Raw genomic sequence first — 135,902 nt, forward strand, 5'->3', positions numbered from 1 at the left:
CCATTTTTAACTCGAATCAATACTGAGATAAATGAGACAGCGTTGAGTCACGGATCAATTTCAGGTCAGTTTCAGTGGGTGGCTTGGCCAGGTCCAATGGTGTCACTAACATCCCTCCCCAGGAATCTGCGGGGAGAACGAGGACGATGGCATCACGCCGCAGCTGCCAAGTCGACACACCCTTCCCCCCCAGTACCCGTTTCCCCTCCCCCAAGACTGTCCTGGGGACTCAAAAACAGCCCGAAAGAGAACGCACTCAGCTCAGTCTAAGCCGGAAGTGAGGTCACGCCCCTGAGTGGGTGGGGCGGAAAGGCGAGCTGACGCAAGCGGAACCTCTGGGAGGGAGGGCCAATGGGAATCGATCGTCGCCGGGGTGAGGGCGGAAGAGAAGAGGTTCAGTTCCGGACTCCGCCGTCGCCATCTGTCACCTCCGCCCCCGGCTCTCGCTGCCGTCGTCTTGAACGGGTCTCTCCGCCGTCTCCGCCTCCTCGTCCTAGACCTCTACGGTGCTCGCTCTTCCATTCTTCCGCTCGCTTCTCTGTACGTGTGTCCCTTGCAGATGGATCTGGTCGGTGTCACCACTCCTGAGCCCAGGCCGGGATCGGCTTGGGGGCCAAACAAGGTGAGGGGCGGAGAGGGTAGGCCTGGGGATAGCGGGGACGGCCCTCCCAGAGACAACGGTCCCTCCTTCGAGGCTCTGAGAGCTTGAATCGAGCGGAGGTTTGGGGGGGGGGGGCGGTCCTTGGTCCTTAGAAAAGCGAGGAGGCTAATGGGGGAGGGGCTTCCTCGTCGGGATAGGAGAGGGGGCGGGGTGGGGGAGCGGAGAGAAAAACGAGATCCCGCGGGTCCTCGAGTTCTGTCCTGGGGAGGCTTTTTCCTCTCTTCCAAATCGTGGAGCGATGGCTTCTGGGCCTTCTCTACTTTACCTTTTCGAAGCTCTCGGTGATCGCTACCCCCTCCATTGTGTCTTTTTGAAAAAGGAGTTGGAACTGTTGGTTATTATAGACCAACTCTCCCGAGGGTTGGCGGTTTGATGTTTGTAGTGGCCAGCGGTTGCTAGAATTCTTCCTACCCTCCTCCTCCTTGCGGGTGTAAGGGGCCCTCCCAATTCTCTTTAAACGTCGAAGTGGTAAAGGTAGAACTAGGCTTTCCCCATCCAGCGCCGAAGGAGTACTGAGCTTTTCTTCATTTAGTTTTCAACATCATTTGTCTCCTTTTCTTATAAGCTGAAACCTAATCCTTAACATTTCGTATTTCCTCTGTTCGTGATCCGTTGTCAGAAGTGCTTATAAGCCAAGAGCGAATCATTGTATAGGAGAATGAATCACCATTTCATTCTGCCCTCATATTGGTTGTGGGGTGTGCGTGCGTGCGTGTGTGTGTGGGTATTTACAGTGTTTTAGTTTGCTGAAACTTACTTTTGTTCCTGGGATTTTGTTGCCAACAAATTATGGTTCCGAATATACAAAATAAAAATTCTGGTTTCAGAAGTTGCTTTTTTTTTTTTTTTCACCTTGAGTGGGTTGTCTTTTAGAGGATCTTATATGGAACCGTAGGTTACATGTTTTCCTGAAAGGGGGATAATTATTTGTTTAAAAAAAACATTTAGCTACAGATGAATTTAAAGAAAATAAGTTTGTATTCATTAAAGTGCCTATAGAAGTTCTTTAATGAGAATTACCTTAGCTTCATCTAAACTGTCAGTTTTTTTGTTTGCTGACTAATAGAGTTTTATGTTAGGTATCTGGACCTGTTCATCAAGGACCCTAGTAGTTATAAAAGTGATACTACATGGTATTTTTAGTCTTTCATGACTTTACATTTTCCAGGAAAGCATTTATTGTCATTTAAGTAATACAAAGAAAAAATAAACACTTAATCCTTTCAAATATTGTATTTTACATAAAAAATACTTTCCTGTGTTTGGAAGAAAGAGGTATTATACCAGTGTATCATGTGTGAGCTTGAATGACTGAAAAAGCATTTATTGAGCACCTCTTGCTTCCTGCTAAGCAATTGTTGATACAAATCAAAAGCAGACGGTTCCTGCTTTTTGAAGTTGTGCTATTGGCTCCCTCATTCTAATGAATGAGAGGGGCACAACAAAACTAGGGAAATTGTGTCCAGAGAAGAGCACTTTGGTCCACAAAGTTACAGGGGTGGTGAGTTGAGCCACAGAGAGTATGTCGACACAACCCGATCCAGCAACCCTGGCAGAATTAATTCTTTTTATAATTCCAGACCTGGTGGGCTAGAGGAAAGGAAAGGTACAAGCCAACAAGATAGTTGGTGAGGCTATGGAGGAGATAGGTACCGGAAGAAGTAAAATGAAAAATTGTGATGGAGGGTTTTCCTGAAAGTGATTTAGAAGAGCAGGGGCCCCAGAGCAGAAGTTCCTTTGTTGTGTAATCTCTGTATAAGATTAAGTATGTGTTAATTAATTTTGTGTGTTTCTTTTGGTAAGTTATTGAGTTGAAAAATAATCAGCATATGGTAGTGTTAATAAAGTTTGGTCTCAGTTTTAGAGCAAATGTTATTTTATAAGTTGTATAAAATGGGTAGAGAGAATGTATTTGGGTTTGTCTCTGGTGACATCTACAAAATTACATTTTAGTCTGTGTCTGTTCGAGTGCTTAGGTACTATGGTAAAAGATGGTCGGTCCGCAGTAAAATATAACCCTTGCCCTTTGATGAGTAGGAAGAATATTTCTTAGCAAGGAGGAACTTTATGCTTAATGGTAGGAATGCATTTAGTAAGTTTAGAAACAATTGAAGCAGTAAGCTTGGCTGTTTGGAAGATTTTTGCAAGAGAGATTTTTGTAGAATATTTGCTAAATCATGTATTTATTTAAATGACTATTAAGGGCCCGGTACTAGGAATACAGAGGCAAATATTTAACAACCCTTGGTCTCGAGCTTGCATTCTGTTGTGGGAAACAACATGTACATTTATATGAGTCTGTACAAAGTTAATTTGGGGGAGAAGCGCTAACAGGGTGCGGGGAGGGAGATCAGGAAAGCCCTCATTCGAGGCAGATGGTGTTTGAATTGAACTTTGAAGGAAGTGAGGGACTAGAAAGAGGCAGCACATTCTAGATATACTGGTATTATTAGATAAACTCGGAAAGGTAGGGGGAAGTCAGTTTGTGCATGCCTATGAATGCTAGTTTGAGTTTAAATTTGATCCCATAGGCCCACCCTTGGCCTTTGGTGATGTCCCAAGTCCCCTTAAAAACATCAATAACCCTCTTAGGTCTATAAGCTAATGTCTTGATTATTCTTGAGCAGAATTAGTTGGTAGTCAGCTAACTGTAAGAATGAGAGAAGTGAGTTTCTAGACATGTCTGAAAGCACCAGAAGAGAGAAAACAATGTCAAAAACAAACAATGCCATGGAAACCAGCCTGGAAATCCCACCTAAATCATCTGTCTTAATAGTTGCGTTAAGTTGTTGACTCATACTTGGGTAGTAGGTAGCTATTGCAGGGGATCTAATTAAATTGTTGGTTTTTGAAGATGAATCTTGATGAGGGGTAGAATGGCGATTAGACTGTGAGACTGTGTCATCCCGTCACAAAGAGCCAGGGTGGGGAACCTGCGGCCTCAAGGCTGAAGGCAACTTGCCCACCCCTGGGCTATATGTTCTAGATGGTTGTGATGGAGAAGGAACAAAGACGACGTGTATTATTAACAAAACCTTAACATTATATATCAGGATATGAGTAATGAAGAAAGGTGTGCTACCTGGCCGAGGAGAAGCGTGTCAGAAGGCAACTGGATGGCATGTGAAGAATTGTTTGTGGGGATTTGGGACGTATCTCCTGGAGGCTTAGTTTGGACCATGCTAGGCCAGATGAGAAGAAGCAGGATAGCAGCGGCAGAGCTGATAGCAAGATGGCCTGGGTTTAGAGATGTGAGCAGAGTACAGCCTTAAAAGGTGAAAACCCTAGTGCCAAAGGCAGAGGAGCCTGGGGTCCTTTGAGAAAGAGGAGAAAGAGGATTCTTGCTCTTTTTTTTTTTTTTAAGTTTTGAGTTCCAAATTCTATTCCTCCCCCCCCCCCCCCCCCGCCTTAAACAGTAAGCAATCAGATATAGGTTATACATGGGCAGTTATGTAAAATATTTCCATATTAGTCATTTTGTACAAGAAGACTTGAATAAAAGGGAAAAAAATGAAAGTGAAAAGTAGCATGCTTCAGTCTGTATTCTTCAATGTCAGTTTTTTTCTCTGGGGGCAGATAATGTGCTTCATCATTAGTCCTTTGGGATTGTCTTGGATCACTGTATTGCTGAGAATAGCTGTCATTCACAATTGCTGTTACTATGTACAACATTCTGGTTCTGTTCACTATGCCTCAGTTCATGTAAGTCTTTCTAGGTTTTTCTGAAATCATCCTGCTTGTCGTTTTTTATAGCACAATAATATTCCATTACAATCATATACCACAGCTTGTTTAGCTATTTGCCAGTTGTTGGGCATGGGATTCTCTTAAAAGATTATTGAAGTTCAGAAAATACTTGTTAGATCCAGAGTTAGATCACTTCCAGGGTGTCGGATGTGATTCACTCTAGAGCTTCAAATATGAAGAGCCAATTATAGGGATAGAGTCCAGGAAAGATGAGTTTAGTTTGGGACATAAAGAGCTGAGGGTAACAACTTGACTGATTTTATGTATGTACATATAGGTGTATTTATATATTTTCTTACTCCTGAGAAATTTATCATTTGTTGAGGTGGCACATTAACTTAGGGGTTCATAACCTTCTTGTGTGTCACAGACCTTTTTGGTAGTCTAGTGAAGCTATTGACCATTTCTTGTAATCATGTTTTTTCATACTTGGAAGAAATGCTAAATTTCAGTTAGAAGTTGGTGGAAATGAAGGTGTAATCTTTTTTTCCATCCAGGGTCATAGGCCCCTTGAAATCAATTCAAATCTGTGGACCATAGCTTAAGAATCCCCCTACATTAGAGTCTGGATCCAAAAAGGTCTTGACAGGCTACCGCATCGGCCAGAATCTAATAAAATGATATTTAGCAAGAATGGAGGAAATGTATCAAGATAGCAGTTTGTCTGAAACAGATCTTAGGGAGCTTGAGGCTCAAAATGAGTTAAAAGTGTGATAGAGGCAGGCAGAAAGGCTAACATGATCTTAGGCTGCATTAAAGAGAGACATGGTTATTTGGGAGTGGGGGGTGGAGGAGTAGCAGTGGCAGTGACGGTAGTAGCACTTACATAGCGCTTTAAAGTTTGCAAAGAGCTGTACTTACCTTATCGTATTTGATTCTCACAACAACCCTGGGAGGTAGGCACTTTTCTTATTCCTGTATTACAGATGAGGAAACTGAGATTCATTGAGGTCAAATGACTTGCCCAGTAAGTGTCTGAGGTAGGATTTGAACAGATTTTCTTGCCTCCAAGTCCTCCATTCTTACTCACTACAAAAAGTAATAGTCCCTCTCTGCTTTACTCTATGGAATGTTCTGTTCAGTTATGGCTTGGTACCACATTTTAGGAAAGACATTGATGTGCTGGAAAGTGACCAGGGAACGATGACTAAGAGAGTAAAGGACTCAAAATCATGCCATAAGAGGACTGGTTAAAGGAAATGGTCATGCTTAGCCTAGATAAGAGACTTGACCAGGGGTGGGGGTGCGATGATGATTGCTGATGAGAGCTCTTTAAAGTGTTTGAAGGGCTGTTATATAGAATGAGTATTAGACTTACCCTCCTTGGCCTCAAAGGGCAGAATTAAGAATAATGAGTAGAAATTGCAGGGGTAGATTTAGGCTTCTAAGATAAAATGGGCACATCAGTCAATAAACATTTATTAAGTATCTAATATGTACACTATGCTAAGCGCTGGGGAACACAAATCTGGAGAAAAAAGAAAAGACAGTTCCTACCCTCAAGGAGCTTACAGTTTAATAGGTGAAGACAGTACACAAAAGGAAGCCTAAAGGAGGGGTCGGAAGAGGAGGGTACCTGCCTGAGAGCATGAGGAAAAGGTTCAGAGATTCCTAGCCAGGTAGAAAATGAAGAGATGGGGGGGCAGGGGGCCAAGATGGCAGCTGGAAAGCAGGGACTGGCCTAAAGCTCTCCCCCAGGACCCTCCAAACACCCATAAAAATGGCTCTGAACAAATTCTAGAACTGCAGAACCCACAGAATAGCAGAGGGAAGCAGGGCTCCAGCCCAGGACAGCCTGGACGGTCTATCACACAGACCTGGGAGAGGAGGGAAGCAGAGCCCAGTGTGGGCTGTGCTGGACCAACCAGACCAGGAGCCAAGCAGAACAGGCCCTAGAGCCCTGAATCAGTGAGCTGTGGCAGTTACCAGACTTCTCAACCCACAAACACCAAAGACAACAGAAAAGGTTAATGGGAAAAAGCTGCGGGGACAGAGCGAAAGGAGTTCACTGATTTGGCCACCATCCAGGGGGCAGTGGAGGTGGTGCAGCGAGAGAACTACAGCTGCAGTTGCTTCTGACCCCAGGCCCACCTGGTGGGAGGAATTAAGTGGCAGATCTGAACAGGACTGCAGAGCCTGCTTAGATCTCAGTGGAAGTCCAGGTTGGTGGTTCTTGGGGGAGGGGGAGTGCTGGTATGGCAGAGCTTGCTGGGTAGAAGAAGCTCTGAAAACAACCACACAGCCCCTCAAGCTTGGGACAAAGTATTCTCTACGCTACAATACCCTGACGAAAAACTCAAAGGTCAAGTAGTTGGCTGGGAACATGGGTAGGCAGTGAAAACGGACTGAGATTCAGACTCAGACTTTGGAATCTTTTCTTTGGTGACAAAGATGACCAAAACATACAGCCAGAAGAAGTCAACAAAGTCAAAGAGCCTACAACAAAAGCCTCCAAGAAAAACATGAACTGGTCTCAGGCCAGGGAAGAGCTCAAAAAGGATTTGGAAAAGCAAGTTAGAGAAGTAGAGAAAAAATTGGGAAGAGAAATGAGAGTGATGCAAGAAAATAATGAAAAACAAGTCAGTGACTTGCTAAAGGCAACCCAAAGAAATACTGAAGTAAAACACCTTAAAACATAGACTAAATTAAATGGCAAAAGAGCTCCAAAAAGCCAATGAGGAGAAGAATGCTTTGAAAGGCAGAATCAGCCAAATGTAAAAAGAGGTCCAAAAGACCACTGAAGAAAATACTACCTTAAAAATTAGATTGGAGCAAGTGGAAGCTAGTGACTTTAGGAGAAACCAAGATATTATAAAACAGAACCAAAGGAATGAAAAAATGGAAGACAATGTGAAATATCTCATTGGAAAAACCACTGACCTGGAAAATAGATCCAGGAGAGATAATTTAAAAATTATTGGACTACCTGAAAGCCATGATCAAAAAAAAAAGAGCCTAGATATCATCTTTCCAGAAATTATCAAGGAGAACTGCCCTGATATTCTAGAGCCAGAGGGTAAAATAGAAATTGAAAGAATCCACCGATCACCTCCTCAAAAAGATCCCAAAAGGAAAACTCTTAGGAATGTTGTCGCCAAATTCCAGGGTTTCCAGGTCAAGGAGAAAATATTGCAAGCAACCAGAAAGAAACAATTTGAGTATTGTGGAAACACAATCAGGATAATACAAGATCTAACAGCTTCTACATTAAGGGATCGAAGGGCTTGGAATACAATATTCTGGAGGTCAATGGAGCTAGGATTAAAACCAAGAATCACCTACCCAGCAAAACTGAGTATCATGCTCCAAGGCAAAATATGGATTTTCAATAAAATAGAGGACTTTTGAGCTTTGTCAGTGAAAAGACCAGAGCTGAATAAGGCTTCTAAGATAAAATGGGCATGTCAGTCAATAAACATTTATTAAATACCTAATATGTACACTGACTTTCAAACACAAGAATCAAGAGAAGCAGGAAAAGGTAAACAAGAAAGAGAAATCATAAGGGACTTACTAAAGTTGAACTGTTTTGTTTACATTCCTACATGGAAAGATGATGTATATAATTCATGAGACCTCAGTATTGGCGTATCTGAAGGGAATACAGATATAGATATAGATATGACATAGGGCACAGGGTGAGTTGAATATGAAGGGATGATATCTAAAAATATAAGATCAAATTAAGGGTTGAGAGAGGGAGAAATGGAGAGATAGAATGGGGTAAATTATCTCGCATAAAAGTGGCAAGAAAAAGCAGTTCTGTAGAAAGGGAGGAGGGGGCAGGTGAGGGGGAATGAGTGAATCTTGCCGTCATCAGATTTGATCTGAGGAGGGAATAACATACACACTCAATTGGGTATCTTACCCCACAGGGAAGAAGGACGAAGGAGATAAAAAGGGGGGGGGATGATAGAAGGGAGGGTAGATAAGGGGAGGAGGTAATCAAAAGCAAATACTTTTGAAAAGGGACAGGGTCAAGGGAGAAAATTGAACAAATCAGGATAGGATAGGAAGGAGCAAAATATAGTTAGTCTTTCACAACATAAGTATTGTGGAAGGGTTTTACATAATGATACACATGTGGCCTATGTTGAATTGCTTGCCTTCTTAGGGAGGGTGCGTGGGAAAGGAAGAGGGGAGAGAATTTGGAACTCAAAGTTTTAAAAGCAGATGTTAAAAAAAAAAGTTTTTGTATGCAACTAGGAAATAAGACATATAGGCAATGGGGCATAGAAATCTATCTTGCCCTACAAGAAAGTAAGGGAAAAGGGGATGGGGGGGAGTGGGGTGACAGAAGGGAGGGCTGACTGGGGAACGAGACAGTCAGAATATATGCCGTCTTGGCGTGGTGGGGGGAGGGTAGAAATGGGGAGAAAATTTGTAGTTCAAACTCCTCTGAAAATCAATGCTGAAAACTAAAAATATTAAATAAAACAAATGAAAAAAAAAATGAAGAGATGGTTGACCTGGGTTCCCTTCTTACATGGTTTGGGGAGGAGCTTTTTGTTTCACAGAACCCAGTCAGAGAGGAAGAGGGTACTGAGGGTACTGGAGAGGTGATATACTTGCAGGATAATAAGATTCCTGATGATGACATTCCTGGGAGCATAGTGGAGTACAAAGGAGTACAGGTAGGTGGGAAATGAGAGCTTTACAGGTTACAGTGATGGTACAGCCATCAAGAACTACAAGTGTCTCTTTTTTGAAGAGCTGTTGCGATAGTGTATATTTGTTTACGATATTTGGCATTCTTCCTTTTCCCTGAATATTATAATTGATTTGAAATTAGGTCTCCTTATTTTGCTCAGTCTGGAAGTGCATTGGCCACTCTGGTACTCCAGTTTCTGTATCTGTTGGCACAGAAGCTTTGACTAACCTGGGCTACTTTAGGTTCCCCTGTTCATCATATTGATGATGGACTCAGTGAAAACACTCAATTGGCATAGTCTACGGGAGTTAAGAACTCTGAGGTTCAAATGTTCCACTACCATCAGGCACTCCAGTAACAGGGATTACATTATGTGCTACCATTTCCACCTCGTAATTGATTTTTAAGAGACAATATTTTGCTTTTGAACTCAGGTGCTTAATTTCATCTGTTATTAAATATGAATGTTCTTTAGTCTGTAAGATATAAATCTACATTTGGTGTTGCTTGGCAAAATGTACTAGGATATAGAAACAGAAAGCTAAGTTACAAATTGTAAAACATAATTAAATTTTTATTTGTCTTATAGTGTCCTTGGGGCACCCCTCAAAATACAATATCATGTTCCTTGGCTGATGTAATGAGTGAACAGTTAGCTAAAGAGCTACAATTAGAAGATGAAGCCGCTGCTTTTCCAGAAGCTGTTGCGTAAGTACAATTTGCTAAGAACACTAATTTTCTAGTGGTTTAAATCTTAAAGGACCTAGGTTCACATTCTTGCTCTACCCTTCTACCTATGTAAACTTAGGAGGTAAGCAAGCATTTATTAATCACTTACTGTGTGCCAAGCACCATTCTAAGCACTAAGCAGAGCCGTTTTGGGGGGGGCCTCATCTCTTTCTTCTGTAAAATGAAAGAGTTGGACTATGTGTACATGCGTGTGCCTGTGTGCCTTCCAGCTTTAAATCTCTGACTATGTGAACAATTCTTTTTAGACTTTATCTTATTGAGTAAAATCAGCTTCTTTTTCTAAAAAGTAGTTTTAAATACTGACTAGTGAAGTAGAGCCAAATTATGGCCAAAATGTATGTATATCTGTTTCTCAATGTTTCTCTTTATGAGTAGGGGACTAGTGAAGCTGCCACTTCTTTGGATTTCCATATGGACCATTTTGCTTTTTGTTCCATCATTTCACTCCCAAACCTGACTAGCTATCTCTTCCATGTATGTCATTGGTCACAAGGAGAACTGGGAGTAGTAATGCAGTTATCCCTTCCACATCTCAACTTTCCCTGTCATGGCTTTGATATGTTGAAGTCCGGCATAAGAAATTAAATGGGAATTTTGGGGGAGTTTTACAGAAGCTGCAGATAACATGTGAAGGCCAGCAGATGATGAAAAAGTTTAGAAACTCAGACGTGCATAAAATATATGCATAGTATTGTATAATATCAACCCATATTTTATAATAAGGTACTGTAAACACCCCATAAAAGGAAAAGAAAAAATTCAGACTTCTGGTAGGAAGGGAGGGCCAAAAAATTTTACGTGGATTTTCTAGATCGCAGGGGTACCACACCCCTAACCCCTGTGATGTGGAAGGGATAACTGTACATAAATAGTTACATATAACCCTTCACCATTGCTCACTATGTCCTGGAAAATGGTTTTCCTGTGGACAGTGGACCATTTGATCATCTTTGTTACTTAAAGGATTTTATGAGTTTTACATTTTCTTGTTTTGGATAGTGTTTCTGAAGGACCATTTGTTACTGGAGAAAATATTGATACTTCAAGTGATCTAATGCTGGCCCAGATGCTACAGATGGAGTTTGACAGAGAATATGATGCCCAGCTTCGGCGTGAAGAAAAGAAATTCAATGGCGATAGCAAAGGTACTGTTCTCCTGTTGTATGAACTCCATTGGCTGGTAGAAAATGCATACAACATTTTACTAAATAAATCTTCAAATGTTTTGTGTCTTTAAGTTTCCATTTCCTTTGAAAACTATCGAATGGTGCATCCTTATGAGGACAGCGATAGCTCTGAAGATGAAGTTGACTGGCAGGACACTCGCCATGATCCCTACAGAGCAGGTACCGGGTCTATATTCACTTTGTGTATATTGAGAGTAGAAGATCATCAGTGGAGAGGGAGGAGGGAGAGACCTCCTTTTCGCTTCTCTCTCTCTCTTTATTTTTTAGCAATTTTATGTTTTGTCATTGGATTCACGAACCAAAAATGAGTAACTGAAAATTTGCCATTTAGTTTGCCTGCCTTTTAGCTTTAAAATGTTGAATATCACAGGTTATTATTGTTCATTATTTGTTTCCCTTGCCTTGGTCACCTATAGCTAAACCTGTTCCTACTCCCAAAAAGGGTTTTATTGGAAAAGGAAAAGATATTACCACCAAACATGATGAAGTAGTATGTGGAAGAAAGAATACAGCACGAATGGAAAATGTAAGTTATGGAATATGTGTCATATGGGCCATGGGTCATAAAGCTATGGTCTCCAGGCCAATTGTGTTTAAAAATGTAAATGCCATTCTTAACTGTCAAGCCATCAAAAAAAAAAACAGGTGCCATGTTCTAAAAGCATGTTTAATTGAATAAGAAGAAATATAGAATACTTAATGGGAAAAGTTTAATTTTTCCTTCAAAAACACTTCAAGTGACAGAAGAAACTTTTGCAAAAACTTGAATGCAAATGAGAATTTCAGGGAACTTTAGATCAAAATGATACATTTATTGCTTAAGATAAGGGATCACAAGTATCTTGGTAGATAATTCTATACCTTAAGCTTTTCAGTTTGAAAACCAGTTTCATCTTAGTGTTTGTTCTTCTGGAAACAATTATTATAGTTGTTAGTAAGTGAATACTACTTTCTTTATGTGTAATATCTATGGATTCTAATATCTTGTAAATTCTAGTACCATGCAGATATTTCTATAAAATCTATAAGTAAAAAATGTAAGAAATGTTTGTATTATTTAGGTCTTCTATCTTACTAGTTAGTCCTTAATAGTTAGGGCTGAACTTAGTAATCCCCTTTATAATGTAGTATAACAAAAATAACGTCTTAAATTTTTATTGGTAGTTTGCACCTGGATTCCAGGTAGGAGATGGAATTGGGATGGATTTAAAACTACCAAATCAAGTCTTTAATGCTTTAAAACAACATGCCTACTCAGAGGAACGTCGGAGTGCCCGTGTCCATGAGAAAAAGGAACATTCTACAGCAGTAAGTGTTCTCAAATTCTTGTGTCTTTGGTGAAAAGACATAGCCTAAATACTTCACTTTGGTTTTAGAATATTTACTCTTTTTTTGGTAGTATCTTTTAATAGGAGAGGCAGCATATCATAGTAGATAGAACTTGTCTCTTGATTCAAGAAGAGCTTAGTTCGCTTACTGCCTCTGACACATATTGGCTGTGTGAACCTGGGCAAGTCATTTAACTTCTCAACGCCCCAGGCAACTCTTAAGACTCTCTGAGTTGCCGAGCTGATGCCAATTTGAATTGGTGAAGGGAGTTTGCTCACTATTGTTCTCTATGTGAACGAAATCAAAGGACTAAAATTTTTTTAAAAAAGATTGAGCCTTTCAAATCCAAACTGCAAATAATTTTTAAAAATCACTTAACTCTCTAGATTATTATTCCATATTACTGTAATTTTTACATGTTCATAATTAAAGCAAAATATATAGTTTATATGCTGATAAATATTCCAGGATTTTTCATTCAAAAAAAGATTTATTTGATTAATGCTTTTTCTTTATATTTGTAATTAAACTTTAGTAGTACATATTCGTTACATTAGAGATACATTTAAGTAGCAAGAAAATTAAATAACCAAACCTGTCATCCAAATATGGGAGAGAGAAAAGTCTAAACCATACTCGAAAGAGTATGAAAATATTTCCACTTTTTTGATGTGTGTATGTTTGTGGGGTTGAGTAATCTTTTCCATGTGTAATTCTTTACTTTTACAGGAAAAAGCAGTAGATCCTAAAACACGTTTACTTATGTACAAGATGGTCAATTCTGGAATGCTGGAAACTATCACTGGCTGTATTAGTACAGGAAAGGAATCTGTTGTCTTTCATGCATATGGAGGGAGGTAAATAAACAAAATACTCTAATTTAAAGAGAATTAGTCGAGGACACCTTCTCTCCTCTCCCCCCCCCCCAGCCCCCATAGTACTGGTTATTTACATAGCTATACTCTCTGTATTTTAATACTTCTATTTGCTCAATGTGGCAGGGCCTTTGAGATTCCAGGGTCACTTTCATGTTATGATGATGCATTGAAGTAGAATTTAAAAGTAGAGGAATCCCTTTTTAAACAACATGTTTATAACAAACTATCTTTTTGTAACTGAAGCAAAGAGAAATGTTTGAAAGCCTGTTAATATAAAAATCTTTTAGTTTATAATACTTGCTAGAAAATTTTTCTGACTTGATTAAGCTATATATTACATATATACACACATATATGTACATATATATACCCCAGAACCTCACATGAAGCAAAAATAAAAGCTGCAGAGAGATTTGCAAATCTGATAAATCCTGGTCGAATACAAGATTGCCCTTTGGGGGATGGAGGAGAGACTGGAGTCTAAATGGGGAAGGTGACTACTGAGAACTTCTGTGATTCTTGAGGTGGGGAATGGGGGCAAAAGTATAAATTGTAGGAGGCTTTTGTTCCATTCCAGGAAAGTGTTGTCAGGGCAGAAGATAGAAGGAGGTACTAATATTGAGCTATTTGATATGTGTGGATCAGCTTTCAACATATCTTCATTTTAAGATGCATTGGCTTAGAGCATGCTTTTACCCCTGTGGTGTGGGAAAGAGTAGAGTAGTTTTGGAAGAGTAAGTTGGCTATAAATTGGATGACGCCTAGGAGAGGCAGATAAAACTTATCTGATAATGATGGATTGTAGAGGGTTAAGTGCTAGGTATACAATACAAAAATAAGACAGTCTCTCACCTCAGTAAGCTTGCATTCTAATAGGGGAGATAGCACAGAGGAGAGAAGTAACCAGGGAAGGGAGTTATGGTTTGGGAAGTAGCAAAGATGGTGGATAGGAAAAAAGGGCTGTCCATAAAGTCTCTTTCCAGAGGAAGGTAGTGTTGATTTGATTACTGCTCTCAGAGCAAGAGGTAGAGGGGATATGCTAGGATTCTGGTATATGGCTGCTGGGCTCCTCCTCTGCCCCCCAATATATTGCCTTTTTCAGAATGAACAGAGGCCCGGAATACTTAGTTTTCACGTTGAAGAGAAGAGAAAGATTAAACACAAGGGGCATGCTGGCTTATATTCCCAGATTGGCCAGTCAGTCTTTTTAAAGCAATTACCACAATAGGTGCTATTGAAGACACAGAAGAAATAAGATAGGGGCTTAGCCCTTGAAGTTGAAGACACTACTACTGAGACAACCTTTTTAGAAGATTATGCATAAAAAGTGTTTAATTGGATGAAAGAGTTCAGGTATCGAAAATCCAGTCACTGAGGAGCTTATAGTCCTGCAAGAGATAATCTGTAGAGCTTTTGGTTCCTTTTTAACTGATGACTATAATTATCTTAACAGTTGTTAAGAGAGATAAGTGTAGTGTAATTAAAAGAATGGTATAAATCAGTGGTGCCAAACTCAGTTGAAACAGATCCCTGTGGGTGCTGCATATTGACAAATTAACAGTCTGTATTATAGTTTAATATAGTTTGTTAAGCATTTTCCAATTACATTTTAATACGATTGGAGGGAATGAGTGTGAGGCTCAGTATAATCTAAAAACTTTTGAATCCAATGATATAGAGTTTAAGTATTGTGAGACTTGAGGAAGAAGAGTTGATGGAAGAGGAGAGGGAATTTGACCTCAAAAATAGAAAAATGGACAGGAAAACACAGAAGTGTTGGGCCTTCCAGGTAAGGGAACAATACCAGTGAAGCATGAAGGTGACACTTAGCATTTCTAAAGGCCCATAAGGTAAGTTTATCCATATTTCACTCACACACACCCTTCCAATATATGAAGGCAACAGCTGTCATTTTCTCTTCTTTCCCTCTCATCACCACCTCACTTATTTCACCTGATTATGGCATTTCTTAAGTCTAACTTTCCCAGTTCTTTTAACAGCTTCTCATACCACATGTTCCCAGACTGTTGGCTCTCTGATGGTGAAATTCTCTTAAAATGTAACGCTCAGAATGCTTCTGGCATGGTGTTACCATGGCAGATCAGTGACAGTTACTCCATTTGTTATGTTAAATGTGAGATAGAACAAGCTTTTTTAGCAGCCCATCACAATGTCACCTCATACTGACTGATCTGGTAGTCAGCCAAGTTGTTTTTCATGGGAGCTATTTTCATGACTTCTCAAAACAGACTAGTTCATTATCAGTCTTAAGTGCAAGATTTTGAATTTTTAGGCCATTGTTACATGCTACCTTTTGTCTTTATAGAAGTAGCTGGCAGAAGAATTGACCAGCTTAGGGCAAAATACAGAGTATTCTAGCACACCATTGGTTACAATTATTCAGCCATTAATGGATTTTTAAAAACCATATTAAAGGCTTACTACATGTATCAGGCCTTTACTGTGCTAAGTCGCGGAGATACAAATTTTAAAAGTAAGTCGTCAAGGGGATAGATATAGAGGAGAGGTAGCTAGGAGATGTTTTTAGCCTGAGGAGTCACAGGGAATGAGGATTTTATTCAACTGGCTTTCACTCATTTGAATTTTCCTTTCACCTAATCATGTAACTAGACTGTTACCCAAGCCACATTTTCCATACTTTCTTGCAAAGACATCATGAGAAACTTTGGGCCATTCTGAAATCAATATACACAGGTTTACAGTGTCTTCCACTTTACCAGTCTGATGATAATGGACTTGAGGGGGCCCAGATTGTCAGTTTTAGGTACACCAAATAATGAGTTGCTCATATAATCAGAGACTTGGAAAATACCATGAAAGGTCATTTTGTTGTCATCTTACTTTATATCTATCACACCTACTCTACAAACATATGAGAATCTAGCCTCTTTTTAAAACATCATTTATTTGTTTCTTGAGTTTATCACCAGAACCATTAAGGGGAAAATTGTATTACTGAGCCCTGCTGAAAAATTATTGTCATCCAAGTGAAAATTGTCTATTAAAAACACAGCTTTCATGATTCAAGATTTGTGGACCTTTTTTGAGAAAAAAGTTTTATGGTTTCTCAAAATACGAATGTTCTTTTGAAGTTCTGTTCTGCTCAAAGACTTGGCATCTTAGAATATTCAGTTAGAAAAGGCCATACTTAAGATCTGGAACCATTCACTGACTTAGCTTTTTTTCCCCTTTATATATCAGCATGGAAGATGGGAAAGAAGATAGTAAGGTTATACCTGCAGAATGTGCCCTAAAGGTATTTAAAACAACTCTTAATGAATTCAAGAATCGTGACAAATACATTAAGGATGATTTCAGATTTAAAGATCGCTTCAGTAAGTTGAATCCACGAAAGATCATCCGTATGTGGGCAGAAAAAGAAATGCACAATCTAACAAGGTACAGAAAATCAAAAGGCCAAAAGGGATCTTGGGTGTCTGTCACTATTGTTTTAGGTATCCTAACTGTCAATTTAAAGACTACCAGATAAGGAAACTTCTTGATCTCTCTTCATAACACGAGTTTTTAAATACCACAGTGAAATGTTTTCCTCTTTTATTATAATATTCCCAATACTAAAATGAAAAACATTTTCTCTTTGCCTAGAGAAAATGCAAAGCAACTGGGCATTTTCCCCCTCATATATAAATTCTTTTGTATCACTGAGCTATTTTTAAAAATTTTGCTTCCTTTTCTACAGGCTAAGTAATCAGTTTTCATTTACATTGGTACCCAATTAGATACTGAAGATTTTCTTAAACTTTTGTTACATGGAATACAAACTATTTGTAAACTTTTATGACAGAATATTTTTATTTTGCTAGTTTTAATTTTCACTGTATTTATAATTCATATTTATGTTTTAGTGAACAATTTAGAGGTGGATTAAACCTTGGAGATCATGGATCCAGCTCCCTTATTTTACAGCTAGGAAAACTAGAGCTCCGAGAGGTTCAGTGACCTGCATTAGATCATACAGCGAGTTTTGTGCCAGAGGGAGAATGAGGGCCCTCCTCTGTTGACAGTTCTTTCTGCTGCTTCTCAGAGCAGTTTACAAGTTATAATAGATCTCAAGTAATTGTAATATGTTTCATGATGACTTCTTGTCATGTTATTGTGACTTGTTTTTGCTTTTTGAAGTATATATTTAGGAACAGCTAGGTGGTGCAGTGAGTAGAGCACCGGCCCTGGAGTCAGGAGGACCTGAGTTCAAATTTGGCCTCAGATACTTTACACGTTTACTAGTTGTGTGACCTTGGGCAAGTCACTTAACCCCAACTGCCCTACCTTCTCTCTCCCAGAAAAAAAGATTGATCTGAAGTATATATTTACTTAAATGCAAAAATTACAAGATAAAATTTATAGAGGCACAAGCTGATAAATACTAAGCAGAAGGGTTTTTTAAATACATTTTTGCTGAGATAATAGTTGTCTGATTTTTTTTTTTAAAACACTGCCCTTGATGATTTTTCCCCCATATTCAGAATGCAGAAGGCTGGTATCTCTTGCCCAGAAGTCGTAATGCTAAAGAAACACATTTTGGTCATGTCTTTCATTGGCAAAGATCAAGTCCCAGCTCCCAAACTAAAGGAAGTAAAACTCAGTAGTGAAGATATGAAAGAGGCCTACTATCAAACCCTCCATGTAAGTTGAAATTTCCTCTTATATTTCTACATTTTCCAGGTTTTGAGATGACATACTAATGATACACTGTAGTTTTGAGGGAGTTTTCTGCTCATATATCTGGAGTGATACATGTGTATGTTTCCAAATAGTTGGATAAATGAATACCTGGGGTGGTTTTACATTTTCTTTCTACCAATAGCGTTAGTATCATTGGAGAAACATGAGATTTGATAATTTGGTATTCATTCTATCCCTCAAACTTAACCAAATAATATTTATTATTACCGTGTGTGTGTGTGTGTATGTGTGCGTGTGTGTATGTGTGTGTAATATATATATAAATGTGGTGTCTCATTCCTTTATTTTTACACCGTAAGTGCTATAGCCCAAAAATAAAAAAAATATTTTTACTTTTCTAGATACTTTTAGAAAGGGTACTTTAAATTGTTTTGTAATACCAAAGATTTTTCCCCCTTGGCAAATATGTCTTTAAAAAACGCTAGCTAGGGGATAGGTAAGAGGGAACATTAATTACTCTTCTAACTAGATGGTAAGGGCGGGGCTTTTTTATTTTTGCATGTCCCATGATCTGGGCTGGGTTTGACTCAGGCCAGTCACCTGTTAGATTAGGTTCAATACTGGAACAAAATGAAATACCAAGAGATCATGCAAGAGTTAATAGAAAGTCTTACTTAGCTATAGCAGGAGGAGGATATTCAACAGGGAACAGCATTGAGGACACCCTGAATTGATTCAACTGAAGAAAGTTCCCTTGCCCGAGTTTCCCTAAGAGATCAACCAGCCAAATGCCTGAGACAGAATTCTTGGAACTTTTTATTGCTGCCTTGTTCTCAAGTGACCAGGAGAGATGTCAACAGCTTGAGCCTTTGGTCCCTTAAGCCAATCAAGACTTGAGAATGGTCTCAATACTTTTAAAAGAAAAATTAGCCTAACTTGGATGGGATTGTGGGTAGAGATTTAGGATATTGTACCTACCACACTTGGGAAATGGAATGGGTCTGAAGTTAGGAAGACTCTTCTTCCTAAGTTCAAATCTGGCTTCAGACACTTACTAGTTGTATGACCCTGGACAAGTCACTTAACCCTGTTTGCCTCAGTTCCTCAGTCTGTTAAATGAGCTGGAGAAGGAAATGGCAGACACTCCAGCATCTCTACCAAGAAAACCCCAAATGGGGTCATGAAGAGTCAGACCTGACTGAAAAATGCCAGAACAATAAGCAACATTAAAGTGTTGTCAGAATTATTTTGCCTTCATTTAGTTAAAGAGATGATTTGGCACTTTCCCTAAGTGCTTGTCCTTCCCCCACAGATGATGCAGCAGTTGTACAAGGAGTGCAGCCTCGTCCATGCTGATTTGAGTGAGTACAACATGCTGTGGCACGCCGGGAAGGTGAGAAGTTCATAGTCCATTAATGTCATTTGCACAATTGTAACAGAAACTTGGTGTAGATGAGTAAATCAGTTTGTGCCTTGCCTTTGAACTAGGTCTGGTTGATTGACGTTAGTCAATCTGTGGAGCCAACCCATCCTCATGGTCTGGAGTTCTTGTTTCGAGATTGCAGGAATGTATCGCAGGTGAGAATTAAGTGGTGTGTCCCAAGTGAGACTTAGGTTAAGGTTAAAGGAGAGGGTTGTTCATCACTAATATAATCATAGAGCATTTTAAAAGGGGTAATATATTCCTCTCAGGCCTAGAGGTGGACTAGTTCTGTTCACCTGATACAGACTCAGTTGTTGAATAAGTCAATTCAGTCAAAGTCATGCTACTTAGTTGGAGTGGTTTTGAACTCAAACAAGGATCAGGAAAAGCAAAGTTTTTATGTTTGTTAAACTTGGCTTAATAGTTTATGGAAGGAGGTAACGTGTCTAAGTATTTTAGAGGAGAAAGAAAAAAGATTTAAGTAAGGCCTAAAGAAAATTAACTTTTTATAGTATATTATGGCTTGAATAATACACTACTATTACAGTTGTAGTGCGAAGGTATATTATACCCAACTTGTTCATCTTGGAAAAAAAATGATTTTAATAGTTTGGAGATTGACCTTGTACTTTGTTTACTAGTTTTTTCAGAAGGGAGGGGTAAGTGAAGCCCTCGGTGAACGAGACCTCTTCAATGCTGTGTCAGGCTTAAACATAACAGCAGATAATGAAGTTGATTTCCTGGCTGAGGTGAGTGTTTTCAACGACTGTGCAATTACTTGTCATAATAGTAGATGGGCAGAACAGATATTTAAAAGCCCTAGATAATTTAAAACCTTCACTCAAGATCTCTAACAAGTAACAAAAATTGGAATTTCATTTCCTCCTGAGGGGACTTGATAAGATGATGTCTGAAATCTACAGGTTTTTTTTTTAAATCATCTTCCTCACATGCTCTCTTGAGAAACTAAAATGACCAAAACATAGGTGGCAGTGATATATGATGCTACTGGTAAATATCCTTTCCTTGAAACTCTTTTCCCCTTAAAGCTTCTAGGATACTATATTTACCCTTCCCTCTTCCTACTTCCCTTCTTTCTGCCCCCTAAATTATTTATGCCCTAAGATTTAGTCTTCAGCCCCCTGTTCTTTGTCCAACAAATGTTTGTGTACCTACTATGTGCTTAACACTCTTAAGGTTGAATCAGAACACAACCCATTTTCTCTTCCCTCTGCTGAATCTGTTCCTTTATGCAGTTGATTGAAATGGACATATCCAACCCTTCCCTATACCCTAATTTTCAGTATTTTTAGCTGCCTGCTAAATCATGTCCTTGGCTGCCACTGGCTTTTCAAGCTTTGTGTGTCTAAAACAACTTTCCTCAGAAACCAACTACCCCTCCAGATTTCCCCATTAGAAATAATTTGTCATTCTGTTCTAATCCAATAAACATTAAGTGCCTGCTATGTGCCAGACCGCTAAGTGCAGGGGAAACAGTTAAGCCCTCAAAGAACTTACACTCTAATGTGGGAAGACAATATACCAAAGGAGGCAGGAAATCAGGGGTTGGGAGCTGGGGAAAGAAGGTTTGGGGTACCCAGCATGGGGGCATCTTGTTCTGTGGACCTGAAACCAGGCCCAGAAGCAGATGCACAGCGTTTGCTGGCATTGTGTGGCACAACAGTATGCTCAGAGCACAGTGCACAAGCTTTGTGTTCAGAACCAAAGCTGCAGTGAAATTCTGTGCTGCAACACAGGATTAATTACAAGTTTGATTTTGAATTAATTTTTGGTCATTGTGCATTCAGAAACCTTGTTGCCAAATTTTTATAGACCCCATATGGGGTCATGACCCACAGTGTAAGAAGTGCTGAGCCCAGTTACCCACTCCTCCCCCTGCCTTTACTATCTTATAATTAGGTGTGAGTTAGAATTGACTCTACATAAATGCTGGCCTGTCTGAAGTGTTTGTAGTTTTGAACTGTAACATCAAATGTGGTGTTTTAACAAGTCTGTTTTCTGTTTGAAATTTTAATTTTGTAGATAGAAGCTTTGGAGAAGATGAATGAAGATCATGTTCAGAAGAATGGAAGGAAGTCTGCTTCATTTCTAAAAGATGACGGAGGCCCACCAATAATATGTGATGAATAACACCAACACTTGCTGCCTCTAACTATGTTGGTGCAGTGGTGATTGTCACCTGCCAGTGGCAAGTGGAATTGTGGGTGACTTGAAATACCAAAAAAAGGAAACACGAGGAGTGTGCAATGGTGCTTCTGTGTGTTTTTTCATTGTGACCCATGTGCCAGATGTGTGGGATTTTTAGCGTGGCACTGTAAGAATAGAATGTCACTACCTCTTACTATACGATTGGGCTAATTTAATTCTTCAGCTGCATTAGGTTAGTGTAGCTGAAGTAGACATGATTTTTGCATGATTCAGGGCATAAGTGTTTTGGTGCATATTTTTTTAAATTTAGGTAACATTTCTAAGTATGAAGAAAGGACAGCTATATTTGGAAAAGAGTTTTAGTAGAATTTTCTTTTTCTTCCCTTACTTTTCCATGTTGGCTATCTTCCTCTCTAGAACATCTTACAGAAGTCAGTATTTCTCAATTTTTCTTCCCCAAATGAAGTACTTGCCCATGATTCTAAAGAGAAGTGTGGGTCTTGGATGCATGAAAAATGTTTTGGAATGACTTGTATGAAAGAGGCATTAGCCATGTGTCCTTTATTAGTACAGCTGAAAATCTGATTAAGGCCCATCCCTGTTCAAGGCACGGCATCATAGGTTGCTGAATAGTTCCAAGTCAGATTCTATCTGAGAGGTACAACTTGAATGTTTTATGAATTTCTTAACTTCCGATTTTTCTACTTTTAGGCTTCATTTGATAAGGATAATGTACCTGCATTTTACACTTAGAACTAAAATTTAAATTACTTGAGATGACAGAATTTGAGATTTAACCATGTTTTACATATTTTGGTGAAATTTTTATTTTAAAAATATAGTACATTTTACACTTTGCTAACTTGTAACTGTGTGAAGTTGAAAGGCAGCCACTTATTTGAAGTGGCTCTAAGCAAGCTGGCTGGAAGACAGTTGGAAGTAATCATATCAGTAAACTAGGTATAATGCAACTCAGGGGTACCACAATTTACATAAACTAAGACAGACTATTTGACCTCAGTTTTAACAGAACAGCACTGACTAATTTCAGATTCTTAGAAAATTGATTGTATACCTGGGCTAACAATGAAGTTCATTAACTGCATCTTTGCTATTTTCTCAGAACTTAGGTAAAATTGGAACACCTTCTAAAAACCCATATTGGTTCTGTGTTAACACAAATTAAATTTTTCTAGAAATAAAAAGTAAAAATCTAAATATTTAGACTTGAAAATTCTACTACATTTGAAAGATGAACCTAATGATTCCTTTTTCCTTCTTGGTAAAAGAAATTCTGTTTCTTTTTGCCGAATTCTAGAGAGATGCAGTCTTTGATAGCTAATTCATTACTTCTGAAACATGTTCTTACTACTCTTGACGAGGGTTTTAAGATGACTGGTTATTTAATGCATTGTAATAAATTAAGAGAACTATCTAATTTTGAAAACCTTTAACATTTAAAAGTTTTTGGTTTTATAACATACCCTGTTTTACAAAGAGCAGCAAACCATTGCTGTGTGACATTCTTGCAGTGTGCTGTGGAAAGTGCTCTTTTTTTAAAAATTAAAAAAATTCATTCGATGGCAGTTCTTTCGTGTGGGTCCTTCTTACAACTTTTCCCAGATGCCCATTTGTTTCCTCTGCAAAAACAAGGGTGGGTAGGGGGCTAATTGACAGTTTCTCATCTCTTCAGATTTGTATTTCATTATTAAGTAAATAATTTAGTTTACATTAAATTGCAAGATTTTCCCCTTCTCTAGAGGGAAAAGAAATATTTTTGCATAAGAAGAGGAAGATAGGTAAGTGAATACTTAATGGACTGACTAAACCAAGGAGTTGTATGATGACCTGAAACACAAATGAACATGCTATAAACATGTAAACTAGGCCATTTTGCCCCACTTTAATAGAAAACACTATAGGAAAATCTTTAATGTCCAACAAGGAGGAACTAGTTGTTAAAATGTAAGCCGTAGGTAGAGACTTCCTTGGACAAGCAAAGTTGGTGTCTGACAAACTAGTCTTAATTGAGGGGAGAGCAGCTTTCAAAAGGCTCAGAGAATGGAAAGGGGTAATCCCACTCCTTGAAAATGTATAGAGGGAATTCATCCCAAAAAGAATGGGAAGCCCTCAAAAAATAAAAATTTCAAAATATAAGAAGAAATGGTTCCTAGGAAAAAAATGGAACTGTCTAAAGACATGAGTATGGATTCACAGGGATCACTTGGACTAACCTATTAAGACAGGAGGGCAGGTAACCAATGCCAAGGAATGGCAGGTTCTGTAATAGAAGCAAGAATACCAAAGCATGGGAGAAGCCGAGGCTGGTGATGAACATGAAAGACACCAAAAAGGACATTTTTTATCTATGTTGAGTAAGAGGGAAACCAGCAACATAGCAATGAGAAAGCAAAACAGCATTTTTTAGCTTCTGTTTTCTCTGCTCAACTGAAGAAATGAATAAAAAACGGTCAAAGGACGTGTTAGAGCAACATGCCCTCACTGAGTTCCGAGATACTGGCCCTGGGAAACTCCATCAGAGGGTCCCGACAGAACTGGTAGATGTTGCTCTGCCCCGATGTCTAGCACCTGCTGTGTGTCAGGCATAGAGATCGGCAAATGTCTACAAGCACGATCATGATTATAGCTAATATTTATATAGCATTATCAAAACTCTAGAATTACTGCTAAGATGTGAATGGATTGTGAGTGTAGAGAGAAGTATCACTTAAAGAGAACGTATCTTCAACAAGAACAGATAATGCCAAGTTAGTCCATGGGCATTTTTAAAAAAAAACATACTTTCAAAAAAATGTTTCAGTTCCAAATTTTCTCCAAACCCTTCTCCCTCACCTGATAAAAACAGAACCCATTACAAGTAGGTATAGTCATAAACATTCCCACATTGGCCTTGTCCAAAAAAGGGAAAAGAACATAAGCTTCACTCTGCATTTGGGCCATCTATTTATTTATTTATTAAATTTTTTGCAGGCAGTTGGGGTTAAGTGACTTGCCCAAGGTCACACAGCTAGTACATCTGTCAAGCATCAGGTCGCATTTGAACTTGGGTTCTCCTGACTCCAGAGCCAGTGCACTACTCACTGTGCCACCTAGCTGCCCCAGGCCATCACTTTATTGAGCTGAGCAGTGTGTTTGATTTTAAATCCTTTGAAACTGTGAGGTCGTTGTGTTAACCAGAGTTGAACAAGAAGCACTTTGTGCAAGGCACTGTACCAAGTGCTGGGGAGACAGGCAATAACAAGGCCCCTGACCTAATGGAGTAGACGAAAAAGGAAACGCTACTATGTACATATAAGATACATGCGGCAAATGGGAGGTAATCTCAAAGGCACTGTCAACTGTGACGTGGGGGGACAGGAAGAGGAGCCAGGAAAGGCCTCTTGCAAAAAGGGGGGATTTCAGCTGAGACTTGGGAGAACAAATCCAGGCATGGGGACAGTGAAAATGCATGGAGTCAGTTACATGGGAGGGTGTGGTTTCTGTCTGACTTCGTGATCCTGTGGACCACACTGTCCATGTGGTTTTCTTGGCAAAGATACTGGAGTAGTTTTCCATTTCCTTCCCCAGTGGATTAAGGCAAACAGAAATTGAGTAACTTGCCCAGAATCACACAGTAAATGCCCGAGGTTGGATTTGAATTCAGGGGTTTCTGACCCCAGGCCCAGTAAGCTATCCACTGAGCCACTTAGCTGCCTCTAAGGCAAACAGGTTAACGACTTGACTGAGATCACACAGAATGTATAAAGGAGTAAAATGTAAGAAGACTGGAAAGGGAGGAAGGGGCCAGATTGTGAAGGATTTGTAAGCCATACCCGCATATGAACAGGCAGTTTTCAGATGAAGAAATCAAAACTATAGTCATACAAAAAAAAATGCTCTACATCACTTTTGATTAGAGAAATGCCCTGTTAAAACAACTCTGAGGTACCACCTCACCTTTGCGCATCACAAAATTCCGATCTGCAACAAAAGTCACCAAAATAGAGTTCTGAGCATGATCAAGTGATCATGCTTAGGGAAACCAGTGGTCCCTAAGCAATTGGGTCCAAGACCTTCACAGTCAAGGACCATGACGCTTGGGCTGAGGTGGTTTTATAGACCATGGGGACCCTGGAAGTTTCCCCTAGTCCTGGGGGGGTTCCTTCAGAAGTGTGGAGATTTCTAGGATTGACCAATCGTCACAATTGGAGAGCTCCCATGATTGCCTAAGGACAATGTCCAGCAATCATAACTACTTTGTCAGCAGGCCTTTCACAGGTCATCAGCTACAGACCATCTCAGCAGGGGCATTTCACAGGCCATCAAACACTAATGTTGGACTAACAATACCCTAGGGGACCAAGGAAATTGTGGTTTTAAAAGCAAAGTCACTTAAGAGTGGCAGTAGTGATTCATAGGGGTGAGAGGGTATTGGTAAGGCTTTTGAACCTTATTTCAAGCATAGTACAAATTAGAAAGGGGGAGGGGGAGAGGTAGTACTAATAAATCCTTTTAACAGGCCCAATACAGTATGAATCTGATAAATCCAATACAATTAATATAATCGATGCACAGTGGATTAAATAATCATAACTTATTCTAACAATATAACCAATTCAATTCTGATTAATTCACTATCACTGATACCAATTAAATCACAATGAACTGAAAAAATACTAATTAAATTGAGTAGGGGTATCAAAATGATCTTCACACTATCAGATTGACAGAAAAGGAAACCACCAAATGTTGGGAGGGATGTAGTTAAATTGGGACACTAATGTACTGTTGGTGGAGTTGTGAACTGATCCAACCATTCTGGAGAGCAATTTGAAACTATACCAAAGGACTATAAATCTGTGCATACCCTTTGATCCAGCAATACCATTAGTATGTCTGTATCCCAGAGAGATTTTTTTAAAAAGGAAAAGGACATACAAGTACAAAAATATAGCAACTCTTTTTGCAATGGCAAAGAATTAGAAATGGACGCGATACCTATCAGTTGGGGAATGGCTGAACAAGTTGTGTTGTGAGGGAATACTATTATGCTCTAAAAAATGATGAGCAGGATGCTTTGAAAAAAACCTAGAAAGACATGAACTGATGCACAGTGAAGTGAGCAGAACCAGAGCATCGTGGACAGTAACAGCAATATTGTATGATGATCAGCTGTGAATGACTTATTCTCGGCAATACAAAGATCCAAGACAGTTCTGAAGGACCAATAATGAAAAATGCTATCTATCCACCGCCAGAGAGAGACCCAATAAAGTCTGAATGCAGATCAAAGCATACTATTTTTTACCCTTTTTTACCTTTTTTGGGGGGCGGGTTGTTTTTTGTCTATTTTTTCTTTTACAACATGATTAGTATGGAAACATGTTTTGCATGACTGCACATGTATAACCTATATCAAACTGCTTGTCACATCAGGAAATGGGGAGGGGAGGTAGAGAGGGAGAGAACTTGGGACTCAAAATTTTTTTTAAAAGAATGCTAAAAATTGTTTTTACATGTAATTGGAAAAAAACATTTAAAATAAAATTTTAAAATGGGGTAGGTAATTCCTGCCCCCCCAAAAAAAGCCAAGGGCAGCTATGTAATACAGTGGAAAGAGAGCTGGACCTGGAGTCAGGAAGTTAAACTGAGTTAAAATTTGGCCTCAGATGCTCATGTGACCCTGGACAAGTCACTCAACTTTGCCTCAGTTTCTTCCTCTCTAAAATGGGCTGGATTAGGAAATGGCAAACCATTCCAGTATCTTTGCCAAGAAAAGTCTAAAATGGGATCACATAAGAGTCAGAGATGTCTGAAAATGACTGAACAAAAAAACTTGACATTTGATCCTGGAGGTAATATGGAGCCATCCGTGTTCATTTACTAGAGAGATAATATGGTCAGAGACATTTTTAGGGAGAGCATTTTTGTTTTGGTTTTTTAAAATTATTTTTATCTATTTCATTAGATATTTTCCAATTACACATACAGTTTTTTTAACAATCATTTTTAAAAATTTTGAGTTTCAAATTCTCTTCTTCCCTCTCTCCCCTCCCCGCTCCTTGAGAAGGCAAACAATTCCCATTATACATGTGAGGTCATGCAAAACATATTTCCACATTAGCCATGTTGCACAAGAAAAAACAAACAAAACAAAACAAAATAAAGATAGCAAAAAGAAGTATGCTTCAATTTGTATTGGGAGTTCACTGATTCGCTTTCCGGAGGTGGAAGAACATCACTTTGGCAGCTAAATAAAGATGGTCTGGAGTTTTGATATGGTAACCTACAGATCGGGAGAGTGCTGTAAGCATGATATACTGGGACTTTAGCAGAGCACAATGTAAAATCTCATCCTGTGACAGGGTGAACAGATGTAGGTTTTATGATGGTATGGCTGGATGAATTCAGAGCCGGCTGAATGAACTGATCCAAAGCAAAACAACACACTTGGAGGGGGTCCTCTAGAAAGTATAGACTGAGGATGTATTTTTATTCCTGTGCAGTTCACACTGAAAAAAGAAAAAAGAGCCGAAGGTCTCAGCGGTTTGCAAGCTCAATACAAGCATTATGACATAGCAACAAAAAAAATGTAATATGATCTTAGCTTACTATAATAGAAGCACCATTTCTAGAATAAAGGAGGTGGCATGCCTCTTACATGCCACATCTAAAGAGTTGGGGAGGCAGTATGGTATAGTGGACATATCATTGGACTTGGAGCTAGAAAGACCTGGTTTTAAATTCTGCCTCAAATACTTATCTGGGCAGGTCTGATCCTGAGCAAACCCTTTAATCTCTCTAGGCCTCAGTTTCCTTTTCTGTAAAATGAGGGGGTGTCCACGCTTGGTTGTCTCTAAGTTCCATTTCACCTACCATTCTATAATACAGTGTTTACTGGAGCAACAGAGTTGATGAGGGGACTTGAAAATGAAAGGCTTTTATGTGAAAGAGGTCAGACTTTTTTTTCCTTTTTCCTTGGTTCAGGAGGCAAAGTTAGAGGTAATGAGTTGAAGTTACAGAGACACAGATTTTGGCTTGATTTAAATTTTTTTTTTTGACAATTCCTAACAATTGTTCAGTTGTTTTTCAGTCATATCTGACTCTTCATGACCCCATTTGGGGTTTTCTTGGAAAAGATTCTATGGATTGCCATTTGCTTCTCCAGTTCATTTTACAGATGAAGAAACTGAGGCAAACAGAGTTAAGTGACTTGCCCAGGGTCACACAACTAGTCAGTGTCTGAGGCCAGATTTCAATTCAGGAAGATGAATCTTCCTGACTCCAGGCCAGCACTCTATCCATTGTGCCACCTAGCGGTGATTCCCTATTTAAAGCCCCTTCACATCCTGGCCACAATCTATTTTTCCAGTCTCAATGGACATTACTCTTCTTCCTGTGTGTTCTGTTCCCATTATCTATATAAAACTCCCTCTCTGCACTGGCTCCCCATGCCTGAAATGCTTTTCTTTCACAACCCTGCCTTCTCTTAAGATGCAGTTGAAACATCACCTTCTTTAAAAAAAATTGTTCCTTTATTTTAAAGATTGATTTTTCAAAAAGTTTTGAGTTCAAATTCTCTTTCCTTCCCACCCCTTCCCCACCCTTTGAAAAGGCAAGCAATAAAACGTCCCCTTGTGCAGGAAGCCTTAGCTGATTCTCTCAAACTGCTTAGTGCCCTCTATCCTAAACTGTTTATATTTAACTATTTATATAACTACTTGTACTTATTTATATTTAACTATTATATTAAATTTAACTATTTGTATTTACTTATATTTAATTACTATATTAAATTTAACTGTTTCTGTTTACTTATATTTAACTATTATGTTAAGTTTAGCTACTTGTGTTTACTTATATTTAACTATTATATTAAATTTAACTATTTGTGTTTACTTGTATTTAACTACTATATTAAATTTAACTATTTGCGTTTACTTATATTTAACTACTATATTAAGTTTAACTATGTGTGTTTACTTACATTTAACTATTATATTAAGTTTAACTATTTGTGTTTACTTATATTTAACTACTACATTAAACTTAACTATTTGTGTTTACTTATATTTAACTACTATATTAAATTTAACTATTTGCGTTTACTTATATTTAACTACTATATTAAGTTTAACTATTTGTGTTTACTTACATTTAACTTTTATATTAAGTTTAACTATTTGTATTTACTTATATTTAACTACTACATTAAATTTAACTATTTCTGTTTACTTATATTTAACTACTACATTAAATTTAATTATTTGTGTTTACTTATATTTAACTATTATATTAAGTTTAATTATTTGTATTTACTTATATCTAACTACTATATTAAACTTAACTATTTGTGTTTACTTATATTTAACTACTATATTAAATTTAACTATTATATTAAGTTTAACTATTTGTGTTTACTTACATTTAACTACTATATTAAGTTTAACTATTTGTGTTTACTTATATTTAACTACTATGTTAAATTTAACTACTTGTGTTTATTTATATTTAATTATTATATTAAGTTTAACTATTTGTATTTACTTATATCTAACTACTATATTAAACTTAACTATTTGTGTTTACTTATATTTAACTACTATATTAAGTTTAACTATTTGTGTTTACTTACATTTAACTATTAAGTTTATTTGTATTTACTTATATCTATTATATTAAATATAACTATTTGTGTTTACTTATATTTAACTACTATATTAAATTTAACTATTTGTGTTTACTTACATTTAACTACTATATTAAATTTAACTATTTGTGTTTACTTACATTTAACTACTATATTAAATTTAACTATTTGTATTTATTTATAATTATTCTTTCCATTTATTCTGTATATACTCATATATGCATATGTATGTGTATATATTTATTCATTTATTTATTTCCTTCATTTTTCCTCGTTAGAATATATGCTCTTGTGAGTACACACCATGTTGCCATGGCTTGTATTTGTGTCCCCGGCCCCTAGCACAGCTCCTGGCACATAGTTAAGACACACTATTTGTTGGTTGATTGATCAATTGACTGGATCTCAGAAGTTAGGGGAAACCGATAGAAAAGGATGACTAGGAGTACAAATGAGGGTGACCAGGAGGCTGACAATGCCCTTGACAGAAATAGGGGAGTTTGGAGAGGAATTCGTGGGGACAACAACAAATTCTGTTTGGGGCATCTTGAATATGAGATGGGGATGTTGAATCCAGCTGGCAATGTCTTGCTGGCAGATGGAGATGTAAGGCTTCTTTGGTTCAGAGATTAGGGGTTCATATTTCAATTTGTGAGTCATGTGCATAGAGGTTAAATTGAACTCATACAATCGGATGATGTCACAGTTCAGAATGTCAGTAGACACCTATCCTTAGGCAGTGGGTGTATGGGGGCTGATCAGCCAAACAAATGGAGAAGAATTAGTCTGAGAGGTAGGTGATGAGTCAGGAGAGAGAGCCAAGGGAGGAGGAATTAAACAGTATGAGACAATATTTGTAAAGGATTTTGCAAACCTTAAAGTGTTATATAAATCTTGTTATTCACATAGCTCAGTAGTGGACACGGTCAACATTATTCTGTAACTTCCTGTAGTACTCCTGCAGCTCAGCAGTAGGGTGAGTGTGGTTGAGGTAGGCCGTGAGGATAACTAATGGTTGTGGGGTGGTAGGGAGTTTGGCAGTAAGACAAAGGAGCAAGGGATTGAGTGGATAGAGGACAGCCAATGGTTGACCAGGTGTTGGTAGGGCCGAGTCAGGGAAGGAAGAAAGTGGGTAAGGAACATGCCGTTGAATTAAGAAAACCAGGAGGGATGGAAGGGCTGAAGGTCATGGTTAAGGATAAAGAATGGGTTTTGGAGTAGCAAGGCAGAGGGAGACAAATGCACCTGAACTTCAGGATTGCCCTAGCCTAGTGGCAAGAATTCTGAACTGAAGATCCAGGAGGACCACGTCTAAGTCCGGTCTCAGCCACCAATTTCTGTGAAACCTTGAGCAAGTCTCATTCCCCTTCAGTTTCTTCATCTGTTAAAAAGAAACTCTGAAAGCCTGAAGAACTCAGATCAACTCAGTAACCAACCACTACCCAGAGGACTAAGGATGAAGCATGCTACACCCACATCCTGACAAAGAGCTGATGGACCAGAGTGCAGTGCTGCATGAGATAAAGAGTTTTTGGACATGGCCGATGCAGGAATTTGTTTTGTTTAACTATGCATAGTTGCTACAAGGATTTTGTTTTTCTTTTCTTTTTCAGTGGTGGGGCGGCAGGGAGAGAAAAATGATTTTTGTTCGTTGAAAAAAAATTAATTTAAAACTATTTTACAAATCAACTTAAATTCTAAATTGGTGTTGCCCTTGGCTGCCACAACTAACTGCTTGGCAAAAGATTAGGTGCTTGCCGGCTGAAGCAGTTTCTAAGTTCTTTGTCCTCTGACACAACTGACAATGGAAAAACTTCCTTAGAAAAATCTAATAGTTATCATCTGTTCTTAATCTATTTCTCATTTTTCAGTATTGATAACTTAGGTAGGCCATGTTTAAAATGCCATTATCTTCTCATTTTTATTTTTCTTTCATTTTAGCACTATATTAGTTTTTATTCTAATAATTCAGTAGTCTGAATTTACAAAAATGGCTTTTCTGAAGTGATTCCCACATCGGTAACAAGTCAATCCTTTCTGCTTCTGCTAAAATATACTCAGTTTCACATTTCTTTTTTGGTGAAGTTACTTGGTATCTGTCATTGCAGATACTTTATAGTTCTCTTCTTGAAGGAAGTATTCATAGGAGTCTGTAAGTATTTGGTCTCTTTTGTTTCTTAATCCTGAATGATGTTTTCCAACATATTTTGTCATCCTCCCTGTGCCTACATTTTCATTAAAGTCTTTGAGTATTAATGTCAATTGACTTTGGAGAATCTTTTAGAGCTCGTTGCATAATTTCTCTATCTCTTCATCCCCTCCAGCAAATGTTGGCATAAAGCTGCTATTATTTTCATGTTGATCTTTTGGCAAGTGCTTATCATGAGCTTTTCCGCAATCCGAGATAACTAAATGTCCTATGGAATAAGGTTTTATGTTGCCCTTGGACACACCAGCAAACCAATTTCCTTATCTGCCTTTCCAAAGAGCACAGGGGAGCCATCTTTCCATTTAGCATTTTTTCAGGATGGCTGAACACGCAGGGTTTATTAAGCAAGGGAATCACATGGTCAGATCTTCACTTAAGGAAAATAGCATTGACAACAGTGTGTAGAACGGATTGGAGCGGTGGGAGACGAAGCAGGGACACCAATTAGGAGGCTGTTGTAATAACCTAGGAAAGAGGTGATGAAGGGACTCAACTAAGGTGGGAGTTGTGTAAGTAGAGAGGTAGAGTCAGACTTTGTAGCAGTGAAATACAGCAAGATCTGACAACTGATTGGGTATGTGGCATCGAGGGAGGGTGAGGAGTCGAGACTAAGACCAAGGTTACTAACTTGGGAGATTAGGAGAGTGGTGTCTTTGACAGAAATAGGGAAGTTTGGAATAGGGGAATGAGTTCGGTTTTGGATGTCTCATGAGATATTTATTGGACATCCGGTTTGGAATGTCCAATAGACAACTGGTGATACAGGGCTGGAATTTGGGGGACAATAGACGCTAGATCTATAGATCTGTGAGTCATCTTTTCTATTTAATTCAATAAACATTTATTAAGTGCCTACTACGTGACAGGCACTATGCTGAATGCTTCACAAATATTGTTTTCTGATCTTCCTAACAACCCTCTGGGCCTCAGGTTACTAATCTGTAACACGGGGATGATATTAGCAGCTACCTGTAGCCAGAATGGCCTTTGTTTTCTTTGAATGACTCAGCTTACCTCATTGAGCCTCTGGACACTGTGGCTTGCTCTTCCGGGGCAGGAAGCCCAAAGAGCATTCCAGGAAGCAGACAACTTCCTGTGTGAGGAGTCATGGGGCTGGCTGAGGGGAGGTGTTAACGGCTATGCTAGGGGGAGGGGCCAAGTCAAGAACCAATCGGCCCTGGTCGTTCAGGCGGTGCTTGATGATGTCAAAAACTCTATAAGAGGGGAGAGGACAGCTTGAAGATCCTCTCTTTTCCTTTTCCGGTTGGAGCCAGCGACAGTTACAGCGACAGTTACAGCGACAGTTGGAGCCAGAGGCAGTTACAGAGGCAGTTACGACAGTTACGTCAGTTACAGCCACAGCCACAGACACAGCTGAAGCAGGAGCTGCCAGTAGCAGAGCTGACCTACGGGAGAAAGCTGAACAAAGACTTCAGGCCAGTGGGTAATCTTATTACCATAGAGGGGGAAACATGATTTTGCTTTACGCAATCATGCTTCTCTGTAGCCTCCTGGTTACTCTTTCAAGGCGTACTTATTGGGCCTGGAAGCTTTTGATCAATATATCAAAATGGGGTTGCTGGTTCATGGGTTGGTTACTGTGGAGCCTAAATAAATGTTTTGATTCTTCTGCCTTCTACTTTGAGAGTTTCTTATATCCGGCGGTTCCGAACGTTTCAGACATGTTTATGATCCTCTTTGAGATTATAAACTCTGCCCTCCTAATACACTACCTCCCAGGGTTGTTGTGAGGGTCAAACGAGATGACTTATGTAAAGTGCTTTGCAAACCTTACAGCTATATGGAAATGTTAGTTACTATTATTATTAAGCGCAGGTCTGACCAGTCACCTCCCTTTTATTTAATAAACCTCACCTCCAGGAGCTTCTGCGATGGCTGTTAAAGCCCTTCTAATTGGTGTCTCCCTACCTTTCCAGCCTTCTTACACTTTAACTCTCTTCCTCCTTCTCCCCCCTCCCCCGCCATTCTGTGATCCGGTGACACAGGTCTCCTTGCTGTCCCTTGCACAAGAAACCATTCTTGCTCTGGGCATTTTCACCATCTCCCTCTGCCTGCTGGGCCATCGCCAGGCGGCTTGACTTACGTCCCTGGAGGAGGGAGTGAGCCCCATGACTTGGCACAGCTCTGCCTCCCTTAAACCCAACTCACCCGCAAGCGGAGACACCGCCCTCCTGACGTCACAGATCTTCTACGAGCGCAGCACAGCCCCTTGGCCCGGAACACTCTCCGTCTGCCTGCCTCCCGGCACCCCTCAAATCCCACAAAATCCCAGCCTGTACAAGAAGCCTTTCCCAGTTCTCCTTGATGGTGGTAGTGCCTTTCCTCTATTACCTCTCTAATTCATATACACATGTATGTATGTATAAAGACACACTTATACCCACACACACACATATACACACCCACACATCTACCATTTGCACCTAGTTGTTCGCACCATTAGGCTGTGAGGTCCTCGAGAGCAGGGACTGTCTTTTGCCCTTCTTTGTGCCTGGGACACAGTAGGCGCTTAATAAATGCTTGCTATCATTCCTGTTATTGTTCTCGTTGTTAATCCGGGGATGGGCTGTTGATTGTTATTGACTGTATTAATGTCGTTATGAGCTGCGTTATTATTGAAGCTGTATTATTAATTGTTGCAATGTTAATCATATTGTCATTAATCGTATTTATTGTTACTAGCTGCATTGTTATTATTAGTTTATGTTTTTTCCCTTTACTCCCGGGTGTCGGGGCTCCCTCCTTTCGGAGGGCAGCAGACACCTCGGGCGCACCCCGGGATTCCCTCCCTGCACGCACGTGGAGGGAGGTCCCGGTTGCCTGCCGTCACGCCACGTCTTGGGGGCGGAGCGGGGGGGGGGGCTCCGTGGGCCCCGCCACCCGCCAGAACGCCGGGGCCCTCGCCCTTTTAAGAGCGGAGGTGGCTCGGGTCACGTGGCACAGAGGGGTGGGGCCGAGGCACCAGGAAGCGGCCTCCTGCTCCCGGAGCCGTGACCGGGGCTGCCGCCGCCGCCGCTGCCGCCGCTGCCTTCCCTGCGGCCCCTCACGCACCGCCCCGAGTGCTCCGCTGCGCTCGAGGACCGGCCGCGGGTCCCCCGGGGGCTCAGAGCGGAGCTGCCGGCCGCCGAGATGAGCGAGGAGGAGGACTATTACCTGGAGCTGTGCGAACGGCCGGTGCACTTCGAAAAGGCGAATCCCCTCAACTGCGTCTTTTTCGATGAGGCCAACAAGCAGGTCCGGGCGGGGCGAGGGGGGAGGGGTGCGGCGGGGCGGGGGAAGGGGAGCAGGGAGGGGGAGAAGCCGGAGCCCGGGGGTGGTGCGCGCGCCCGGCGGGGCCTCCGGCGTGGGGGAGGGGAGGGGGAGGCGGAGGCCCGGGGCGGGCCGGGAGCCCGGGCTCGGGTGGTCTTCACTAGGTGCGGGCGGAATGTAATTATCCGGGGCATTCCTTGCGTGCTCTCCACTCTCGAGGGCAGCAGGGGGACGCCAGGTGGGGAAACTGAGGCTCAGAGAGGCTGGGCGATCGGCCCATGCCCACGCAGCCGGAATGAACGGACCTCGAAGGCAGTCACCTCCGTCGCTGACCTGGACCGCAGCCCCCCTATCAGCGTGTCCTCCCTGCCGCATCTGCTTGAAGACCTTGAGGGACGGAGAGCTCACTACCTCCCCAAGGCAGACCGTTCTCCATCGGGATAGTTGGAAAGTTTTTCCTCCTTAGAACTCCACCTGTTTCTCTTTCCGGATGGGGCCGAGAGGAACGAGTCTAATCCGTTTTCCAAGGGATAGCCGTTCAAAGACTTGAAAACAGCCCCTAGGATCCCAAACTAAAAGCAAAAGCTGTTTAGGAGTGATCATAGCTCAACCATTGTCACTTTATAAATGAGGGCTGAGGCTGGGGGAGGTTAAGTGACTTGCCTAGGGTCATACAACTAGGAAGTGCCTAAAGCAGCGTTTGAACTAAGTTCTGCTACCGACCGGTCTTCCAAAATAAAGGCAATCTAGCCCCTTCTCTGGGGTAAATATTCCGTTCTTTCATCTGGTCCTTATAGGATGTAAGCTCTCTTCTAGACCCTCTCTAGCTTATCACTGCCCTTCCTAAAATGTGGCAACAGAAACTGAACTCAGTTCTCCAGATACTGTCTGACTGGTGTGAATAAATGGGATTATCATCACTTCCATAGTTCTGGACACTATGCTTCTCCTAATGAAGTGTAAAATTGCCTTAGTTGTCTGCTTGCCATATCAAAATATTGATCTGTTTTGAACTTAAAACTCCACAACCGTCATTTTTTTCAAACTCAACCATCATTTTTTTTTCAAACTATCCCTCCCATCGTGTACTTGTAAGGTTGATTATTTGAACCCAAACATAAGAATTTACATTTATTTCTTTTAGATGTTTATCTTACTAGATTTATGGCTCAGTATTCTGCTTTTTTTGAATCTTGACTTTCTTACCCTGTGTGAAACCCCATCCTTTGGAACGCTGTGGTGTCAGCTAGACTGATAGTGTATCATTTCTTGCTTTATCCAAGTCACTGATAAAAAATATCAAACGTCGAAGAAAGAAGCAGAGATTCTTGGGGCACTTCCTTGGATTCTTCCTTTCAGGCTGTCTACTACTACTACTCTACAACTACTACTACTCTTTGGTTTTAACCATCAGCCAGTTCTGAGTCCACCTAAATATACTATTATCTTGCCCACATCTCCATAAACAAGAAAAGCATGAAAGACTTTATTAAATGATTTACCCAAATTTAGAGTATTTTCTTTGTCTATCAGATTGATGGCCCTGTCAAAGAAGGAAATGAGTGTAAAGATGGACGGTGGCTTAACAATACTATCTGCCAGTTCTCTTGATGCCACAGGGCATAGCTGATCTAGACCTGGGGTAACTAGGTACTCTCTTACTATCTTCCTGCCTATATTGGACATCCTCTGCCTATTGGCCACTTGCGTGCATGCTCTGTGTCCGAGGCTTCACTCTAGAAGCTTACATTCTTTGGGGGAAAACAGTATGTACGTAGAAAGTGAAATGATTTCACTGGATTTGATTTTGCGTATTGGGAATTTTATTCTTGAGAGCTTCCCAGCCCCATAAGCTGACATCCCCTATAGAGTTTCAGTCAGGGGGATCCTACCGATTTTTTTGAACTCCTTGAAATCTACTTTAGTGAAATCTAGGGTACATATAAGACTATTCCTAATTCCATCTCCTCTCTTACGAACTCTTAAGATAGAGTAGTTACCTCCTCTCAAGGTTCCTAACATTTTTAGCCCTGCAATGAAATCCAGGTCTCTTGACAAGTCTAGAGTTGTTTCTACTATATACAGTACTCTCAGATTTGCAGGGTAGTTGTGTGGGTTGTGAATCTGGAGATCAGTGGCTTTACTCACCTGAATTTGGGAGTAAGTTCAGCAACCTGGGAAGCTGTGGAAGTTCATACCTGGATTGAGGGGGAGGGTCAGGGATTTGGCCTAGGCAGGAACGAAAATAAGTAGAGAAGAGAAGATAGCATATGAGGATCAGAACCCATTAGAATAGGTATGTGGGAGAAGGTATACAGAGGAAGGTTGCAACTATCCTGGACTACCCATGGTAGTTGGGAAGATTGGGGCTACTGCCCCCTTAGTCTTGGCCTTTCTATTCCACTTGCTTTTATATTGACAATGCTGCCCTGGTTTGGGTCAAACTAATAGATTGTGCTGAAAGGGATCTTAAAGATTGTATAATAATAGCCAATTCCTCATTTTACAAATGAAGAAACTGGATTGTCCCTACCATTTCTTACCCTCTTGTTCTTCTCAAAGTCTTCAAACCCTTCTCCCACTGGAAAAAAAAATCTGACCGTCCCTCAAGTTTGCCAGAAGGAGGCAGTATGGGAAAAAGCCTGGGGTTAAATATTCCTAGTTTCCTATATGCTGACCCTGCGTGGCTCCATACTTTCCAGAGTCTAATATCAGTTTGTTTCTTCCAGCAAACACCTGGGGGGAAATGGTTTTTCGTGCTAAGGGATCTAATTTCACCACTGTCCGAACTGAGCCGGTATCACAGACAACTCACTTTTCCTTTTTTGTGAAGGTGCTGCTTTCATAGAAGTTAGGGGATTCATCAGTCATTAGTCATATTTTGTTAGTATTGATGATTATTAGTTAAGTCCTACTTTGGTGTCTCTAAATGGTGTAGATGTGACCCTGGTCTCAGAGGTTATACCAGCCGAGAGCAAGCTCTGACAGATGCTATCAAACTTGGAAAGCTTTGAGTACTGCTCCCGTGATGGCCAAGACCCAACCAAGCTAAGTGCAGAAAGACTCATCACCAAGTTGACTCTGGAGCAATGAATTTTTTCAACCACAACAACTTTTGCAGACCAACGATTGTATCATCAGAAGGTTTCAGCCAGCATCTGTGGAGGAAGGACCCATACCCATGAAACCATGGGTATCTGAAGTGTGGGAGTACTGGCTTTTGGTTAAGCTTTCAATCAAGGATTTTAAAATTCAAACTTGTTCTACTGTCTGTTTTACGAAGGGAAGTAAAAGTCCAGGGAAATGCTATGCTGTGTTCAGGTGTGCGGGAGAAACCAGTGGTTTCATCTTGTGTCGTATGAGATGTTAACATTATGGCTGTGATATTTGGAGCGGATGTACTTGTTTCCCAGAACACGTTTGAAATCTCCCACCTATCAGTACATGCAGTTTGTCTGGTTAGAAGCATTTCAGATAAGCTCTATGTCAGGAGCCTCAAACTGGGTAAAAATATGGAATAAAACCAAAATTGCACTTTTGACTGTGGAATGGTCTTTGGAAGGTCAGATACTAAAATGAACTTCAAACCTTTTTCAGGTTTTTGCTGTCCGATCTGGTGGGGCTACTGGAGTGGTTGTTAAAGGACCAGAGGACAGGAATCCCATCTCATTTAGGTAACCGTGCCAGCTGCATTAATGGGCATTTTCAAATTAACGTCAACACTTAAGCAAAATGTGGTGATCCCCCCTCCCCCCATTCAAATAATATAGTTGAGAATTTCTGTCCCTGTCTTCTCTTCCTCTCCCTGATTGGGATGACCTGTTGTTTAGGATTGCAGCGGTCACTGGGACGAGGGAATAGGATGGGGAATTTGGGACTAATATCCTACCATTCAGGTAATAATGCTGGATGTTAGTGTCCATGGGGACACCCGTTGGTGGGTTTGTTGACCTGCAAAGACCTCTTCTCTCTGCTTCCTTATCTGGCTTAGGTCTTCCCACAGTATTTGGTCTGTGAAGAATATTGGCTGACCTTTCTATAGCAATTTAAATTTCATAAAGGGCTTTACATACATTATCTCCTCTGATTCTCACAGCAGCCCTGCCAGGTAGGTATGACAATTGTTACTCTAGTGTTACACATTAGGAAACTGTGAAGGAGGCTGCTGTGCCCGTGTTTCTCATGTGGTAGTATAGTAAGAGAAGAGTGTTTCCTCGCTACAGCATGAAGATACCATGACTGTGATTATTTCAGAAAAAAAATTACTCTCACCCTACTCACTCTGGATCCTCAGTCTCTCAGTCTGCCTCCTTGGGATGGAAGTGGGAGGCTCGGATCTAGGAGTGGGTTGTGTAGATTAAGATCTTGAAGGCAGGAATCTTGTCTTATTCATCTATTTGACACACTGTTTTCTACAGTATTGGTCAGGATATAGGACATCCTTGAATATGGGCCGTATCTCTTTCAAAAGAAAAACTACCCCTTTTAGTTAGATATTCAGGAGCACTTACTAAGCCCCTGTGGTGTACCAGGCACTATGCTGATCGCTGAGGATACAGATACAAACAATGAAACAATCCCTACTTGCAAGGGGCTTAGGTTTTAATGGAATTATTAAAAAAAAATGATCTTTATCACAGGCTCGACTTGGGATTTCTACAAATCAAAGTGGTGCCTTAAAAAGTCTTACATTGTGTATCTCATAATAGGAGATGGCTTTTGAATTAGACAGAAAAATTAACTCCTTTCTATGACTCAGGTTCTGCTAATAATCGTACAAAGATGTTTGGCTAGCAGAAAAGTACAATCTCAAATAGAATTTGGTATGGTTAGTTTTTTTTCTTTTTTTAAATTTCATTTATTTTTTTTTGGTATGGTTAGTTTTTGAGTTATATGGTTGCCTTTTGTTTTTCCCACCTTAGTCTTCCTGATAATAACCCTCTACTTCAGTAGAGGCTTCTCTTGTAATACCAAAAAAAATAAGTTTAGCAAAACCAACTGATGTAGCCGTATTTGACAGTATATGCAATATTTCCTACCCTTAATCCCTAATTTCTCAGGGGAGTGTGTTCCATTATCTGCCCTCTAGAACCAAGATTGGTCATTGCATTTTATCTGAGTGCATTTGCATTTTGGCGTTATTTTTATTTGAATTAGTAAAGTCATTGTGGGTATTGTTCTCATGACCCCCTTTTCCCTGCATAATGGCTCATTTAAGTTTTCCAACATTTCTCTGAATTTCTCGTGTTTCTCATTTCTTACAGGAGGATAATAAGACATTACATTTATATACCACATTTGCTCAGCCATTCCCTAATTGATGGACACTTACCTTGTTTCCATTTTTTTTGCAATCACAGAAAGTGCTGCTAGAAATATTTTAGTGTATGTAGTGCCCTTCTTTCTGTGTTTGATATCCTTGGCATATTTTACCAGTAAGGAGATCCTTGGGCCACAAGAAGTGAACAGTTTGGTGTCTTTTCTTGCATAATTCCAAATTGTTATCTAGAACAGTCAGATCAATTCATAGGTCTACCAGTAGTGTGTTAGTATGCCAACCTTCCCATAATCTCTCTGACATTGACTATTTCCATCATTTATCTCTTTGGTCAATTTGAGGAACATGCAGTAAAACCTCAAAGTCATTTTAATTTATATTTACTTTTTAGTGATTTGAAGCACTTCTTCTCATGACTATTGATAATTGTCATTTATTTTGAAAATTCTGTATTCAATCCTTTAACCACTTATCTATTGGAGAATTGCTCATAATCTGATAGATTTGTGGCAGTTCCCTATATTTACATGGGATAGTAAATTTTTATTAGAGACACTTGTTGCAAAGATTTGCCCCCACTCAGCACTTCATTTCCATCTTAGCTGCAGTGAGTTTGTTAACACACAAGTTCTGATTTTATATGATCAAAATTATGTTTTCTTCTTTGTGATTTCTTCTATCCTCTGCTTATGAATTCTCCACTTAACCATGGTTCTGAAAAGTACCAACTTAAAATTCTCTAATTTTTGTAATGATGTGACCTTATGTTTAGGCTGCCTATCCATTTGGAGCTTACTCCGTTTGGAGTAAGTATGTTTAGGCTACTTATCCATTTGGAGCTTATTTACTGTGGATGTGTTGTAAAAAGCTCCTAAGAGATTGTATTTTTTAAATTTAATTTAAAAAAATTTTTTTAGATTTTTTTATTTTTAGTTTACAAAACTCAGTTCCACAAGTTTTTGAGTTCCAAATTTTCTTCCCCTCCCCGACAAGACGGCATGGAATCTAATATATGTTCTACATATACTTTCTCATTAAACTTATTTACACAATAGTCAAGTTGTAAAGAATTATGACTAATGGAATGAATCATGAGAAAGGAGAAACAACCAAAAAAGAAGAGAAAAAAAAAAAGGGAGCAAATAGTTTGCCTGAATCTGCATTCAGACTCCGTAATTCTTTCTCTGGATGTAAATAGAAGAGATTGTATTTGAAGGTTTATTAAATAATGAGCTAAAAGGGACCTTTTGCTTTTAGCTATTGTTTGTCTGATTTATTGTATTGGTCTACTTTTCTATCCCTTTAATTACTTGTGTTCTATTATAGAAACTATTTTCACATTATTGCCAATTAGATTGTTTGAAAAATGATTCTACGGTGAATCTGTTGGCTATCCTTAAATATAGTTTTAATTTTAAATTAAAGCACTATTTTTCCTGAATATCTCTCATGTCTTCTGGAACAATGATTATCTCAAGAACTCCCTGCTTCCACTGAAGTCTTTCTGTATTCTTTCCTTGCAAAGGATGAAAGACAAAGGGGAAGTGAAATGTATCAAGTTTTCCTTGGGAAATAAGATATTGGCCGTTCAAAGAACCTCAAAGACTGTGGTAAGAATCTTTCTTGAATCATAAAGTACGTTAGTGAAATTTTGGAAGAGGGTGAATTGTAAAAATCGAATGTTGAGGGAACCTTCACCTTTTTGGTGAAAATATGTATGTTTATGTTGCATGATTTTGGATCCTATGAATCTTCTGGAGATGAGAGAGGCATTTGGTTAAACAAGTCTATGGATTAAATAATTTGTCAGTTTGTGACTTCTAGGCATTTTTTTTTAATTAATCTAGATTCCTGCATGTTACATTGCTAGCTAATGACCAGCACAAGTGTCACACACGAGCTTTTTTTGATTGGTTTACATGAGTGAGTTACTCTAACATTCTTTCTCTGACAAGAAGCTGACTTTAACCAGGACAGGAGATGAGAGTTAAGAGTACCTAATGGCACACCCTTATTGGGGTAAAAATTAATAAATTAGAATAATAAGAATAACTTTCCATTGATTTATAAATATCCATTTATTAACTTTGTTGCCAGTGCACATATACTACTGCTTCTTGTGGTAAAAATCAACTGGAAGAAACTGCTTTTCAAAACTTGGTTATTCCAGGTTGCAGCGCAATGACTGTATGAACACTATTTTGTTGAATTGGATATTTGGGAATGTAATTTTCCATATTTTCTTTTTCATGTACGAGCCATCTGAATTGAATTGTGTCCATATAGTAATTAATAAATGTGTGTGGTAGTGTTTTCAAAGTGAAAATACGGGGAGGTTCCACCTCTAAAATAGCTGAGGTTAATAATTTATTAAACATTTTCCATTAATATAAGTGCTTTAGAATATTAGAGAATAAATGTGATTTAAAACTTATTTTCTCTTAAATTTTACCTGCAAAAAATGGATTTTAATTTTTTTCAAAATTCTATAGTAATCGTAAACCATAATTCACTTCAGCAAACATTTAAATGCGAAAGCTACACTGTACAGTGAGAAGATCACTGACCCTGTCAGACCTTAGAGGGCTTGGTTCATGTGCTGCCTCTGTCACTGCCTTGGGCATATCATTTAACTGCTCCTGGCCTTAGTTTCCACATCTGTAAAATGCAGGGATTGGCCTAGATGAGTTCTAGAGGTCCTTTTCAACCCTATATTTGTGATTATCTGAAATGAACCCACTCTGTGAAAAGCCTTATAAAGAGGGCAATCCAAACATAAGTAAGACATCATCCTTGTCATCACAGAGCTTTACATACTCACAGAAAGGAGACTGTTTATCACTCAGATTTTTGTTCTGTTTGCGTTTTCTTGAATATCACACTTGTTCAGTTACTAAGTATTGTCAGATTTTTTAGGTGTCTGAATTTGTTATCAGTGTTGTCATAGTGTCTTTTTTTGCAGTAAGACAGTAAGAACACTTTTGACCTCAGTCTTACTGCTGGTATTGCTAAGACCTTGCTTTAGAGAACTAACTGCATTTTTTCTTTTTCAGGATTTTTTGAACTTTATCCCTGATTGTCCTCCGCAGGAATATACACAAGAATGCAAGGTACATGCACGTGTTTTCAATTGGGTAGCCTTGGGTATGACAGTTTCTTGAGTCTGCCTTTTTAGAGGGCTCTGTGGTAGAATGTTCTTTGTAACATAATCAGCTATTTTTCATCTATGTCTGTAGTCCTGCATTCTAGTTGAAGCCCCCCAAAATCTGACTTTTACTTTGTTTTCTTCCTGTAGTTTTTATTCCCTGATTCAGCTTCACTAGCTGGTACCTGGTTTTAGTGATAGAATTGTTGTAGGGTCCTTAGCCAGCAGTGGTAGTGTGGCATATGCCTAGAATGCAGTTGTTTTTTGGGGGGTGGGAAGGTGGGGTTACCTCTAGTAAAACTCAGAGCAGGATAGGAATTCCCCCTTCAGAGTCAATCAGAGACAGAGGCTTCCCCATAAGCAGGGAGCATTTACTCAGTGAGTGAATCCTCTCCGTCTAGATCCTTTATAGAGAACCAAAAGGTGGGTTTTTTTTTTTTAAAGAATAGAACCATTTAACCATATTGATCCTGTGGCCCCTTTCTTTACTCTGGTCTGATTCTGACTGACTACTAACTCAGTTTCTTTTTTTTTTTTTTATATGTTGCTAGACTAGTAGATTAAGGAAATGGCAGTGAAAGAGTGAATTTTTACTTTAACAAAACATTTGAAAAAAATCTCAAGATCCTATTAACAAGATGGAGAAATGTGTTTAAATGATTATACATTTAGGAAAAATTCATAACTGGTTGAGTACATTCCCGAGCAATATATGGGTTATTATTTCTAGTATTGTGTTCACAGGGCTTTGTCTTCAGCCCTGGCCTACTCAGCTTTTTCTTTTAACCAGTTTGGATGAAGAATTAGACTGCTTATCTAATTTATGGCAGATAATACAGTTTGAAGGGATAGTGTTTATCGTGTGTGTGTGTGTGTGTGTGTGTGTGTATGTATGTGTGTGTGTGTACACACAAATATAATAAGGGTTTAGAACAAGATTTCTCAACTTTTTTGTGTTGTAGACGTCTGTGACCTTCTGGGGAGGCCTATGGACCCCCTTTTCAGAGTAATGTTTTTTAAATGTATAAAATAATACAGAGGAGTCCAAAACTATGTTGAAATATAGTTATCAAAATATTTTAAAAAATATAGACCCCTAGTTAACAACTTCTATTTGGAAAGACCATCAAAGACTAGAAGAGAAGGCCCAATCTAACAAGATAAAATTTAATCAGAAAATCTAAAATCTTATACTTCAAAATTTTAGTTGTCCAGTCAATTGAAAAGCATTTATTAAGCACCCGTTATCTGCTTTGGGGAGTGTGACATTTAATCTGCTGTAGAATATGTGAAGGGAAATGGTACAATCAAAATTTAAGGAGGTAGGTTAAAGCAAGAACACAGAGCTACCCTACATGCCACACTAAAGGGTTTGGACTTTATTTTGTTGGCATCAAGGAATCGCTGAAAATCTGCCAGCAGCAGATCTGGACATTAGAGGGATTCATCCAGCAGAGGTGTGTAGGATAGATTGTTTCAGAGAAAGAATAAGGGTAGAAACATTGTGTGAGCACAGTTGAGAGATGGGATGGGCCTGGCCTAGCCTGGCAGCTGTGAGAATGGATGAGGGAAGAGGAAGACACAGATGATTTGGAGGTACAAAGGAAAGAATCAAAGATGAAACCTAGGTTTTGAGCTGGGGTAACTTGGACAGTAGTGGTGCAGTTAACAGAAATAAGGAAGTTAGAAGAAGGAGCAGATTTTAAAGGGAAAAAATGAGTTAAAATATAAGCTTCTTGAAGGCAAAAATTTTTGTGCCCTTGTATCCCCAGTGTTTAGCATAGTACTTTGTACATAGGAAGTATTTAATAAGTGTTTGTTGAAATATTGAGTTCCATTATGGCCACAAATAGGGTAAGAGGAGTCTTCCTTGTTGTGCTTTAGCAGTGGCTATACAAGACAGAGGTGTCAAATACAGGGTCCTCTACACTTCTGAGTATGGCCTGAACCAGATTAAAATGTTATTGGGAAATGTTTAACAAAATAAATAAAAACCCAGTAAAACATAGATAATTTTACATTGTACAGCTAAGATTATATGTGGCCTGTAGGGATCCCCACATATGGTTTAGTGGCACCCTTTTCTATTTGAGTTTGACCCCACTGCTCTGAAGCTTAGTAGATTTAGCAGCAGTGATATCTCTAGTAGAAGTCAGGGTTATTGCACTCTGCTCAGTGAAGTGAAGCTTAGATCTTTATCATCAAAGGATCCAAGACTGATTCTGGATGAGGTGTTTCTAATGAAAGAAAAGATTTTATTACAAATAATGTAGTACAATAATTAGTAATTAAATTTAAGATATTTTCATGACATTATAGTTCTCGTTCACTAAAGGGCCAGTGATAAACTATGTAGTGTTTTGAGCCTTTGATTAAAATTGTAAGTTAATTTCCAGGCTTAATGGATGCATTTTATGGGAAGCTTTAAAATAAAATGTATTTCAATTTTGAAAAATTTATTTTTAATTATTTAAATTTTAAATATGTAATTTTATTAAGACGAAGAATGCCAACATACTAGGATTCTGCTGGACCAGTTCTACTGAAATAGTCTTCATAACAGATCAAGGAATTGAATTTTATCAGGTAATAATGACTATTTGGCAGCTTTGTAAACTGAATAATGGATATGTTAAAATTCCAAGGTTACAATATTAGCAATAAGTCTTTTACTTAATTTTCAATTCAGATTGATTGTTTTACACCTTCTTGATGCTGGGCATTCTAATCATTTTTTAAAATGAGTTTTTATTGATGTCTTTTGTTTTTTTACATGACCATAATTCCCCCCAGTGTCCTTCCCCTTCTTTTTCCTAGAAAGCCATCCCATATAACAAATACAATTTTTTAATGACAAAAAATACCTAATCAGTACATTGAAAATAATCTGAAAATATGTACCGTGTATAGCACTCGTGGACCTTTCAGACCTTCTCATGTGTCTTCTTTGGAGACATGCTTGTTCTTTATAATTTTGCTAGTGTTTAATTTTGATTTTTTTGCAGTTCTTTCTAATTATTTTCACGTCTTATCTTGGATAGTACTGACTGTATCAGATGGAGAGGAGAGAATAAGCATTTACATAGCACCTATGTACTATGTGCCAGGCACCGTGCTAAATGCTTTTTACGAATACTATCTTATTTGACCCTCACAGTAACCCTGAGAGGCAGGTGCTGTATCATTCCCACTTTACAGTTGAGGAAACTGAGGCAAACAGCTGGTAAATGTGAGGCCAGATTAAAACTCAGGTCTTCTGACTCCACTGCACCACCAGCTTCTTCAGGAAGGAAGGAAGAGTTTTTTTAACCTATGTGTGTATTGTGGTGTAGGTTTAGAAGAGATGGATTAGAAATCAGAAGCTCTAGGTTTGAATCCTGGTTCAGCACTTTCTAGCCGTATGACCATGAGCAAGTAACTTAACCTCTTAAATCAGAGCTTCCCCCCATGTCTGTGTTGGGGGTAGTCAGATTTTATATGCCTCGCAGATTGTTATGAGGATGTAATAAGGTATATGAAAATGTATATGTGTGTGTGAACATTTTATATGGATACACATAACTATATGGATAAGCTTTTATTATATAACTTGTCTGTTTAATTTCCTGTTCTTTATCAATCTGTTAAATCAATCTTCTAATAGTTAGTGGTTCTTTAAAGACAACTTTAATCCTTGAATTTTGTTTCAGGTTTTACCAGAGAAACGAAGCTTGAAACTCCTGAAAAGTCAGAATATCAATGTAAATTGGTACATGTCTTGTCCTGAGAGTTCAGTCATTTTGCTGTCTACTACTGTCCTTGGAAATGTTCTCCAGCCTTTTTATTTCCGAGTAAGCATGGCATTGTGTTTTAGTTAAAAAAAAAAAGGTCACCAATTCTCCCCATCTCCGAATCATGTCATAATACTGAAGCCCTGTTTCAAAGGGTGTTTGTAGTCCAATAGCAGTATGATTTTTTTGCCTCTAGGGGGCAGTATTCCAGCTGTGCTTTCCAGGAAAACTTTAATAGTTACTTACATTGTGCTGTGAGCACACACAGTAGCAGATGCCATAGGGAGTTGCAGAGTGAATAGAAGACACAATTAGTTATCTGTCCTTGAGAATCTTAAAATAAGTGTTAAGATATAGGAGGTTAAAAAACTTTTCTAAAAATTATTTGTGTTTTTCTAAAATAGGCTGGAACTATGTCGAAGCTATCCAAGTTTGAAATTGAATTGCCAGCAGCACCTAAGTCAACTAAACTCAGCCTTTCTGAAAGAGATATTGCAGTGGCTACAATGTATGTCTGTCTGATGAGAATTCCTTTTTACAATTGTTTCTGGTGATTTAAATTATGGAAGAAGTGTGCTCCGGGTGCAGAGCACTCAAGTGATTTTCAGATTCCAGCCCTGCCACTTAGCTAGTTTCTGAGAGTAGCACGTTCAGGAAGACACCTGCCAGCCGTGCGTTCATGACTGGCACTTAACCTCTTGGAGTCTCGGTTTCCTTATCTCTACCACGGGGATATTTTACCATCACTGCCTACCTCGCAGGGTTGTTGTGAGGGTCAGCTGAAAAGATGTCTGCAAAGTACTTTTCAGACTTCAGACTGCTGCGTGCAGTGTCACCGTGGCATAGTAGAAAGAGTGCAGGACTGGAGAGTTAACCTGGCGTGGAGTAAATAAATAATGGGCTTTCAAAAGATGTGAGTTCCACCACAGTCTGATTCTGTTGCCTTATTGTGTCATGGAAGCAACCTTGTGTCCTTGAAGGTCATGACGGGGCCTGTCAGACTGGAATAAATTGAGCGTGGACCCAGGGGCAGACTTAGATGTCTTTTGCCTGAGGATTATCGGTCTCTAAATGCAGAGTCTCCTCACCAGGTTAGCCACAAGATGATCCCTTTTTTGGCCACAGTTCTTAAAGATCATCTTTTGAGTTGAAGAGGGGTGCAGATGCTCCCACATTGAGGAAATCACAGGTCTTTTATATTTTATGATGATTAGCAGTAATCGTCATCTTGTGATCTTATTCCCCTGTAAATATCACTTGTTCTTTATAAATACAGAATTTTCTCTTCAAAACCACTTGCTAGTCTCAGAAATTTTTTTTAAAATGTCCAAGGAGATAGGATAATTGTTCTTCTCATCATAAAAATAAGTGTATCCGTTACTCTTTTGTGTTTAAATGTCATGCTTAATTTTCATAAATAAAAAGTAAGCTAAGTTCTGTAATCTGTCATGGAAGAAAACCATTTTCTATTTAAAAGTCCCTACTTCCATTTGGAAAACCACGTATCACTTGATTTCTGTTTTTTCTCTAAGTTCTTACGGTACCAAACACTCAGTAATCCCAAGGAAAGTTTGTGAAATGGTGGATTCCTAGAGTATGAGATGTGACTGACAGTCGTCTCCTTCTTCCCTGACCAGCTACGGGCAGCTCCATGTGCTCTTCCTGAGGCATCACTCCCGGACCTCAAACAGTGCTGGTGCAGAGGTTGTGCTCTATCACCTGCCACGGTGAGGCCTGCCCTCCTCTCTACTTTGGTTTTTAAACTTTGGAGAGAAAAAAAAAGAGCCTGTTAATCTAATTTTTTATCTTTCTATTGGTTCCATAGAGAAGGTGTCTGTAAAAAGACCCATATATTGAAGCTGAATAGAACAGGGAAGTTTGCATTGAATGTGGTGGATAACCTGGTGGTGGTTCATCATCAGGATACTGAGGTATGATGTGGACTCCATGGACACTTAAATTTAACTTGGGCTCCCAATAGTTAGTGGTAGATTTGTTGTTCTTGAAAAGACTTGGAACATCTGTGGTGGGTGAGTAGGCCTCATTTTAAAAAAACATTCTTTTGCTTAAGGGCTCTAAAATTATCCTTAAGTTAAAAATGTTGACCATAAGATGTGAATTTGGGATGAGTGTGGAGCAGAAGGAAATAATAATGATTTCATAAAACGATATACATGAGCTTTAATATATAAGAAATTATAATACAACTATTCCGTTTGGGTTGTTAATTAGCATAGGTGGTCATGTGACTGGCCAAATGGTGTAGTAGATGGAGTGCCGGACTTGGAATCAGGACGACCTGAATTTAAATTCTGCCTCAGATACTTGCCAACTGTATGACACTGGGCAAAGCCACTTAGCTGCTGTCTGCTTCATTTTCCTTATCTGTGAAATCCTCGTTTTACATAATCATAGCACCTATCTCCCTGGGAGGTTGTGGGGGTCAAATAAGATAATATTTGTAAAGTGGCAACTTTAAAGTGCCATATAGATGCTAGCTACTGTTGTTTGTCCTTCATTCTCAAAGGGGACCATGACATCAGGAAGGTGATGCCATGACTTTCAAATGAATTAGATTTAAGTGAGGGAGGGCTGTGAAAGCCTCACTTTCTTCTTTGGAGCCATCTGGGTCCAGTGGCAAGGTATAGATCAGGAATGGAGATGGCCCTGCAAATGCTAGCTACTATTAAAACGATGAAGTCCATATAATCTCATGGTTGCACTATATTTCTAAAATACTAAACTGTGTCATTATGAAGCAACCTCTTCTGATTGAATACACATCTGTAGGTAGTAATGATTATGAAGCAGTACTAAGTAGACTTAGCACATTAGTCATGAGTGCTAAGTCCTTTGGTCATTGGCTGACCTGGGGGCTTGAAGCAAACCGTTTATTCTTTATTCCCCGTTTTTCTCGTTTTTAAGGTGTGCGCGATAATACCAACACTTCTTTCTTGCCAAGGGTGCTGTGAATGATACACATGAGAATGCATTGAGGTCTTCAGAGGAGGATGTGATTATTATGATTAGATATGATTAGATAGATTATTTATGAGAACAGTGAATAATGAAGACTTTGGATTCTAGAAAGACAGCTATATTCACATATTGTAGCTAAATCTTCAATCAGAAAGAGCCTACTTAATTTGAGGATAGGGTGATTGTACTCGTATCAATCTAAGCCTAATTGTAGTAGCGTTCATTGAAGTGTGTCTAGGTGCTGTATTATTATACAGGCAACCTTCAGCTATATCTGTTTTGGTGTCAACAATCTTCTTTTTTTCCCCTTCCCACTTTAGACATCTGTAATATTTGACATCAAGTTAAGAGGAGAATTTGATGGCACAATTACCCTCCATCACCCTGTACTTCCAGCTCGATCAATACAACCCTATCAGATTCCTATGGCAGGTAGAATTATTTAAATTCTATAGAAGAAGCATTTTGTATTTCACTAAAGGTTGTGTATAGTTGTATTATAGCACATGTTATATGTTTATCCTGACCCTTTGGAGTGCTTATTCAAGGTAGTAATGAATAGATGTGTATACAGTGTCACCCTTCTTATTAGATTTGTTTGAAAGATTTTTTTTTCCTTCAAAAACAGTAAATGTGTATTTACCAAAGTATAGTGTCTGGAGTGAACCAGGTGTCAGTCCTATTGTACTTATACTTTATACTCTAATGTACTCTAGTACGTTTTCAGAGGAACATTTTCAAAGCCTAGAGGATTGGGGAACCTGAAACCATTTTATGTGAAGAACAGTGTAGGGGAGAAAGTTGGGTTTTTTAATCTGGAGAAGAGAGAACTGGAGAAACTTTCTTTTAAAAAATTTTTTTAATTTCACATTTTCATGTAAAAACTTTTTTAACATTCATTTTTTAAAAATTTTGAGTTCCAAATTCTCTCTTCCTCTGACCCCTCCCCCATCCACTGAAAAGGCTAGCAATATATTTATCATATATATGAAATCATGCAGAACCTTAATATTAAACATGTTGCAAAAGAAACACACACACACACACACACACACACACACACACACACACCGCGTGCGTGCTCTTCCCCCATAAGGAAAGGGAAAAAAAAAGCACGCTTCAGTCTGCATTCAAAGTCCATCAGCTCTCTCTGGAGGTGGATAGCATTTTTCATCATGGTCCTTCTGAATTAGAAGCAGGACAACTTTCTTCAAATATTCAAAGGACTCGTGTATAGAAGGATTAAGCTTATTATTCTTTTCTTTCTGTAAATGCTACCTTTTGGAGTTGTACATCTCCCTTCTGCAAGCAGATTAAGTCTCAGGATAAGAAATAACTTCCTAGTAACTAGAGCTATCCACAAGTTGAACAGAATGCCTCATTGGACAGAGTCCTCATCGCTGGAGGTACCCACACTGAGCTTGTTATCAAAGATATTTCAGCGGGGATTCATGTATCAGGACGGGGATTATACTTGGTGCGTCTGTCCCTTTAACTGTCTCTGAGATCTTACAATTCTCCATGTATGGAACGTCAGACCTACACGAGGCCAGCCTGTCCGCTGTCTTCGATGTAGCTGATTTGGCTCCATACCATTTACCCTGCTGGTTGATCGCATCTTTTGGGTAACATCAAAGAGCTTTACTTTCTGCGCAGTTGGACCAGAAAAGGAGGGTTGGAGGGGGGTGGGAGGTAGAGAAGAATTCTGCTTTCAGGAATTGTCTTTCCCCCTTCACAGAGATTTGTGTTAATGCCATTTGAGCAGTAGAACTGGTGCTTTGGTTCTTTGGCACATGACTTAGCTGTAGAAAAAAAGGGCATAGTGAGTGAAGCCAGCCTAGCTTTTTGGTGTAGTCCTTTTTACTCCACAGCCATGGGTACTTAGTAGAGAGACAGCTCACTAACGTGAAGAATGGGGCAGCTATATGGATGATTCGGCCTCCAGAACTCTCACTTTTGATGTTCAAATCATCTAGAATATCTAAACTTGATTTATCTGGTTCATTTTCTCAGTCCTCTCTGTATGTTTTGTGGGACGTGTAAATGCTGATTTCTATACCTTCATACATAGTAAACCACAGCAGGTTTGACTTGTTTTTCCAACAGGAGAGATAGATAGGCCTTAATCTGTGCTCATTCTGCTTTGTTCTGCTCATATGTCTTAATCTTAAATAGGTGGAATTGTGTATTTAGGAAGCCTTTTTTCAGCTTTTCTTATTCTTTCTTTCAAAAATACAGGTCCTGCTTCTGTGACCAGCCAGTCTCCTGTTCCCTGTAAACTCTGTATCCTTTGAAAAGAGCAGTTGGCAAAGTGACCGTGGAAGTGAAGTATCTATTTTTGTCTTTTTGCCTTATCTCCCTGCTTAAATTAGCTAACATGTAACTTCCCAAAATGATATGAATCTTTGTAAAACAAAATTTTAAAAAGTACCGTTTTCTGAAAGCTGTCATTGCATGTGTCATTAAGGAATCCTCTTAGCAATCTCAGGCATTTGGGTGGGGGCCTGTTTTTAAACATACACAAGGGGTGTATTGATAGTTGTTAAAAGACTAAAAAAGCATTTATTAAGTGCTCTCCATGTACTCAGTGTGCTAAGTCCTGAAGACATAGATAGAAAATCTCCCATTCTAAATGGGAGAGAGAACATATATGGGAGGGTTCAGCTTCAGGACAGGTGAAAAAAGTCCAGAGGGCCCAAGGGTCCAGTAGATGGCAGGTAGAAAGGCCTAAGTCTTCTTAGGGTATATCAGTAGGTCAGATAGCAGTGCCTGGGGGTCTGGAGTGTGCATGATGACATGGCAGATAATAAGACAGCCCAGAAGACTTTAGAATAGGCAGGGCAGAGCAGATGATGAGGCCTCGTGGCCATCTTACTCAGGGACTGTAGTTGGTAACTCCCTGCTCATCCAAGCATTGTGAACCTCCACATGGTAGTGGTGAGTCCAGAGGGATCTGGCCCACCATGGCTGGAGCGGGGTGGGGGGGATTAAAAATAAGCATGTATTCCTTCACTTTTTGGAACTTCCCTTGACATTCAGATTCATCATCCTGGATCGTCTTTCAGCCTGACATCATCATCAGTGCAAGTCAGGGTAGGTCAGAAGGCACAGTCACCCATTATAATGTGTGCGGATTTCAGAAGGTAGTAAGGCAATGTCCAATGAATTGTGTCCAGATAAAATTTTCAGAAGTGTCTAAATCAATCTGTTCACTTCATTGCAAAATCTTAATGAGGTTTTTTAGAGCTGCCTCATTAGAGTAATAGTAGTAGAAGAGATGCCCAGACACATGATTTGGAATTGATGGTATTTATTAAGGACTTTTTCAGCTCTCCAGGCACTCCCTGGAAAAGTGATATATGATGAGAAATCGAGGCTATGATTGATTGAGTGCTGCCCAGCCCCCCGGGTTTGGGAAAAAACCATCACTAGTACACGGAGTGCAAAAGAGTCACCAAGATTAGGTTTTGGCTGACCTAGTTTTAGGAATTGTCAAAACATTTAGAAGTAGGTCATGTGTGCTATGCTAAAATTTAAGCCCTAAGGTCAATAGTTAATGTCTTGAATCACTGAGATTGCTTTTTTCAATGAAAAAAACATGGATTACCATTGTTATTTTGAGCATTTGCCACAATAATTTAGTGAGATCTGGTTGTGTGTTAGTTGTGTGAGCTCTGGTTTAGATCACGTTGTTAAACCTACTGCTTCTTAAATCTAGGTTACCTCTGGACTCTTCAGGTAAAACTTCAGCCGGTAGTAAATCTCTTACTAGATAAAGGAAGGCTGATGGACTTTCTCCTCCAGAGAAAAGACTGCAAGATGGTCATTTTATCTGTCTGTTCACAGAGTAAGTTTGTATTTACTAATTTCCTTAAAGGCTTTGAATTCAAGAACATAGTACTGCCTGCTGTGTGCAAGGAATTGTGTTATGCAACACAGTTGCTATTCTCGAGAATTTCTAATTGTGTGCATATGAGATCTGTACAAATAATTGTAATAGAAATTAATATTACTAAGTACATTGGGGAGTAAGATAGGTTGGCATAAGATATTTGAGGATAGAAAAATAATTCATCTTAGAAATCAGGGAAGACTTAGCTGACTTGGGCCTTGAATAGAAAGAAGAGCTTCAAAAGCCAGAGATATGGAGGGTGGACTGTTCTGTGCAAGGAGAACTAACAGCATGAATAAATGCCAGGGGTGGGAGGCTAAGAGGAGGTTGGGGACAACAGCAAATAGTCTAATTTGCATAGAACACTGACGGGGACTCTTATCACAAAAAGGATTTCAAGGAAAGTTAGAGCTAGAATGTGGAAGGGCCTGTAGGCAATGGGGAATCCTTATAGGGGAGTAGAAAAATTGGCAAAGATGAGAAATTGGATATGGGGTGTGTGGAGATTGAGGTTTTTGCAACCTGCCACCTATGTTGGGGCACATTTTTGTGCCTTGTCACCTCTTGGCAGTAAACATACAGAAGGGACTCCACAGAATTACTTGGCTTTAGAGTAGTTAAGAAAGCACTAACTAGGATGGTTCCAAACTCAGAAAAGTAAGGGAAACCCGAATCTGATCATGTCTGCCTATAGTGAATACTCCTTGTTACTCAGCTTTTAAAGCAATGAGACTGTTTTTAAGACATTCCGGATGAAGATAGGTCTGTAGAGTGGAGCCACCCTTTGCATATGATTAAATAGGTGTTATTGAGGAATCTTCTTTGGATTATATTTCACCTGTTCACTCTATTTGCCATGAGGGGATTAGAGAATTTTAAAATATATCATGAGTGTGGCTAGTATTTAAGATGAGATTTTAACTTGTTTAGTTTATAGAGTTTACATTCTAAAGAATATTTTCACCTGTGTATGACTGTTGCATCTCTTCTAGTGTTAAGTGAATCAGACAGAGGAACGTTGCCTGTGATTGCCACTGTTCTTGATAAACTCAATCATGAGTATAAAAAGTACTTGGAAGCTGAGCAGAGTTACACAATGGTAAGTTATTTGTACCATGGTAAAGAGATTTAAATTTAAATTAAGGAAATGGCATAGTTATATTGACTTTTCTAATCCAGATCTTACAGGTAGGGTGCTAGACTACATGCCATCTTACTTTATATAAAAAGATGTGGTTCTGTAAAGTCATTCTTGTATCTAAACCAAAGAAGAAAGCGATTTTGATGATAATAGTCTAGGGAGGCTGAAATACCCAAGTATTTAAATTAGTTCCATTTATTTTATTTCAAATATATTCATGATTTTATGCATACTCTTTCCCACCAAATAAAAGTTGTAACAATAAACTAAACTATTATTCTTGTCCACCAACCTGGAGAGTTGTGAGCCTGGCGCATCAGATCTTTGAAATATTGAAGTGGATCTCATTTTATTTAGTAATCTCTCCACCTAGACCTAGATCTCTCCATCAAAATCTAGAGATTTTTTATATAGTTATATATTATTCTGATTTATAGAACATCAGGCTGAGATTTTGATTTTTTATTATAATATGCCTTTATCTTCCAAGGCCAAAATGGATCTACATTTGATTATTAGAAAATAAATTATCACAATTCCTATCACTCCTATTTTCAGTTGATAATCTAGTGAAATAAATTTAATATCCTGTTGTGATCAATAATAGCCAGAGGGCTGTTTCTTTCCAGTTACTTGTTAATTTGAGAAAAATGTCCTAACAAATTTACTTTAATAGCACATTTGTATAGTGTGTTTTTTTAATATCAGCTTTAAATGATTTCTGCCTGTAAAGTCCTGGTATTCTTTCTTTTGTAGAAATTGTAGTTTTGTATATTCTCCTTAAAAATGTTTTTATTTTTACCTTTTGTATTTTAAGGCAGATATTGTCTTCTGATTATTTAACCCATTTTATAATTTTGAAGCAGTTTACCTTCTGTGTAGATGGAATTGTTTGCTGTAAATACTTACTACTCATTTATAAAGCACTTCAAGGATTACAAAGTGCTTTCCTCACAACAACCCTTTGGGATAAATAATCCAAGTGTCACATCCCTATTTTACAGATGAAGAAATTGAGACCCAGAGAGATTAAATAGCTTGCTTATGGTCACATGGAATCATTTAGTAAGTCAGTGTCAGAGAGGACACCAAGGGAAAGGACTAGTAGGAGCCTGCAGGTGGTGCCAGATGGCCAGTCATTGAGCTTTCCTGACACTGAGAGGGTTGAACCAGAGGACCGCTAAGGTCCCTTCCAGCTCTAGATCTGGGTAAAGATTTCACAAAGCAACACTAGTCCCATCTCCTGAAATCAAGCCTTAGGCCCAAAGTGTAGATAAGCTTTCCTACCCTCAATAAGGTCACTCATAATTTGGTAGAGAACTGCCATAAAAATACTTGGGAAAAGTGGGAGGTCCCCGGGGACCAATGGGATGAATCTTGAGAAAGAAGAACAGAAAACTTTCAATGATCCAATCGGTTTTGAATGACTTTCCCCCTGGGGTGGTACCTCAGATACAGGATCAGCAGGAGGGAAAGAGATCATTTGAGACACGGTAACATAGCACTGGCATCCTGGACAGCTTCAGGCTGGGAATGGCTTTATTCCACATTTATATTAACTACCTACGAGTGGAGTCCATAGTGAAATCTTCAGGTTTATAGATGTTATCACTGAGGCTCAATGACTTATTCACTGTCCCACAGCCAGGAAGTATTGACTGGAAGGAGAATGGCAGCTTGGCAGCAGATCCTTCTGCGTGTGACTCCAGCCCTATTCCCATTCCACTAGGCTGCCCAGTTACAGGCCCCCAGCATATTTTCTTGTCACTGCATCGTGAGCTAATTGTGGGTAGGGTCTCTTGTTTTGAATTAGTGGACTGGTTATCAACTGTCCTTTTCTTTCTGTTTTAGGTAGTGGAAACAGGGCAGAGCCGCAGCAATCCCCTTCTAAAAAGACCAGTTCGGACCCAGGCTGTTATCGACCAGTCTGATATGTACACTCATGTTCTTTCAGTATTCACAGAAAAGAAGGTTGGTCAATAAATTGTTCATTTAGTGTGTATCCTTTGCTCAGGAAATAGTTTTCCCCGAAATAAAAGAATTAAGGAAGCAGGTTAAGTGGTAGTATAGCTCATGTTTCCAGTACCTTGAGTTAAATCATAAGAAAGAATCTGGAGTGGCTTCCCTATACAGGGTGATTTAGCAGAACCCAGAAAGTAGTCGCCTGACAAAATGGTCACCTGTGTCATCCACTCTTTGAGGGGTGAGGGGAATGGAGCCAGAATGTCATGATCCAGAGCTGTGAACCAGATTGGAATTGATAGAGCCCAACAAACAAGGTTTTACTGTGATCCCAACCTGTAATTTTATAGCCCTCCCTTAGTTCTGTCAACCTGAAATCCACTCTAATAAAATTTTGTTCTTTTTCTTTACAGGAGATAGCTCATAAGTTTGTGATAGCAGTCCTAATGGAATATATTCGCTCTCTTAATCAGTTTCAGATCCCTGTTCAGGTATTTTTCAAAGCAATATTTATTGCCAAATAAAGTTATAAAATTATTTTTTTAAGTGCATATTTAAAATTTAGGACTGTCTTTTCCTCTTTTAATCTCCCTTCTGGATGTACTAAAGGAGCATCAAACATGCCTTGAGAATGCTAAGACCTAGAAAGTGCAGGGCCTCCTCTGGCCTTAGTCTGGCTTTTGTGGTCATTGTCCTGAGCAAAATGAGGCCAAGCAGCCCCTAACCTCTTTCTCTTCCTCAGCATTACCTGCATGAGCTTGTCATCAAGACACTGGTTCAGCACAACCTCTTTTACATGCTCCATCAGTTCCTGCAGTACCATGTCCTCAGTGACTCAAAGCCTTTGGTAGGTGTCATGTAACCTAATGGCTTTATTGTGAACTTTGGATTTCAAGTGTTTATCTTGAAAGTGGAAAATCATCTGAAAAACTTTCTTTCAGGCCTGTCTGTTGTTGTCCCTAGAGAGTATTTACCCCCCTGCTCATCAGTTGTCTCTGGACATGCTGAAGGTAAGGATGATTGACAGTCTGTGCTGTTGAAGTTTCTGGCCAGGAATAAGATCTGCCTGCATTTCTACCATCTCTTTTCTTCTTTCAGAGGCTTTCCACAGCCAACGATGAAATAGTAGAAGTTCTTCTTTCTAAGCACCAGGTGTTAGCTGCCCTAAGGTTTATCCGGGGTATTGGGGGACATGACAATATCTCTGCTCGTAAGTTTCTGGATGCTGCAAAACAAACTGAAGATAATATGCTTTTCTATACCATATTCCGCTTTTTTGAACAACGAAATCAGCGTTTACGAGGGAGCCCAAATTTCACACCAGGTAAGAGTAATGAAGAGCAGCAGACTCTGGTAACTCTGGGTTTTTGACTTGTTTCTAAGTAGCTGTTTGAGAAGTTATATAAACATCATATGTCTTAAGAAAAGAAACAAGGCCTCTTTGGAAATTAATTAGTAGCCAAGTTTTAGTTCCATTCTCTTATGATAACACAGTTTCCATCTAACTAATCTATCCAAGACCTAGCCAGTGACTCACTTAAAAAAATAAAAAGATTCTAACCTATTAAAGTAAGAGCTTATAAGCAGAACTGAGTAATGGATTTTTTTTTTTAAATGGGCCCAAGAAATTTGGCTAGACTGAGATTACCAGCCATGGCAGTTATGGCAAAACAAACAGTAAATTGTAGAGTGGGCTATTTCCTTAGTTCTAATTGATTGCTCAGACTTCATCCCACTTGCTTTGGTTTTGTATTCAGTGGTAAACAGCTTCTCAGTCCTCTTATGCCAAACCAAAAGCTCTTTTCTCTAGGTCCTTTAACATTGCAGTCTTAGTTTTTGTCCTAGTTCACAAGCTTGTGAACCTTTGATCAGCAACAGCATTTTAGGTTAGCTTCTGAAAATTAACTATGTAGTCCTTCATTATTCTCTAAAATGGATAAAGTAGTTGAAGGCATTACTAACTTTTACTTGCTTTAACTTTACTTTTACAAGTCAAGGCAGGAAGTTAAAAGCAAGTGTGCTTCTTTGGTGGTGACAGGTTAGTCCTGCATTTTTCCTTTCCTCTCCAAGTAGAAAAGGGATACACTTATCTAATTGTCACTCTTTTATATTAAGTAGTTGTGAAGTTATATTAAACATACTAGTGTCTTGTAGAGAAAAGGAAGCTCAAAGCCTAAGAAAAACATAGCATTTTATTAATGAAAATAAGTTAAAATCCCTCATACAAATGTACCAACTGCAAGTGTTCATTCTAGGCTCATTTCCCCCATTTATTTTAATTTGTGAAGTTCCTCTAAATAATGACCTAACAGTCTTTATTTTATTTTCCTATACAGGAGAACACTGTGATGAACATGTTGCTTTTTTCAAACAAGTTTTTGGAGACCAAGCTCTAATGAAGCCTACAACTTTTTGAACTCATTTGCTAGTTTTTACAAAAATTGTACAAAGTTAATTTATTGCATTAATAAAGCTCTTTGAACTACAAAATGTTATAAAGCATATATATATATATGTACAATATATATATACACACACACACACAATGTTCTGGAAGATTACTAAAAATATGGTACAGAACCTGTATGAATGGCTTTTTCCCTAAAAGTAGAGGGAGAAAAAAACTGCATTGATTTGTTTTTTTCTTTAAAAAAAAAGTGGCAGTGAGCAGTCTATTCTCATACCCACTAATATTGGCCATCACTTTTGGCTTTCTGAGAAGTTAGCAATTTCTTCTAGCTTCTCCAAAGTGTCTCAGTGTCCTATTGATGCATTCAGATTTAGTAATGCTGCTTCACAAGTCCAAGTTGAGCATTCCTGAGTTTAAAAATCGCATCTGAAGCTGTTGGTGTTAAATAGTGGTGGTGTTCAGCCATGTCGAGTGCACAAACTAGTAATACCAAGACCACAGTTCCCAGAACGCTGTGACTGTCCCGGCTGAACCCCATGACCTCTCAGCCACCCAGAGGACTAGAAGTTCAGGAGCCGCTCTCGTTCCGTGCCTCTGTTTCGTTCTTGAGCAGCATGACTTTTAGCTTTATTTTCTGATGGCCCTAGACGGGGAGGAAAATAAGTTGCAGTTACTGGTTTTTCCCCACAGTGCTGTCTACCGAGTCCGCTTCTTCTTGGCGGAACCATTTTAATAATACAAGGTAAGTGCTGTTAACATTATCCCATTTTATAGATGAGGAAAATGAAGCAAAAAAGAGGTGAAATGACTTGTCCAGGATCACAAGGAAGTGTCCTGAGGCCAAATTTGGCCTTGGGCATCCCTGCTTCAAGGCTGGTGCTCTCTCCTCTGCACTACCAAGTACGGAATGCTAAGGCTGGAGGGGAGGGTTCTGAGTGACCAATTTCATCTCTTGTTCTCCGTAGTCGCTAGGCAGTTAAACATAACCTCACACAGAAGGTGAAGAAGGACATGTCAGTAAAAGAAAATTGTGTTCCAGCCCCATTGTAGTCTTTAAGAAAATGCTGTCAAGTGAAATTAGTAATCTTCCCTTTAATCCTCTTCACTAATGCTTTGCTCAGGCTGGTTCACAGAAGGTGTTGGTCTAAACTCATTAGCTGACTCCCACAGGCGAACTGACTCAGTTTAAGCCCCTATACCTGAAAACAGTTAAAGACAGGGGTAAAGAGTCACGGTAGAGAGGCCTCTACTTCAGTGTTTTATTCTCATCCTCAAAAAGTTAAAAAGGGCGGCGGAGGGAGGAAACTAGTACCATTGCAGCATTTGTTAATACCACAAATGATGTGGTTTCATATTTATTCTTCACCAGTCATTTACTCAATAACATTAAATGCTAGTAGAGATCAATTGGTATTGAGTCATGGTTAACCAGAATTTGATCAATATCTCATCAAGAGTCCCTTCTACTTTCCAGAGGATCAGCCAAAGTAGGGGAATTAATAGAAATTCCTGCTTTTAAGATTATATATAATTACTGGGGCTGGCACTGTAACAAGTAAAGTTGCAGCAAATCCTTCATGTAAAAATGAGAATTCCTTAAAAGTGAATACTGAAAATCAAAAGCCATTAGTAAAAACTTAAAATATATTTTTAAATGCTTCTGAAGTACCAACTTCTTTCCATTTTATACCCATAAAAACAATTTAAGAACCCTTACCTATGTAACTAAGTAAGACTGGAAGGAATATTAAGCCATGGGTGGCTCCCAATAAGACCATAGCTAAATACATCCGAAAGTAAAATATCTGGAAAATTTGAGATCTGGCAAAGGCCAACACCACGATCCCTCCAAATTTTGTTAGTGTAATTCCACTGAAAACCTAAGAGGAAATATGGAAATGTTAGAAGCAGTTTATATTACATCAGTGTAAACTGAGTACCCCTTCTCCAGCCTCAAATTCACATATCCCTTAGGAGTAATAATTTAAGGGTAAGAACCCAATTTAATATATTCTACTCTGATCAAAAGCAGTGGGGCAAGCATGGCACTGTCAGTTACAAGTCACTGACAATTCTAACTCTAAGCCATTAATCCCCCCACCCTCAGTTAAAACTACCAAAGTAATGTCACAGGCTGATTTATTATGCGTCCAGCTTCAGTACTTCATGAGCACTAGAATAGACAAAACAATGTGACAGAATTGAAAATCAGGAGAAACATGAAGCACCGATGATGCACAACGGCTTCATACTAGGCACACAACGATAAAACAGTTGTCAGTAACCAAAAGCAGAATCTAATGCTGTGTATTTAGGGGCAGGCGAGGACAGTAGCAAGTGACACAAACAATACAAGTCGTAATAAGGTAGGTGCCTAGGAGAGTTAGAAACAGTGATATGAAAGAATCATGAAGGGAGAGATCACTTAGAACTGGAGGAGTTTAGGGAATACTTTCTAGCAAAGGGGATGCATGACACCTTCCCTTCCTCCAACTCAACAGGCAGGAATTTGGAGCAGACCATCCAGGCATGAGAAATGATGGACACAGAGGCATGCAGTTGGCAAAGGGCAGGATGGAAAGAACAGCCACGTTGGGCTGGCTGGGGTCTGGAGTGTGCTAAGTAGCATGTAGTAAGAAGGAAAAGGGAGGCCCATGAGACAAAAACCGAGAAGGAACCTTAAGGGGCTGTCTGCTCTCCAACCCCAACATTTTACAGATGAGGAAACTCCGGCCCAGATCACACAAGGTGGTTAAGCAGCAGTGCTGGAACAAGTCCTACAACTCCAAACTCCAGTGCTCATGGGATCATGCTTTCGGGAATCTGATTGTGGCTTGACTGTCAATGCCTGGCTAAGGAAGGCAGGGGTGGGGCACGGGAATGGGGGTAAGCAATGGGAAATGAAGTTTGAGGGCTGGAGAATGATGTGATCAGAACTGTGCATTAAAACACTGCTCACAGCAGTGTGGTGGATGGAATGGACAGGACAGACTGAAGGCAGGCTGACTAACTATTAAAATAAGTAAAAGGTAGTGAAAGAGGCAATGGGGTTCAATGGAAGAAACATGGAGTTGAGTCAGAAGACACGAGTTTGGATCTCTAGGCCTCACGTTCCTCACCTGGAGGGAGGGATAGTTGTACCACACCCCTTGTGAGAACTCTTCCACATATTTATGGTCTTGTGCCAGGAGTCAGCTGGCAGAAGTGGAAGTGGAGAGGCAGTGAGAAGTGTTACTAATGTCACTATATTCAATGGTCTTTTTTTCTGTCCTTATCTCTGTAGTGTTGCACTGGATGCGGCAGACACCACCCTGCTCTAACTTCAGACTGTGGCCTTATACTTTGACCACGCCTCTTCTTTCCTCATCTTTTCCACTTCCTTAAACATGGGAGGTTTCAAGGTTCTGACTAGGCCCTCTTTGCTCTACATTTTCCCCTTGGTGATCACACTTACTCCCATGGCTTTAATGATCACTTTTATATAACTAACTTCCAAATCAAAAAGGAGTAATGATCTTTTTCCTGTTTGAAAATTTCTATGTTATCCCCAAATCAATTATGTTCCCATTTTATCCAAACCCTAGAGAGAAAAGAATTGACCTATCAGCCAAGCATCTATTGGGCACTTAAAAGGCTTAGCCCCGTCACCTGAAAATAACCTGTAACTTATGTTTTCTAGTCATAGGATGAATTCCAAAGTTCTGTTTGAATACCAAATTATGAAGTGCCTTTTTTCAGCCAAGCCATGGTGTTTTATTAGCCATGTTAGACAGAATGAATTACGCATTGTGAATTAGCACTGAAATGTTTTTCAATCAACAAGCATTTATTAAGTACATAGCATTTGCCAGGGCTTGTGCTATGTGTTGTGGATATTAAGAAAGGCAAAAACAATCCCTAACCTCAAGGAGTTCATGTTCTACCATAGAAGACAACACGTAAACAACTAGGTATAAAACCACTAGAGAGAAGGTAATCTGAGAAGGGAAGGCACTAGCGGGTGCTGTAGTCAGCAGGAGCGATACAACTCACCCCTGCCCTGCTTCGTTGACATCTCAGCCAGTTGTCCTGAGGGCTAATCAGAATACTTACACAACTGCCCATGTGAGACAGTGCCTCCTCAGCACGTGCTACCCGACTCCTCTTCCTGCTTACGGCAAATGCTCTGGTTATGTGACTACAGAACTCCACAGAGATACCACAACTCTGAAACGAAAAACAACTTTAATGGTGGGTAGCCTTATGCACACACTCCTTCATTCCTTAATGTGGAGCTGGAATGAGGTTTCCAGAGCACTGAGGTGGCAAATTTGCCCTAAGTGTCCCACTTAGCTCTTCATCGTCATCATCATCATCATCTCTCTCACTCACACACACCACCACCACAACCAAAAATCACATCATTCCTTTGGGAAAATCACAGTGCCCAGTCTGACGCTAGGTTTGCCTTTGCTGAGAGACCAGTGCAGATCCCACAAGAAAACCACTGACAGCCACAACAGCAATGGCCTTAAGAAAAGCCTTAAGCCTGTTTCTATATGCTTCTTTCCCAACTACCAGAAGCAGCGACGTTATCAAAGTGTTTCCCATTCTTTCTTTGATCTATTCTGAATGCTGGTGTATTGGTGTTATCTTAATCTTATTCTGAGGTGTGCCAAAGTGTGGGATGAGTCCTTTCCTAAGCTTTATATTAGAATGCTGGAAACATTAACAGGGATCTCAAATCTCTCCCCTGCACTGCACCCTGCGCTTCTAAAGAGCACATCACTGTTGAGCTGGAACAAGCAAAAACTCCTACATTTACGGCTGTATGCTGAAAGGCTTGACAATGCTAAGAATAATTCACAAGTGCAGCCACAGAACAGACTGGATGTGTATATGTATTCGTCAGTTTACTATGGCCACACATCCAACACTAAAGCGGCACCTTTACAGGGAGGAATAAAAAGGGAAAAGAAAAAAAGAGTCATGCTTCCGGGTAGCTCTTCTCAATGGTTCCTCTGCTGGCCCACGCTAATGTCCTAACGAATGTCCTCTACAGGAAGCAGTTTTCTCCTTTTCTCTATTTTAAGACTTATAAGGCATCCTTGAAAAATAAACCATAGTACCAAGGTAGAGGGGGCCACAGAACTCACCATCACCAAGTTGACCAAGGAAACGGCATTCAGACTGATGCCCCAGAGCCACATAACTCCAAACATGTTGACCAAAATCATAGCAATTGTGACACACATGATCACTGCAGACCACAGATCACAGCCCAGGAGTACTGCAGTCACCAAGAATATTGCTCCCAGGGATACCCCAAGGTTAAAGATTGTGTCATCCACGATGGTCAGGTATTGCTCATAGAAGACGTAAAATACACTGTGTGGAGAAGACATGGAACTGTAATGGAGGCACAGCTAAGTTTTACTTTGTTCAGTCATTCTGGGTTGACTATCTCAAATGCTACAAAAGAAGTATAGTGGGGGCAGCTAGGTGGCTCAGTGCATAGAGCACCGACCCTGGAATCAGGAGGACCTGAGTTCAAATCTGGCCTCAGATGCTTGACACTTACTAGCTGTGTGACCCTGGGCAAGTCACTTATACCCCTAAAAAAGCCCCAAATTAACCTGCACTATTCTTGAAAAAGGGCATCCCCATGGTGCTTCTCCCGATACGTTACAGTTTATTCTGGAGCCCACCTAAAGTGTCCTGGTAAATACTGAGCTGTGGCTACCAACGTTTCCCAGAATACTACCTTTTCTCCCAAATCACCTGCCAGCAATGGATAATAAACATGAGCTTCAAGTGGCTTATGTGCCACTGAATGGGGGAAGTTTTATGGCCCACGTGCCAATGGACTGAGGACCTGCAGAGAGAGGCCTCAGTCTCTGTATCTGTAAAATGGGCTCAATTCGCTACCTCATAGGGCCGTGGCAACAACAGCGCTTTGTAAACCCTAAAGCACCATCTACATACATGTGAGTTACCAGGGCTGTTGTGTGTGAGGGATCTGGACTCCTCCTACTGCCACCTCTACGGGCTGTAAGATCACGGAGGGACCTAAGAGACCATTTATCTAGACCTATCCCCTTATTTTATACAGGAGGCGAATGAAGCTCAGAGGGCTGACTGAACTGCCCGTGGTCCCACAGCGTGAGATCTGAACACGGACCCTCTCATGCTGAGAAATGCAGTCTGTTTTCCTCACTCGGAAAGGCCAGGATCCCCTCGAAGGAGGTTATAAAAAAATCAAAACCAAACGAAACCCAGCCCTTCGCATCTGTGTAACACTTTATACTTTTTCAAATCCCTTCCACATGGATCGATTCACTAGATACCTGCAATAACCTAGGCCAGGTGGATAAAGTGAATACTAATATAAGCTCTCGATCTGCCAAGAGACAAAAGTTAGTGAGTGGCAGAACTCCTCCCATTCATTTGTGCTCTTCTGCCTATCATTTCAACAGAGCAAGACAGCAAAAATTCCAATACAGGATGTCCTGCATTTAGAGCTAGAAGAAGCCACGGTGACCAACAAGCGCAACCCCCTCCTTCGGCCTTTACAAAAGAGGAAACAGGCCCGGAGAGGCTGAGGGACTCGATGGCCAGCCCTACAGGCAGCACAATTAGGAATCAAGCCTTGGTCCTGGGACAAGCTCTTTTCACACCAAGACGTCTCCCAACACCCCAAGATGCAGCACCTGCCCCTGACAATATGATTTAAGAAGTACACAAACTGTGGCTTGTGGAGCGACAGACGTCCCACCTCACCTGTACGGGAATACCCGGTAGTTTTTGTCCTGGAGGCCCATGGCTTCGGTGATATTGGCGGCCACTATCCTTGCTTTTCTCATGGCATCAATATAGTCAGAGGAAGTATGAAGCACAGTATGGTAAGTCATAAAGTATGTGGCTCCCACCTCAGTGTAATTGTTTTGGATGTTAACGGCAGAACTGTAAGCTGCATGCCCCCTGGGAAGGAAAGAGCACAGATCGTCAAGAGCGTAGAAGAGCACCATTCGCCGCATCCTGCGTGGAGAATCATCCTGGACGCTGAGTAAGCCGCGTCTGGCGTGAATTCTAAGGGCTGGATGGCCTACTGATAGAGAAGCAGAAGAGGGTGTAAGCACACGTTCCTTCTGCTAACTAGCTTTTCTTTGCTGCTTTGGGGTTTCAGGCAAGTATAGAGGTAAATAGATACGAGTAACTAAAACACTACCTTGGAACTTGGGGCAGCTCATGATAATGCTTTACCGCCAAAAAATGTACGATAGCAAGGCTAACGTCCCCATAAAAGGCCTATCTTTCCTAATGATAATTCGGAACACACAAATGTACATTGTTGGGACCTAGACGGTGTTTGTGTACACACACACACACACACACACACACACTCTGAAAAGCAGTACGTAAACACTGTTTTAGCAAAGGCTCTCAAACCAAGAACAAGCCCTTGTTAAACATCCAATATGAATAATGATAGTAGTAGCAGCAATAACAATATTATGACAACAATAACATTATTATGCTATCATCATTCCAACAGGCAGTGAGGCGGGGAGGCAGACACAGAGTGCCAGGCCTGGAATCGGCAGGACTTGAGTGCAAGTCCAGCATCAGACACGCACTGGCCACGCGGCCTTGTACAAGTCACTTAAGCTCCGTCTGCCTGTTTTCTCCTCTGTAAAATGGGGATAACAGCACAGCCTTCCCAGGGTTGTTGTGAGGATCAAACGAGGTGATATTTATAAAGCACTTTGCAAACCTTAAAGCGGTAGATAAATGTTGGCCGTTGCTATTTTTTTTCCTAGACAGGCAGTTTTAATTTTGACTTTCCACCTCTTATCTACCATCATTTTCACAGGAGACAGGCACAGGAAAGTCTGAGGGGGAGGAGGAAGACTACCACCACAAAGCTATCCAGACTAAGACGCTAATATTCCAAGTTTTCTATGAAAACTGGAGTACAAAAAGACCAGTGGAGATTCTCAGGACCCTTTCAAGGGGTCCATAAGGTCAAACCTATTTTTATAGTCATACTTAAGACATTTAAATTTCTGAGATGGTAAACAGTGATAAATACAGCCCACATAAACAAAAGATCTGTAGGTTTTAAGTGTAAAGGAATCCTGAAACCAAAAAATTTAAGACTCACTGAACGAGACCAATGACACTCACCCTTTGCCACATTTAGGATTAGGGTTATCAGAAAGAAACATAGGCAGAAATTTCATGAAGTCTTCGCCCTGAGGCCTCCTTTTGCCTTCTGGAGTCAAAGGCCGACAACGAATACAGGAAGGGTCAACAACTAGAACCAACGTTTAATAAAGCAAGGTTTAGGAGTAAAGTTTTGCGGGTTTTATTGTAAAGCAAATTAATAAACCACATAATACTTATTTTTAATATATGTATAGTCTATATTACATATACACACGTATATGTGTATTTATACATATATAGAGCACGCACACAGCATTCTGTTGTTGTTTAGTTATTTTCAATCCTATCTGATTCGTCATGACCCCATCTGGGATTTTCTTGGCAAAGATACTGGAGTGGTTTGCCATTGACTTCTCCAGCTCATTTTACAGATAAGGAAACTACGGCAAATAGGGTTAAGTGACTTGCCCAGGGTCACACTGCTAGTGTCTGATTTGAACTCATGTCTTCCTTACTCCAGGGAAGGAACTCTAACCACTGTGCCACCAAGCTGCTCTACATACACAGCATACACATGTATTCATATACACACAAGATACATATGGACATGGAAGTATAGCAGGGCCAATAAAGAAGCTCAAAGAAAATTCTCTCTCCCCTTTCTAGGACGTGCGATATTTTTCAGTCTAACGGTCCAAACTAACTGGGAGGGCACTGTGCTACTGTGACACAGGGTGTGGGGAGAGAGCACCAGACTGAGCAGAGGTCTGCCTTCTATTCTGTGCACAAGCCAGACGCTGCAGCAGGTAGAGCGCCGGCCTTCCTGCCTGAGACACTTGCTAGCTGTGCGACCCTGGGCAACTCACTTGACCTCTCTTAATTCATTTCTTCATCAATGAAATGTGGGTGATAATAGCACTACCTTTCAGGGCTGTTGTGGGGATCAAAAGAGATAACACAAAAAGCATTTTGCAAACCTTAAGGCACTGTATAAATGCTTATTATTTTGCTCATCAGTCCTTTCGCCTAAGTTATTTTTTTCTTAACAATTATTTTATTATTTAATATTTTAGTTTTCAACATTGATTTCCACAAGATTTTGAGTTACAAATTTTCTCCCCATTTCTACCCCCCCCCACTCCAAGATGGCATATATTCTGATTGCCCCATTCCCCAGTCAGCCCTCCCTTCTATCAGCCCACTCCCCATCCCCATCCCTTTTCCCCTTACTTTCTTTGTAGGGCAGGATAGATTTCTATGCCCCATTCCCTATACACCTTATTTCTCAGTTGCATGCAAAAACAACTTTTTTTTGAGCATCTGATCTTAAAACTTTGAGCTCCAAATTCTCTCCCCTCCTCCCTCCCCACCCACTCTCCCTAAGAAGGCAAGCAATTCAACATAGGCCACACATGTATCATTATACAAAACACTCCCACAATACTCATGTTGTGAAAGACTAACTATATTTCCCTCCATCCTATCCTGTCCCCTTTATTCAATTTTCTCCCTTGACCCTGTCCCTTTTCAAAAATGTTTGCTTTTGATTACCTCCTCCCCCTATCTGCCCTTCCTTCTATCATCCCCTCTTTTTTATCCCCTTCCCCCTACTTTCCTGTGGAGTAAGATACCCAATTGAGTGTGTACATTATTCCCTCAAGTCAAATCCAATGAGAGCAAGATTCACTCGTTCCCCCTCACCTGCCCCCTCTTCCCTTCCTATGGAACTGCTTTTTCTTGCCACTTTTATGTGAGATAATTTACCCCATTCTATCTCTCCCTTTCTCCCTCTCTCAATATAGTCCTCTCTCATCCCTTAATTTGATTTTATTTTTTAGACAACGCCCCTTCATATTCAACTCACCCTGTGCCCTCTCCTGTCTATATATATATATACACATACATACACGTATATATATGTGTATATATATATATATGTATATTATATATATGTATATTACATATATATATATGTATATTGCCTTCAACTACCCTAATACTGAGAAAGGTTTCATGAATTACACACATCACCTTTCCATGTAGGAATGTAAATAAAACAGTACAACCTTAGTAAGTCCCTTATGATTTCTCTTTCTTATTTACATTTTCATGCTTCTCTTGATTCTTGTGTTTGAAAGTCAAATTTTCTATTCAGCTCTGGTCTTTTCATTGAGAAAGCTTGAAAGTCCTCTATTTTATTGAAAATTCATATTTTGCCTTGAAGCATGATACTCTGTTTTGTGGGGAGGTGATTCTTGGTTTTAATCCTAGCTCCATTGACTTCCAGAATATCATTCCAAGCCCTTTGATCCCTTAATGTAGAAGCTGCTAGATCCTGCGTTATCCTGATTGTGTTTCCACCATTCCCCTTTATGTGCTGTCTCCCCCATTAGAAAGTAAGCCCCTTTAGGGCAAGCATGACTGCACTTTTACATCTTAGCACTTATCACAGCACTTAGCACACAGTTACACCTAATAAATGCTTTTTTTTTTCATTCATTCATAGGGTCCTAGATATAGAGCTAAAAGTGGTCTTCAAATATTCTAGACCTCATGCAGCTAAGGAAACTGGGGTCAAGAGAAGTTAAAGAACTTGCCCAAAAATCACACAGAGAGTGAAAGTGGCAGAACCAGGCCCTGAATCCACATTCTCTGAATCCAAACTATGGAACCTCTTACTGCTGTTACATAATGTCTCCCAGTAAATCAAGCTATGCTCCAAGGAAGAAGGAAGTTACTCTTCTTATATCAAAACAATGGGATGAATCAGAAGTTTTTAAAGGGTCTATTTGGACTATGATCCATTGAAGACAGCTTTTCGGGAAGGCAACTGAGAAATAAGCCATAATTGTCTATTTTAGCCTATGAAATATTAAATTATTTCCAAAGAAATGATACAGGAAATTATAAACTAGTTGAAAGCTGTCAATCTAAGTCAGTTCAATTTCAATAGGTTATGCAAAAACTTTTCATTTAATAAAAATAGCAAAATTTAAAAGTTTTAAGATGCTCAAAGAAAAGGGAAGACTTCAAGAGGGTCTTACCTGAAGCATTACAAAACTGGCCTGTCGCATTATAAATCCGGCAGCAGGAAGACTGGGGTTTAACCCAATCAAAATAATCATCAATCCAAGAAGAGGGGGCAAAGCCTATCTTTGTGCTGTGGGACACAAGACAAAGACAAATTAATGGCTAGGATGACTAAACATCAACTCTTCCATATTCTTCTATCACTTACTTAAAATAAAAATCATTTTTGGGCTAAATTAATTTCTGAAAGTTCTAGTCCATGACAACTGAAACTGAGTACACATTTTGCCTTCTAATTGCCCAAACAAATGTACAGTTTCAAGTTTGTTCTGTTGCAGTGATGGAGAAAAATGTAATACTTACTAATTCTCTAGTTCTGCAGCATTAAAAATTTGCTGCACAAGTGAATTGTTGTTACATCCCATTCCACCACACACCATGTTCTGCCCTTCTAGAGAGGTATAGTCATATCCATCTTCTAATACAAAATACACAGGGGGACCTGCATGTAGGTACTGCTTTATGGACCTGAAATAATCTAGTACATAAGAGTCCTTTAAAAAAGAAACATACAACACATTAAAGTAGAGAAAAGGCAAGGTAAAGCTCAGGTAAGAAAAATCGTTAAAATATCACAGGAATGTTGTAAAATCATAATGATCAAACTTGGTGCCACAGAATAGATGAGAAGTAACCCCACTCCCAAACTTTTCTGCAGAGGTGGTGGACTATGGGCTACATATATTATACTTTTTTTAAAAAAAATGCTGGCTAGTTTTGCTGAACTGTTTTCCTATTTTTTTTATTCTGTAGTATAAGGGATGACTCTCTGAGAAGGGAATGGTGAAAGATACACTGAGAAATGTAGGTGATATGAAATCATCCAGAAATTTTTTGATACCAAGAAGTATCAATAAAAATGTATTTTTACAAAAAGAAAATTTTTTTTCTTAAGAGAAAGAAAAAGGTCATTAGAAAGCCACTGAATGAAGGCTCCTTTGGCAGAGATGCTTGAGAAAGATGGGAAGAATTATCTTATCTACATTAAAGTTATAGGTTCCTCCTTGAAATCCTGCTACAAGCTGAAAAACTAGTTGTTCATGCTACGGTTCTGGGTCTAATTGAGAAGGCATAGTGAACATGAGAGTAACCCACGTTTGCAGATCTCTACAGTGACGCCCTCTCACCATCTTACAAGGCTGCTTGGATTGTACTGATCAGTTGGCATTTTCCCTGAACACCTCTATGTAAATGTTCTCGGTTAACCAATCAAGTCAAGTCAAATCAAATCAAGTCAAAATAAAACGAATCTTACATCTGGCATTGAAAGAGACTGATCCAAGCCAATTTCCACTTTATTGAGAACTGCTATACTGAATGACAGAATACCCACAAACACAGCGATCTGCAAGAGAGAAAAGGAGTGGTGAGGACCTGAGGTTTGTGCACAGTGTCTCCACAATTACAAAAACAAACATTTGCAAAAGGCCACATACCACAAGAGGCCGCATCCAGTCCTTTAGCAGAAGTGGAGAGAAGGCATTTTTGAAAAACTGAAACAAATAGCTGTCTGTTGGCTGGGAGTCAGCTCTGTCTTCAGCAATTCTGACACAACACAGAATGTCCAATTTATTTTTCTGATTGGGTGAAAAGAAATATGTCATAGTAAGAACATTATCTGTCCATTGTCATTTAGAGAAACATAGATGGGGATCATTCACCATGGTTAGATACCTTACCTCTTGACGCTTAATGTCCAGTCCCAAAAGACTCACAAAGCATGTAATTTGAAGGAGGAAGTCAATGAAAACAGCCATTCCAGCAAACAGCGAAAAAGTTCGAACAGCTGGCATGGTTGACAAAGCCCCTATGGGACAACAGGAAAGGAGACCGGTCATTCTCGTCTCACATGTTACTTGCCATTTCTGACCTGTATGTGGCAAAGGAAGCTACATAACAGTAAGAAAGTTCCCCCGAGAAGTAAGAAAGATGACCAGATTCAGAAAGGGGTATTTGGGGGTGGGAGGGGCTTACATTATGAAGCTCACTGTGCCTATATTTCAATTTAAAAAGAGGGTGGCTCTTCACCGCCTTGTACCAGCTCATTTTATTCCAGCATAGTTGCAGTAAGAAATACTTTTCAAACCTCAGGTTCTATCTGGGTGCTCCTACGCCGAGAATCTTATCTAAAAATGACTGGGGAAGTTTCGCTCCCATTTGGGGAATCAGGCAGAAAGCTACAGACCAAACACACGGAGAGCTCTCCCACTACCAGAGCGTCAGGAAACATGACACACGAGCTTGCTCTGTTTTTTTTTCTTGCACACTCTCAGTAGCAGTGGATTAAGAAAATTTTTTCTGAGAAGGAAAAAAGTGTAGCATAAATACAAGCATGTGATCGCTGGACTACTTCCCCTATTTAACTCAGTCCAATAGGCAGCTGAATGATCTTGAGCAAGCTGCTCCCAAGGGCTCTGAAATGTCTGTATAACGAGGCTCAATGAGGAACACACTCTGTAAATGTAGGATATTTATTACAAGTGGGAGAAGGGTATGCCTTATATATGATATCCCTCTAGTCCCAAAATTGATGTTCATGTGTTTCATAACTGCAAGCAAAGGGAGATAAATAATTCTTTTGAACCCCTCCCCCAATAAATATTCTGATCACATGATGAATGTTACAAGGAGGCAAAAAGAAGGACATTCAGATACCCAAATGCAAAGCTCCTGTATGGTACCCAGGCTCAATGAAAGCAAGAGAACAGCCGTATGAGGAGTGATTACCTAAGAAAAAGGCTATGGTCTCTGAAAACGATGACAAGAACATGCTTGGAGCCACTTCCCCCAGGATCCTGCCCAGTTGTTTATCCAGTGTTTCCCCTTGAAGGCGTTCATCTCTCTGAAAGACGAAAGAAGATCTTTTCCACCCAACTGACTACAATTTCTCTCTCCACAACTCCCTAAAGAGACATGGCCGACTTTAAAAAGAATGAAAAAATCCTTAATTTTAATTCACAACGAGGATTTAAAAGTCTAAATTTCCTATTCTTCCCTCCCAAAGTAGAATATTAATAGTAATTCAACCCAAGAGATTCCTGGTGACCCTTCCCCCTTAGTACACAGATGAGAAATACAAGAAGGAGGTGAGGGGCTCACCAAAGTAAAACAGGAAGGCCCTCAGAAGTCAATTAGTTCAACCCCTTCATAAGATACAAGAAACCAAGGCCCAGAGAAAAGTGAAATGACCAGAGGTCACATGGGGAGTTAATGGCACTGATGAGATCTGAGCCCATCACTGGATATAATCAGGATCTCAACAAGGAGAAAGGAAATAGAACCAAAGTCTCCATCCCCTAGAGCAAGCACACTTCTCTATTCCCTCTCCTGTCCCCTTGCTGGTAATGACTTTCCTCCTTCGGATCACATGTAGCTTCCATCTCTCATACACTTACGCATTATTTTATTTTACAATCATCTGGGTGTATGTAACATGCTCTGTAAATTTCAAGAGGGCAAAGGCTTCTTAATTAAATCTTTATCTTCCACAGTGCTCCGCACACCGAGTGCTTAAAAAAACATTTGCTAAATCAAACCTGTGATGATGCATCATTATACAGCATTTATACCTCAAGCTTCTTTAGCTTGGCTACCTCAAGAGATTTAGGGCAAAGGGAACTTGTGGCATATTTGCCACTGGGCAGAAAACAATCTTTGTAATAAAGGTTTATTTTATATCAAGGCAGAGGCAGTATGATAAATTGGACAGAGTGACAACCTGAAGTCAGGGAGACCTAGTTTCAAGTCCTGCCTCTGACAATTATGATCTGAATGACCAAGGGCAAGTTATAATTCACATCTGAACCCTGGTTTCCTGATCTGTAAAATGGAACCAATGTCTATATCTCACATTTTATGGCTCCAATGAGATGTGTAAAATCCTTGCAAACTTTAAAATATATTGTTATTATTACTGACCCCTTTCCCTGGTGCTAACAAACCCACATTAGTAACTGTTAAGATGTCCAGATAGAGCAGAATTTATAGACATGTAATGAAAATGTATTAAGTTTCAACTAAGGCATTTTTCCTCTTTTCAATGGAACCAAATGGCAAGATTGGTATATACGTATATACCTGAAAGGTCTGAACTAGAATAAAGATGTTGTCTACTCCGACTGCAAGCACCAGGAATGGGATGACTTCAATGACAATCAGAGTGAGAGGAATTCCAATATAGCTGAAGAAACCTAGAGAACACACTACTGAACTAAGCACCATCAGGATGCCCGCGATGCCCAGGGAGACTTTAGAATCTACCTGAAAACACAAATAAAAGAAAAATGGTTACTTTAGATTTTGCTGCATCAGACTGAACAAACTCAAATAAGGAAGATGTCAATGAATACACTAGCCCTCTACCAGTGGTAGATTGGAAATATATTAGTAACAATTATATTTTAACAATCACATTTTATAATAGTACAAGCTGGGGTGGTAAACAGACACATCTATAAGTTTCCTCATTTATAAATGCACTATTTACACTTCTCTCAATTTTTAAAACAATTACCAAAATGAAGATAGAGAAGCGATGTGCCAAAGAACTTTGTTCTTCACAAATATGAAACTATCTGCTTTAAATATAAAGATGAATGTATAAGAAATACCTTAGGGGGATTAAAAAAAGTCTCAACAATATTGAGAACTATACGAAAACTCAATGATATCACATACCAAGCAAGCTACGACAGTTTTTGATTTCAACGAATACAGTAGTCCTCTGCCAGCCAGTGGTAGATGGGAAGTATATTTGGTTTCTACCAGTAAGAGTTATATTTTATAACATGATAAGCTGGGGTGGTAAAGAGATGTGTCTATAAGTTTCCTTATTTACAAATGCACTACTTACACATATCCCAATTTAAAAAAAAAATCACTAAAATGAAGAAAGCTATGTGCCAAAGAGTTTTGTTGTTTACAAATGTGAAACTAACTTTTATCTGCTTTAAATATAAAGATTAATGCTTAAGAAATACCCTAGGGATATTTTTTAAGTCTCAATTATACTAAGAACTATATGAAAACTCAATGATATCACATACCAGGAACCTACGACAGCTTTTAATGTGTCCTAAGGCGATGGAAATATATAAAAACATGACAGCATAGCTAATTAGAACAGTAACAACATCGCCGTTACTTTCACGATTTATCTCATCTTCAATACTTCGTTCAGCAGAGAAAGAAATAGTCAGGTTTGGATTTTTGTAGTTTTTTATAAAGCTGATAAATCTAAAAAGTAAACAGAAGGCACGTCAGGGAAAAAAACCCAGCAAAAGCAAAGATTCTTAGGATTACTGATTTAGAGGTAGAAAAGACCCTGGGGGTAATCTAATCTAACCCCTTCCTTCGACAGATCAGGAACCTGAGAATAACAGAGATTCAGCCTAAGATCTTACTATCTTACAGGTAGTGGTAAGTGACAGAGCTAAGATTTAAATACAGGTTCTAGGGATTCCGAATCTAGCTTCACATTATAACAACACAATGTCTAAACTTTCTTCTATACTGAGTTGTGAGTTAAATGACAGCTACATTCCACTCAATTTCTCATCATTTAAAAATATATTCAAAACAAGTTCAATTGGATTTATAAAAAAAAAAAAAAAGCTCTCTCCCTCCTATCTGATAAAAGATGGAATTTTAAAGTCTGCCATGTTGGAAAATAAAAAACAAAATGTGATTTCAAAATGGGTCACCATTTTCAACAAGAATTTGGGACTTTAAGTGTAGATTCCCGCCCCTCACCCAATCTACCCACTAGCATCGAATAAGGGTAAAAAGAGGACCTAAGTTACCGGCTCACTGACTAAGAAACACTGAGAGTAGAACAGCAAACTCACTACCCAGAGACACCAGGAGCTTATTTAAACCTGGCCAGAAACTTACTCTTTTTCCCAGGCTTGGGCTCTTTGCAGCTTTTCAGTGTTGTTGTAGTAATTACTGACAGGAAGGGTAATCACAAGGGCAGTAGCATTATTATAGTTTTGATCTATAAAGAAAAAATGCAGTAACACAAAGATTATAAGCTTGAAACCAAGGAGACTCCTAACCAGAGGGCTTATAACCTAAAGATATAACTGGTGCAGTTTACTAACAATAATCCCCATGTACCAAGAATTGGACAATTTGCTACACGAGTCTAGAGTGCAGCTTATGAATTAAGACTCATCTACCTAAAAGAAGCTAAGTTCTCATTCAGCAGATACATATTTAAGACTAAGTCAATCTTTCCTCATGCACAGGGGGATGCCCAAGAACTGTCACTGGCTGCCTCCCTCCGAAGAGGAAAACCTTGTCAAATCTCTTGTAATTAAACCTCAGGCACCAAAGATGCTATGACCTTCACTGCACCACTGCACACTGGGCAGCCTGCTGTGATGTGCTATAGGAACTAGCAAAGAGAAAGTAAAGCTGTAGTTTCCGTATTTAAAAGCCTTGAATGGCATACACATATGTTTGAATTTCTTAATCAGCCAACTCAGAAAAAGATAAGATAACCTTACTACTTCAGGGCTGAACCACATAGTACTTCCTTTAAGAGACTATTGAGTCTAAAGACTAAAATCTCACTCTATCGGGTCTGATAAACATGTAAAGCTTTAAAAGAATCTAATCCATAAGAGGAAAAGAGGAAGAATGGACAAAGATTATAAAGTTATATATTATAAATTTTATGTGTTGATAATTCATTTAAACCTGAGCAATTGCAAAACAAGTTGGTTGTGTGATATAATACTAAGGTCTGTTAATAATAACTCATTAAAATGCAAAACTAAAAAAAAAAAACCAAAGTTTTCAAGTTAAAGAAAAAATAAAACTATATGCCCCAAATTCATGAGACAAGAAATTAAGCTTTGATATCTAGGCAAATTAAGCTTTGCTATCTGCGGTCCTAAGTTAACAGCTGCCTTTGGGATCAACCCTAGGTAATTTAAACTGCCCCCACAGAAAAGTACTTACCATCATAGCCTCCTAAGACAAGCCAAGGGAAAATAGGTCCACCAAATGTTCCCAAACAAGAATCATGAAGTGAACTTGTATCATTCAAAGAGGCAGGAGCCCTGCCAAAAAAAAAAAATTCAAAAACAATTATATATTTGAACAAGAAATGTTTTAAGGACCCAATGATGTGACAGTAAGACAGAGAGAAACCAGGGTAATGTCACAGGAAACACATGCGGAGCTACAAATCAAATGAGCCCAAGTAAGACAGATATATCCTCAATTCTGTAAATATAATAGATTCAGATTCTGCAAACAAGTACATAAATGCTGGGGAAATGTTCCATTGTTAAGTCTTTGCTGTAGCAGAGTGGTCTCTACTTAAATATCTGGAAAATACCGGTGACATGAAATTCAGGTGTTGCTTTGAGGAAGCTTCCTGGAGTAAGCTCAAGACCACATTCACCCTTTCAGCTCAGTTCTAGTGGAAGCTCTCAGTAGCCAAGTAATCTGAAGCAAGCCTGGAGGTGGCCAAGGGACCTCAAAGGGTGACAACAACTGGCACTGAGAGGGGTTTGAAAGTTCACAAAGCACTTTACATACATGAGATCCTACCAGATTTTTATACCCATTTTACAGAGGCAGGAAAGAGAAGATGAGGGATTCCCTGATTTGCCTAAGGTCACCCACAGCTGGTACTAGGGGTAGATGCAGACCTTGGGCTCTCCTAAAAGTGCTCTTTCTGCCTACACAGGTTCAATGTCTGTGCTACTTCATCATATCTGATGAAGCAGTCGTGTACAGGGTGAGACATCCCAGGCATGTTGGTGGGCACAAACCCAAGCTTAGAGAATAAAGCTGTCAGAAAGATGCATGCTTGCATTACATTTTTCAGATGAGCATTTCCTTGAAAAACAAAGGAAGAAAACTGGAAATCACTGAGAAACCCGAGGTGTGTGTACACACACTCTCCAGCACAAAAATTAAAGAACCTATGCTTCAGCAAAATGGGACTGAATCTTACAACTAAGTTCTTAGGAGACTAATTTCTAAGCAGCAACACATTCAGAGATGACCAGGTATACGTTTCCTTGTCTTCATCCTGAAAGCATGATAACTACCATGACTCAAGAAGCCAGCAGATAAATTTGATGCTATCAAGTTTATCCTACAGGTCACCAGGCAATTGTCTAGCATCTTTATGGAGCATTCCAAATCTGGAAACCTCATTGAAAAGCTGACCCAACAATACTTATGTACTCATTCAACACCACTAGCCATCCATCCTTTTTACTTGAAAGAGCCTTAAAAGCAGTCACTTCTTTGAAACAGGCCTCTTCTAGGGCCGATTCATTCATTTTCCCCCTTTAAAAACTGACCCAACAATTCTCTATACTCATAGACTCACCTGACACTACTGAACATTCTTCTCACTTAAAAGGGCCTGAAAAGTATTTACTCCTTAAAAACAGTCATTTTCTTATGCTATTTACCTGACTGAAAAATTGATTCTACAATTCTATGTATTTATGTACTCATTTGACACTACCAGACTTCCCTCTTACTTAAAAAGGGCCTAAAAAGCTGTCATTTGGGGTTTGGGCCTTTTTTTTTTTTGAGACTGATTCTCCCTATCTTAGAGCCCAGGTTAGAAGCACAGCAACTACTCCTGGTCCAATCCCAATATCTACTGTCACGGAAACTTTATCCTGCTATTTTTCTGACCTGGCCTGGTTCACTCCTCATTCAGCAGCCCACTGGTCCCTCTGCTCCAGGGGGTTCACCGTATTAAGTGTTAGACTTAGTGTGAACACTCTGTTAGCTTTAGCCAAAACTCCTGCACTCAAGCAAACCATCATTCTTGGCCTCTCCAGAAGCAGGGACTACAGGCGTATATATGACACCATGCCCAGGGTACTTCTTAAAAAGTCATTTTCTCAATGCCAGTTCAATCCGTACTCTTTCTTACCGTGTGCAGTATAAGAAGTGGGTGTGATAATCTGCATAGACAAAGAATTCGTCTCCTTTTTGGTGATCCAAAACAGAATGGCTGTTCTGGAAGTAATTTAGTACACTCAGAATGGTACAGTTGTTGTTGTAAGGAGATAAGGGGGCCAAACAGATGTCCTGAAGTGTCACAGTTTCATTGTTATAAGAAGCAGTGATGTGCTCAATGTCTGTCTGTAAGTCTAGCACCTGGAAGAACAGAACCACAGTTACATTAAATAGTTAATTAACAGCTGACTAACATTTTGATAATTTGTTAGGATCAGAAGATGGGAGGCATAAGTTCCCCTAATCTACAAGTTCTTAACCTTTTTTATGGTGGATATCTTTGTCAGTCTGGTGAAAACCATGTACCCTTTTCTCACAAAAATTTTTTAAATGCATATAATAAAATATATAGGATTACAAAGGAAACTAATTATAGTGAAATACTGTGATCAAAATGTAAAACAAAAGTTCATAGAACCCCTACCCCAATCTGTAAAAGAAGGATTATAGCATAGAGTTATCCTTAAAATATGGACAGTTAGGCTATCTTCCCAGACCTCGCACTTTAGGATGTTAGTGGCTATTAGAAGGACCAAATGGCTGAAGGGGCACAATTTCTCAGAGCAGCAAAAAATTAGAGGACAGCATCAGCAAAAATTAGGTAAAATCCCCAGTGGCCCTTAAAAAAAAACAAACAAAAAAAAAAACCTCTTCTGGGGCACCTAGGTGGCGCAGCGAGTAGAGCACTGGCCCTGGAATCAGGAGGACCTGAGTTCAAATCCAGCCTCTGACACGACACACTTGCTAGCTGTGTGACCTTGGACAAGTCACTTAACCCCAATTTCCCTGCCTTCCTACTCCAAAAAAATAAAAATAAAAAAACCCCTCTTCTGATAACCTTGAACCTTCCAGAACCACCTGGGGCAAGGAAGTATGGAGCAGCTATCAACACCTGTTTCTTCTGAGTCTTTGATCTTGCTAAGGCAGTGTGTTGGTAACCAAAAATGGGCTCCTTAGCACTTAGTCAACAAGTGCCCTTGACTAGTTTGGCTTTTTCCCCTGAATGCTGTTTGTATGTTGGATTGGAGTAAGCTTGTCGGCCCCTTCACCTTGCTTCCCTTGCTTAAGCTGACTGAAAGAACCTGTGCTTTCCCCGGCGTACCTTACACCCCCGAAGAAGCCGGATGGTTAAAAACAGCTTCCGTTAGAGCCAGAGGCTGCTACAGCTACAGCCACAGCCACAGCCGAAGCTGAAGCAGGAGCTGCTGGTAGCAGAGCTGACCTGTGGGAGGAAGCTGAACAAGGACTTGAGGACAGTGGGTAATCTTTTTACCATAGAGGTGAAGCATGTATATGATTTTGCTTTACACCATCATGCTTCTCTGTGGCTTCCTGGTTACTCTTGCGAGGCAGACTTATTGGGCCTGGAAGCTTTTGATCAATATATCAAAATGGGGATGCTGGTTTGTGGGTTGGTTACTGTGGAGCCTAAATATATGCTTTGATTCTTCTGCCTCCTACTTTGAGAGTTTCTTATATCCGGTGGTTCCAAACCTTTCAGACATATATATGATCCTCTTTGAGATTATAAACTCTGCCCTCCTAATACAGGCAGCTAGGAGAAATGTGCACAACTGGTATTTAACAAGATACGAAACGGGGATGTGAAAGATTAAACATCCTACTTTCTGAAATAAGGCTTCAGACTTTTTTGCTGCCATCTCCTTGAAGCTTTATGAAACCCTTCCCAAGGGATCAGACTTGCTACCCCCCACAATTATGTCAGATTCACTTTATGTTCAAATCTACCTCTCTATATAAATGTTTTGTCCTGCTCCCTTGAGTAGTGGGGAGAGACACTACTTTTACCTCTGTATTGCTGGTCCCTAGAACAGTGCCTGGCACACAGTATCATGTTTCACAAATGATGGTTCAATCTGATGGAATTTACAATCAGGAATCATGTTTGAGAAGATTAAAAAAATATGCAACTGTATAAAAAGGAGTCAGATGATTTATCCACAGGCACAATGTAGTACCAGACAGTATGGGATGGTCTTAAAAAGCCTCCTGAGAAGCTGGGTGGCATCTCTCTCATTAAATACAATGGAAGCCAAAATATGAGGCTTTCAGGATAGTTACTGCCAACATGATCAATACGAAATAAGCTTCCTTCTCAACCAGCTAATTGTTAAGTCTCAGAAGGCTCGTCACTCTGAGAAGCCATTTAACTAATGACTAAAAAAAAAAATCTGTCATTTTGAGAAAATTCACAACGTCAAGTTTTAGTAAGTTCTTGATGAGGAAGAAATTACTGGTAAAGTCTCCCCTTTGTTCAGACACATTTTCCCATCCAACCTTAATAAAAAGGCAGGCTTTACTACAAGAAGTACATAAGAGTAGGAGCCACCATAAAACTCTACTGGTTTTAGGAAAGCAAGAGGGGGAAGGGGATAAGAGAAGGGAGATAATAGAAGGGACAGCAGATTGGGGGAAGGGGTAATCAGAAGCAAACACTTTTGTGGGGGGAAAGGTCAAGGGAGCAAATGGGAGTAAATGGAAGGAAGGACAGGATAGAGAGAAATGTAGTTAGTCTTTTGCAACATGTTACAGAAGTGTTTTGCATGGCTACACATGTATGACCTATATCAAACCGCTTGCTTTCTCAATGAGGGTGGGTGGGGAAGGAGGGAGAGACTGTGGAACTCAAAACTTTAAAAAAAATGAATGTTAATAAATTGTTTTTGCATGCAACTGGGCAATAACATGTACAGGCAGTGGAGTATAGAAATCCATCTTTCCCTACAGGAAAATACAGGGGAGGGGAATGGAAGAAAAGGGGGTTGTGACAGAAAGGAGGGCAGACTGGGGGAAGGGGTGGTCTGGGTGTACACCGTCCTAGGGTGGGGAGAGGGCAGAGATGGGGAGAAAATGTGGAATTCAAAATCTTGTGAAAGTGAATGTTGAAAACTGAAAATAAATTTTATATATATATACATACACACATAAACTCTACTGGTTTTTTAAATCTTCTAGGAGAAAGGATGTATGTTTACTCAAGAATCTTGAAATGTGATAATGTCTTTGCTAACGTGTGGTCTGAATGAGTAGGACTGGTCTGCTGTGCTCTCAAGTGAAGGACAGAGAAGAGGCCTTCATGCCAGGAAGAACCTGGGTTCAAGTCCTACTGCAGACATACAGTAACTATGTGACCCTGGGCACATCCCTTAACTTCTTAATGCTTCAAGCAACTCTTTATCTGCAGAGAAGGTGCTGTGGGAATTCTTCCCTGTCAGCTGATGAAATTACAAATTGAGTCTGTCCCCACTCCCTCAAAAAGGGCCCTCCTATAGGATGTACCACAAACACAGTACATATTCCTGGATTGACATTAGCAAATGGCAGATTACCTGGTGCAGGATGCCTTTGTCCAGAGGGGGCCCAAAGGGAACATCTGCTCCAGAAGGATATGGCTGGTAAGTGTGTGGGTTAGTGTGTGGAGCCCGGATTATAAGCTGTTCAGTACGGAAGAAAGGTCCAAAGTGGGTATCAAAGTATTCTTTCTCTAGGTGAGCTTGGCTGTTGGGGGCAGACCAAAGATCAACTGGATTGGTAGTGAGTCTCATAAACACCAGACCCGAACAGCACACCGCAATGAAGACCAGGGAGCAGAAGATGACGGGCACTGGGTTTCTAACGCAGAAAGACCCCCATTGTGTAAAGCCTTTTGTCAAGCAGCCCTCAAATGCCGCACCAAGTTGATCACAACAGGAGGCCTCCCCTGGAAGAGCATGAGAGGAAGGGAGGTTGGAGGTTAAGAGCCAAGCCATTCCTGAAATTTGTAACAGGAAATAAGTTAACAAACCTCACACAGCAGTGACTAGATTAAGTGCTTACTTACAGAGGGGTGGGAAAAATCTTTGACTAGCCTAAGGTCAGTGATGATGGACATAAAATTCATGCTCTCCCTCCCAGAGGTGGGTGATTCATACCTCATCCAGGAGAGCAATGAACTTAGAATGTAAGGAGTCCCTTCTCCCATACTAAAAACAACTTTTTCATAACTATGATGTCTGTTCACCTCTACCGCTCCAACCCCCCTTTATCTTTCAAATCACAAATATGCATACCTCGATCACTGGCATTAACAGAAAAGGCTATATTGCCATCAATAGGTGTGTACTCAGAGACAAAATACCGTTTTCTGGAGGGGAAAAGAGTATAAGCAATATTAATAAACTTTTTATTATGCTGTGACTCTGAAAAGATTACTCTAAAATCACCATAATCTCACAGAAAGCTTTTTCCCTGCTTCTTTTTTTGTTCACTGAGTATTCATCTTTCCTCCATACTCATCCCGAAAAATGACTCTGCTTTTTTTTTTGCATGTGTTCTTTGAACAGTTAACAAAATAAGAGTTTCTTTTTGAAGTCTTCATCTTAAAGTCTGCCTCTTACAAATTTTAGGCTTTCAAAAAGTATTATTCCAGACTAATGACAAAGTAAACACTTAATCAGAAACTCAGGGGGAACAAAAAAGGAATGTGAATTGATTTAATTCTGATGATCAGATAGTTTTAGCAAATAACAGCCATTAGAAAAAAAAATGCTCTATGAATTATACCTAATTCAGAAAAAGCTGGCTTAGTGCTTCAACAGGCCTCGGAATGCTTGCTTGCTTGAAAAAAAATTCATATTCTTTATTAATAACTGATAGCCAAATGAAAAATAACATCACATGCAAGTTTGCTTTTTTCCCTCCTCTAAGGAGATCAAAAACATGTTAAGTCCTTACCTGTAGCACCACACTGTAAAAAACATTCCAAAGAACACAATCAAGAAGCCCATGTAGAAGAGCCACATAATGACATACATGGCATCCAAGCCAAGTATCAACCAAGGAGCAGGAGGCGGTGGGGGCTGGGGCTTGGGCCCACAAGTCAGGGAACAATCCTGACAGCTACAAGGTCCAGTGACATCATCCACTGACTCATTGCAGCCTTTGGTGGCATTGTTCATTGGTTTCATTCCACTAGTAGTACTGTTTTCTAAGAGATTAAATAATAACGAGTTAATACATTTTAACAACTTCACAGATTAACCAATTAACAGCACATCTTAACAGGATGAGAACTTGCTTTAATTTGAAAAGTTGGTTTTAAATGACAACACACAGAAAAGAACCATTTGTAATATTCATTTTACATATATATCTACAAACATATGTATGTGCATATTTTAAAACTACCATCAGAAGAATACTTTAACAAACCAAAGGAATAATCAAAAAGCCAAAAAAAAAAACAAGTCTCCCTCTTTCTTTTCAACTTGATTTACCTCTCACTATGTCTTCCCTGTCTTCCCCTCCTCCCACCCACAACTTCTGATTTCACAAGTACAGGCGATTCCCTGTAAGGGCCAGCAATGGATTCATTTCCCACCTTAGACACATAGTAGCTATAGGACTCCTATATAACTTTTTAGTATACTAGTGTGTTGGTAAGCAAAATGGGCTCCTTAGCACTTAGTTTAGCCAAGTGCCCTTGAAGAGTTTGGCTTTCGTTTGCTTTGAGTAATTCAGTGCATTTCATTGAGTCTTACTAAGTGCTGAGCCCTAGGCCCAAACCCCTATTAGGTGTGGAACCTATGTGGGTGTGGATTGGCAACTAAGGTGAGGCCCAAGGTGGGGCTAACTCCAGGGAGGGCCTAGTTTCCATGTCTGGGACAGCAAAGGCTTTTAGACCACGTTAAGTCGCCTCTTTGTGATGATTTTAGGTCACGCATGTGTGACTCACCCCTGATGCTGAAAAAGATATAAAACCAGGGGTTGGCTTTCTCTTCTTTGGAGCTCTTTCCCACAGCCATGGTGTTGCATGTGACTCTGGGCCAGCCCTTGTTCTGAGCTCCTGGGCTGAACCTAGATGTTGGTAACTATGAATTGTACTGGGTCTGTCTGTCTGTAATTTGTTTAGGGCTCTCACTTGCGATGGTGTTGATGCAGAGACTCCAAGCAGCTGTAGCTAAGAGCCCTCCAGCTCGTAACCTGGATGCTGAGACTTTGTTAAACTCTGGTAACTACGTATTGGGATTTGAATCCGACAAGGTCTGTCTGTTCATATTTGTAATTTGTTTGTATTTTGTTCTGAAGTTCAGGGTACTGGCTTTTTCCCCTGAACTAAATGAATGATATTTGTATGCTGAATTAAAGCAAGCTTGTCAACCCCTTAATGTAGCTTTCCTTAGTTAAGCAGATCAAAAGAACCTGTGCTTTTGCAGCATGTTGGCAGCTTTCTGGGTGCTGGTGGATCTTACACCCCCACAACAGCTGCTAGCCAGATTGTTGAAACAACTAGACAGTTTTCTATTTCTCTATCAATAAGCATTCATTAAGAATCTACAACATGCAGTCATTCTGGAAAGCTATTTGAAGCTGTGCCCCAAAAGTTCCTAATAGTGCACCCTTAATTAGTTCCTAATAGTACTACCACCACTAGGATTATACACCAAAGAAATCAAGGTCTCCGTATTTACAAAAACATCTACAGCAGCAACATTTGTGGTGGCAAAGAACAGGAAATTAAGGCAGTATCCACCAAATAGGGAACAGCTGAACATGATGCGGTATATGAATGTAATGGCATATTATGGTGCCATAAGAAATTACAAAAGGGACAGTTTCAGACAAACTTGGGCAGGTCTGCATTAACTGATGTAGAATTAAGTGAGCAAAACCAGCTGAACAATTTATACAATAGCCACAACAAAGTAAAAACAAACAACTCTGAAAGACTTAAGAACTCTGATTAGTGCAACGACTGACTATAATTCCAGAAGCCCAATGATGAAGAACAGAGGCAGCTAGATGGTGCAGGGGATAGAGGGCCCAGCCTGCAATCAGGAAGACTTACCTTCTTGAGTTCAATCCAGCATCAGACTAGCTTTGTGACCCTGGGCAAGTCACTTCACCCTGTTTGCCTCAGTTTCTCCTCTGTAAAATGAGCTGGAGAAGGAAATGGCAAACCACTCCAGCATCTTTGCCAAGAAAACCCCAAATGGGGCCACAAAGAGTGGGGCACTGCTGAAAAATGACGATGAATACGATCTACCTTCTAAGACAGAGAGGTGACGGAGTCAAGAAAAATGGAGACTTCTGGACATGGCCAATGTGAGAATGTTTTGTTCTGCTATGGATATCTGTTATAAAGGTTTTTTTTTTTCTTTCTCAACAAGAGGAAATGGAGAGAAAATAAATGCTTGCTAATTGAATAAAAAATTAATTAAAAAAAGCTATAGCACTACAGAAAGGCAGGGAGCTCCTATTTTTTACTTGGAAATTAGAAATGGGCAATTCTTTAATTTGTTTTCTCTCGTTTGAGGGTTACTGAATATTATGATTTCTGACACACAGGCCAAAGAAGAAAGGGGGGGAAAGCCTCCTATTCGCAAGGCACGTGCTAAGCACTGAGGATACAGAGGGAAAAAAAAAGGAAAACAGTCTCTGCCCTCAGGGAATTTATATGTCTACACAAGACAGATATGTAGTAAATGGAAAGTAATGTGACGAGGGAAGGCACCAACAAGTGGGGTGGGGAACACCAGAAACGGGAAAATGTAACACACCTAGGATAAGAGCAGGAGTGGTCAAATGGAGGAAAGATAATCTTTTTTTATCACATTTCTCTAACAAAGGTTTGGTGCGTGTATGTGTGTTGTGTACTGGAAACAAAGTAGATGCCCATCAATGTAATGAAATATTACTGTGCTGTTAGAAATGGTGTGTGCGATGAATATAATCACAGAAAGATCTATATGAACTGATGGCAAAATGAAGAAAAGCAGTCAAGAAAACAATATACACAGGGACCACAACAATGTAAATGGAAAGGATGACATCAAAAAAAGTAAATCTAACAAAGTTATAAAGCTCAAACACAGATATATAAGAGGACACCCCCAACTCATCCTTTCATGGAGACGGGAAGATCACAGGCGTTACATTCTGCACGTTTTGGGACGTTTTCAATATATTGATTAGTTGTGCTGATTTTTTTTTCTCCTAAAAAATACTATTTGTTATATGGGATGGTTCTTTGGCAGGAGGAGGGAATACTTGGGACATCTATAATGATAAAAGAAAAAGAAGATAATAGTAAAATTTTATTTTAAAAAAAAATAACCCAGGAGCGGGGAGACTTAGTAGAGGAGCGGGTTTATCAGGGAAGACAATGGGTGCTATTCTGGATGTGTTCAGTGTGAGATGCCTACGTGGCACCAATTTGAAATGTCCCATAGGCAGCTTGTGACACAGGACTCAGAAACCAGATTAAAGAAAGTTGGGAAGCAAGTGAGTGAGAGGAAGGGGAGGCACGGAGAACTGACAACATTTTCAAATTTATCTGAAGAGACAGAGCGCGCGAGAGTGAGAGCGAGAGAGAGAGAGACCTGAGGTTAGCAGGCATGGTAGGGTGTGGGTTTTTGTTTTTGTTTTTTAAAGGATGGGATAGCCTTGGATTGTCTTTAGGCAACAGAGAAGAAACCAACAGAGAAGAGAGATTATAAATTGGAAGGGGGGGAATAGTGAGGACAGCCTGCTGAAGAAGATGGGAGGGCATGGATCAAGGGTAATAAGTTGCTATAAGCACCATCCTATTCCTCCATAAACTTCCTCCATAAACTATGTATTACTGTACACAACGTGCAATTAAGCTTTGGGACCAGGATTCTATCACTACCCATGTTCTTATACTTCCTTCTCCTTCACCTCTTAAATTCAATCAGTTCCCAAATGCCACTGAGGGTATCCCTGGTTCAACTTCACCTAATCTACAGTACGAGGCCTCATTACTATGCTTGTCCACCTGTCCAGATCTTACTGCTCTACTTGTCTCTGTAATCCAATTCTTCTATTGCCAGATGAATCCTCTCAAAGCACATACATCTGTTCAGGTCATTCCTCTGCTCAAGTCTTCAGTGGTTCATTACTGCCTCAAGTTTTAACTCCCCTGCCTGACATTCAAGGCCCACCATAATCTGGCACTACTCTATTTGCCCATACTCTTGCCTATGATTCTATGATCTAATTAGATAACAGTCACCAAAAACACCTTCTGCTTTCCTTCCTCTGTCCCTTAGCTCAGGCAGTCACTTATGCTGAGATATTCCTTTATCCCTCTTTTAATCTGTTTATTCTTATCCATTTTTAAAAATTCAACTTAAATGCCAGTCCCCTAGGATTGCGACTTAGGGGTCAGCCTCAACTCCTCACTCTCTCTCATCCCCCATATCCAAGCTGTTGCCAAAGTCTATTGATTTTACCTTTGCAACACCTCTCTCATACACTCCCTTCCCTCCTCTGACACTGTCACCTGATGGAGGCCTTTATCGCCTCACATCTGGACTACCACAATAGCCTGTTGGTTGGTCTCCAGGGCAATGAGGTTCTCCCCACTCCAGTCCATCCTCCACTAAGCTGTCAAAGTGATTTTTCTATAGTGTAGGTCTGATCATATCATCTCTCCTAGTTAATAAACTCTAATGGCTCCATATTACCTCCATAATCAAATATAAAAATCTTTGTTTGGCATTCAAAGTCCTTCACCTCAACCTTTCCAGTCTTCTTATACCTTAAAACCACTTCTTGTATTCTTCAATCCAGTAATACTGGCCTTTCTGCTGTCCCTTGAACAAGACACTCCACTGAGCTCCCAAATTGGGGTATTTTCTCTAGGTGTTCACTGTGCCTGGAACCCTTCCCCTCCTCATTTCCACCTCCTGGCTTCTCTGGTTTCCTTCAAGTTCCAGATAAAATCCCCCCCTTTTCCAGGAAGCCTTCCCTGATTCCCCCTAATTCTAGTACCTTCCCACTGTTGACTATTTCCTACTTATTCTGTATAGAGCTTGTTTCCCCCATTAGACTATGGGTTAACTGAACGCTAGGATGTCTTCTGCCTTTCTTTGTATTCTCAGCGCTTAGCACAGTGCCTGAAACATAGCAGGCACTCAAGAAACGTTTGACTGAGAATGAATAACACTCTCAAGACTTCTTTGTACACAAGAGATTTTTAAAAATGTTTTCTGAATTGAATTAGTTCCGTAAAGAAGAAAACTAACACTGTCTTATTTTACTTCTAAGGAGTTAGCGTAGGGGCCAACTACAGTAGTGCCACTGGCAAGGGGCCCCTTTTTGTTTATTAGTAGCAAACTATTTTTAGTTGTAGTCTTCAATTTCATTTTAATTATATGCCTTGTTGTTCCCAAATCAGAAGCAAGACATCACTTCAGAGTTCACATCATCACAGGACCCTTCAAGGCCAGCTAGTGCAACCTCCTCTTTTAGAGGCTAAAGGTCTGGCCCAACATCACGCGGCATCTGAGATTCAAACCCTGGGCTCCAGACTCCAAAGCCAGCCTTCTTTCCACTACACCACTGACAGAATCTGATAAGTCTCACACCACAGAATACAGGTATGAGGAACTAAATTCATGTAACGTCAATCCTCTCCACCCCGCCCCCATCCATGCTGTTTATTCCTTGGCATTAAAACAACAGACTTCGAACACAATTGACAAAGAACGACTTCCCCTACCTGAAAAAACAGGTGTGATGGTGAAAGGCGCTTGTCCATTATCTTTACTGAACATGTACTCAATCCAGTTGGTAGCATTGCAGTCTTTAGGGTCTTTCCCGCAGAGAAGCCCCAGGGCTTTATCATTACTTGAGGGGGCCTCAACATCCCGGCAGGCGTTATACATGGCTAAAAAACAACAATGGGGGGAAAAGGTGAAAAGGAATATACTTGCTTTAGTTCACCTGACTCTTCTTATAAAGATGCCCCCGCTCCCCCGCCCCAAAGAGGTGAGCACATAGCACGTGGGGCCTGCACTCACCATCCACGGCTCACACATGCACAACTTATCCCAGGTAGAGCCAAAGTACATGAAAAGAAAGGGAGAAACCAGCTGGGGATGTCTGTGCTGCAGACTCTTCCTGACTCATTTTGTGCCTCCAGATAACAAGACGAGAATCAAAGAAAAGCAGAGCTCACTATGTATCAGAGGTGGAAGAGAACTAACCACATTCGCAGAGTCTGTCTCATCGCTGGAGGTGCTTCAGACCCACAATGGGCAGAGAAAAGACCCCAGCTCAACTTCAACAGAGAGAGTTCCAAGCACCACAAACCTGACAGTGCCGTATAAATGGCAATCATTTCTACACCACAAAATAATGAGAATGCGGCTTCTTTCCAATCTGTTATTTTCTATTAGAGGCAGCTAAGTGGTATTAAGGATAGAGGGCTGGATGCGAAGGAGACCTTAGTTTGAATCCTGCCTCAGATACTTACTAGCTGCGTGATCCTGAGTAAGATACTGAACCTCTCTGTGCCTGAGTGTCTTCCTCGATAAAATGGGGATAATAATAGCACCTACCTCACTGGGTTGTTCCAAGGATCAAATGAGATAACACATGCAAACTCTGAAGCACTAAATAAATGCTAGCTGCTGTTATTATCATGGTGGTGGTGGTTGTTACCTTGTGATGATCCTTTAACTCAAAGGACAAAAGCACAACGCAATCCAGATGGCACCTAAACAAAGGTCTTCCAACTCACTAGGCACTCCTCCCCTACACTATCTCCTCTATATTAACTTACCATCTGCAAAGCTCTGCGTAATGTAGTACTGCAGTCCTTCTACATTTGTTCTGGTCTCATTTGTGGTGGGATCAACATAGCTTTGGGTATCTGTAACATTCAGAAACCAGCTCTGTCGAGGGCTGCAGGTTAGCTCACAAAACAGGTTCATCAGGTTGTAAAAACAGGATGGACACCTGAAGAAAAAGCCAAGAGGAGGCCGTGTTAACCAAATCCTACGGGATACAGGTGAACACAAGTGGAGCTGCGATGAGAACGTACCCCATTCCAAATCCCTACTGGTTTTTTTAACAAAGTTTCATGGAAAGAAAAATACTTCTCTGTACTTATCAATTCACCTAGAGATGCAGTCTGTCTTAAAAGAAGAATCATCTCACTGGCAAATGTCAAACATAAAGAGGAAAAAGAGGTTTGATCTAGTAGGTTCTTAAATTTTCATCCTATAACCACCTGATGGTACTAGTAATTTTGGTTTCCCCACATCCCACCTCACCTAAGCCTCCCTCAAAAGTGTGGTAGGACTTCCAGGCTGTTTTAAAAAAAAAAAAAAGATACTCTGGTTTCTCTTCAGATCATATAAATCTTTCACTTGTTACTAAAGATTTCCATGGAGAGGAACAAATTGTCTTTAACTAGTTTTTTGAGGCCTAGATTATGTGAGGGTCTCCCCCTCCTTAAATAGTAAAACTAACCTTGCTTTACTTCTCTCAATTTATTAGTAACTAGGTTTTTAGGAGACTGCTATCTTTCCCATCAAAGGATAAAGCTGCATGGCTGTCTGGTGTACATAAAACCCACACACAGCAAAGTTTTTCTGCACTGTGCATGTGACAGTCCTTTGGTCTGCAGCTACTGCAACTCCAGATGCTTGACTGCTCCAGTGTGCTGAGTCAGCAGCAATTACCTCCACTTAAGGTTTGCTTTGCAGGATTCTGGAGTTCACCCCATAATCTAAATGCATAGTACTCCAGGACTTGAAGACCTACTTCTGCTTAACACCCCACACCCTTGGCTCCTACCAGTCTCTTTAGCTTGCTCCCTCGTCAGAGAGCCTACCGTCATCTCCATTCACCCATATGAACTATGTCTCTAAAGTACTGCCTTGGTTTCTACTCCAGGACCCTTTAAAAAATATTTAAATATTTATCAAGTGCTTTTAGGCTACAGAACACTGCAAGGCACTCAGGTAGTTAACAGGTAGATACAGAACATAATTCTTATGTACAGAAAGTGATACACAGGAGGTGAGGTGAGGGAAGGAAGTAGGAATGCCAGTAATGACTGGGAAGATGAAGAAGAGCTTCATGTAGAAGCAGGCATCTGAAATGTACTTTAAAAGGATGAGTAGGAACTCAACAAGTGGAAAAGGGAGGGCATCCTAACCAGAGGAAGCAATCAGTCAACAAGCATTTATTCATGCTTATTAATGCCAGGCACTGTACTGGAAACACATAGATAAGCAAAAAAAGGTCCATGCCCAGGGGAGGGGAATGATGTGAATTATTACAGGATACACGTACATAGTGTATGTATATATAAACACACAGACACATGTATGTATATACATATAAATACAAACACACAGAGGAAGAAATTTAAACGGGAAGACAGCAGCAAGGCATTCAGAAAGCGAGATTTGAGCTGAGTCTTGAAAGAAGCATGGATTCTAAAAGCGGTGAGGAGGGAAAGCACTCCAGACACGAGGGGACAACCAACGCAAATGCACAGTCAGGAAACAAAGAGTCCTCTGTGATGAAGAGCAAGTAGGCTGCTGTGGCTGACCACGAGGAGCATTTGGTGCAGGGTTCAAAAAGGATCATCCAAATGGGCTGGAATGTCTTATATGTGGAAGAGAATAATAGCAGACAGGGCTACATAAGCATGGAGGGGGAGGGGGGGCCTTGAACATCACACGAGGGGGTTGTGACTTAATGCAACAGGCAAGAAGGAACGACCACTGACAATCTTTAACAGAAGACTGATGGGATCAGATCAGTGTGTAAGGAAGATTACGCCAAAAGTGACAGGAAGGATAGAAGAGGCTGCAGTAGGTAAGGGAGAGTGGAGACGCCATTTCACTCGAAGGGCAGCAGGTACAAAGAGTAACAGAGACGGCAGAGACAGGGATCAGGTAACCTACCAGACAACAGAGAGGGAGAAAAGAGTCCAAGGCAACGTTTTTTATAACTTCAGTAAGTGGATAGTGACAGCAGTGACAAACAATAAAATCAAAAAGAAAAACAGGCCTGGGGTGGGGTGTTCACTCGAACATTTATTTTTAAGAACAACATTTTTAAGACAAACAACTCTGAAAGACTTAAGAACTCTGATCACACCAGTGACCAACCACTATTTCAGATGATTCATGATGAAAAAATGTTACCCACTTCCTGACAGCGGTGATGGGCTCAAGGCATAAAGACCTTTTTTTGGATGTGGCTAACACAGAAATCTGTAGTGTTTGACTTTGTATATTTGTCACCCACGGTTTTGTTTCTTTTGTTTTTCAATGAAGGAGGAAAAGGTGGGAGAGAGAAGATGATTTTCATTAATGAATTAAAAAAAATTAATTTAAAAATATATCCATGGTCCTTTAAAAAAAGAATATACTCAATTTGGGAGCTCTCCTGATTTTTAGCTGCTCCCCTGTCCCTACCCCCCACTATTTTAGGCCAGTCTCTGGAGCAGCTAGGTGACTCAGTTGTTAGAGTGCTGGCCTGGAGTTAGGGAGACGTGAGTTCAAATTCAGCCTCAGACACTTACGAGCTGTGTTACACTAGGAAGCAAGTCATTTAAATTCTGGTTGCTTCGTGTGTCAAATTGGGATAATAACAGCACCAGCTAAGTAAAACACTGAGCACAGTACCTGACACACAGTAAGTACTATATAACCGTGGGTTATCATCATTACTGTTTACTCACCAGCTGCCTTGTTGTGCATACACTCATACTAGCTGTTGGCTCCCCTCCAGTTCTAGAACCGTGATTAAATCAACCCTGCCAACGCTGTTGGGAGGGATGTGTCAATCTACCCTCCCATGACCTCACTCACTATTCCTCTAACTCTCCCTCCTAGCCCCTATTCCTCCAGCTGGGAAGTCTCCCACTATGGGGAGCTAAGTTTCTCGAGGACAGGGACTGCCTTTCTATTTGTATCCCTAACATGTGGCTCAGTCTTGACAAACAGTAAGCACTTAATAAATGCTTTTTCATTCATCCATTTTGAGTTTGAGCTGTCAAAAGGAGATTGAGGTAGACAGGAGGGATCAAACTCAGCCTGCGCTGCAGAACAAAACTGTGAGGGCTACCTACAATTAGAGGGCGTGATCAGGAGGAGGATCCCGCAAAGAAGAAAAGGAGTGGTCAGATAGGCAGGAGGAAACCCAGGATTGAGGGGGTGTGCCGAAAATCCAGAGAGAAGAGAGTGATCAACAGAGTCAAAGGCTGCAGAGAGGTCAAGGAGAAATATAGACTGAGAAAAGGCCACTGGATTTGGCAACTAAGAGATCATTGATAACTTTGGAGAGAGCAGTGTCAGTGGAATGATTAAGGTCAGAAGCCAAGGTGTTAAGAAGAGAGGGAGAGGAGAGGAAGGGAAAGCACCTATAGTAGATGACCTTTTGAGGAGTTTAGCTACAAAGTGCAGAAGAGATATGAGATGATAGCAGAGACAGAAAGATCAAGTAAGTGAGGGTTTTTTGAGGACAGGAGAGACATGGGCATCTTTGTAGGCAGTAGGGAATGAGTCAGCAGTTAGAGATTGAAAGTATGGGGATGACAGAGTGGGCAATCTGTTGAAGGGGGTGGGGGAATGAGATGGAATGGGATTGCCTGCACAGGTAGAGGGGTTATCTCTGGTAAGGAGTGAGGCAACTTCATCATGTGAGGGGTGAAGGAGGAGATTGTGGCAGAAGGCATCTGAGTGATAAGAGACGAAGTGGGAAGAAGAGGGAGATCACGCAAATGGCCTCAACAGTTTTTGCAAAATATGAAGCAAAGGTCTCAGCTGCGAGAGTGGGAGGAGAGGGAGCCACAGGAGGTTTGAGGAGGGATGAGGTTTGGAAGATCTGCAGTGGAGAATGGGACAGTGAGGTGATAAGGGGGCAACAAGAAGACTGCTTAGCAGCAGTCATTCAATTCAAATAAACATTAAGTGCCAATATGTGCCATATGCTGGAGATTCAAAGACTAAAGCAGCCCTGCCCTCAAGAGTTGGGTAGCTAAAGAAGTGAGAGATGAAGCCCTTAAAAGCAGATGTTGAGCAACAACAAGGCAGGAAGAGGGCAAGGAGTCAAAGGGAATGAAGGGAAAAGGAATGTACAAGGAAAACCAGGCTGGTGTGGTCTCTGAAGCCAAGGGAGAAAGGGCATACTCAGGAATGGGGGTTGTGGTAGTGTCCAACGCTGCAAAGACATCAAAAGGAGAGATCTGAACCGAGGCCACTGGATTTAGCAATGAGGAGGTTACTGGTGACCTCAGAGAGAGCAGTTTCAATAGAATGGTAGAGACAGAAATAACATTAAAAGGGATTAAGAAAGAGTGAATGGTGAAAAAGGAGCCTCCCACATCAGTCATAAACTTTTCAACTTATTCAAAGTTTGACAGTGACTGAGGGGACAGAAATGGGAGGGCAGGAAAATGGGGCAGAAGGGCCAAGTGAAGGGTTCTTTTTGAACTAGGAAGACCTTGTTTGTAGGCAGATGGGAAGGATAGAGAGATTGAAGAATAGCTATGCAGAGGGAAATCACTGCTGAAAGAAAGTCCTAGGAAAGACAGGAGAAGAGTCTGCCACACTAGCCTACTTGGATCCTCAAAGGTGGGTTTGGTTCTCATTGTCTTTGTCAAAAGGAGATTCTGTGTCTTTGCTCTGGCTGTACCCCATGCCAGGAATGCCCTGCCCAACTCAACTCTGCCTCTTGGTTTTCCCTTCTTTCAAGACTTGCATCAGAATCCTATTTTTCTGCAGACCCTTCTAAGTCTCTCAAGCTGCTTAGGCTTTCTTTCAGATTACCTTCCATTTACTCTGTATATCCTGCATGTACCTAGACATGTTTTCCCCTCACTTCAATATATGATTTTTGAGAGATCGTCTTTTTGTATCTGGAGAGCTCAGCACAGTGCATTTAATAAATGTTTGCAAAATGACTGGTATCAGCCTTATCTTAGAGTAGGAATTCCTCCTCTTCTCAAGTTGGGGGATTAATGAGATAAGTGTGGACAAGAAAGGATGAGAAGAGAGGGAACCACTTAGAATGGCCTCAATCTTCTCAGGAAAGTTAAGTCAGCCCTTTAAGTGAGAAGCATAAAGATCTGATGGAAGGCCTTGGCAAAAAAGAAATTTTAAATAGTTGCTATTATTGGGAAATGATACAGGTAGTCAAGAAGAGTAAGACAGCAGAACAGTGGTGAGGACAGAACTAAATTAAAGTACCATAAATTAATAGTCCTTCCTTGCCGTTCTCAAGGCAACTAAGAAGATTTTAAGCAAATCAATTAGCCACTATTTATTAAGTACCTATTGTATCAAGAACTTTATTAGGCACTGGTGATAGAAGTACAAAGAGCAAAAGAATCCTTACAATGAGCTCACGTTCTAATGGGAGAAACAACAAGTATATGTAAAATATGTACAGTATACATGTAAATATATGTATATAAAATCTACACAGTTTACATACACAAATATGTAGAGTTAATAAATACAAATATATTTAAAAAGTGATTAAATACAAGGTAGTTTGAGAGGGAAGCTATTAGCAGTTGGAGGTTAAGGGAGGATATCAGGAAAAGCTTCATGCAGAAGGCATGTTAAAGGAAAAGAAGTAGAAGGAAGGAAGGAATACATTCCAGGAATGGTAGATGGCCAGAGAGAGGAGGATAGTTTGGCTGGATCTAGGAGCATACTAATGTCCAATGAGCCTGGAAAAGTGGGTTGGGCCAAGATGTGTAAGGCTTTAAAAGCTAGACTGAGGAGTTTATATTTGATCACAGAAGCAACAGGAAGCCAAAGGAATTGGCTGAACAGGGAAATCATATGGCACTTAAAGAAAATTACCTTGGCAGCAATATGTGGGAAGGATTCCTGTATGTGTGGGAGAATGTTGCAGTTACCAAGGTGAGAGGTGAATAAAAGAAGTTATGTGAGTTAAAGGAATTCTGTTCAAAGAAGATGAAGGTATAATGGTCAAGATTTCCCATCTGTTTGGAAATGTGGGGTAAGGGCGATTAAGAAGTTCAGAATGAGGCAAAGATTATGAACCTGAGAAACTAGAAGGCTGGTGGTGTCCTTAACAAGAATGGGAAAGTTTAGAAAGGGGAGGTTTTTGGGGAAAGATGCTAAGTTTAGTTTTAGATATACTGAGTTGAAGATGTCTCTGGGACATCCAGTTTGAAATGCCCAACAGGTAGTAAATGACCAGGGGCCAAAGGTGGGCAGGAGGATGGCAGGAGACTGAGACTAGATACATACATCTGAGAGTCATCTGCATAGAGATGATAGTTAAACCCACTGGAGCCAAGGAGATTAGGGCCCAGGCTACAGCAGTGAGGAAAAACTCCCATAGTTAGGAGGTACAATGTGGATGAAAAGGCAGCAAAAGACACTGGTAAGGAGTAGTCGGGAAGGTAGGAAAAGAACCAGGAGGGAGTAGTATCATAAAAACCTAGAGGAGAGTATCTAGGAAGACAGGGTGGTCAACAGTGTCAAATCTAGCAGAGGCCAAGAGGGATTAGAACTCGGAAAACATGAGCCCATTTGGTAGCTTTGGAGAGAGCAGTTTTGGTTGAGTGAGGTCAAAAGTCAGATGACGAAGAGTTGAGGAGTGAGGAAGTGGAGGCATACCACTGAGGAAGAAAGAAGAGATATAGGGAAACATGAAGCCCCAGGTTCAAATCCCAGATTAAGCTCTCTCTGCTTGTTTCTTAAAAGGGGATAATCATAGCACCTACCTCCCAAAGTTGCTACTGTGAGGATCAAATGAGATAACACATAAAGCAAACTTTTGTAAACCTTTTTTTTAAATTTTTTTCTGGAGGGGGGAAGGCAGGGCAATTGGGATAAGTGACTTGCCTAAGGTCACACAGCTAATAATTGTGTCAAGTGTTTGAGGCCGCATTTGAACTCAGGTCCTCCTGACTCCACAGCTGGTGCTCTACTCACTTTGCCACCCAGCTGCCCTGAACCTTTGTAAATCTTAAAGAACTAAACACTAGCTATGCTGACACTGATGACGACGAAGATGATGATGATGATAGCTTGAGGGGATAATAGAGTCTAGCAAAATAAATTTTATTTCAGAAACATGGAAGAAGTGCACCTATTTTATATTGTAGAAAACTACATTCAGACACAGCAGTTAATAGTACAGACATTAGGAACAGGACAGCGATGCCCAAGGAGGAAAAAAAATGGTGGCCTAAGGGGGTGGAAGGACATGTAAGAAGTCAGACCTTGCCACTGTATCAGTAGAATTTGGGTAATTATTTTTCTTTGTTATAAAGGAAAGATTCTGGGGTAGGCTGGGGGAAGGAGAAAGGGGGCAGGGTAAGCAGAGAGACAAAGGGAAGTAAATAAAACAAAAACCAAAAAAGTCACTAAAATATTTTTAAAAAGTGAGTTCATCCTCTTTTTTTTCTCTCCTTGTGGGCAGTGACCCCTTTGTTACCTCCCACAATACTTTGTGCATCACTTTGCTCAACCCAGGCACTCGACAATCTCATGGGTGTCAGTCTGCCAACCTTTCTGAGTGATCTGTTGGTAGAGATCTGTAATGGTGAAAAAGCTACTAAAATGAGCAGTGGATATTAATTCAAAGAACCTGGATTCAGTTACTGGCTCCGGTAATTGCTACGTGTTTGACTATAGACTAGCCACTTTTTCAGTGTTCCAGACCTCACAGGTCCCCTCAAGGGCTGAGATGATCCTACAACTGGATTTTAGAATGCTGATTAAGAACTCTGACAAGATCTCAGGCTTCCCTGACGCATCAGAACAAATAATCTGGTTTTTCATCTTCTAAGAACTAACTACAAATGACCCACGATCTTGGAAAGAAATTATCAATTGCTTCCATTACAACTATACCAACATACAGAAGCCACTCTATGACAAGGATTTGAGGACCTTTATGTTGTTGGTAGTTCGCTGCACTGAAAGAATAACATTAGTTTCCATATGCACTGACACATAATTTATTGGAACTTCATTGGTTAAAAAATATTGAACCCTGAAACCCTGCTTTACACACTGGGTCAAAGGAACAAGTCAATCAGGAACCTTTAACTTTCACATGACCAAACAACCATACATCAGCACCACAATCTTTGGGATCTTAGCAAAAATTCCAAGACAAAATTGCTTACAGTTGTCAAAGTTCAACTTTACTTAAGGATTAAGAATGCAGAATGGAGACACTAATCTAAAACAGAGTGAAGGAGAACAATGAGTTCTTAAGGAGAGGAAAGCAGTTGAGCACAAAAGTAAACGAATACTGGCTACAAGAAGAAAGGATCTAATGTGGCTGTTGAAGGTTCAAGGACTATTTGGAAGGCTTCTCTCTCCCCCTTAAGTAGGTACAACCACTAGTTTGAAATCCAACAATCCCTAAATTGTCAAGAGCAAAGTATAGCTAATATTATTCAACAAGCACTTGTAAAATGCTTACTCTGTATTCAGCACTGTGTCCTGCTTTCGAGAAGCTCATGTTTGCCTCTGGATAGCTAGATTGCACAGTGGAGTCAGGAAGACCTAAGTCCAGACACTTACTAGCTTTGTGACCTGAACAAGGCCCTTAGTTTCCTGCCTGCTTCCTCATCTGCAAAAATAATTTTAAATAAGGAGGATAATAATAGCACCTGCCTGCCAGCACTGAAGGAAGGACAGGAGGAGATGATACTTGTAAGGCACTTCACAAATCTTAAAGCACCATATAAATACCAGCCATTTGTAATGACAATTTAGATTGGAAGATCTTTCCCACCCACTGATGGGCCACAGGAAGCCTCCGTCACATGCGGCGGGAGGAGCTTGCTAAGAGGAAAAGAAAAGTGTGTCACAGGAAATGCTGGGAGAGCTGTTAGAACTGAGGGAGAGAGCAGAAGCAGTCCCGTGCTGTGCTGTGCTGTGCTGTGAGTGTGTTTGTGGGAGGGCCCCAGCAGGGGGCGGGAAGGTTAGGGGATGGGAGGAGTGGTTCTCTGCTGTGACACTGTGTACTGAATTTGCTGCTGTGATGGACTGGGCTCACTGGTTTGGGGATCTGGTTCTCTGGTGTCTGAATAAATGGTTTACTACTTCTACCCTCTATGTGGACAGTCTCGTGTATTTTGCGATACAGAACCACACAGACATTTTGACAATTATCATCTATATTGTGATTATTGCCTTGCTAACACACTATCATAAAGAAATTAAAAATACAGACAAAAAGTAAAATATAAAATGTATTCAAAGCTGACACATAATCAATTCAGAGCTGGGTTCTAAAAACTGGTAGAGTTCAGAAAAAGACTTGTAGAAGAGGTAGTGACTGCAGGGAGACCCAGATTCCAAGAGGCAGAGGTGAGGAAAGAGAATAAGCCAAGATGGCTGAAGCACAGGGCAGAAATACTAGGAAAGGGATGTAAAACACACCTTGAAAGGCAGGCTGGAGCCAGCTCATAAAACAGGGTTTTAAATGCCAAGAGGAACAGTTTATGTTTTGTGTCTAAGGCAATAGGAAGCCACTGAAAATTCTTGAGCCGGGGAGTGACACTGTTAGTCACGGGCTTATGGAATATTAAAATTGTCAGCCATGTGGAAGATGGATTGGAAAGCTGAATGACTAAGAGAAAGGAGAACAATTAAAAGACTATTTCAACAGTATGGGTGCAGTGTAATGAGGGTCTGAACTAAAGGGCTGTCACCTGAGCAGAAGGACAGGAAGGGATACAACTTCTGAGTAATCAGACATGGAGGAAGAAGAATGAATGAAGCAAATGAGTAAGTGGAAGGAGAATGGGGATGCCCTTAAGAGGAATGGGAAAGTTTAGAGGGAAAGTTTTTAGACACAATGAGTTCAAGAAATCTTTGGGACATTCATGTGGGGATGTCTACTAGGCAGTTAGCAATACAAAACCGGAACTCAGGGTTGGGATTAAGGCTAGAAAGATTCAGGAGTCATCTGTATGCAGGTAATAACTGAATGCATGGGACTGATGAAATCACCAAAGGAAAAAATAAAGAGAAACTAAAACAAAACAAAAAAACCTAAAGCAAACTGAAGAACTCAAAATTTAAACTATCAAAAAAAAAACAAACCAAAATCTGACAATTACTAGTTAATCTTCCTTTCCAATTACTCGTGACAAAAACTGCTTTCCTAAATGTTCTCTGCAACTTGCCGTCCTTCTCAAGTGGATCCAAATGACAACTTAATGGTTCATAAAAACCTTATCATAGGGAGTGTGTCTTCCCTACTTGCCAGGGTCATCCACTTACCTGGACAGAAACTGTAGGGGCAGTTGCAAATTATTTTTCAGTGTCTGAAGTTGCTGTGTGTCACAACAAAGACTGACATTATCATAGAAGAAGCCTGGACAGAGTTCCTTTTAGAGGAGAGAAAGCAAACAAAGGCACGTAGGTCAGTATAGTTAAAACAGGTACCAAATGATGGTTCTCAAAAAAAAAAAAAGCTATTTCATAAACAATTCTCCTTAGACTAAAAACATACATCAACAAAACATTTTTAAAAGCTTCCTAAATAACTTAAAAAAATGAGCCAGAATGTGTTAGAAGAGTTCCAGGGAGGGAAGCTGTCATAAAGCAGAGGATTCTGGACTTGGAATCAGCAGATCTGGGTTCAAGTCCTGGCTCTGATACTCTGAACTTGAGTGCTTAATCTCTCTTGACCTCAGATTCCTATCTAATGAAAATCATTCCCATCTTCCATTAAAATATCTGTTGGTACTCACACATGATATAGCATAGTGTGACGTACGCTTTGAATATCCGTAACAATAATGATGATGATAATAACTATCATTGATAAAGCACTTTAAAGTCTGCCAAGCGTTTTATAAATATTATCTCTTTTTATCCTCACAACAACCCTGGAAGGTAGGTGCTTATTATTATACCCATTTTAAAGATGAGGAAACTGAGGCAGACCTACGTTTAGTGACTCACCCAGCGTCACAGAGCTTGTAAGTATCTAAGCCGGGATTTGAACTCAGGTTCTCCTGACTCCAGGCCCTGGGCTCTATCCACTGCATCACCTCGCTTCATACTATAAACATAATAAAAACACAATAAACTCACCTGCACTAAGTCATATCCGTCCTTCGGCAGTGGTTTTGGTGGCCCTGAATATTCACAGTTGTATCTCTTACCTTCAGATGTCATGCCACACTCTCCATACCAAACACACGACTGTGAAAATACCTAAACAAAGAACCCAAAATTCTGTAACCAAAACAAATACAAACAACCTTAATGCCAAAAAACATTTCAACAATAAAAACCTGAATTCTCTCTATAGGTACTATGATCTAAAGCAGAGGTTCTTAACCTTGGTTCTGTGAACTTGTTTTTAAAAATGTTTCAATCACTATATTTCAATATAATTGGTTTCCTTGGTAATCCTATGTATTTAATATTATATATTTATAAACATCATTCTGAGAAGGGGTCCGTGACATAAAAGGATTAAGAACCCCTGATCTAAAGGTTGCCTGTGTTCTAAGCACGACATCTCCCTCCCTCAAGCCAAGGATTAGAGAGACAGATACCTTTAAAAAGGAGGTCTTCTGGGGTTTTTAATTTAAGTACTCGGAATCAAAATTCTGCTTTCCCATATCTAGTAGTGGCACACACACAAATGGAAAGCTATTTTAAGGAAGTGACATTTACCGACTTTTCTATTTAGGGCTTTCTTAAGTACTGATAGGGGGAACAGGTAGTTTCAGGTGTGAAGAAGGAAGATTTGCTAGCAGGAACAAACCAGCCAGGTATGGGAAGATGGGGACAAGGGATTAATCTCATCCACAGGCTCAGGACATAATTCTACCCAATCCTTCAATCCCTCATCACACAAAGAACTAAGAGATGTTTTAGATATATTTGGGTTAGCTGGAATAAACCAAGAGTAGGAAGAAGGCAGAGTGCCTAGGTCTAGAGACTTAAGATCAGAGAAAACAAAGATTATGTTAATGTCAGCGGCCTCAAGGGTATCCCTTAATCATTCCAGGCAACAAATCTCTTACTTAAAAGTTTCTCAAGAGCCACCCACATTCCTCACATGACAGTCACAAGGCTATTAAAAAAATCAGAAGGAAGAGGGTGTAGTTTGAAATAGTCCAGTAAAGTTCCGATTCTAGATTATGGTGGCAGTACCCCGAAATCAGTTACCCAAAGTCACCTCAGTGGCAAGACAGTGGGGATTAACCACTAATGTTGCTCAGCCCCATGTCACACAAAAGAGAAGTATTCTTAAAGCACACTGACCACTTTTTGAAGGTAACTAAAGAAAAACTATAACAATCTGATTGAAGCAACTTCAGGGAAGTACACTCAGTCTACCAGTTTCTTCATTCTACAGACGTTAAAGGTGGAGGATTGGGCTGGATGGGACGGTAGGGGTTTAAACGAAGGTCCCTGTCCTCATCATGCTCACAAATCAAAGGGATATAATATATGCAAATTCACTACAGTATGAAGTAATACATGAGTGATTATGGAAATATTTTACCTGACTGCACATGTATAACCTATATCAGATTGCATGCTGTCTTGGGGAGGGGGGAAGGAGGAAAAAAAAATTTGGAACTTGAAATTTCATAAAAAGTGAATGTTGAAAACTAAAAAAAAAAAAAAGATGACGACTACTGTTTAAGGTAAGAAGCTGAATCAGACCCCTGGATTCCTTCTACTCTTAGACATCAGGAGCTCAAAGTATAACTTTCCTTCTCTTAACTGACATTTTAAATTCAGAGCTCCCCTTTCTGTGGTTCACACGACAAGTAAGTTCACTCTTCTACCCGTTTCATACCCCTGATGCCCCACCCCCACCCCCCAGTCTAGGAAACACTTGTGGTATACAAGAGGCTTCCTGAGATGCTCTGACCTATGGCTTTAGAAGAAGAGAACTCTCTGGCAGTGCTTTCAAGGTATTTTATATATATATATATACATGAGGCATTATTGGAGCTAAGGAGAGTAAGACAAGGATCCTACAGCTTACATTCCAATAAGATAGACGCCTAGGGGCTATGATTATTTCCGAGGAAAGAGAGATTATTTCTAAATCTGTTCTAGATTAAGCCTCTGTAGTTGTTGTTTTAAATAAAAATGAGGTTGGCTATCCATATGGAGGCAGTATTCCCCAGACAAAAAAAAATTCGTATTTCTGTAGAGGGCCCATTATCTAGTCACTCAGATTCACAATGTCTACCTCTCCCCTAACTCTTAGCCCCCATATTCAATCAACTGTCAAATCACGTGATTCTGCCTCCATAATAGCTCTCACATTCACCTCTCCACTCACACATTCAGTTCAGGCCTTTTAGTTACCTCTTGCCTGGCTTTTCTTTTTTTTTTTCCCACGATGCAGCTATTGATCCCCCAATCTCCAATCTATCCTTGCTCCAATCCATCATCCATCTAGCCACCAAAGGTGCAGCTCTGGCTATATCACTTCCTGTTCAAGTCATTCAGTCAATAAGCATTTATTAAGCACCTACTGTGTATCAGAACCGTAAGCACTGGGGATACAAAGAAAGGCAAAAGACAGGCCCTGCTTTCAAGGAGCTCACAGTCCAATGGAAGAGACAAACAAGATATAACGGATATATACAGGATAAATTAGATATACAACAGAGGGAGGCTTTAGAAGCTCCTTACCATCTCTGGGATGCAATATGCATATTCCTTCCTTTGGCATTTAAAACCAGGACAATATCATTCCAGGCTCTACTTCCTGATTGATTTCACTTCATTCACCCTTACACATTCTATGTTCCAGCCAAACTGGCCCATTTACCTGTATATAACATTCAATATGCAGCTTCCAAGCATTTGCACACGCTACTCTCCTTTCCAGAAGGTAAGCCCTCCTCCCCTCTGCGTCCTGAAATCTTTAGCTTTCTTCAAAGACCTGCTCGAGACCCACTTTCTACAAAGGTCTTTCCTGATGTTCCAGTTTTTAGTCACACGTGTCTTGTCTATATTTTGTATTCATCTGTCTATTTTTTTGTTTATCCCTAGCAGAATTAAGCTCCCTGAGGGCAGGAACCATTTCATTTTTCTTTGTGTCTGCAGCACTCATGACAGTGCCTTGCCTATAGGAGGTACTCAAAAAATGCCTGTTTAATGAATTAATATACTAGACTGGGGAAAAGTTACCTAAAAAAAGTTTCATGAACAGCTGTGTCTCCAAGAATTATTGGGGAGCCATCATTCTGGGATACTATTTTCTAAGCAATGTTACAAGTTATTTTGGGTATTCAATGATATTAATGTCTACTAAGTTAAAAGATCACACTGCTCTTGTCCTTTCAAGGAGTTCATTAATATGGCCATTCTCAAACTTTTCGCTGGAACTCCACTTTAAATAAAAACTTGGTGGGGCTAGACCAGTAAAGTCTTTTAAGGTGATTTGTTAAAATGTCTACTATATTAATGGTACCAGATAAATTAAAGTTGATTGAAAAACAAAAACTTCTAAATTCTTAAAACCAAAAACGTGACCAACTGAGGACCTGGCTTCAAATCCTCACCATGACACTCTTCACACGTATTTGGAGAAGTCACTTAACCTCACAGCTAACGTTTATACAGTGCTTACTATGTGCCTGGCACTGTGCCAAGCATGTTTCAATTATCATCTCACTTAATCCTCACAACAATCCTGGGATGTAGGAGTTATTATTATCCCCATTTTACAGATGAGGAAACTGAGGTGAATAGGGGTTAAGTGATTTGTCCAGGGTCATACAGCTAGTATAATCTGAGGGCCTGACTCCCAGGCCTGTGCTCTATCCACTGCTCCACTAACTGTCCCATCTGTAAAATAAGAGGGTTGGACTACATGGCTTCTAAGATCCCTTGAAGCTTCAAATCTATGATCCTTCAACTGCCATCAAATACTGGCTTATGAAAGTAAATGGAAAAAGGAAAACTGCTCTGAAGCACCTTACAAAACCAAATCTCAGCTTCCAGTTACTAAACATGTAATGATAATTAACTACTACATCACACCAAGTCATCAGTAATGTTGCTGAATCCAAATTAAAATGGATCCCAAAAAATGAAGGTTTAAATTTTTTTAAAATTCCAAATGCCACTTTAGTTTTGTCAACACCATGAAACTATATATTTAAAAAAAAATTGTAACAAAACAACCTAATTCTACTACTAAAGTTAAAGTCCTCGCAGGTAGAGACTCCGTGCCTTGATCAACCTGGAGTAGGCCTTAGAGTACAGTGCTCTGAATATATGAGGTGAGGTACCTGAGAAATGGAATTAAAAAACTAGACTGAGAACAAGGTCAAGAACAGAAGACTGCGGGACTTTATGATTTCTACGTTTTAGTGCTTATAAGATTATGGTGGCAATGGTTTTAACATTATGTCTTAAGAATATTTTATAAGCATATCTAGGAGCTTTTAAGCACAGAGGCAGAAGAACCAAAAGAACAACAGGTTTACTTATTAATAAATAATATTATTAAAATTAATAAATTAAGACTTAAAGGTAACATAGGTTTCCTGATGTGAGTGACTTTATTGATCTTTAGAGCAAGCTTTACAAAACAGGTCTTTGTGAGAACATTTTTTTTTCTAAGGGTTTGAGTGAGAAAGTGTCTCAAATTAGCAAAAAGAAAAATTGTATTACTTCAGTAGTCAACAATCCTCAGTCTTCACCAGTTTCACCTATTTCAATTAAAAAGAAAGTTATTAAGCACCTACTACAAGCTAGCACCACGCAGGGTACTAGTGATGCAATGAAGAAAAAAAATTTCTGCCCTTTAAATGTTTGCAATCTAGTAGGAACAACAGAGAAAGATATACAAACACACAATTCAAGGTAGAATGTAGCAGCAAAAAAGTTTATCTAGGTCAAGTGCCATAAGAAAATTTGAGGGAGGTGAGATCGCTTTTAGCTGGAAGAGATGGCAGTTATATAGAATATGAGGGAATGTTTCTATAGTGGCATCCTTTCATCTCAACCTAGACTTTGGGAGTGGGGCTGATACACATCCAAAAATAAACTGTCCATGCACTGGGGTGCACATTGCACTATACACTGCCCTTTAAGAGTTCTAAAATATTTCCAAATTCCATTCTGATGAGATACAATGGACTAGCGCCAGTGAATAAGTCACAAAACCTGAGCAATGACTCCAGTTCCACCTCCAACCAAATGGCCCCTGGGTCAATTATTTTAACCTACACCTCGGTTTCCCCCTCAAAAACTTCTGTAATTCATATCTCTTATCTTTTACCCAGGATATAAAAGGATTCACATGGGGTTGGTCAAAAGAAACCCACTAAAATAAACCTTATAAATTGTGCAGAGATTTGGACTTTTTAAACAGATATGTCTCAGTGAATAAAATTTTAAGTTCCAACTATATGCAAAGTATTATGCTGGACACTGTGAGATAGGAAGATCTGTAAGACAGGACCCCACCGTCATAGAGCCTACACTCTAATATAGGAGATAAAAATTACATAAATAACTACTTAAGACAGTAAGTTCCCTACAGCAGTACAACTAAAGCATTATTAAATAGGAGCTCAGAAGAGAAAGATCACTTCCAGACTTAGGAGTCTGAAGACCTGAGTTCAAAATTAATCTCAGACACTTCCTAGCTACGTAACCTTAGGCAAGTCACTTAACCTGTTTCCCTCAGTTTCCTCATCTGGAAAATGGAGACAATCATGTAGCTACCTCTCAAGGTTCTCATGGGGATCAAGTGAGATAATTGAAAAGTGCTTGGAACAGTGGCACATAGTAGGTACTATGTAAATGCTAGTTATTGTATTATTATGAAATTCTACTGATAATACTTACTAGTGCTGTGAATATGAGCTTTGGCTTATCTGTAATAAGAGGCATATATAGTCTAACAGAGAATGTACATAAAGAGCTTTGCAAAATTTAAATTGCTATAGAAATGTCAATTCTTACTATGACTAGGGAGAAAACTCCATGCAGAAACTGTATCATCAATCTGAGCTCTGTTTGTCTTGAAGAATAGTGAGCATTTCAAAAGGGATAGGCAGGGAGGAGGAGCACTCCAGGGATGATGGGGGAGTAAGGAGACGGAATGGACCAAGAGTCTAGGAAATAAGAACTGGGGAGTGCAACTGGAATGTCAGAAAGTCGGGGGGAATAAGGCTGCAAAAGTAGGCTGGAGACACGTCATGGATATACTCTGGATGTCCAGCTGAAGGCTCTGTTTCTAAATCTGAACCAGTGGGTACTGATTTTCTTGAAGGTGACACCCATCCTACTTTTACAAGTAACAAAACAAAAATTCTGACAAATATTCCTAAAATTTATTAAACGGGGCAAGGCCTCAGAAACAGAGATTACATTGTTTGGATTATAATGAGGGATTCTTTGTTCTGTGTGATACAATGGTGCAGTATCACAAAGACCTATTCAGTCTGTCTCTAAGCATCTGCATCTAAGAAAAGGTCATTTTCTTTGAATTACCAATATATGATATTCAGATTGAAATTTACCTTCCTCCCCACCCCATAAAAAAGAAAATAAGGTACAATCTATCAAAGTATCAATTAAGAAAAAAAAAGGTGCCCTGTTTCAACGTTTCCCTACCTTCCACCTTTCCGAGTCAAAAGGTTAGCTAGTCTAACTTTCTGCCTAATACCTATTGAGCTGGCTCAACTTTCAACTGCGCTAAATCCCATTTTCCTAAAGAACGAGCCCATGAAAGCAATTTGGAACTATGTTCAAAGTTACTAAATTGTGAATTCCTTTGGACCCTTCAATAACATTACTAGGCCTATAACCCCAAAGAGATTAAAGAGGAAAAGTGCTCATGTGTACAAAAATATTTTTTGGCAGCTAGGTGATACAGGATAGAGGGCTTGGCCTGGAGTTCCATTATACCCGAGTTCAAATCCTCTCTTAGACACTCACTAGCTGTGTGATCCTGGACAAGTTACTCAAACCGTTTGCCTCACTGTTTTCTTCCTGTAAAATGGACCCACCTCCCAGCATTGTTGCGAGGATCAAATGGGAGGTTTATAAAGTGCCTGGCACAAAGTAGAAGCTATGTAAATGTCAGCTATTATCTTTGGAATAGCAAAGAACTGAAAACCTGGGGAGTGCCCATCCAACTGGGAAATGACTGGGCAAACTAAGGTACATGAATATTATCGTGCCATCAAAAATTATGAAAGAGGCAGTTTTCACGAAACCTAGGAAGATCTGTATAAACTGACAGAGTAAAAAAACCCAAGAAAGCAGTGTATAAAATAGCAACACTGCAAAAATAATAATTCTGAAAAACTTTAATCAACATCATGAACAACCCATGATGAAGCATACTAACCACGTCGCGTCGGAGGTGATAGAGTCGGGTACAGAATGAAACATTTCTCAGACGTGGTCGATACGAGAATCTTCATATGTTACAGAGGTCTAGTTACCCCCTCCCCCACCAGTAGTTGGGGGAGGGGGACCAATCGAAGAAAGAGAAAATTGATTGCTGTTCATTGAAACAATTTTTCATTAAAAAAAGGGGTGGGGTGGGGGGGCTCATGATCACTTACTGACAAGAGAACTGGTATTCCTCAACTAAGAATGTTTTCTAAAATGTTACAAAAGTTATTTTGGCCAACTACAAGTTGGAGTCCTGGAGGGATCCAACCATTCAAGAGAGCAATTTGGAACTATCCCAAAAGGACTAAAAAAGAAAAGTGTGCAGTATATATACCCTTTAACCCGGCAATACCACCACTAGGTCTGCACTCCAAAGAGATCAAAAAGGAAAAGGACCTATATGCACCAAAAAATGTTTATAGCGGCTCTTTTTGTGGTAGCAAAGAATTGGAAATGGAGGGTATGCCCATCAACTGGGGAATGGCTGAACAAGTTGTGGTACATGATTGTGATGGAATACTATTGTGCTATAAGAGATGAGGAGCAGGATGGTTTCAGAAAAACCTGAGATTTACATGACCTGATGCAAAGTAAAGGGAGCAGAAGGAGAAGAACGCTGTACACAGTAACAGCAATGTTACAAGATGACAGACTGTGAATGACTTAGCTATTCTGCTCAACACAATGATCCAAGATGATTCTGAAGGACTTAAGATGAAAAATGCTATCTGACTCTAGAGAAAGAAGTGATGGAGTCTGAATGCAGACTGAAGCATAATTTTCTCATTTTCTTAATTTTCCTTGCTTCTTTTTATAACATAGCTAATATAGAAATATGTTTTGCATAATCTCACATGTATAACTGATATCACATTTCTTGCCTTCACAACGGGTGGAGAAAGAGTAAGAGGGAAAGAATTCAGAACTCAACTTTTAAAAAAAATGAATGTTAAAAATAATTTTTTAAAAAAAATGGCTCCAGGCCACATGCTATCATTTTGTCTGACTTATCAGCTGTTAAAAAAATTTAAGAGTTGAACAAGAGCAATCTTTTCCCCCTCCTCCCTCCTTCCAAAGTCAAGGTCAGATTTATTGCCAGGGAAATTAACTTGCCACTCCTAAAACTGTCATATGCCACTCCTAAAACCGTCCTATACAAAAGTGAGACTTTGTTTGTGAAAATTTTACTGACAATGGGTACTGCACCTTAATTTAATCAGCAAGCCATTCCCGTGGACCAAAAGCCACTAAAGCAATAGCCAAGTTGTTTCCTAACAAAAAGAATGTTATATGGACTGTCATCACGTTAGGATTTAAAGACCTTGGGAAAAGCTTGAAGGCCTTTTGCAATAACTAGTTTTAATCAATGATCTCCTTCTCTGAATGTTTTAGAGGGCTAACTATGCAGGGGTGAAAGCACTTGCACAGGATTATCCAGAATAGAGATCATCTTTTAAAAAAAGTGATCACAGCAGGAGCAGGACTGGCCTATAATATAATGCCTCTTAGTGAGATGGAGAACAAGAGAACTTCTCTCTCCTTCCTCCTTGATCTTTACCAGGATATTTGGCCCCTTGGAGATTTTGGGGGGGGGGGAGGGGAGGAGAAATCTTCCAAAACTTTCTTCACTTTTCTTGAGTAGCATAGTATGTATTAAAAACCTGATTTAAAAAAAATGACCAAAATAAAGACAGTTTTTTTTAATGGTATACAAATCCTCCCAACCAAGAGTAGCAAATGGGTAAGGGCCAGGGTGTTCTACACCTGGATGCACCCTTTTAGTAATAATGTACCAGTATATACCATTCTTGAGAAAGGGCAAATCACAAGTTACTCAGAAGTTACACATACACCTGCTATGAGGAAGTTCCCACTTGACTCTCCAGTTTTTCAGTTTTTGTAAAGGCTGGTATCAACTCTAATCTTCAGGAACCTCCCCCAAACAAACAAGTCAACACAGTGGGGGTACTTAATAAATTTTCATCTAATACTTTAGCCGTCTTCAACTGTGACCTCGTAAACGGCATTTTTGTTTAAAAGGGTGCACTTCCTATCAATGATCACCTTGAACATAAATGGCCGGGTGATTCTAAAAGTTGCTCTAGGCAACCGTCAAATTACTGCACAGAAGGTGCAATCTTGCTGAAGGGAGTTAAGGTTCCAATACCAATAAAATCACAGGTCCAGTAGCTGTGGGTGGTACGGGGTGGGGTGGGGCTGTTCTTATGGTAGCGATTAAAAAGGGACAAGAACAGAGAAATCATATCCACCGGCTTTGGGACACTCCTCCATTTCACCCGGTTCAGAGGCGCTTAGCACCCTCTCTTGGGAAGCTGTGATTCTGGAGCCACTCCCCATCCCTTAAGATAGAAAAATCCTTAGAAGTGTAAGGAAGCTTTCACGGCAAGCCCCCGGTGCGATGTTAAAATAACGTTTGACAAATATGAGAGCAATGCCTCGGGTTAACTGCATGTTACACTGGAAAGAGCAGTCAGTGGCCTGGGAATCGAAAGATTCTCGATCAACTCCCCCATTCATTACACTCATGTCTTGGCAAGTCACCTCTCATTTTCAGACTTGTAAAATAGGGGAGGAGGACTGGATCAAGAGTTATTAACCTGCTGGGAAGGGGGAGGGGCAGCGTCAATGGACAGATTTCAAGGGATAGGGAACTCAGAGGGGCCAAAAAAAATTACAATCTTTATTTTCACTTTCTGACTGAAATTTAGCATTTTCTTCAATTATTTAAAAACATTCTGACAAGGGGTCCACAGGTTTCACCAGCCTGAAAAAGGAGTCCATGACACACACCACCTCCCACCAAAAAGAAAGGGGCTAAGTGGGAGGTGTGTGTTACAAGCTTGTCCCCCCACTGTCGCCAAGCTTAAACGTTCCTTCCGAAGCTAACCCATTTGACTAAGTATGACGGAGAATCACCACCAAAAAAAAGCAAGCTGGCAGTCAGCCCATCCAAACACCTGGTAAGGACCCACCTGGCAAGGGGCGCTTTCTTCCTTTTCCTCTGCCTCGGCTTTCCAACCTCCTCTCCCCACCTCTCTATTCCCCCGGGCCTTTCAGACTGCTCTGACTCACAATCGCAGGAGAGGATGAGCAGAGATAGCCCGGTAGCCTTCGAGCCAGGGTGGGCATGACTCCGGTCACCACAAACACCCACAGCAACTCCCAGCTCTTCCGCAGGATTAGAAAGAAAGAAAGGGGGAGGGAAGGAGAGGGAGAGAAGGGGGGGGAGGAGATGAGGGGAGAGAGGAAAAGATACAGAGGGAGAGGGAGAGGGAAGAGGAGAAGAAAGGGGAGAGGGAAGAGGGAGGAGAGGAGGGGAGGAGAGTAAAGTGGGGAGGGGGTGCAGAGGGAGGCGGAGGGAGAGGGAAGGAGATGAAATGCTTCCCAGGGCCCTTCCTAATTGCTACCTGGTGCAAAGAGGCCAAGGTGTTGGCGGGGGACGGGGGCAGAGAAGCAGAGCACCCCCCCCCCCGCCCGCGGGTGATCTGGGGTCAGAAGCCCTGGTCGGGATTAAAGAGTAGGCACGTCTCGGGAGCGGGCGACACAAACGTCCGTGCTGAGCCCAGAGCCTGGGTCCGGGACAGAGGTAGCCCGGCCCCCGCCCCGAGTGAGTGCCGGGTCGCGGGAAGGGGTGCTCACCTGCACGGGACAAAGCAGCGCCAGGCCAACGGCCAAGAGCAGCCGGGGGCAGGGGCCGAGCGCCCTCATGGTCCCGCCGTCGCCGCAGTCGGCTGCGGTCACCGTGGCCCGTGGCGGGTAGGGGATTCAGGGGGACGCGCGCGCCGGGCGGAGCTGGGCTATGCTTAAGGGAGCCGGAGCCTTCCCGTCCAGGTCGCCCGCAACGCCGCCTTAGCTCGAGCCGGCGGAGTTTTGTGAGCCGGGGCCGGATCGAGCTTAATGCGCAAGTCAGGAAGGAGGAGGGGGTAGGGAGAACGGGGGGAGTCGTGCCTCCTCCTCCTCCAGGGTGGGGCTACGCATGAGATCCGCCCCTTAGATCGCCTCTGTAGCGGCTGCGGCGGCCCGCGAGGAGGATGCGCGCCTCCCTCACGTCCCGCCTTCTCTTCCCTGTCCTCCCAAGAGGGCGGAGCCTCGTGCCGCCAGGCGCCGCTCAGCTCCTTCCCCCCCCTCCCCCCACTCTCTCTCCCCTCGGCCCGCCTCCTGCTGCCGCAGCGCTTAACCCGGAGCCGGAGCGCCGCAGCTTTCCTTCCTTAAGCCTCAGCTCGGGCGCCATCGTCTACAAGAGGCTCAAGATGAGCTTCCTCTCCGCCAGTGCCCCTGCACCGCCTCAGGAGTCTCCTCGGCCGCCATCACTCTCTCTCCTTGCATTATTACAGTTCTCAGTGCATTGCCGTGTCACTTTCATGTTGGACTGCTTCCAGCTCACTCGTTCCTTGCTCTTTTTAGTTGCCTGGAATACTAGCAATGCCCCCCTTCCCCCCACTCTCCACGCCATTCTTCACCTCGAATCTTGTGGTTTCATACAAACTGAGGGACTTCCATCCAGCCCCCTCCCTTTATTCTGCGATGATTTAGGAGAGGAGAATGTTCCCAGGGACTTTGATAATTTTTCCCCGTCTATAGCGACAGTTCACCTTTCCTGGGGAGAGAGTGACCAGCCATTCCGAGGGGACCAAGGGTCCGGATACAGCCTTTTTACTTCTAGAATTGGAGGGTGGCTGGTGTTGAGTCTCCTCCAAATGAAATCTCTCAGCAATTGCTTTAGAAACAAAAAACCCGCAACAACCCAAGTGTGGTTACTAAAGGAATGACCCTGATGGGAGCCCGGAGACCTGGGGTCAAATTCTGGCTCTGAGTGACCTTTAACGAATCATTTTCACTTCCCTTCAACTCAACCGATATTTGTAAGTGGCCAAGTGCTCTGCCAAGCGCTGGGGATACAAAGAAGCCGAAGTCTAATGGGAGGGGTGACAACATGCAACATGCAAGCAAATATATACAAAGCAAGCTATATTCAGGATAAATAGGAAATAATTAACAGAAGGCACCGGAATTAAGGAGGAGTTGGAGAAGGCTTTCTGTAGGAGACGGGATTTAAGTTGGAACTTTAAAGACCCAGGGAGGTCAGCAGTCACAGTGGAGGAGGGAGAGCACTCTACGCATGGAGGAATAGTCACAGAGAGGAGGGCGACGGGGAAAGGAGAGAAGGGGGAAGAGGGAGAGAAAAGGAGGAGGTAGAAAAGAGAGGGGAAGAGAAGAGAGAAGAGGAGGGGGGAGGGGAAGGGAGAGGATGCACTCTTAGTTTTCTCCTCTGTAAAATAAGGAGATTTAACCAAATGATATCTAATGGGCTGTTCAGCTAGAGACGCTCTGATCCCGGCAGCACCAGGCAGTTTTATTTGCTAATACAGCAACACAAACACAGCTCCAGGCAGGCTAGCAGGTCCAGTGGGATCACTCCCAGCGAGCTTGACGTGTGGTGGCCTGACCCGTGCTGTGAGGTTATCGGACAAACCCAAAGCCAGAGAGGAGTTAGTCATTGGCTGAAGGGAGGGGCAGGGAGGGGCGATGTGGAGAGTCGCTTGGGATCCTCGGTGCCTGACATCTAATCGTCACGGAGCTGGTCTGTGTTTACAGCTGATTCTGCCAAAACTCCCTGAGAGCTAGAAAACATACACCATCTTTCGGTAGAAGTTTGCATTGCTGTTTGCGAGTACCTACGGCTAAGCGGGAGCTTGAAAACAGAGCTGCAAACTTTTCGCTGGTTGACCTTCTGGTTTGGGGGCCAAGGATGTTGTCATCTGCCACTGAATCATCGTGTTGGAGAGGAAGGACATTTTGAGGCCATCTAGTCCAATCCTCTTTTGTTAATTTAAAATTTTGATTAAAAAATTAATTTGCAATAAACACCAAATAAAATGGGCATATCTATATAAATAAGAACAGTAAAAGGATTGTATATGAAACTGAATCTGTAATATATACAGGCAGCTTTAAAATATATTAAAAATTCACCATGTAACTTTGAAAGCTGTTCTACTTTATGATTCTTTCTGGCCTTTCTCTTATGAATTTTTAAAAAATGCTTCAATAGTTTCTTTTTTCTTTTTTGCTATCCTATACTTCTCTTTTTGTCCTTTCCCTTCTCCCGTGTGGAGGAAAAAAAAAACCGGATAAAACTCTGTGGCAAAAATTCAAATTCAAGCAAATCAAATTCCCACATTGACCTCATCCATCACCTCTATTTCAGGAAGTACCAACCTGCTCATTTTATAGCTAAGGATATTTCCCAGAGAGAAATTTAGTCCCAGAGAGCTAAAATTATTTGATCAAAGTTAAAAGAAAAAGTTAGCATTTCTTTCCAAAGTAGAGGTTAGTCAGCTCGTCCAGAGTCCCACATCCGATAACTATCTGAATCTGGACTTGAATTCCCCTTCCTTGATACAATCCAGCACTCTAACGTTCCACTTGCCAGATCCAAGATTTGCATTTGCTGTTACAGTGACACCAATGTATAAACGTTCTAACCTACACTTTGCATCTTTGTGGTGACAGTTCTGCCCTCCCCCCAGATTTCAAACAAATTGTTTTTTGCAGCAATAAAAATTATTAGTAATTTGCTTTCTGTAGTTAAGGATGTTGAGGCAAGGTTGGCTTTTTCCGACCATGGAAGGCCAAAGTAGAATGAGGTCAGGTTATGCTACTATAACACTCACTCTGGATTCAGTCTGCCACCTCCCACCAAACTTGCAGTCCTTAGTGTGAGAAACGTGGTTTTGGGGATCACTGGACTTCCTAGGCAGGGCCAAAGTCCTGAAGAAGAACCCTGTGATAATCCCTAGGGAAGGCTGTACAGACCACAGGACTCCCAGAGGAAGACCAAGTGGTAGCCATCCCTTAATCTGTGGGGATCACAGGGCCTCCTAGGGGTCAGACCCTAAAGAGGACCCAAGTGATGGCCCCTTAGGATGGCAGTAAGATCACAAGGCTCCCGAGACAGGGCCAGAAATCCCAAGTGATGTCCCCTTAAGAAAGCCATGCAGACCACAGGGTTCCCCAAGGGAATCCAGAGTGGTAGCCCTCTTAACACCGCAGTGGGGAATCACAGGACACCCCAAGACAAGATCCAGGAGTAAGCCTGGCGAGCTTCCACTGCCTGTTGCTTCCCTTCACTTGACCTTAGGAAAATCCATGTGATTTGCCCACTCACACCCAAAGAACTCAGGACCAGAGTGGGCAGAGGAGGGCATTGTATTACACTCCCCGGGAGAGCATGCAGTGCTCACAGAAACACTCACACTGATACAGCTGCAGGAGCAGGGGTAACCATTCCCTCCACTCCTGCTAGAGTCATGGTTAGTTTACAATCTTTGTTTTTTACATAGTTTTCCTAGGTTATATAGTTTATATAAATAGGATAATAAGGATACAGAAGCAAAAGTGAAGTTAATTAGATTTTCCTTGTCTTAGTTTAGGATTAAACTATATTCTTTTACTTCCCCTATTTTCCCTCTTTAACATATGCAAATTATGCAAATCAGTAGGCCTGGATTCTTGACCAAGACCAGACCTTAGATAAGCTTGAACAGGTTCAAGTGGGTTTGGCCTCTCTAATTCCCTAGACTGCTTTCTCAAACAGTATGCACATGGGTACAAGCCTCTGACCTCTCACCTGACTGGTGAGAGGCCTGGTCTCTGCTAAAGCTGGGGTAGGGGAGGGCAGGGAAGGACACCTTTATTTCTGTGGAAACAAAACTCCTCCTCCCATTTCTTACATTAGTCATGAGAGGGGGATGACTATTTTTCTCCTTAGTGTTCTTAGGTTAATCCTGAATGGTTGTGACTTCCAATACTTTACTCCTAAACTCCCTTTGATTGTTTCCCATTACCAAACAGCCTGATGAACCGTGGTGGCTTTCAAAAAAGGTATTTACCCTAAACGTCCAAGGTCACCTAGTAACTTTATTCTTGGAATACTTTTTTTTATCCTAAGATCAGGAAACAAAACAAAACAAAAATGAAAGTGAGATGTCCGATGGCTACCCTAGAGTAATCCTTGCCTCCGCACCATCACACATCACTGGAAACAGGCCTCTAAATCTGTTTATTTAACTGGAGCCAAGTAAGGAATATTTGGCAATTTTCTATATAAGCAGGAATGCAGTGGAGTCAGGCGCTTAAGTGATGAAGTGAATACAATGCAAGGCCTGGAGTCAGGAAGACTCATCTTCCTGAGTTCAAATGTAGCCTCAGACACTTTGTAGCTGTGTGACTCTGGGCAAGTTACTTAACCCTGTTTGCCTCAGTTCCTTTATCTATAAAATGAGCTGGAGTGGAGAAGGAAGAAAACCCCAAATAGTGTCACAAAGAGTCTGAAATGACTAAGCAACATCAAACAGTGGAATCAGCTTCAATTGACTCAAGCCTGTTGTTAAATTTTTAGTGTAAATAGTTACACCTCAGAAGCTGGCAAATTCTACAGACTGGCTTGATTATTCATTTTGCTGATTGTCTAGACTTAAGATAGTGATGGAGAAGATATTAATAATGCAAATTAAACTTAAAAGCGTGTTGGGCATACATTTTATTTATTTATTTGTTTGTTTGTTTGTCCATCTATTTATTTGTTTATTTAGGGAAAGCAAAAATAACCCTATATAAAGGAAAACCATTGCTTGCTTCCCAGATGAAGAAAACTACAAATATTTATGCCCTCCTAAAACAGCAAAAGAGACTAATCGTATTTAATGTATTCACTCTGTGTACTGTCTCACACCAGCAATATTAAATACACACACATACACACATACGGACATGTGAATATAAAATCTCATTCTCACCTTTTTATGGGGCTTAAATTGAAACAAAAAGAATGTCAGTATCATTTTTTTTATATGACACGTTCTACGGACTCTTACACAAGTAGATCACATAATTGCTTTATATAGTTGGATAAAAGTAATTGGATATAAGACCACCTTCTGTTGGCTCACTGAAATCATCTTCAGGGTAACTGTTGTAGCAGCTGGGACAATGAGAATGTGGATAAATACCTTATCTAGTGTTTCACGTGATTTTAATTTCTTCTTCTTGGTTTCTATTTTGAAAGCTTTTTATTCCACAAAGCTTTAGGATTATGTGTATTTTGGAATGGAGCTATTTAGTAAAGGATAGTCTTTAAATTTTTATGCATCAAGGTTATGTCTGGGCATTTAACAGTTTGGTCTGTGATATTGCTCCATTTCCAACACAGTTTCCTAAATCCTCAAAGATTTTTTGATATCCATATTATAGCATGGGTATTTGTTATCTATAAGTCCACAGGATCTGCTGAACCTCTGATATCTAATTCTAGCCTCTGAGTCATTCCTGCTAGATGTTTGTTAGGAGCAAAAACTTTACAGCCTGAAGTGACTTGTATGGTTTCTACTGTTTCCTTTTATAGTCTTCAGGGATCCCTGAGTTCCTTAAGTATAAACTATCTGTAATTTCTGGTGTTGATGACCTGGTCCTGAATTGCCACCATAAACTCTTCTATTACTATTATGACTCAACTATTGTTCAACCCTTCCATGCTGGCATATTGTTGGCCAAGTTCAATATGCTATGAGTGACAGATACTCACGCTTTTCATTCCTCTAGGATCTTGGCAGTTTCATAGGTTCCACCCCAGAGTAATTCAGTTTGGGTCACAAAGTTGTTGAGATAGAAATGGTACTGGAACAAGTGCTACTATTCTTTCATATTCAATATCCTATGGACTTGGCACAGATGACAAAATAACTGCTTTTTGTAGTTGAATCAACTACTCCATTTATCAATTAAAAAATTTTTTTTTAACTTTTCATATTTTCTTGGAGTATTTCACTTGATTCTCTCCCCTACCTCCTTCAGCTTCTCCCCTTTCTCTCAACATGAACATATAAGGTTTCAACCTACCTATCTCTGTTCGTGTATTCCCCTTCCCCTCAATAGAATGTAAGGTCCTTGAGAGCAGAGGCTATGTCTTTTTTTCCTTTTGTATCCCCAGAATTTAGCATAGAATATTCCTCATAAATGTTTGCTTATTTGAATTCAGTGATTACATGAGACAAATATGTATTAAGCAACAACTATGTATGTATAAGGCACTGTATGCTAGATACTGGGAATATGAAAAAAAAGAAATGGCAGTCTCTGCCCTCAAGGACCTCAAGGATTCTACTAGAGATGAAGTAAGGATGATACATTGTGAGTTAAACTTATAAACTTACTGGACTATAAACTCCATCAGGGTAGAAACCATAGGATCATAGATTCAGAGTAGGAAAAGATCTTCATGAAACTGGATACACAGGGCCCCTTTCCAATACAATATTAAACTTAGAGCATAATCAAAAAGGTCACTAAAGATATTTTAATTTTTAATTTTTAAATTTTTATTTATTTATTTAAAAATTTTTTTTAATTTTAAATTTTTTAAATTAAATTTTTTTTTGAAAAGAGAATAGTTGCCTTATAAGCCAAACAGAAGATTTTATATTTGATCCTAGAGGCAATAGGCAACCACTGGATTGAATTGGGGGCTGTCCTCTTTAATCTTAGTGCCTTTTCTCTGAGATTATCTCTAATTTGTTTTGTATACCTATTTTTGTATATAGTTATTTGAATATTGTCTGCTGGATTAGACTATGAATTCCTTGAGCGTAGGAACTAGGTTGACTTCCAATTCTTTACTACCACAAAAAGAGCTGCTATAAATATTTTTGTACAAACAGGTCCCTTTCCCACTTGTGTGATCTCTTTGGGATATAGCTCTAGGAGTGGTATTGCTGGGCCAAAGGGTATGCACTTCCTTTCTAGTTTTCTCTCCTCTACCAAATGACCTAATAAAATTCTGTCTAAAACTATTTCAGATTTTGCTCTCACAAACAACAGTGTAATGGATTTTGATCTGTTAAATATATCCCTTTCCTTTTGACTTAAAAAAAAATTACTCTTGAGATTCTTGATCTTTTGTTCCTCTCTGGGAATTTTGTTATTATTTTTTCTAGGTCCATAAAATATTTGACATTTTGATTATGATAGTCACCACTGAATAAGAAAATTAGGTAGCATTGTCATTTTTATTGTATCAGCTCGTCATGAGCAATGAATATTTCTGCAATTATATAGGCCAGCCTCTAACTCTTCAAAGAGTATTTTATAGTTAGATTTGTATAATCCCTGGCTGAATCTTGGTATATATGCTTATACATATTTTAGCTTCTGCAGTTATTTTGAATGGAATTTTTTTTAACTTTTCCTTCTGGGTTTTATTGGTTTATTTATAGAAATGCTGTTGATTTGTATGGATTTATCTTATATCCTGCAACTTGGCTTAAGTTAACTGTTTTCTACTTTCTCTGTATTGCCAGTACTTAGCACCGTGCCCAACACATGGTAACACATAATAAATGCTTGTCGACTGATTGACATTTGCTACTTAGGATTCTAGCTTGCTTCAAGACTCATTCATGTACCACTTTCTATGAGAAGAGTTTCTTCATCCTGATAGCTGTTAGTCTCTCCCTCTTTCTCAAATTATCTTGTATACATCTTTTTCCCTGTAGTAGAATTTAAGTTTTTGAACTCCTTCCTTCTTCAGTCAGTCGGTGCCTGCCTTGCAGTCTTTCTCTCCACCTTAACTCCTGCCTTCACTCATACTAGGAAATTTCAACATACATATTGTTATTCTCTCAACTACCCTAAATTCCCAGTTCCTCAATCAATTTATAGCCAATGATCTACACCTCTCCACCTTAGGTACCCATGGGAATGGTCACACTCTTGATCTTGTTATCACCCATAAGTGTTCCATTTCCATGTTCACATGCTCTCAAAGTCCATAGTCTTTTATCGTTGTCTCTTTCTCTATGTCTTATGACACCTGACTCTGTTTCTCTTCTCACTGTAACCCACAATCCCTCCATTCCTCAGGTTTTTCCATCACCCCTGCACTGAATACACTCTTCCCTCTTCCCAATCTCTTTGGTGAACCAGTTCAACTCTACACTATTCTCTACCCTCAGATCCTTTTCTCTTTTATCCGGTCATCAATCATACCTTGTCAAATCAAGCCCCTGTATTATTCCCACCATCTGGCTCCTTCAAGTCCTACTCATATGGTGCTTAATGGCACTGGAGGAAATCAAGATACCATGATGACTGAGTCAACTTCAAATTTTTGCTATTTAATCTCCTTTTAAATTTTTTCCCCCACATCTCCAACATTAGTCATTTTCAATTTCTGTCCCATTAGCCAATCTAATATGTATGAAGTAGTACCTGAGAATTGTTTTAATTTGCATTTCTCCAATCAATAGTGATTTAAATATGCTTTGTAATCTTAATTAGGCCCTCATTCTGCAGAAAAGACTTCCCTTCTACTCCTCTCTAATCAGTTCTCTAAGCTACTCTCCACAGTATCTATTCTAAATTTTTCTCTGGCCTAAGAAGTACTATACAAAAGGACTGGAAAACCCCTTTGGATGGTACTCAAACACTTTCTATAAAGAATAACTCTTATCTTGTTCATTATCATTTCATCCCCACCTACCTGCCCACCTGATGTGATTGTTCCACTACTCACACTTCTCCACTCATAAAGGATTAAGGTGTTAGTGAAAGGAAGGTTACAGGCAGAGTCTTTGATAAAGGCTTCCTTTCTCAAATATATGGAGAACTGAGTCAAATTTCTAAGAATACAAGCTATTCCCCAATTGATAAATGGTCAAAGCATATGAACAGGCAATTTTCTGATGAAGAAATCAAAGCTATCTATAGTCATACGAAAAATGTTCTAAATCTCTATTGGTTAGAGAAATGCAAATTGAAACAACTTTGAAGTATCACCTCACACTTTTCAGATTGGCTAATATGACAGAAAAGGAAAATGATAAATATTGGAGAAGATGTGGGAAAATTGGGTCATATGCATTGTTGATGGAGTTGTGAACTGATCCAACCATTCTGGAGAACAATTTGGAACTATGCCCAAAGGGCAACCAAACTGTGCATATCCTTTGATCCAGTAATACCACTACTAGGTATCTATCCCAAAAAGATTATAAAAAAGGCGAAAATACCTATTTGTACAAAAAATATTTATAGCAGCTCTTTTTGTAATGGCAAAGAATTGGAAATTGAGGGGATGTCCATCACTTGGGGAATGGCTGAAAAAAGTTGTGGTATATATTTATGATGGAACACTATTGTGCTATATAAGAAATGATGAGCAGGATGGTTTCAGAAAAAACCTGGACTTACATGAACACAAAGTGAGCAGAACCAAAAGAACATTGTACATAGTAACAGCAATATTTTATGATAATCAGTTATGAATGACTTAGCTATTCTTAGCAACTCAATGAACCAAGAAAATTCCAAGGGACCCATGATGAAAAATGAAAGAACTGTTGGAATCTGAAAGCAGATCGAAGCAACCTTGTTTTTACTTTATTTTTCTTGGGGGTTTTTTTAGTCTGTATTTTCTTTCACAACACCACTAATGTGGAAATATGTTTTTACAGGATTGCATATGTATAATCTATATCAGATTGCTTGTCATCTTGGGGATGGGGAAGGGGTAAGAGGGAGAAAAAATTTGGAAGTCAAAATCTTATAAAAATGAATGTTAAAAATTACCTTTACATGTAATGGGAAAAAATAAAATACTATTTACATGAAAAAATATTAATGGAAGGGAAAAGGTCACTTTGTTTACTCCAGGCTCAGGAGGAGTGGACTAAATGGGATGGATATACATTTGATTCTTCAACTGTTCTCAAACTCACACTGTATTTTTACATATTATGATCTTTGCTTTGTTCAATGTTTCTGTAAATATTACCTTAAATCATCTTGAGGCCAAAATCATGTTGGGGAGCATGGAAATAAACAATGTTTATTTGAATATCTCTCCCTCCAAGCTAGAAATGCTTGGACATTAATGTTAAATAAAATTGTTTCTTGCAGACTTGAGCCTAAAAATGCACAATGCAGTGTTAATATTTAATATTTTTTTCTTAGATAAAGAGGCCCTTTTCCTTACCAAAGGCCCTCCCCTCTATATACATTCTTAATGGAATCCCTTCCTGATTTTTCCAGCAGAATTTTCCCTATCATCCTCACTCTCTAATCTTCAGCCTCTGCCTATCTGCTGGCTTCTTCCGTGCTACCTACAAATATGTCCATTATTTAACCATCCTTCAAAATCCCTCATGTGATCCTGCCATCTCTACCAGCTGTGTTCTTCCCTTCTCAGCTAAATATCATGGAAAAGCCATCTTCACTGGCAAATGCCACCACTTGCCTCACTCTTTTAGACATTCTGTAATACAGCTTCTGACCTCATAATTCAACTGAAACTGCCCTCTCCAAAGTCTTCAAAAATCTCTTTGCCAAATCTTTCTCAATCCTCCTTATTCTTTTTTTTTAATTTTTTTTTGTTTTTGTTTTTTGGTAGGGCAATTAGGGTTAAGTGACTTGCACAAGGTCACACAGTTAGTACATGTGTCAAGTGTCTGAGGCCACATTTGAACTCAGGTCCTCCTGACTCCAGGGTCGGTGCTCTACTCACTGCACCACCTAGCTGCCCCTATCCTCCTCATTCTTGACCTCTCTGCAACATTTGGCACTATTGATCAACTCCTGAATTCTCTCTCTCTTCTAGGTTATTGTGACCCTGCTTTATCATTTCTGTTCATACCTGTCTGATTGCTCCTTCTCAATCTCCTTTGCTAAATCTTCATCCACATCATGTCCCACTTACTGTGGGTGTTCCCCAAGGCTCTGCCTTGATTCTTCTCTTTTCTCTATGCACTCACTGTCTCACCTGGTGATCTCAATAGCTCCAATGGATTCAATTACCATCGATTGATCAATAGGTATTCATTAAGGAGTTGCTATATGCTAGGCATTGTACTCAGGGAGCTTATTTTAAAATACATCTAATTTATTTCAATCAGCAAAAATCTGCCCTTTCTCCTTGCCAAAACCCCTGATACAAACATGTATAGTTAAGCAAAACAAATTTCTGCATTGGCTATGTCTAAAAAAATATTTCTTATTTTACACTGAGTCCTTCACCTTTCTATCAGGAGATGGGTAATATATGTTATTATTGGTCTTCTAGAATCATGACTGATCAGCGCTTCTAATTCATATGAATTCATTTTTACCATATTGTGGTCATTGTATCAATTGTTCTGGTTTTGCTCACTTCACTCTCAGTCAGTTCATACAAGTCTTCCCAGGTTTCTCAGAAACCATTCTCTTCACCATTTCTTTCTTTCTTTCTTCCTTTCTTCCTTTCTTTCTTTCTTTCTTTCTTTCTTTCTTTCTTTCTTTCTTTCTTTCTTTCTTTCTTTCTTTCTTTCTTTCTTTCTTTCTTTCTTTTGCAGTGGGGGAAGGCAGGGCAATTGGGGTTAGGTGACTTGCCCATGGTTACCACATAGCTAGTAAGTGTGTCAAGTGTCTGAGGTTGGATTTGAACTCAGGTCCTCCTGACTCCAGGGCTGGTGCTCTACTCACTGTGCCACCTAGCTGCCCCTCTTCACCATTTCTTACAGCACAATAACATTTTATTTGCATTTATATATCATAACTTGTTCAGCCATTCCTCAGTTTGTGGGAACTGCCTCCAATTTCCATTCTTTGCCACCTCAAAAAGAACTATAAATATTTTTGTAGTTACCCTTATTTAGCATTTGTTTTGTTTAGGACTAGTCCTTCCTTTAAAATCTACCCTTCTTCTAATTCTAGAATTCTTATTTCATTAATAAAAAACATTTTAAACTCTTTTTTTTGTACTTTTGCTACATCTCTCCCAGGAATTCTAGTTGAATTTGTGCCCAAGATGTTTTTTTCTTTAAGGATTTGCTTGTAGATGTTTTGGAATCGTTTTCTTTTTCTGGGTTTGTGTCTTGAATATTCCTGTCACTATAATACCTTTTTCTGGTGGGACTCTTTCTCCACCTTCATTCTTCCAGCCTATTTCCTGACTTCCAACTTAATGTTGGGCTGGGCTCTACACATTTCTGGAGGGAAGGTCTGGGCTGGTCCTGCTGCTGTTTTCTTGAGGTATTGAGTATTGTGTTATTCTAAGATCTCAGGGATGGGATTCAGTTGTGCAAGCTTTCAGTGTTCCCAAAATAGTTTGATTCTGGGCAACATCTTGTTGCTGCCCCTGAGTCTGAGCTCTGCAAGTTCCTGACCTGGGTCTGCATCTGAATAACTATAGACTGCTGCTCAACTTAGCCTTTGTCAGCCAGCTGAGAAGCGCTGCCAGTTTTTGTGATGGGACTGCAGGCTCTGATTTGGTCCGGATTGCTTTACTAGGTATTCCTCTGTAAGTTTCAAACTGGCCAGGAGCTGGGACCGAGACCCTGCTCTGCCTCTGTTGTCAGATTCACACCACTGCTATTTGATTCTGAAATTGCTCCTCTCAGGCTAGGGCCTGCTGTAGCTTCTTATCTTGAAATGCCATCCCTGGACACACATCCCCTTCTTTTGGACTGCGGCCCTGTGACCTGGATTTGAGTAGTGAGCAACAAAGCTGTCAGTTGGCACCCATCTCCTGCATGGGGCCCTAGTATGGGTCTGGGGATGACCTACATGTATTTCAGACCTTCTGCGGGCTAGTGCTCCATTCACAGTGTTCCTCTAGTCAGACCTCTTTCCCAGGGTCCACAGATGTCCCTGTTTGTCTCTCTCTGCTGTCTTGCTCCAGGAAAATGACTCATTGTGACTTTTTCTTGGAGTTTTTCATCAAGATTTGGTCTGGTGCATTTTCCAGATATGTTTGGAAGAGCTGGTTTTTTAAAAAATTGGGGTTTTTTTGAGTTGGGACGGGGCGTTGGCCATCCTGTTTCCTGCTATTCCACCATCTTTGCTCTGCCTTTTCATGCTTACTTTCTAATTGTGGAGACAACATGTAAATAAATAGGTCCATAGAAGATAAATGCAGGGTAGAGGGATTTTGGAGGTGAAGGCACCAACAGTGGGGGGCACCTGAGAAGGCCTCCTCTGGAAGAGAGTGCTTGAGCTGAGTTTTGAAGGAGTGCAGAGATCCCTAAAAGCAGAGATAAGGAGAGAGAACATTCCAGGCATGAAGGGTCAGTGAATACAAAACACAGAAATCCCAGTGGTTCCTATTGGTTCCCTATTGCCATCACAATAAATTGTTTTGGCAAACAAGGAGGTGATTACTAGACCCCTCAGGAAGCTGAAGTGTGAAACATTTTGAGAAACATTGTTCTGCAGTAGTTTTCTTAAAAATGTACACTTCCAGTGAGCTGAACCTTACCGAGGTCTCATTTAAACTGACTTTGGCCAGTCATGATTTTAGTGCTACTAGTTAAGAATGAGTCAGAAATGAAGCTCCTTGTTTATACTTACAGTAATATATCATTCACTCTACTAAAAATATTCGAGTCAGTGACTAATTCAGTCATGAGTTGTGGTGATTTCAATACCACATGTGACACTCCTGGTGTAGTAAGAACTTGTTTTGGGACATGGGTGTTTAATCAATGGACCAGGTTGCCAAGCAAAGCTGTGGAATTCCCTTTTCCAGAGGACTTTAATGACAGAAAAAATTCTCATGTGTTTGACATGGTTTTAGTTTGATCCTGCCTGAAATTGGGGAAGGAAGAAGGGAAACAAGCATTTACTTATTTAAAAATTTAAAAAAAATTTATTTATTTTTAGTTTACAACATTCAATTTCACAAGCTTTTTCAGTTCCAGATTTCCTCCCCCTCTCTCCCCTCCCTGCTCCCCAAGATGGCATGTAATCTGATATAGGCTGTACATATACATTCACGTTAAACATATTTTCACATTAGTCGTGTTGCAAAGAAGAATTAGAACCAATGGAATGAACCATGAGAAAGAAGAAATAAAACAAAACCAAAAAGAGAGAGAGCAAATAGCATGCTTCCATCTGCATTCAGAATATAATTCTTTCTCAGGATGTGGATAGCATTTTCCGTCATGAGCTGTTTGGAGTTGTCTTAGAACCTAGCGTTGCTGAGAAGAGCCAAGTCTATCAAAGTTAGTCATTGCACAATGTGTCTGTAACTGTGTACACTGTTCTCTTGGTTGAAACAAGCATTTATTAATAATTAATGCCACTCATTGGGCTAAGCACTTTACAAATATTATCTCATTTTATCCTCACAACAAACCTATTATCCCCATTTTACAGTTGAAGAAATAGAGGCAGACAGAGGTTATGTGACTGGGGGCCACACAATTAATAAGTGTTTAAGGCTGGATTTGAACATAGTAGGTCTTCCTGACTCCAGGACTAGAGCTCTGTGCACTGTGCCACCTAGTTGCCATTATAATTCTATTTCTGTCAAGGGCCAGAATAAATCAGATCCTGCTCTGAAACCAGAGCTGGGCTTCTGTGGCATCCAGCAATTTCACTGTGGTATCTTTCCAGGAGAGCAGTCTTATCTGGGACTATGGTTCTTTCTATGCATAGGCATCCAAGTTTTCCTATTTATATGGAAATGTTAGATCCAGTAGTTCCACTGTTGATATAGCGTTGGGGTGTGTGGGAGGCTTCTATGCCCTCTATACATGGCCCTAAGAAATATGCTAGTCAAATCTGTCCAGTTTCTTCTTTGAGTCTTCTCCAAGGGCCTTAGTGACCCTGAATTAGAGCAACTCACTGCAGCGATTGGAACAAGAGTGCTTTGGGTTCAAGGCGTTTAACAATGAGGAGGAAACTTGATTAGTTTCTCTTCACCTTTTCCATTCCTTTACTTGGCCTCTCCAAATGAGTGGTTATGTGGTAATCCAGCATCCACCAGAGGGAAGGAAAAAAGGAGGAAACACACGTACAAGAGTTACGTGTTCAGAAGAAATTTATAAAGGGTATTCTTTATAGCTGCCTGGAAGAAGGGGGGCAGGGGGAGGGGAAGGAAAAAAAGAGGGAGGGACAGGAGGTGCTATAGTTATTCCAAATCTGTGTGCAGATTGGGGTAATATTGTTATTCAGTTGTTTTTCAGTCATGTCCAACTCTTTGTGAGCCCCATCTGGGGTTTTCTTGGCAGAGTTACTGGACTGGTTTGCCATTTCCTTCTGCGGCTCATTTACAGGGGAGGAAACTGAGGCAAATAGGGTGAAGTGACTCACTCAGGGTCACACAGCTAGTAAGCATCTGAGACCAGATTTGAACTCAAGATGATGAGTCTTCCTGACTCCAGGTCGGGCACTCTATCCACTGTGCCCACTGCACCATCCAGCTACCTGTGCCATCTAGACTGGGGTGATATGATAGTGTCACAGTGCTTGATACAGTTTCACAGGTTTCCCTTTTTTTGTGTAGGAAAAGTCTCAGTTCTCATGGATGTTAAAGGTACTCTTGTCTTTTCAAGGATGCCAAGATGGTGACTGGAGGAGGGGAGGTGGTAAGGTGCTATCTGCTACTTCAACTTCCACATCTATGCTTTGGGGTCTTTGAGTTCAGGCATAGATTGAGGGCAAAAAGAATGTGAGATTTGACCATTTCCCGATTTAGAGTGGTTAACAAGGGGGTTGGGGAGGGTCTTATCCATGGTGCCAAGTACTATAGAGAAGTTTAGTCACTTATCCAAGAAATTATAATTGTGGGGAGAGGGACAGACTATCTTGGCTAGTTTTAGAAGCAAAAGCAAAAGAAAGCATGCAACAGTTACTAGATGCTGACCAACAGATGTGGGCACAACTCTTCCCAGAAAGTTCTATCTCTTAAGTTGCCTGGTTGGCACCAGGAGGATCATTTTGGATTATTCTCTTGGAGTAAGGAGACTTATGGAAATGTTTGAGGCTTTTTCCTCAGGATTACACATGTGAATGACTACCTCAGAATGCAGAGGGAAGGAGAAAACTTTCACAAGGATTCTTATATTAAGAAGAAAAAGGCCATGGCATACCAAGATGCAGGCTACCTGTGCATGCATAGGTTATTCAGAAAGCACTACTGATTCTTTTCAGTTTAGAGAATAAGGTTGGTACTTGTATTTGCAAAAAAAAAAAATCCCAAATAGCAAACATATCCTCATATACATTCTTGACAAGGGTATAGAAAATAACTACAAAGACTAAACATCATTGTAGCATTTAAATTTTTGTCTTTTTTATTTAACTGTTTATTATTTAGATGTTTTTTTGTTTTCCACAGACTCTTAACCTGCAACAAGCTGCTTTTAAGAAAGTTGTCCCTCTTGGTTTTCTTTCCTTAAGAGGCAGGTAGATGGCTCAGTGGATAGAGCACTGGGGCTGGAGTCAGGAGGACCTGAATTCAAATCCGGCCTCAGACACTTACTAGCTGGGCAAGTCACTTAAGCCTGTTTGTCTTAATCCACTGGAGGGAGAAATGACAAACCACCCCAGTATCTTTGTCAAGAAGACTCCATGGACAGTATGGTCCACAAAGAGTCAGACATGACTGAACGAAAGGCAGCCAAGTAGCGCAGTCAATATCGTTGGACACAGAGTCAGGAAGATCTGAGTTTAAATCACATCTCAGACACTAACTAGATTTGTGCCAGTGGGCAAGTCACTAACACATCCTCGGTTTCCTCATTTGTAAAATAGGAATAATAATTTTCTCTCTTACTGGGTTATTGTGAAGATCAAATTGAAAAGTGCTTTGTAAGCCTAAAGCGCTATGTAAATGCTAGCAATTAATATGACAACAACAATCGTAGCTGAAACGTTCATCTCATTTTAAAAATTATTTGTTCTTAGATCCAAGGCATGTTTGTTGAATCCTGGATTCCATGACCCCTTTAGGGGACCTTCCTGTTCTATGATTCCATCCTTCTGTTACCCTGAAGGCCCAAGATAGAGTATTCATAGAACTGCTTCAAACAGTTTCCCTTAAAAACCCACACACTTTTCTAACTCCCTTGTCACAGTTGAGGGCACCTTCTTCTTCCTAATTTTACAGCCTTGGCGTCATCCTCACCTCTTCATTCTCTTTCATCACCCACATTCAGTAACTTGTCAAGTCTTGTCAATTCTATCCCATTCATATCTCCCCTCTTCTCTTAATTCACAAGCCACCATCCCAGGCAAGGCCCTCATCATCCCTCTGTCACACCATTGCAATAGCTTCCGAGCTGGTGATCCTGCCTCAAGACTTTCTCCTTTCTAATCCATCCTCCACACAACTGCCATATTTCTAAAGCATAGATCCGACTATGTCCTTCCCCTGCTGGGATATCTCCAGGGCCCCCAGTTACCTCTAGTCTAAAAAAAATACCCTTTTTTTTGGCAAACTCCTTGAGGGCAAGGGTTTTTTCATCTTTGTCTTTGTACCCTCAGTGTCTAGGACAGTGTTTGGGATTTAGAAAAAAAAATTAATCGATGTTTGAAGATTGTTTGATTAAAACTCAACTTTAAAAGGCTGCCTCCTCCATGAAGCCTTCCCTCCTTGATCCCCAGTTAGGAATGAACTTCCTTCTTAGACATCACAAAGCACTTGGTTTAGTAATGCCCTAATGGACTTAGTGTTTAACATGCTCTCTCTCTCCCCTCTTTTTCTCTCCCTCTCTTTCCTCCTCTCTCCTCTTTCTTTTCTTCCTTTTCTTTCCTTCTTTATTTTTTCTCTTTCTCCCTCTCCCCTTTTTCTTCTCTCTCCTTTCTTTCTTTTTTTCCTTCTCTCTGTCCTTTCTCCTCTCTTTCCCTTTCTCTCTCCTCTCTCTAGCATTCTCTTTTCCTCCCCCTTCTTTCTTTCTCTCTATCCCCTCTCTTTCTCTCTCTCTCCTTTCTCCACTTTTACCCTCTCTCTCCTCCCTCTTGCCTTCTGTCCTTCCCTCCCCCCTCTTCTTTTTCTATCCTCCCTCTCTCTCTGTCTCTCTCTCTGTCTCTCTCTGTCTGTCTGTCTCTCTCTCTCCTTCTCTCTCTCCCCTCTCTCATCAGTCAACTAATTAACCAGATCCCTTACCCTTCTCCATTCCCTCTTACACACCTGTAAGGTGAGGGATTGGATTTAGTGACCTCTAAGATTCCTTTTAGCTCTCATTCTATGATTCTATGATCTTATGAATGGAATATTTTGTGGCAAGATTAGTTATCCCAAAGAACCACTGATGCTTTATCTATCAATTTAAGCCAGAACAATTGTTTTCTTCAATTTTCTTTGTGAAGATATAACCACATACAAGTTAGGGACTTCCCATTTTCATATATATGTGGGAAAGACATCTCTTGAGGAAAAAAAGTGAAGCTCTAATTGTCTGCTTTTAATGTGTGCCCTCTTTTATTTGAATACGATGCTACTATTCCTAAAACACCAGTTTGAGCATGACAACCTCCACGCCTTACTCAAAAGTCTTCAATGGCTCCCTATTACCTCTCAGAGATAATACAAAGTCCCCAGCATGACACAGAAAGTTCTCCAGTATCTGCTTTCCACCTACCTTTCATTCATTCTCCATTTCATCAAAAGTCTGCCAGAGGTTCCCTCCTCCCACTGCTCCATCTCCCATCCCTATGTCTTCGTACACTTAGTGCCCTAACTTTGAAGTGTACTGCCTCCTCACCTTTGCCTCCCAGAATCCCTGACTTCCTCCAAAGCACCGCTCACACGAGGCCTTTCCTGACCTCTCGGGGGTCAGCTGTCTTTCCCTGCTGGAGTTACTTTGACTTTCATTGCACTTACTTGTAGGAGAGAGAAATTTCCTCGAGGGCAGAGCTTGTTTTATTTTTTTCTCTGTATCTCCAGTGTCTGGCAGATTTTTTTTTCCAACCATTCTTGTGATTTCAGTGCAGTGTTGCAGGGAACTCCCTTTATCAATGCAGATTGCAGCTACTGGGCAATTTTTAGTCTTAGAGAACGGCCTAGGGTCCTGATGTGCTATGTGAAATACACAGGGTCTGGGCCAGGATGGCTCAGAAGTAGGACTCGACTCCACACCTTCTTGATTCCAAAGCCAGAGCTCTATCTACAATGCAAAGCTACTCAGCATGTCGTCGTTCAGTTGTTTCAGTCCTGTTGGACTCCTCATGACCCCATTTGGGGTTTTCCTGGCAGAGATACTGCACTGGTTTGCCATTTCCTTTTTTGGCTTATTTTACAGATGAAGAAACTGAAACAATTAAGGTCAAGTGACTTGCCCAGGGTCACACAGCTAGTAAGTGTCTGAGGTCAGATTTGAACTCGGGAAGATGAATCATCTTGACTTCAGGTCCCACATTCTACTCACTTCGCCACCTAGCTGCCACCACCCCATCCCCCACCTCTCAAGCACACAGTAGGTACGTAATAAATATGTGATCCATTGAACTGAATTGCCCTGAAGTGTCCAACCATGCCCTCATTAGTATCATAGTCTAACCAAGCACTGGACAACCAAATGGTTCCTATACAAATAAATGTGAATACTAGCTGGGCATTGACTGGTTTCAGGCTAGTCTCGGAAGAGAGCTTTTCTACATCAGATTTTATTTTTGCTGGTTTAGAGGTGGCTGTTAAAATTCATTCTTGTATGATCGCTATTTAGTGACTTGTGAATGTGGAATCATTCCTTCTGGATTACTGACCAAATTAAAAATTACCAAGGTTCATTAGGGCTGTTAGCATTTTCTGCATAATTAAAAATGCAATTGTCGGTGAATTTTAGTGACACCAGGACTGTCCTGTTTTCTGGCAGCATAGGTGGTGAGCATTCTGTACGTGGGTCCATTGGACAACCTAGAATGTGGGCTCCTCATGGTGACACGTGGGTGTCTGGGAATCATTTGTAGAGAGGAGGCAGTCACAGTGACTGTGCTTTCCAGATTCTTGGGGAACCATACAGTTTATAACGCTGCTGTCTGACAAACAGGAAGTTCTGGCAAAGCACTGGTTTATTTCACAATGGAGAGCTACTGAAAAGGCCAAACATAATTAAAAGGCAGTCAGCAGTTCCTTTTCTCCTGTCTTTTTTGGGAGTGGGGGTGGGGGTGGGGATGGAAGGCCAGGAGAGGCTGAAGCTTAGAGGTGGGGAAAAGGTTATACTTAAATTCAAAACTGCTTAAGAGCAATAGAAAGGTTAACCACTGTAGGAAAAATGAATTAACAGGAACATTCAAGCATAATGATGATAATGCTGAGGAAGTTGACAGTAATAACCAGCACTAACGTAGGTTTTTAAAGTTTACAAAGCACTTTACACATGGTATCTCATTGGATATTATTATGTCCAATTTACCAATGAGGAAACTGAAGCTATGACACTTATCCAAAGTCCCACAACTGGTACAGTATTCAAACTCAGTTTTTTTTTCTGACTTCAAGGGCTTTATCCACTTTGCCACCTAGTTGACTCTTCATGATTTATTAATGTCCTAAAACGATTTATATATTTAATACCAAGGTTAGATTAGCCACACAAATTGTATGCTGTTGAAACTAAAAACAGCTTCTAATTTAAAAAAAGTTAATACAAACTGTGTAGTATATTCATTTTAATTTTAATTGTAACATTGAAAATGGATAACAAGATATATTGTTGTTCAATTGTGTCTGACTCCCCATGACCCCATTTGGGGCTTTCTTGGCAAAGATACTGGAGTGGTTTACCATTTCTTTCTCTAGCTCATTTTATAGATGAGGAAACTGAGGCAAACAGAATTAAGTGACTTTCACAGAATCACACGGCTAGTAAGTGTCTGAGGCCCGATTTGAACTCAGGTCTTCCTGTCTCCAGGCCCAGCACTCTATCCACTGTGCCACCTACTTACCTACCTACCTATCTATTGATGTGTAAGGACTTATTATTACAAGTTCTCAGGATAAAGAGCTAACTTAATTGTTACATAAAGCAGTACCTAAAATTTGAGTTTTCTATCTCTTTCTGAAAGAATAACCGTCTCCGGCATTCAAGAACAGGCTTTGGTAAGGTGATTCATGTAGGCATCTTGCCTGGTACAGCCAATATCAAGTAGAAATCCCTCTAAGCTAAACATAATACCCTTTCAAACCACAGCTAAGAGAGATTCTAGTTAAATTATGTTTGAAGTTACTATGGTCTCTTTTAAGCCTTTAAGTCTCTTCCAGATTTTTATGCACTCCATCAATTAAGCCTGCCAAGGACAGCAAATCTGAATAACTGTAGCTAGATTTGTGAGTCTTCTTTCCTTTATCTTTTGGCTCCTCCTAGTCAGGATTATTTTGGTCTCCGTGGGACATTGGGATCATAGAATTTCAGGCTGGAAGGAACTTAGAGATCATTTAGTACAACCCTGCCATTTTATAGCTGAGGAAAATGAGGCCCAGAGAGGTGATGATTTGCTCATAGTCTCACAGCTGGTCCATG

General features: G+C 40.3%; 3 protein-coding genes and 1 non-coding gene across 5 annotated transcripts; 3 read left to right on the forward strand and 1 right to left on the reverse strand.

Moving 5' to 3' along the window:
• The first annotated feature begins 301 nt into the window (after positions 1 to 301).
• RIOK3 (RIO kinase 3) lies at positions 302 to 23,041 on the forward strand. The gene is made up of 13 exons (XM_036760406.1): positions 302 to 622; positions 9,649 to 9,767; positions 10,809 to 10,954; positions 11,048 to 11,155; positions 11,413 to 11,522; positions 12,161 to 12,304; positions 13,055 to 13,182; positions 16,426 to 16,623; positions 17,709 to 17,868; positions 19,181 to 19,261; positions 19,357 to 19,446; positions 19,933 to 20,040; positions 21,335 to 23,041. The coding sequence occupies exons 1-13, from the start codon at positions 560 to 562 to the stop codon at positions 21,440 to 21,442; spliced, it is 1,563 nt and encodes a 520-aa protein (XP_036616301.1). The 5' UTR covers positions 302 to 559; the 3' UTR covers positions 21,443 to 23,041.
• A 12,235-nt stretch (positions 23,042 to 35,276) lies between these two features.
• On the forward strand, positions 35,277 to 60,246 carry RMC1 (regulator of MON1-CCZ1). The gene is made up of 20 exons (XM_036742264.1): positions 35,277 to 35,574; positions 39,187 to 39,263; positions 42,393 to 42,477; positions 43,921 to 43,977; positions 46,512 to 46,598; positions 47,702 to 47,842; positions 48,187 to 48,290; positions 49,420 to 49,509; positions 49,608 to 49,713; positions 51,082 to 51,193; positions 53,000 to 53,044; positions 53,801 to 53,854; positions 54,480 to 54,608; positions 55,646 to 55,752; positions 57,646 to 57,765; positions 58,170 to 58,247; positions 58,499 to 58,603; positions 58,698 to 58,766; positions 58,855 to 59,080; positions 60,093 to 60,246. Exons 1-20 carry the CDS (start codon positions 35,470 to 35,472, stop codon positions 60,170 to 60,172), a joined length of 1,977 nt encoding a protein of 658 aa, XP_036598159.1. The 5' UTR covers positions 35,277 to 35,469; the 3' UTR covers positions 60,173 to 60,246.
• NPC1 (NPC intracellular cholesterol transporter 1) lies at positions 59,928 to 114,533 on the reverse strand. Of its 2 annotated transcripts, none has more exons than XM_036742263.1 (25): positions 114,265 to 114,533; positions 103,291 to 103,413; positions 102,472 to 102,578; positions 91,998 to 92,173; positions 90,933 to 91,100; positions 85,142 to 85,394; positions 84,478 to 84,551; positions 83,758 to 84,128; positions 80,322 to 80,548; positions 78,371 to 78,471; positions 77,297 to 77,399; positions 76,450 to 76,639; positions 75,482 to 75,664; positions 74,132 to 74,246; positions 73,084 to 73,211; positions 72,841 to 72,981; positions 72,660 to 72,749; positions 71,708 to 71,898; positions 71,359 to 71,474; positions 68,333 to 68,462; positions 66,926 to 67,126; positions 65,302 to 65,533; positions 64,259 to 64,372; positions 61,884 to 62,046; positions 59,928 to 60,809 (listed from the first exon to the last, which is right to left on the reverse strand). In XM_036742263.1, the coding sequence occupies exons 1-25, from the start codon at positions 114,331 to 114,333 to the stop codon at positions 60,727 to 60,729; spliced, it is 3,849 nt and encodes a 1,282-aa protein (XP_036598158.1). In that variant the 5' UTR covers positions 114,334 to 114,533; the 3' UTR covers positions 59,928 to 60,726. The 2 variants fall into 2 exon arrangements, with proteins under 2 accessions (XP_036598158.1, XP_036598157.1); XM_036742262.1 differs by having other exon boundaries at positions 83,758 to 84,179; positions 114,265 to 114,526.
• LOC118835137 lies at positions 92,549 to 92,661 on the forward strand. The gene has a single exon (XR_005009472.1). It is a non-coding gene; the product is annotated as a U5 spliceosomal RNA (small nuclear RNA).
• Positions 114,534 to 135,902: the final 21,369 nt, after the last annotated feature.

Source organism: Trichosurus vulpecula, chromosome 1 (genome assembly GCF_011100635.1).
Source record: "Trichosurus vulpecula isolate mTriVul1 chromosome 1, mTriVul1.pri, whole genome shotgun sequence".
NCBI lineage: Eukaryota > Metazoa > Chordata > Mammalia > Diprotodontia > Phalangeridae > Trichosurus > Trichosurus vulpecula.

Bases quoted from the DNA above. Each gene is read 5' to 3' on its own strand.
- NPC1 (XM_036742262.1), bottom strand. From the start codon at position 114,333: ATGAGGGCGCTCGGCCCCTGCCCCCGGCTGCTCTTGGCCGTTGGCCTG. The intron at 84,552-85,141 runs GTAAGGACTTAA...TTTCCCCTCCAG, and splicing joins TTTACAGTGTGGTGCTACAG to AAAACGGTATTTTGTCTCTG. The intron at 71,899-72,659 runs GTAAGATTCGTT...TCTTTTTTAAAG, and splicing joins AGTCTCTTTCAATGCCAGAT to GACTCTTATGTACTAGATTA.
- RMC1 (XM_036742264.1), top strand. From the start codon at position 35,470: ATGAGCGAGGAGGAGGACTATTACCTGGAGCTGTGCGAACGGCCGGTG. The intron at 43,978-46,511 runs GTACATGCACGT...AATTTTATTAAG, and splicing joins AATATACACAAGAATGCAAG to ACGAAGAATGCCAACATACT. The intron at 58,248-58,498 runs GTATTTTTCAAA...TCTCTTCCTCAG, and splicing joins AGTTTCAGATCCCTGTTCAG to CATTACCTGCATGAGCTTGT.
- RIOK3 (XM_036760406.1), top strand. From the start codon at position 560: ATGGATCTGGTCGGTGTCACCACTCCTGAGCCCAGGCCGGGATCGGCT. The intron at 11,156-11,412 runs GTACCGGGTCTA...GGTCACCTATAG, and splicing joins CCATGATCCCTACAGAGCAG to CTAAACCTGTTCCTACTCCC. The intron at 20,041-21,334 runs GTGAGTGTTTTC...TTAATTTTGTAG, and splicing joins AAGTTGATTTCCTGGCTGAG to ATAGAAGCTTTGGAGAAGAT.